Here is a 144,179-nt window from a genome sequence, read left to right as displayed (position 1 = left end):
TCGTTTGCCCACTTTATATTCTTACAAAGTTTTGTCGAGTTTTCGCCATCAGCCACTGTGCAGTCATGAGGGCATCTTGCTAAACTCTTATCACGAAGATCCAGGTTTGAATCCCTGTGGCGGTACAGTGGTAGCTGAAGTTGATTTTCTGCTGTTTCCAACTTCGAGGCGCAAATGCTGGGCGGTCTTCGGCAGAAAGCATGCAGACTTTTAACACGATACCTACAACACGAAAATTCAGGGATCTGCCATTTTCAGTTCAAAATATGAAAGACAGACAGACGGCAACACCATTAGACCACGAAGCATGCTCAACTCTGACAACATAGATACGTTAAGGCCACATATATACTCAGAATACACGTTGCGGTATATATCTATTCATTTAAAATTACTGAGAGGAATGTTTACGGGAAGAATGAACGGTTAAGTAGTAGCCTATCTACCACAGCTCTTGTGTTTTCATCAACGTAACTTGCCTGACTGGCAGTGTTTACAATGATGGAGCACTTGCCTTAGGATTGGATTGGATTTTGGATTTATTATCGCAAGGACCAATTTGGTCAAACTGCGCCAAGCATTTGAATTAATTCTGGCTGGAAAAAATACAACCTCTTTTAAATGGACTATGAACATTATCACATTATCGTATATGTATGTATTTCTCAGCCACCTCGCAAGGCATTTTGCCTGTTGTGTCCTTGTATTTGTATTTGTATGACACTGAAATACCAATTAATTACAGTCAAATCTCGATCACAAAAGCATGAACACGAAACAAGCGCAACTCGACAACATAAATATGTTATGACCACACATACACTCAGAGCACACACTCCGGCATGTACCGATTCGTTAGAAATTCCGTAGAGGAATGTGTACGGGGTGCATGCACGGTTAAGTAGTAGCAGTAGTAGCAGTCAAATCTCGATAAGTCGAATGTGCAGCGGCCGACAAAAAAATTTTAAGTTATCATTAGTTCGACTTGTTGGAAATTCTGATTTTTGAGAGTGGGGGAAAAAGAAAGATTTATTAAAATAAAATAAGCGCTATTTACGAATGTCGTATTAGTAAAATATGTCAAATAGCTGAAGGTTAAGAGATTCGAAAAGACAATTATTTTAATTAACTCATTTTTAATTATTGAATGAGAATACTTAGAGATAAACTAGACGTACATACTGTATTATGAAAACAGACGCATACACATGATACTCGTATAAGTATAAAACAAATTATAAATAAAGTGTATACAAGATTATTTTCTGATTTTCTGTCAAAACAAATGCTCTGATTTTTGACTGTCTTTTTTGTTGTCCTTCTTTCGTGAGACAGTCATTCCCTTTTTTTTTCAAGCGGACAAATGAATCCGCTAAATGAATTTGCTGAATTCTATTGGTAAATGATATTTAAATTTCTCTCATTCTCGGAAACTTCGACTTAAAGGAAGAAAACGAGTTAGAGAAAATTTTAACATTAAAATACGGAAAAAATATTTTGGGGCTGAGTGAAAACTTCGACTTAAACAGATGTTCGAGTTACCGGAGTTGGACATATCGCGAATTGACTGCAAATAGCATTTCAAATGTTCAGAATTTTTTATGAACAATTAGCAAGCATAGACGAAAAGCTTTCGGGCAAAAGGGTTACAGTGAGGGCTGGTATCACTAGATGTTTTCACGTCTCGAAATGTTTGCAAAATGATATCTTCGACATCTCATCACATATTTATGTCTCGGTTGCAATTAAGTTGATCTGTCTTACTGTGATCGGACATTGTGTACTATTCTGGTTCATTTAAAATTTTCAAGAAATAAAGAAAAAAAGCTGATGAAGATGCTAACCACTACTCTGCTAATGATGTCAAAGTTACGCAGATTAGGTATTTGAAAAGTCTTCTGCCATCTGCCTTCCATATTGGAAGTGAAATTGATAGAATTTTCGTGTTTTGATATAAGTATCGTGTTGAAGGTCTGTATGCTCTCTTTGTATTTTTTTTTTAATGAAGGCTTAATTGCATTCGCCCCTTAATGCTAGTTACGAATGTGAATACTCAATTTCAGGTCCTTCAGCCCACTGACTTTCAGCAAGCATTGATTCTCTCTCAGCAAGCATTTTTTATACAAATTTTGTTTGTTAAATAAAAGAAAAAAAATTCTTGCATGGAAGTTGAACTTCATCCTAAAAAAGTGTGTCTCTTACGTTCAGCAATTTTTTCTTACGGCGATCAATTGATCTTGCGGCGCTTACGCCGCGGTGCAGCATAAAGAAGTATTAACGCTGTTTTACGTATAGTCATATATAGCGGTGTTTCTCAACCTTTCTGAAAACAAGGACCAGTAAAATGTCTGAAAAAATTTGATGGACTACTTGTCTCCCGTATTAAGAGGCATCCCTTTAATTTTCGTTGTTCGGATGTTTTTATGCATTTGTCCCGTTTTCTCAACGATGCGTCTTTGAATTTGTGGTATTTAACAAAGTCGCGAATACACACACACACAGCGTTTTCATAATATAACTTTTTTATGATAATTATAGCAAAAATTATTCAGTAAATACTTATCTCGCATAATTGGCAGGTTTAACGCTTTTTGTCTTCAATTTTTTGGAATTTCAATAAGGATTGGTGATTGTGCCTACTTTTGACAATGGTTTTGAACGACAATTAGTGATTTCTCGTATATTTTATTTATTATTATTTCAGGTCCTAATTTACCGAATTTCATTTTTCTTAATGAAATACGGGTCATCAGATCATTTGAATATTTTTTCGCAAAATACAATCGCAATATGCGAAATTTTTTCATGAAAAATGTATTTTTCGTAATAAAATATTTCCAACACGGCCACGACCTTCGGGACAATGTGGTTATATTGCGCATGGTGCAGAGTTTAGCCCTGTTCGGTAAGTAAGTAAGCCCATTATTTCACATCTTCAGCAATTTTAGCAGTAATTAATAAATTGTATGGACAGTTACAATTATATTTGCAATTTTTGTCGAAATTCAGTGATATCCCATATTTAGGATCGCAATTTCCTGCATTCTTCTCGACGATGTAAGGTGAACCTAAGTATGAAGGTATTTTTTTTATTTGAACCCATATGGATAATACTAATATCAATTACAACGAGCGAATAATTTTATCGAGTCAGCCTGCGGACCACCTATGCCATCGTCGCGGTCTACCCTCTGGTCCGCGGACCATAGGCTGAGAAATGCTGTCATATAGCATATCATTCGCATTTTAGCATAACAATCAAAAATAATTCTGATTCGTCAATTTTCTCCGTGAGTAAAGAGATTTATCTGAATTTACCGAAATAACGAATATAATAAATTTACCGAATTCCAAATTTTGGGTTGGTTACCAGGTGGTTCAGTTATAACTAATAACATGTGTGATGGATGTAAGTTTTAAAAAAAAAAAAAATTCAAATTATTTTCACAAAATTTCTCACTCACCTTTCATCGCAGTCGCAGTGGCTGATGGTGTGAATCCTGAAGTTGAAGAAATTATATTTGAATGTGAAGCCTTCAATCGTGTGAGGACAGTGGTCGTGATCCCTACAGCACCGATCAGCTCCAGCGTTGTAGCCGAGCTCGTTGAATTTCCTGGCGTTGCTGCCTGAACCGCACCAATTCGTTCCCGGGTACAGGAAGATGTCCCTCTTCATCCTCTTCAACTTGCCATCGTGGTGATGCTTTATGGCTTCTCTGATGGTCTTGTGCAGTGCCTGGCATTTTTTCCTCTGAGTCTTGTAGTCGATGATCGCCAGCAGATCCTCAGACAGATGTTCCCTTGAAGGTAAGACCTGAAGGGTGAAGTTGCCGACATCTCTCACATATCGGGACATTGACGGCTGACAGCAGTCGGCAGCTGTTCCATTGTTGAATCTCAGGTGCATCCGGCAACCCGGCTCATCAGTGAACGTCTTGAAGAAGTCATCGATTGCCTCCAAGTCTTTGACGTACTCGCAATCTCTCAATTCCCATCCGGCATCATATATCAACTGGATGAAATGCCTTCCGTCCGTAATCTGCCTGAGAGTAAGTCCCTGTTCTGAGACGGACGTCGATACCGACGTTTCAGAGGCCTCTATGATATTATTAAAGGAATCGTGTGAGGACATGTCCACAACAGTTTCCAGTGACGATACCCGTCCGACATGAATTCGCTTTTCTATTTCACCGTCGGAAAGCATTCGGATACACAAAAAATCCGGAACGCTCTGAGACAGCCAATACTCATTACGGGATGCCGTAGCACGTAGCAAATTATTCATTGAAATCAAGAAAGTGAGAATCACAAACTTTGAAACGTCTTTCATTTTATAATTTCCAAAATGGAGCATTTAGAGCCTGACTGAGAATTGGGAAAGAAAAATGAAAATTTTTCAAAAGCTTGATTTCAAATTGACGCAAAGCTGATATAGATAGTTGTGCGAAGTTTCTGAAGTTCCTTTATATATAAATTCACGGTTTTTTTTTCTTTTATGCAATCATTATATAAAGACGCATTTACATACTTGCAGAAGAAACTCACGCAAAATCTTATTCGTCGTACATTTTGTTTCTAGAAATTACTTCAAATGATGATTCATTATCCACCATTAGTTCTATAGATCATCAATTTCTATTCTAAATATTTCGTTCAAGACAGAGATTTCTTTTTTCCTGTATCTTTAAATAATTTCTTGAGAATCTGCGAAATTACATCAGAGCATATCGTAGACAGAGAACCGCTCCTCCGGGTATAAAAATTTCTGAACAGAAAGAAATGGGACTTACCGAATATTTCGAAAATCCATAGTTAAACTAATAATAATATATCTGACTGATCAGTTATTTAACAAATAAAACTCGAGACCACTGGATTTTTGAAGTTCTTCACGAGAAACTGTATGGGAAGACCAAGTTTATATTATTATCACTATTATTTATGAATAAGAAATAAGATTTTTTTTTTTCTTTTTTGAAAATTCTTCCTCAATATCAATTATTTCTCCATCGGTTGTCGGATATCGAAATGGTAATGGGGAAAAAAATCCTTAACATATAAATGCATTAAATGTTATACTGGCAATATGTGCTTGTTGGCGAGTAGGAGTCAATGCAACTTCTGAGATGAATCCACTGTATCTAATCCCTTCTCCTCCCACCACGTGCAAGCATCCATAAGAAGAAAAAAAAGACCAAAGCGTCTACTTTTTCTCGCCAAAACTTTTCGGAAAGTATGATAATGTCGCCAAAATGTTGGGGAAAAGTTTTCCGGAAGTTTTAGCCCGTGTGTCTTTCTCTCTCTCTCTGTGAACCCGCAATCTTCGATTTTTCTCGCAAGTTTTCGGCTAACGATTTGTAATAACAAAAGTTTTGAAGCATTTTAAGATCAAACTTTTTTTCCTTTTTGCAAAGCAAGAATATTCAGTACTCGGTCATATTCAGTCCAGAATATTTCAATCACATTGAAATTCAATCAAAAAAAGAACCAAAAGAACCTGTGAATAAGTCTTGTAAGAGTTTGTTATATTAAGGCAGGTTCTTAACCTATGTGGGGGGGGGGGGGGCATGCTGCCGATCACCTCTGGTTCGGATCGGCAAAGATGAGGCTGGGACTAATGTCATCATTTTTTTTGCTTTTCATGCTATAAATTTACTATAGAAAGGGCCCGTGTAAAGTTTGGCTTGGGGCACTCCAAAGATCACAGCATTGGGACCCTGCCCAAAAATGTGGGGGCCATGGTCAGCGGCAGACTTTATAAAGTTATTCACCCTTTATAGTTAATGTTAGTAATACAGTGAAATCTCGCTACAACGATAAATCCCTTTACAACGATATTTTTTAAAATCTTGTATGGAATCGCCTATAGTCAATGTTAAACTCCTCTCGATACAACACTATCCTTCACTACGATAAATACCTCTATAACGATATTTTTAGGAGACAAAAAATCGCTGCAACAATTTTTTTTTCTATATTTTGCTCAAATTTGTTTTGAATTTTATTTTAACTTCGGGGATGGGGATTCAGAAAAATCACTTTGCCAAGAGGGCCGTAATACTCTTAACACTCTCCTGCCACTTTCTAATTCGTAGGAAAAAAATATTCAAAATTGTATAAATTTTTCGCACTCGCTAAAAAGCAGCATTCACGGAAGTTGGCATGATTTTTTTTTTATCAGTGAGAAATTTATCGTTTTCAATTGGCAATAAGAAAAGTTGAATAAATGATTAAATTAAATTTTCTGCATGCGAAATATGTCTTTTAAAAATTTAAGGGTTGTCATGACCTCTAAGGCTTAAAAAACCGATTTTTCAAAAATGATTTTATATATATATTTTACTCAATTGCAAATCAAATGTAAAACAATGTTTGTGCTAATCGGTTAATTCGTTTTTTCAAAATAAAAGAAAAAAGGCATGAATGACAGAAGAGTAAAAGTATTCGTGAAGCAAGCTTTGAACGCGTTTTCCCTCAGATCGACATTTTTGCTGCTCATTTATAAAATAAAAGGAAAACTACCGCACCAAAATTACAGAAATTCAGTAGGAATGTTAATTCGATGTGTGTTACTAAAATGAACCCTTGATTTAGCAATTGACCAATGAGAAGTATTTAAAAAAAATTCTAATTCAAGTATTTGAAATTTACCTTATTAATCAACTTCAAAAATTCATAAAATCTTAACAAATAGTCCGATATCCCCATTCCAAGTTAATTTCATTAACAACATATCGAATTAATATTCTTATGAAATTTCAGCAGTTTAAGTGTAGTAATTTTTGTTCAATCCTATGGATGAGCAGCAAAAAAGTCGGTCAGGAAAATGCATTCAAAGTTTGTTTCTTGAATACTTTGACATTCATTGCTTTTTTTTTTATTTTGAAAGAACTAATATTAACCGATTAACACAAAAAAAAATAGCATTTGATTTGGTGTGGTGTGTGTGTGAGACAGATTTTTTTGAAAAAAATCGACCTTTTATTAAAAGCCTCTGAAATCATAACCCCACCTTCCTGTATATACGAGAATATTGTATATGTTGAGGTAAAAGGATCAATCCATGATTATGATTATTATGCATAATCACTACACTCTTGTAAGTTTCATAAATTTTTCCTACGTTTATTACTTCTATCGTCAAGTAGGCATAATGTCCAATTTAAGAACTTAGCACTTTTACCGGTTATTATACATAATTATAAAAAATACGTTTTGTATATTTGATGAATGACGCTGAATATTTTTCTTTTGAAGCGTTTTTTTTACATAATTTCCAAAATTTATTTCTTAAATATCGGGATAAATTTATTTTACGTATCTTTTCACCTGTGATTATATAATTTCTGGATTTAAACAAATTTTAGTTATGTGAATCGGAAATAAATTCGAAGTTTTATCACATAATTTTATATAATTTAACTAAAACAATTATATGATAATTTTTACCTTAGAATGATGTAATAATGTAAGGAAATTTAAAAATTGTTATAGCTCAAATGTGAACAAAATAATAAGATTCAATCGTGGACATCGGAATTACAGCCCCTATCTCTCATGAGAGATGGGTGACAGAGCTCACAGGGCATGGACAGCCATGTAACGAAGATATAAAATAACTCTCATTAATACAAATAAATACAAATGCAAAATCAGAAGCCACGACTGGCAAATCGCTCAACAAGGTGGCCAGAAAAAAAAGAAAAACATCAAAATAAAAAAATAAGGATAAAATACTGTAAAAAAACACATAAAATGAAGTTAATCCAACATCGCTTAAGTAAAAAAAGCTTTTTCAATAATGATCGCATGACAGTAACTTTTTCAACAATGTTCGCATCACATAACTTTCTTAGCAATGCTCGAATAACAAATTCTCAAGTATCAAGAGCTTTACCAACAACGATTGCTTAACAAAGATTTCCACGCAATGCTTTCGTAGCAATAGCTTTTCCAACAATACTGAATTAAAGTTAGTTTTCAAACAATAGTTTTTTCAACAACGCTTGCTTAATAAAAGATGTTCAAACAATGTTTACATGACAACAACTTTCTCAACGATTCCACATGAAAATAACTTTCTCAACAATGATCGCATGACAATAACCTTTCAACAATGCTCTCAGTACAATAGCCTTTCAACAATGCTCTCAGTACAATAGCCTTTCAACAATGCTCTCAGTACAATAGCCTTTCAACAATGCTCTCAGTACAATAGCCTTTCAACAATGCTCTCAGTACAATAGCCTTTCAACAATGCTCTCAGTACAATAGCCTTTCAACAATGTTCGCATCGCATAACTTTCTTACTTAGCAATGCAAGAATAAAACAACAAATTCTCACGTATCATGAGCTTTTCCAACAACAAACAACAACCGATTTCCGAACACACTACTCACTTAGCAATAGCTTTTCCAACAATACTTAAATAACAATAGTGTTTCGAACAATACTTAAGTGACATACGCGTTTCAAACAATACTTAAGTAACAATAGCTTTTCGAACAATACTCAACCAACAATAGTTTTCTCCATAATGTCATAATTTCTTAACAAAAGATTTCGAACAATACTCAACCAACAATAGTTTTCTCAATAATGTCATAATTTCTTAACAAAAGATTTCGAATAATACTCAACCAACAATAGTTTTCTCAATAATGTCATAATTTCTTAACAAAAGATTTCGTACAATACTCAACCAACAATAGTTTTCTCAATAATGTCATAATTTCTTAACAAAAGATTTCGAACAATACTCAACCAACAATAATTTTCTCAATAATGTCATAATTTCTTAACAAAATATTTCGAACAATGTTCGCTCAAAAAACGATTTTCAAACAGTGCTCAGCTCACATGACATTAACTTTCTCACCAATGCTCATATGACATTAACTTTCTCAACAATGCTCATATGACATTAACTTTCTCACCAATGCTCATATGACATTAACTTTCTCAACAATGCTCATATGACATTAACTTTCTCAACAATGCTCACATGACATTAACTTTCTCAACAATGCTCGCATGATAATAACTTTCTCAACAATGCTCCCATGACAATAACTCTCTCAACAATGCGCACATACCAACATATTTTCGAATAATTCTCGCGTAGACAAATCAAAACCGTCATATATTTTCATCGATTTCCCCTTTCCCAACAATATTAGCAAAAAAATAGTATATCCGAAACGTTTCATGAATTTTAAACCCCAAAGTTAATGGCTCAAGGTACAGCGCAATTTTCACATACAATATTATAATTTTCAAATTTATCAATCCCATTTGAGAAAAAAACATGACACTAGAAGGAGAACAAAAAAGGTTTCGTATTTCTGACAATTTATAACATTTTGTTGGTTTCATTCATTTTCGACAAACGTCATATCAGTACCATATATCGAACATTTTAAAAAAATTCACTTTCTCTTATAAAATTTCTTTTTCCTTCAGTTTCTTTTCTTTTCTTATATTATTCCTTCTGCTTTTCGATTAAACCAGTTAATCGACTGAAAAATAAATTATATACACGGTATATGGACACACACACATACTCGATTTCGACGTGAATTCCTACTTTTTCATTCTCCCAGTCCAATATCAATTTTTTTTCTAACAGGAAAAGAAAAAATCTAAACAAATGTCAAATATATTCTAACATAAAACGTAGCTTATAACTTTCTTTTTACCTTTTACGTAAAGAAAAGCCAAGAAATGAAAATAACCCGCCAAAGGTGCTTGTATATAGCCTATAACCTATATTTTTTATTTTATACCTTACGGCATTTGAATGAGGAACATTTGTTTTGTTTTGTTTTTCGATATATATCATCATTAACAAACTACAAAAATAAGAAATTTACTTATATAATTTTCACTTATTGCAAATTAATTTAGTAGAAGCTGAATAACAGAGCTTGCATGTATAAATAGATATTTTTATTACATAACGACAACAGTGGCAAAAAATGAATCAATTCGGGTGGGCAACATCAATTCATGTTGAATTTGCAAAAACAGATTTTAATCCAAGATTATTCCATATAATTGAGAGAAATTATGGTTAAAATTGTAAAAATTATTATAATTTCTCATAGAATAATGTTCCCGATTTTGAGTATTATGTTATAACAAATTTTTAATAATAAATATAATTTATACTTTTATTGAAAATTTTCAACACTGAAAACTTGTATACACATATTTTTTGAATTCCACAAATAAATTAACAAATGCATTTCATAAATAAACTAACAAATAAATTTCATCAACTAATTAATTTCATGAGCAAATAAATTTCGCAAATTTCATGAATAAATAGATTAGTGAACTAATGAATAAATTTCATCAACTAATTAATTTCATGAGCAAATAAATTTCGCAAATTTCATGAATAAATAGATTAGTGAACTAATGAATAAATTTCATAAATAAATCACCAAATAAACTTCATAAGTAAATAAATTGATGAATATTTCATAAATAAATCAAACAAATGAATTTCATAAATAAATCAAACAAATGAATTTCATAAATAAATCAAACAAATGAATTTCATAAATAAATCAAACAAATGAATTTCATAAATAAATTTCATAAATAAGTTTCGAAAATAAATTAACAAATAAATTTCATAAGTAAATTTCATAAATAAAATTATTTTAGTATTATTCCAAAAATAAAAGTTATTTAATTTCACAAATAAATTAAAAAATAAATTTCATAAATAGATTAAGAAATAAGTTCCATAAATAAATTATAATATTTTTTATTACTAGTAAAAATGTCGGATATTTGGGTGTTCGTGTAGCCAAATCAATAAACTAACGCGCCACTTAACAAATTTGTAAGTGACGCGTAACATTGCTTTGAACATGCTCCCCGCCAATGTAAAAAAAAAATTAATTATTTCATTCAGTGTTCTAAGATATGTTAAGGTGATTAATTTTCCATGATAATGAATCGTAATGATTTCATATACGATCGATGAGAGAATGGATTCACTTAATCATTTTAAGGAATTTAAATGATTTAGATCTATTATTTATACCCCTAGATGAATAATAGCATAATGATTTTGCAGTTTTTGGAATTCAATGACTTCTGGTTGCCGGTCATCGCCAATATGGCGATGAAATTAAATGCGCTTTACGGCCAATGGTAGTAACCATTGTTATAAGCTTTCTTATTTTTTTATATATTTTTTTTTATGTTTTTAAATGTCGTGATTGATACCTGTCTGGTGCAGGTTTAGAAATTCTATCAATTGAAACGGTCTGCGGAAAATGGTCAAATACACATTTTATTTCCGATTCCAGCCTCTCTAAAATGAAATGAAATAAAAAAAAAGTTTTAATAACTGCTGTATACCTCTCCCTTCCTATTCTAAATCAAGCTCTCTATACCCGAAGTACATGCTTTGAAACTTCAGTAAATGAATCTTGTGTGGAAAGAGGGCCGCTTGTACACGTTTAGTACATTGAAAACAGATGTTTCTGATATAATTTAGATAGAATCGCAATCTTTTTCTTATGCTCCATGAATTTCTACCCCACAGACTTACGGAAAATGGGAAAAAAATATATACAGACGAAAAATTACCTTATGAGGAAACCGAATGCAAAAACTGTAGAACGATACGAATTGGTTTCGGTTGATATCGAGAACTCTCATAAGGGTTTCGTTATTATATACGCTGCTCGTTTATTGGCATGAACATTTTGTTTATCGATATCTCTCTCTGCTTGAACGAAAACTATTCCTAAATAGTATGTTTCGTAATAACCCGGAAAATCTCATAAAAGGGTTTTTTACTGTAGGCTTAAGTTTGGGTTTGGAATGATTACGAATCGGATATTTATCGATATTATAGACAAATATGCGTATGAATTTTTGCAAATTTATGCGGGAATGTCCAAAAAAATCCGGTATTATGTCCTACCATTCCTCAGTAATGCTCAGTTATACTTTTGTATAGCATAATTTATGGTTCTTATTAGTTCGTTATGAACAGATATTCGTATTAACTCGGATGTTTTCCTTTAGAATTTATATGAAGATGTGCATCTTGACATACATATCAATAATTTTTTTACAGATAGTGTATAACTGAAGTTGTTTGTGGAGCTATCAGTAGCCTTAACGATCAATCAGAAAATTATGAAGCGTCAGGAACACCTTGATAAAGAAATGTAAAGTTTCGAAACCCCTTTTACACTTTAAGCGGCATTCACGAGATATCTCGCCTTAAAAGCCTCTGATTTTAGCATTGATCAACTCCAGATATTTTGTAAAGGTGAGTTCTCAATGGGACACTTCTTCCTATACAGAGGCGTAAAAGAGGGAGAGCACAAGGGACACATATCCTCTCCCAATCCAACTAAAATTAGGGAAAAAATTAATATTTTGGTAAAAAAAATAAAATGGCCAAAGAAAATACTCTCTTTATATGCTATATTAACCAATTTCTTGCTATTTTCAAAAAACAAATTTAAATGTTTTTTTGAAGGGTGCAACTCAAAATTTCTTGAGAAGAAAATTTTTACCCCCCAAGCTTTTTATGCCCTCTTCAAAGATTGATCCTGCTTATGCCCCTGTCCTATACCCTCTGAAAATCATAAAAAAGCCTACCTCGTCAAAAAAGATGTAAGCTTTTGAAGGAGAGTCTATGATTTTTGATGTGCCAAATACTTGCTTCATTTCGATGCGATCGAAAGGAATATTTGTACCCTCGTTCATAGTTATTCACCGTCACAAAAAAAAAATATGAAAGAATCACATTTAAATATCTGTAACCCTTTAAGCAATTTTTAAATTTTTCCTGATACGCATTATAATGGCCACATTGGAAATCATAAACTTCTAGAAATTGCCATCTATTTTTAAGAAAAAAAATTTTTTGATTGCGTAAAAAAAAAAAATTTTCATTGTGTTGGGGCGAGGGTGTTCCCCCCCCCATCAACACAAAATAATAATAACAAGGAAAAGAAAGAGAAAAAATAATAGTTTTTTGTTAATTATGCTGTTCACTTAATCATACAAAGGAAAAGGTGTGTGTGTGTGTGCGCGCCCCTTTTTTCTCTCCCCCTTCTGTTATCAACCTTGGAACAAAAGCTGACTCCACCCACTAGCAGTTGATTGACACGACGCGGGTAGGGAAGGAAAGCATGTTATCAGAAGAAGAAAACTTACAACGGTATCTGGGCTCTTGGATGCTGAAATGGAAGAGTTCTAGGAACCCCAGATATTTCGGGAATGCGAAAATAAATCGGATCCAGCTAAATGAGATATCTCAGCATTACCGCTGTAAGGGTAAAGGAATCAGTTGATACATAAAAGAATGTGCGTGCACGATTCAATCGAATTTACTGTTATTTTTCACAACCAGCCGGCCCTAGTACAGGGTCGCACTATGAACAGCGTGGGTCCCTGGGCCAAGTGATTTTTCAGAAGCCTTACCTGGTAAATTCCCAAAAAATCCAACTACTACTCTTTTTGTTGAGGCCCCTCTTCTCTTGAGGCCCCCGGGCCGTGCCCGGATGGGCCCATGCATTAAGTCGGCACTGCCCTAGTATATTTAAGGTAACGTCTTTAAATAGACGTAATACTGTTGTTAGTTTGATGAGAAGTATTTTTCTGAAAATTATTCGTTTTATGTTGAATGATTAATCAAGAAATGTCTGCGTGGCTGTGTATGAGAATTGCAAACGTATAAGAAATAGAGGGGATTTATACTTGATACTGTCGGAAATCAAAGTACTCTCTACACTCCTGTAGAGTGCGGAGTAAAGCAATTTCAAAAAAAAAAAATAGAAGGAGACCGTGCTAGCTTTCACATAAAGTCAAATTTGCACTTCAAAGGGACAGGAAAAGTGCAGTCACGTGACCCATTCCTATCAGGGAATGTGTTTTTTATAAGCATATAGGTATACAACGGAAGCTACGTTCTGCCCCCCCCCCCCCTCTTGCGAGTTCCCCCGTGACTGTATGACACTATGGCTAGAAATATTGTACACAGAATAAAACACACTGGAAAGTAAAATTTCAATTACATCTCTTTTCGTCTTTTTTTCAGCGGAGTTTCGATCATTTCTCTGATAAATCTCTTCATCTAAAATGCAACCAGACTCGGTTGTAACGACACCTTGGACATAACGTCATCATCCCGTAGAGAACAATGTTAATGAGCCTTGTGTATAACGTCCATGAAAAAAAATACAACGGATGTAACGACACAATTTTCGACGCTTTCGCTTCCATTTTCAGGGTGTTTTTCCAAGAAATTCTTAGAATTAGAGCTCTGATCACATTCACAGAGAATGTTCGTCTGTTATTATTTGATACCTAACCATGAATTTTAAGAATATGTAAGGCCCGTACACGGGACACGTGCCCGTATTTTTCCCTTCAAGATCTATTGTTTTTATTTAAAAAAATGGTTTGTTTTCTCTGTTTTCTCAACGAAGCTCGTTTTTATTTATAATCTTTGCTCCAATTGGAGACAAAGACAGTTTGCTCAATTTAGAACCATGCATATGACTACAGTAGTTAAAAATGTAAATATTCATCACAACTATATGTGCCATGTTCAATTTTTTTTTTCCCGTGAATACGCAGGGTTTTCACAAATGAATGACATGATTTTAAAAATTGGTATTTTCAACACTATTACACATAATATAATCTGTGGTACATGAAAATAAAGAGAAACAAGTTTTTTTTTTCAACATCGCTCAATAGATAGCAGCAATTCCATAGAACACAGTCACTGAAATTGACTGACTGAACCATTCTTTTTTTTCCAGTTACAAATTTCTAAATCACCTGCACAGAAGTAGCGGTAACAACCCTTGCAGATATTCTAATTCACAAAAACTTTTTTTCGCTCATTGACACTATTTTTAATTTCAATCACTGCGTTCTACGGAAGTGCTGCCATAGGGCCGTCTTAACGCGCGGGCCTTAAGAGAAGAGGGGGCCTCACAAAAATGAGATCCGGTTGAAATTTTCTAGAATTTACCAGGTAGGGCCTCAGAAAAACTACTTAGCCCGAGAGCCCATGATGCTCTTAAGACGGCCCTGCGCTGCCATCTATTGAACGATGTTGAAAAATCCTTTGAATGTTTTTCTTTATTTTTATGTACCCCAGGTTATGTGTATTAGTTTCGAAAATACAAATTTTTAAAATCGTGTCATTCATCTGTGCAAACCCTTTACTTAAATTCATCGTAGACTTGCTGTAGTACCTTATGTACCACAAAGGGGAGTTTGTAAGCAATAAATTGGCAATTTCGCTGGAAGTATTTTTATTGAGAATTGGGGCGATGTGTACTGCGTTTATGATCCCAATTTCCCATTTCCCGCATTTTTAAAATAGAATATGGTCACTCCAATCGTAATGAAATTTTTATGTTTTTTTCTATTTTAAAGGTCTAAAATTATTAACCTCAGTTGTAACGATACCTTCGTTATAACAACAAAATTTCATGGAATATTTGATGGCGTTATAACCGAGTTTAACCGCATATTTTACTGTAAATTTGATAAATCCGGTTGTTATGTATAATCGCTGACGATTTTGGTAAGTTTGATGAATTTCCCCAATTTTATCACTTTTACCGGTGATTATGCACCATACCCAAGCTTCGTTGGTAAATTTAATAAATACCAAAAAAAATTGTCACTTTTACTGGTGATTATGCATAATACATAAGCGTCGTTGTTAAGCATGATAAATCGTACTAAATTCATCACATTTGCTGGTTATCATGCATAGCCGTCATTTTATATTGGTAAATATGATAAATCGGTCACATTGTCGTGGTAAGATTTATTATTTAGATCACCGTACTTGTGATCCAGAGTCTGAATCGGAGATAATGAGCTCTGGTTTGACAATTTTGCCTAACATCCCTGAAATAACTCCTATTTGAAGAATTCTGAAATCGAACCTCGATATAACAAATTCCCATTTGACAGCTTTTGCAAACATCCCCCGATATAACAAACTCACATTTAACAAATTTTACGAACACACCTCGATATAATGATCTCGTATTTAACAAATTTTACAATCGTGCCTTGATATAACGGACTTTCATTTAAAACATTCTTTGATTTAACGAATTTTCACAAGTCAGAATTCAGTTTCAGAAATTTCACTACCTATCTACAATACTTACGTTCATTTTATCAAATTATCGTCAAGTATAATTTTTTTGATTGTTTATCAAATTTACCAACCAGGTGAAAACCATCGTCAGTAAAGGTGATAAATTTACCAACAAACTTACCGAGACGATTGACAATTATCCATAACAACCGATTTATCACATTTACTGTAGTATAGAGGTCTTAACCTTTCAGACATCGGAGGCTGAATAAAAAATTTTCATGAAGCCCGTGGGCCACTTGGTCGTACTGTGATACGTACGATTCTAAGATGGTATACAGATTCATAAGTGCTAAATGTAATGTACTGTGGTGTCTTAACGAATGGGTCAGCAGGTACCCGAGTTGAATATTCCCCCCCCCCCCCAAACTATTTTGAAGAATTTTTTTTTGAAAATATTTCTTTCACCAAGTATGAATTTTCAGAATTTCTGAAATTATTTCTCTCACTAATTATTTCTTTTTTATTTTCTTCTTTTTTATTTTATCTTTCTTTACGTAATTTTTTTGAAACTTTCACGAATTATCAAAATGTTCCTTTCATCAACTCTGAAATTATTTCTAAAGATAATTATGAAATTATTTCTTCATTTGATCATAAATTTTAATCAATTATGAAGTAATTTTTTTTTCAGTAATTCTGGAATTACTTTTTCAATCATTTTGAAATTCGTTCTAAAAGTAATTCTGAAATTACTTTTTTCAATAATTCGAATTGTTCCTAAAAGTAATTATAAAATTGTTTCTTTCAGAAACATTTTGGAAATACGCAATTCTAACATTATTTCTTCGTTAAGATGCTTTCAGCAATTCTATAAATATGTCGTCGAAATATTCGTCAGCTATATATTTATAAAATAATTAAGTGTGTGATATGAGGAAACACCGGCTGATTGTCTTTGAAAACAGGCAGAACAGCAATAAGAATTAAACATGCTTTTAAAGCGTCAAAAGCGAATAAATATCTATTTCGAAATAGTTTTTCCTTCACTGCTGCTCCCAAATTAATTAATAAATTTCAATTAATGACAAGATGGCAAATAATGACAGATGACACATAATGCCTTTTATAAAACCCAAGTGTATAGTTAATCATGAAATAATTTAAACTATTAAAACATATTTACATAATTTATGTGCACATATATATGTGTATTCACTTATTATACAGAATTGAATGTTTTTGTATATAATATATTTGTATCACACTGTTATATATGTAACTGGATGAACAGTTTTTCTTTTTTCATATGTTTCTAAAGCAAAAGTAGAATTGATAATTATTATGCATGTATATTACGCAAATATGTTATGCACTTGATTTATCGAACGACGGCGGTGAATGTCAATGTCAGGTATTTAACATTTTTGGCCACCTGGAAGGACGGTTGTCTCTTGGGGGCACATAATGTATGTGCTCAATGTTATTTTTCTTTTTTGTCCTTTTCTTGTTTTTTTTTTTTTTTGTTCTTTCATTGTTCGTTTAATTGTCATGTTCTATGTAAATGTTCATGTCGAATGAAAAAAAATACGTGTACTTTTTGAATGATGAATTTTTCCGCAAGAAATATATGAAATCAGTGCTCTGCCCAAAAGCGATTGGAACCCCAAGTTATCCAATTTCGTTAAGACAGTGCTCTTAATGTATAAAAAGAACCTCTCTCACAGTTATAAATACCGCTGTATAGTCAGTCACCGGTGGGCTTTATCCGAAAGTTTTTCAGATGTATCGCTCCCCTTCAATGTAAAGTAGCTATTTCCTGAAAATGATCAGCGGGCCACAGAAAAAAAAGCTCCGAGGGCCACATTTGGCCCACGGGCCATAGGTTGAAGACCCCTGCCATACCATATACTTTATACTGTATTCGTAAGAATTTCTTCTTTCGGAATGAGAAATATGAACACTAACATCTTTAATCCGATTCCATGAGAAAAATGTTCAGCTTGTGAAAAAAAAACCCGTTATCCAGGCAAGTAATACAGAACGAGATTATCTCAACCAAACCGATCAGAGATTTTTGATTGATTATCTTGAAACGTCTCTGTGAATGGATGTATGAGCACAACCACAAGACGAATACAATAAAAAAATCAAGAAAAAAAATACTAAAAAGAAAATAGAGGATATATGTATTGGGAGATGAAGATCCACAGTCAACGAAAATGAAAAAAGAGCAGAGTGAGCCTATAACCATAAGATATCCAGTGAATGGGCTCTTAATATACCAGAAGGGGGAGAGTTCCCTTTTTCCTGTGTAGTAGACTGACCACCAAGGATAGACTTCCACATAGGAAATTACAAAGCTTTTATCAATGGATTCTGACCGACGCTTCATTAAGCACCACCGATCTACAACTCGAGACATGAGTAGTCATTTCAGTAGCGGTTATGGTCCTATGAAATCAGACATGTCTGATCCATCTGCTGATGTGAAGACCAAAATGTACACACAGTAATTTCTTGCATTAAAAAGTCATCGTTTATAACATCTTTTAAGTTCAATTTTTAGCTCTTGGGGAAATTCAAAGCAGTGGACTATCCAATAACTTTTTTTTTTTTTTTGGTATTTTCATTTTCGAAGGATTCTAATAAATTTATAAACATTTTTATTATTGTGTTATGTCTAATGTTTGGTCAGTAGCAGCGCCGAAACTAAGATTTTCGCTACTCCCTTTCCCCCAACTTCAAAATTCGATAATTTTATAACGGTGCACTTTATTCCCACCCGACGCTGCCACCCCCTAAATTTTGCAGAGCGGTGCAGTTGCGCCCCCCCCCCCCACAGTTCCGTCCCTAGTCAGTAGTACTAAAAAATTCTGAGAAAAATGAAGGAAAAGTGAACGTACAAAATTGGTGAATTTAATTTAATGTACGAAATATTGGTAAATTTAATAAATGTAAAAATCAGTAGATTCAATTAAATGTACAAAATTGGTAAAAATTTTCCCTTCACAGATATACGGATCTCTTGGGAATACGTGAGAATCACGTTATTTAAAAAATATTCATTGAGTTTTATTTAATTTTTTGTAATTTTTTTCAGTTCTTAAATGAAAGTTACGTGCGTGATACGAAGGTGTGTCGTTTAAAAATCCGCGGCATTTCTATGGAAAATTTATTCTCTTTGATAATTTTTCTGGGTGCGGCTTATACATCCCAGTCACTTATTTTCCGGCAATTACGGTGCACGCATAAACATTGAATAAAAACTTGCAGATCTCTATCATTATCATCATGATATGTTAAAATGTATATAATTCAATTATTTCATAAAATATCGATACCTAGTTTTTTCACGAAATAACTAATCAAGTCAGTTAAAAGTGTACAATTAATTAATTTTTTCACACTTTTAAGAGGCCGTTCAATGAAATAACTAGTTATAAATGAACTAATGATAGGCAATTAATGTGCAAAATAAATAATTTAACTGAATTATATAGCATACAAAATGTTATGTATAAAGACACAATAAAATCATTTATTACAACAGGGATTATTAAAATGGAACTTGGAACATCGCAAGAGCTAAAACAAAAATATCTTTTGTTGCCACACTGTGTCTTACATGTGTGTGTGAGCATCGTTTAAATCCCTAAATAATGCATGCTTCTCTTTTTACAGTTTAACGGAGTGTAGATGGTTATTTTAGAAATAACCAGTTAAATCATCGAATGCAAGTGAGTTTTACGCTTTAAAAACTGACTTGATTAGTTATTCATGAAATAACGAGGTAATCTATGAAATAACGGATCTCATACTTCAACGATAACGTGTATCAGCATTTTAGCTCAGTTTAACATGTGAAAGAACTTCAAAATATAAATAAAAACTTCTTAACTTATTGACATAAAATTTCCATGCAGTGTAACCTGTCAATAAGGGACACCCATGGAACCAGACTTTTTGTCCCTTATGCAGAGGTAAATTAGTTCCTATTCATATGGATACAGATTAGAAGATGTGTCTCTCAGGTAGACGTGCCCCTTATATGAAATATCCTTCAAACATAGGTTTTGATAGTCTTTTCAGAGATTTTTAAAGCAATCAGTTAACTACAAGTTGTTGTTTTTTTTCAAGTGAATTTTTTAGCTTCAAGCGTGTTGTTACCAATAGCATAAAGCACTGAGCCCTCATATAAATATTTCTTGCAACAAAATAAAAATTTATCAATAGATGGAGCCATAGAGCTTTACGCTAAAAAAAATTATTTTTCTTTATCCCCGTTTCAATCAGATTTCTGAAGTTGATTTCCGAAATTCTATAAGGTTCGTTATATCCGAAGTTTCGGTTATCCGAATTAGGACCGGCCTACATTATTAGTTCGGATAATCGGGGCCCTACTGTGCGTATAAAATTAACTTTTGGCATTACAGAAATCTCGAAATCGGCGAAGGTTTGAAACACGTACTATGCAGTAGGCCTCTTCTTTTATACTCATAGAGGAAAAATATTTCCTTCCATAAGAAGGTTGGTTGTGCCCTTCTATACGACCACACTGATAATTACTGAAACACATACGTTTGGCAAGCTTACGTAAAAGTAAAAAATAAAAATAAGCAGCTGCCAAAGCAATTCTCCATCAGTTTCCATTCCTCTCCACTATGTGCTGATCTGTCTTGAGCGTGAAATAGTTTCTTCAATAGACTAATATATATATATAAAAAGTGTTTAAAACGCATGACGAGAACCATCACGATTCTTTCTTTCTTAGTTGAGCAATGAGATGTTTTGTTATTTGTGTGTGTGTGTGTGGGTGGGCAAAATTATCGTGACTTCATCGTAGGCGAGAGGTATTTACTCATTTTCCCCTTTTCTTTTTTCGTATTAGGTGGCCCAGTAACAGAACAGATGCATTTTTCTCAATTAACTACTTAAAACTATAAAAGCTTGATGATCTGTTTCACTGTGTAAATTCATCAGCTAAAAGTCTGTCAAGGACGTGATTACTTGCCCGACCAACGGCTCAGATTTTTGACCCATCTTTTTTCTTTTCATCGATGAATTTTATTTGTTACTATCTATAATACCCGGCTCTGCCCTGGTTTTCTCTATATACTGAATGCATTGATAAAGTGACAAACCATTGTAAAGTGGTAGCTATGTCTGAAAGTCATTGTTTGGAAACCATGGTAACCAAAGTAAATATCCCAAAAGTCATTGTTGTAGCCAACAAACCATTGTTGCCCAACACTTTTTCGCTCATTTCGGGCATTTGCCCTGCTCTGACGAGCTTTTAAAATAACTTATCATTCGAGTCCTGTTTCGTATATATATGTAAAATTTGGCGACGACCAGTCTAAAATTGTAAATTTGTATGAAGAACATAAACACAGAAAATCAATTTTATTTACATAGATTCTTATTTTTTTTATCATCAGGGGGTGGGAAGTGACTAAGTCCATTTCGGAGCAGCTTTGGAGCAACAAAATTCAGGATTCGGAGCAGTTTTGGAGCAGCAAATTCGAGATTTGGAGAAATTTTGAAGCAGCAAAATATGGGATTCGGAGCAGATATTTATAAATTGGAGCAGTGAAATTAACAAGAATATTTTCGTTAACCCTCAACCCTTTTCAAAATAAAACTGCAGCATGTCTTTTGTTATCAAACATCTTTTCGTCAGCTTGATTTTTGTTTTTGGTGTTTTAGGCTTTTGACACCTTGTTTGAAAGAGCGGCTGTCATAAAATTTTTTGCACCTGTCTATTTAAGATGATTTTTGCTTACTGACGACACTATTTGCTGCCTTGAACAGCAGCACTTCAAATGAGCTAAAAAAATTTTATAAGTTTTTAATTTTTTTATACTTGGAAATAAATTGTTGCAAAATGGGAGAGAATTTCGGAAGAATCAACTCGATGTTTGGCGATTCAGCACTCATTATCTGGCGAGATTGGCGATATGACACTCGCTATTTGGTGAGATTGGCTATTTAACGCTCCTTATTAGGCGATATTGACGATTTAACGCTCATTCGGCAAACTTATACAAATACAAATACAACGCCACAACAGGCAAATTGCCCAACGAGGTGGCTGACTTAAGAACATCATGGATCCCCCGAGCCCCTACCTACTACTGCTACACCCCACAAGCACCCCCCCCCCCGCGGAACCCCCCCAACTAATCGGTAAATGCGGGAATGTGCGTGTAGTGCAACCTGACGTATAGTTTGTTTCTGTGTAATGCTTGTTATGTGTAGTGCTGTCATCTGCCCCCAGTTTTACTAACTATGAGTGAAGTGTTATGGTTGAATGATTTACCGTTGTAGGACTGTTGCTCTCTGTGGCGAGACTTTTTAACGGGGAGATCGGCTCGCATTTGCACCTTGAAGTTGGGAACCACAGAAAACCAACTTCAGCCGACCACCACTGTGGGGTTCGAACCCGGATCCTCGCATCACGAGTCCGGCACTATAAAACTAAGATTCGTTCCTAAACTAAGATTCGTAATTCGGCGGACATGCACTTTTTACTCTCCGAAAATTTTTTTTCACGAAACATCGGGATTTAACACGACAATCGACTACAGTAATTTCTGCTGCTTCCAGTGACGACTTTTTTTTTAAAACGGAAACACTCGAATTTGCACTTTAAAGCTGAAAGGCATTGCAAACCATCTTCAGTTCCACGATCGCGGACAATATCGGTGTTTCGCGATGGAAAGCCCGATCAGGGGCCGATAGTTTAAGTATAGTGGAATAAAACTTTAAATTTATAGTGAAGCTAGAATTCCGTTCAAAGACGTGTACGTATGTTCTGGGTTCAACTACAACGTCGAGAAACACTGATGAGAGAGAGAGAGATCTAGGGAGGTCACGATGCATACGATGGACATGAGACTGTGTGAACGACATCCCAGCTTCGAGTAATCCTCATTTAATTGAGGGATACCATCATTCTTCCGGACAAAGCTGTCGTTTATAACGGCAAAGATCTCTCTGTATCTTCATAATAACAAGGACGTCTGAAGAGAAACGTCATGCGGCTTTAGTTGAATGTGAGAAGCAAAACTTTTTTCCCTCCGAGAATTAATCTGATATTGGAATAGTGGAGTCGAACAATGAAATTCAATAGAATATGAATCGTTTGTGGTAGTTTTTCTGTCATGTTCATGTGCTTAAATCACCTGCTTCACTTCGCATCGTGACGAGTAAGATGTAGCTCAGTGGGATATTAAAATAAATATAGTAGATTTAATCGAGATGTATGTAAGGCAGGGCTGGACAAATCGCAAAAAACCCAAGTGCCAGAAAAAATTTTTACGAGCTAAAAAAAATTTGCTCTTAGGAAAAGGTCCAAAATAAAGCTTCTTTTGACTTTTTCAGGCATAGTGATTCTTTTTCATGTCGGCAGATATGCTGCTATAATTCCAAACATTTTGGACTGCTCTCAGCCTGCAATTTAGTAACTAAACAAAGAAAATTTTAGGTAATATCAATTTTTTAGGTTAATTTTTTCTTAAGAGGTCATGTAACAGTTAAAACTAGATCCAACTTTCGAAAGTTCAATGATAATCCCATTTTTTTTTTCTTCCATACTTGGATTCAGTATCTCAAAAAATGCCGAAATATTAAATTTCTTTAATTTTGAACGAACAGTTAGTGAAATATAAATTATCAAAAAACAAGTGTCATATATCAAGTTTTCATGTTACAGCGCAAACTGAGTGAAATTTTAACTTTTTGGCCATCATAAAGTATTTTAAAACCGCATCTCTTTATGTCAATTGAGGGGTTGATTTATTAATTTTTTTAATGTGTCCAGAACCTCTTATCCACTCTGTAGTTTAATAATAGAACAATGTTTTGTTTTCAATTACTAGAAAATTAACTTATTAAATAAAAATGCGAAAAAAATGCATTTAAAAACTGGCATTTAAATCTTGCATAATTTTGTAAAAAGTTTTGTGATTTTGGTAAATTTTTTAGCACATTTATAATGTACTAAAAGAATGTATGTGTATTATATTAGTACTGCATTAAATTTATTTAAAAATAAATTTATTAAAAAAGCTATATTACCAGTACAATTATTTCTTAAAAAGGAAAATGTATAAATTTTTGAATTAAAATGCAATTAGCCGCATCTCATTCATTTTAAGAAAAATATTTAAATTATAAACCCCGCCCTCAATTTCTCTGCAGCTAACGTTGAAAGTTAGAACTGTCATTGATAAAGTTTAAATCCATTTGATGCAAATTGTATTTCAATTAGCAACACGCCTTCTTGAACAAAAATTTTAAAAACTTTCTGAAACATGAGTAAAAACAAATATAAACACCAAATACTTTGTAGTATGCATATATTTTTAATCAAATCACCCCTCATAAAAATTTTACATCACAAACAAAATATTACTGCTAAAACTAACCTAATAACATTTGTCAACAATAAAACAAACAAAAAAAACAATATAATAAATTTCATTTTTCTTTTTACAATGTATGTACACCTTCCTGTAGGAGCACGGGAACCTATTATAACACTCCATATGTCGTTCAAAGTTTGACCAAAGCATTAAAAAAATGCATTTTTAATGATAATATATATAAATCTATATATATATATTAATATAAGTCATATATATTCACAATCATCAATATGCCAATGATGTGCAGTATTAAATTTTATAACTGCTACGTATGAAACTAATTTACAAGCTTCAAAGTACATTTTTATATAAAATAAATAATCCCAGCTCTTTGAACAATGTTTTTTGTTTTCATCATTTTGCATCAATATGCAGAAAAATACTACATCATGAATATCTGTACATTACTCTTAATTCAAAACATGCTAATTGAACTTTTTCCCCACTGGTATCACAAATTCTTGATTTAAAAAAATGCAAACATTGAGTGTGGTGTGTGTGCCTTCCTATAACAAACTTTGTATAGACTCTATCTATATAGTGTTTTAGACGACTTAATCATTGATGTGTTATGTCAAAAAAAAATCTGTGTTAAACTTGAACTCTATTGCAGTTTCTTTTCTTCTTTAACTTATGGCATTTTAAAAGTAATAGTTTTACAGGATATGAGATAATTCATTTTGCAAATTTATAAGTTTACATTATAGCTTAAAAGGAAATAAAAGGACAACTGCCTAAAATTTATATTATTAACAAAAACAATTTAAGAGAATAAATCTATGTCATTTTGAGGAAGTGTCCTAAAATACCATATGATTATTATCTATAAAAATTAGCTGCTTCTGAGTTTCAATTGTACAAAGCTGAACGTAATTAGCTGATGGTTTTCGGTATAACATTTTTGTATTGTTTCTCGTGCGAATGAAAAGAATGAGGGCTCGCTTCTCATTATGTTAGAAGTCTGTATGAGTTCTGTTTGTTTCTGTGGAACTGAAAAAAAACTTCATGTTAAGTAAACAACACATACACGCGCATTCCAACATGCACCCATTTGTTAGAAATTCTGTAGAGCACGTATATGGACAAGTTGCATGTGAGATTTAGTGGTAGTAGTCTGCTGTACATGCCTGTAATCTACGAAACTCAAAGAAATTGAAAGTTAAATTACTTTTTTTTGAATTTATCATTTAGTTGAGCTAGTTTCAGGGGGGGAGGAAATTTCTTCTGTAAAAATCAGTTTAATCCAAGGTAATTCTGGGTATCCTTTCATTCAAATTGTGTTTCACTAACAACACAGATTACTCTGGAAAAAAATTCCCAATCATTCCATTAAACTATAGCAGTATACTTGCTCATTTCTTAAGAGGAGGAAAAAACATTTCTTTTAAAAAGTCAATTACATTTTCCGTATAAAATACTGGAGGATCTCATTTACCTAACAATAAGATTTCAGAAAAGGGGAAAAAAATTATTGAATAAAAGTTCACAGCATAAACTAACCTAAAGGATATGAAAAAGGAAAAACCACAAAACTGCACAGGAAATCAAGTGATTGAGCTTATTTTGTTGAAGGGGGAAAAAATTGAGGACTAGCAAAATCATTAAACTTTATAAACCCTTATTTTTTTACAAACAAGGTATTTTGATTTATAGATGCCATAGTTTCTTAGAAAACTATGTAAAGTAAGTTATAATTTTTTTAAAGAAAGTGTCTAATTAGCAAACACAAACTCTTGTTTGAAACTATGAAAGTAGTTAACAGAATATTTGTTTTTCTTTTGACCCATATTCATATAAATTATGTTTCAAGCCTATGAAATTTCATCTGATCAAACAATTTTTGAAACATGTTTGATTTTCTTTAAATATTAACAAGGTAAGATTGGTAACATTTTTTTAGGTAATACTTTCATCATAATAATTTAACATCATGGCTTCTGTATCATTAGAGACTGTAGGAAGGCACATAATTTATCCAACTAGCCAATGAATTATTTATTAAAAATATTAAATTATAATTGCTATGACCTGTAACTTGCACAGTTTGGTGACTATCCAAAAAGTCTGTGTAGAGTTGAAATGAAACACACACATTTATAATATATACATAACATACTTGAGATATGCAAACATGCATTCAAAAGGGCACTTCGATCAGATAATATATACTGTACATATGGAAAAAAAATTATCTCAAATAACCAGTGCATGATAATTGTATTCTCACTTGCACACATACATCCAAAAACGATGCTACAAACTTGAAAACTTAAAGCAAAACAAAAATTTGATAAAACTCTCCTCATCAAAACGACTCACAATATATTTTTTTCACACTAGAATAATAAAGCTGTAAATACAAAATATAGTGAATATTTACAAAATATTCTCTCATCAAAGCAGTAAGGTCCACTTAATTATTTCAAAAGAAAAAGGGAAGAAAACTTTTGTATTTTTTTTATACTTTTCAACTATCGGATACAAGTAATATATGTGTGTCATAATTTCATAGCTCATGTAATAAATTATAATCAGCAAAAGCAATTAGGCACTTCGCAATTGAAAAATGCATAAAAACAAAAAATATATATTATTTTATGTACACAGCTAAGACTTAGACTGGTGAAGTGTTTAAAAACAAAGATACCCCTTAAAAAACTTACATGCAACATATTTGTACTAAAATGTTCAAAAGTTCTAAAACAAAATTTTATAGCCATCTTTACAACTTAATAAGAACAATCACTACAACAATCAGCAATCTAAACAAGTCAAATCTATACTTTAAAAAAACCTTGCTAGGATCTTTTATCTCCATGAGTTCGTCAGAGTAATATTAATACATATATACTCCAAGTTTTAACTGTTTGATACCCAAAAACATAGCATTTTATTTTTGTAGCGATTTCTCCAACAGTAAAATGTGCATTTACCTTTGGTGTTAATTAACTAGTTGAAATTATTTTTTGAAAAGCCACAGAGGGGGTAACTATTTTAAAAGCAACAAAAACCTCAACTGAAACTATAATTGCAAAAACAATGTAGTATATATTAATGAAATATATTGAAACTTTGTGTGAAGATATCGAAGAACATGATTTGATAATCCACATGAACTTTTCACCAATGTCATTAAAATTGCTTATGAATATAGTTTTTTTTTTGTAAATTTTGGTTAAAAAAATCTGAACATAAAATTATAAAAAAATTGTTTCAAAAATCAATCTAAAAACTGTACTATCACTTGTTCAGGTTAACCTCATCTCTTCCAGCCATTTGACAGTTAAAACTCAAATGCTTCACTCGCCAGTTTTAAGAATGGATGAATGCATGGGTATAATAAAACTAAAGTCTGTCTAAAACAGACCATAGATAACATGCATATTCTTAAGGCCAAAAAATTTTCACAAATTTACATCCCTGCATTCCAGACACCCTCACACACAAATACACTTGAACCTTGATTAACTGAGCTGAGACAAATGACCAGACCTAGGTAAACTAGTTACATATCCCATTCACAAGCACCGCACAACAGATTGAATGAAATTGTCAGATGTCACTAAAAAATCAGAGTTTTTCACTAATAATATTAACATGAGAGGGAATATAGCAGTGGTTAAAGACCTGAAAATGGGCAATCTGTCAAGATAAATGGAGTTCAATATTGTGTTGTAGAGACAATGGTTAAAGACTAGAAACAACACTGAGCAGAATTTTTCTAAGATGGAATCAAAAAGGGCTTTGAAAAAATGGGTACAAGTAAAAAAACACTCAATATAGCTAGTTTCATGCTTACACTTTTTGTTTGCTTCAAACAGCAATGTGCCTTAAGTGCTAAATGCAGGATAAGGTGATCATCCTCAAATAATCTCAAGGTGATGTACAGTCATTCATGGCGAGCCAAGGTTGGCTTAACAAATTCAAGTAGCAGCATGAGTTCTGAAAACTAAATACATGCAGAAAAAAACACATCAGATGAAACAAATTTATTTACACACAATCAGCAGATTCTCTATTTTATACAACTTTTCTGGAAATCATCTCTATTAATCAAGGTTCTACTGTACTCAGATTTTGAATCAAACTTTCCATTGAGACAGGCTATTCTCACAAACACTGTGGGATTTACGCAGTTGTAACTTTCAATTCTATTTTGTTCGAAAGAAATATGATTGCAAATTTTTTCAATAACTGTATGTTGAAAATAATAGCAAGGTTAAATTCCAGAAATTTCATGATTTAAAACATTAAAAACTGCCTTTTCATGGAAAAATTTATAAGTATATCATCGCTGTCTCTGTTCTGCCCAGTGCAAAGAAAAATAGCTCTCAACATATCATGAATACATAAATAATTATTTGAAATGTATTTGCCCCATTAACTTCAAGGATAGATGTTATTTTCTCTTGTGTAACAATAATGGGATGAACTAAACATATTTAAAAATAATATTTTGTCATTTTTATAAATTTCATAGTGGTCGTAAATCATTTCATCTTTTCTCACACAATATTCAAAATATAAGGATTTCAAAAATATAGAATTCTAAAACTATTTACATCTGAAAACTGGATAAATTTTGACTAATCATCTAAATTGATAATTGGAAAGCTTCTAATTTTCAAAAAAATAAATACCAAAAAAATTTTCATAACTTATTAATTACACATCTATCAAATTCTAGCCAGGAAAAAAAAAAGTTTTTTCTTAAATATCTAACACACCATACATTTTCTACACAAAAACAAGCTCCTTTGGTTTATTGAAAAATAATAATTCAGTATCAGTGATTTTCCAATGCATTGTTTTCTCTTCAAACATCTTGGGAATTTGCACGTATCATGAAAGTGGTAGGGTCAGCATCGCATGTAAATCAAGTAAACATTGTATATTGTACGCAAACTTTCTGTAAAACATTCCTCCCTTCTTTTGGGACATCAACTCAACTGATATGAAATACAATAAGCTTAACGAAAAGCAACAAATAACTTTTTTTAGAAGACAACCAGATATATTTCTTGAATGGTCCCTTAGATGTAATGGCAAAATTTGTCCACAAATAAACCAGCTTTAAAAACATGTTTTGATACAAGATGCTTTACATTTCTGCTCCATTTTATAAATATATACATGTATAACTCTGTAATCAATGAACTTGTTATCACTGGTTATGTATTAATAATTTGGTGCTACTTGACATAAAAACCATAATGTTCAAAGTAAAAACAACTGAAAATTTAAGCTAATTTTTCTCCACACAAAACTTTGACAAAAATCTCAAAGGTACGTACACATCATCCATATAATATCAGAGCAATTTCTGACAGCTGAGGTATAATTTGATTTATGTCAATGTGATGTTCTGGTGAGAAATTTATGCTTTCATGCAAGCTAACAATATAATATAAAATTGTATATATTCCTGACTTCAACTTTGTCCATTAACTTGTCAATAACAAAATTCATGCATAGCATTTCTTCGCATTTTGGTTTGTCTTGCTTGCAAAATATATATATATATACATATATATATATATATATATATATTTATATAAAATTTGTGACTTAGATAAACTTTAACAGAGGCGAAATTTAGTTATGACTAAAACATGAGCGGAGAAAATAAAATCCTTACTTACATTGGAATTTGACTCTGTTCTGACTTGAAACACACTTTCTGTATACATAACTCCAACAAAGGAGCATGAACTACATCTATTTTGTTCAACATTTTGCTTTTAAACTTGCAAGTATAAAATATTTAGAGAAAATAAAAACAGCCAGTTAAAAAAAGACTATATGAGACTTTACATATATACGTTGTATATTTACATATTTCACATCAATCACACTTTAAAGCACTTTCAAACAATTATTTTTGTGAGTTTTTTCTATATTTTTTTTAATAGTGGACAAATAAAACAGCTCAAATGCTAAGATAGAATATTCTCAACAATCTGATATAAGTGCATAAGATTTTGGATATGAACTGGCAAACACGATCTCCGATCATGAGAGGAAGGATCCAGAGAGAGCCACGAGAGTTTGTTATAACCTTCTAGAACATACCTGCAATAGAATATTATTTCAATTAAAAAAACAGCATTCAGTTGACAAAACTAATTTTTGCAAAAACATTTACATTCAATAATAAACATATCTAGAAAGAATAAACTCTAATGAGTTTGTTGAATGCGTAGCTTCTCATAAAGGATTTAAAAATATATATAACACACAATGCTTACAAATTATTTATCATAAAGTGTCAGTATTAGTAACTAACTGGTGCCCGAGTGGCATGGTGGTAAGATGCTCGTCTACCATCGTGAAGGTTGTTGTCAGGGTCCCGGGTTCAAACCCAAGAGAGGATATAGATAAGATATTTTCCCTAATGAACTCGAGGCGACCACCAATAGACAGCGCCTTCACTTCCAACCCATCTCACTAATGGCAGTAAATTGCAATATGGCCAGAGTTGGTGCTTGGTGAAGTAGTATTAGTAACTAAGATCATGGTCAAGAAACACAAATTAGCTGATAAATAATATTATCCTCTTATTGATTTACCACTACATGAGCACTATTCAAATACAATGCTATTTTAATGTGATTCATCTTAGAACTCTCATGACAAAGTGCCAAAATTCACCTAGTTAGTAGTTTTATCCTTCAGGCCATAAGGAATGAGCAGAGGAAACATTGCTGATGATGGTTCCATCATGTATGCAATTCCGAACCCAGGCACTAAGGTTCCCATCATGTATGCAATTCCGAATCTTCCCAAAGGATAGATGCAACTGGAAGTCACACTCTCAGAAAGCATCACTGACAATATCAATGCCATCCCATAGCAGAAGAAAGCATCATCACTGATGACTAAAATCCTTTTTTAAGGGTGTTTTTATTGTTAAGAAAGAGTGAAAAGTTATGAGCACTTGACTAGTACCAAGGATTTTTATTTGAATCAAAATAGTACAATTTTTGAAGTTGTTAAGTATTAAAATATGACTGTAAAGACATGACATAATCTAGAGTTATAATTCTCTCTCAAAGCAGCATATACCAAAACCTGCAATGTAGGTTGATGCTGATGTAGAACAATTTCGGGAAGAATTTTAATCAGTCATCTGGCTATGACAAAATAACACATGATGATTTTTGGTCAATTTATTTTAATTTAGAAAACTAATTAATAAATACTTTGAATTATAATTTTTCATCTATGATTTTGAAAACCTGTAAAGAACATCGTGTGAGTGAAGTCAGTTTCAATGCATTCATAAAAAAATTTAATCAAAAAATGTTTTATTACCTTCAAACTTCCAAAAAAAAAAGGAAAAAGGAGAAATTAATTAGCCAGATGACTGGTTGAGAAAAGAACTGTTCTGTGTAGAAAATACTATTTTGGGAATTTTTACTGCAGAACATTTTCAGTTGGCTAAGGGCTCGTTACAGAACAAAGCAAAAAATGCTACTTTAGGGCAATTCTTTGCCTATTAGGGGAAAAACTTTTAATACTTGCATCATCATGCTAATGATCAATAATGAACAAAATGCCAGGCTTGATAGGTAGTCATATTTTTGGCAACCAGAAAACACAATGTCCCAAATCCAATAAAAGGTAATGATTTTACCTTTTCACCTAATGATATTTAACTTAGTTAATTCAAATACTCTATAAATGGTGACCATTTAAACTTATCAAACTGAAAGACAATATTCAAAACTTAATTATTTAATTCAAAAATGAATTTAAAATATTCATCTCACCTCAAAACATCAGTTGTGAAGTTTGAGTCTAATGGATGGCAATTTCGATTATGAGAATTGGCATGAAGTATGTCATCAGAACCTTGCTGCACAGATGGCAAGTGAATCAATAATGCAAACTGCAAAATTAGAAGTATAGAAGTTTTAAGCATCAAATTTGTAAAAAAACTGTAAAAACCCATACAAAAATACAGATTTTCAAATAAAAATACAGTAGACTCGGTAATCTGGCACAGCTCGAAACAGCTGGATTACTGGAAGTAACTGAAAAAGAACATTTAAATAATATAAACTTCTGCCCAATGACATTTTCCTCTTCTACTGTATACTTGAAGGAAACCCATCTAAAAACACTAGTTTACTGGACAAACTAATGGTCAGATTATCAAGTCTACTGTAAATATCTTTATACTGTTGAGTAGTTTATGGTCATACTGGGAAAGGTTTAAAAACAATAAATCATGACTGACTGAAATTCACAGGAGATAACCTGATTTTATTGCAAACTCCACAGATGCAGATCATCCATAAATGCATTGGATATGGTCTGTTGATTTTTAAATGTGATTTCATTGATGGGTGCGATGATATCACTTAGTTAATCAAAAGACTGCAAGTTTTTATTTTATTTTAGAGCAGCGGTTTTCAACCTTTTTTGACTCGCGGAGCCCTTTTCAGTATATATTTTCTATGGCAGATTCCTGTTTGACTCAAGCAGCCCTTTTTTGCACATAATTTTATGGCAGAACCTGGTAGGCCTCTCTTATTTACTTATCTATTAGATTTACTGATTCATTTTATTTTCTTCGACTCACCACAGAGCCCTTGGGGCTCCATGGAGCACCGGTTGAGAACCACTGTTTTAGAGAAACATTTCTTGGAAATTTAGGTGCATATTAATAATTTTAATGTATAGGTTTTTCAGTCTTTAAATCATATCTTAAATCTTTCATCATGTCTATAGGTTTAAATACAGTAAAACCTCTGTTTTGCAGACACCAGAGACAAAAAAAATTGTCCATAAAAGAAGGGTGACCACTTTTGAGGGATATCCATTAAGAGGGGTTTTACTGTATTACGTTGTCATATATCTATATGTATGTATGTATATATATAATGTCTGTATGCCCATAGCATAAGCAGAATTTTCTCAAGGGGGGGGGGGTTATGTTTTCCCCTGCAAAATAACACTATAATCTCTGCTTGAGGGGGAGGGGTTAGAACCCCAAACACCTCTCCTTTGCGTACACCAATGTGTATGCCAGAGGTAAAGAAAACTATGTCCACATTTGTCAATGTTGGAGTAACACTATTAATTTGCTTTACTTTATTACACTACACAGACATTACTTAGTCCTACTTCACTAAATAATAGAAATATTTAATTAATAAAACAAGCAAGCTGTGTAGAAAGATACACAAAAAAAAAAATCCTTTTAAACTGCTCTCCTGTAAAATTTCTCTTTTGTGACATGATGCCCTTTACCTACGAATGAATGAATGAACGGCAGAATTTTGCCACTGGACTTATCCCGTTGCCAAGATCTCTTCCAGCCCAGCTTCGTGGCAGAGTCTGGAACATCGTCCGTCCCCCCTTTACCTACGGCATACAGATATATGTCTTGCATTTATATTTTAAAATGCTACTGAAGTTTAAGATTAATAATAGAATTATGAGAAATCTGAAGGGTAAATTTGTCGTTGATTATAAAAAGAAAAAGAAATCCACCTACTTTGAGAAAAACTGGTAATTTGCCCTGCAGGTGAGGACACGAAGACCAGAACCAAGAAGGAAGAGGTCCAGTCTTAGCTGTAGATACGTAATACCCAAGTGCAAGAGGCTGTTGCAAGAGTGGCAGAGGTTCATCTTGACTTTCATGTGCAATGCCCATACCCTGGAAAAAAAATCCTCATTCATTATGGCAAGTTCCAAATGCGACACTTTGAAATACATATTTTCTTTTCTCACATCAATATCATCATACCCTGTTGCTTTCTCCCAAGTGAAATGGCAGATTGTGTTGAACAGCTGTTGGACTAGATGGCTGTGACAAGCCGTCATGACAAGGCGAGTTATTAAGGGGTTGAGTTGGGCTGACAGGCCAGCCTAAGAGGTCACTCATCTCTTGATCAACATTCATATCTACATCATCATCTGCAAGTCCTTGAAGAAAATCTTCAAAGTGCTCTTGGCTTTCTTGAGACGACTAAATGGTAAAATAGAAGAAATTTTGAAAAATGAAATTTTTACACTGCTTTAAAAAATTCAATTTACATATAGGGAGCATTCACAATTAATATTGTACCATCAACACAAGGGGAAAAAAATTCTAACCTGTGTGGCAGATGTTGGAAAGACAAGAATATGAGTACATGTAGCATCTTCTGGTGTACTAAGCTTACAGGTATTGCAACTGGAACTACTAAAATGGTCATTAGGGGTGAACTGGTCTGCCATGATACGATAAACAGGATCAGGTTCCACAGATACCAGACATGCAGACAATATTGAGGGTGTATCACCAGCAGCAAGACCTGAACACTGCTTGCAAAGTTCTCGAAGCCTGCGACTATAAGAGAGAAGAGACTTGCGACTTAGAAGTGCTGCCCAGTCTCTAAGCTCCCCATGACCCAGCCTGCCTACACGACCAATGATTAGTCTCCATGGGTGTACTGTACTGGATAAAACCTCAAGGATGAAGTCAAGCAGCTTCTGAAGACCGAATCTTCTAACTTGAGCACATTTTCTTCTCCTATATCTGTAAAAACAAAAAAATGTAGAAACCCTAGATTAATTCTATTGCCATAATACACTAAAAGCGATTTTATAAAACTAATTCCTTGATGGCTGTGGCCAGAAAAGCTTTGTAGGAATTATTTTGTAAAATGTTTTTAGTAGTCAAAGTTAAAAAATTGCAAGAACAACATTTCAACAAGCACTTTCATATTAAGGATTGAGATATCAAGAGTATGTTTTTTTTTTTTTCTTCACTTACCTATCTGGTACATAAATGTTTATCACAGTAGTTTCCAATATTTCCCCTTTGTCATTTGTACAAGAAGCAAGAAGCCACTTTTTATCTGAAGTCAAGCAGTATGCACAGAACAATGTTCCAGACTTTTCCTGTCTATCACCAAACATTTCTCCTAGTTCTCTTTGTTTGTCTTTCATTGATGCCAAAATCAAAGGTTGGTTATAAACTTTGAGAGGGTCAAAACCTCTTACCTGAAAATAAATTTGAATGGGGGGGGGGGAACTAAGTTAATCTTAATAAGGTACACAGTATATCACATATAAGAGCGAATATTGCATACAAAGAAAATGGTATCACGGTCATTTACTATGTATATGTGATAGATTCAACACCTGACAAATAGACTCTTGTAAAATCATTTTTAATTGTGCAATAAATATGCATGAAGACAATATCAGATGAGACGGAAGTACTGTGGTGGCATCACCATACCTTTATAATCTTTGATTAAAAACAAAAAGCCAATGAGATTTACTCTGCTGCTAGGATCATATATGTAGGAATAATTCTGCTAGACATAGATGCTCTGATCAAAGAGATAACTAGGATTTTTGTCAGGATAGACAAGTTGGATTTTGGCAAAACTCCAAAGCAAAAAAAATTTTTGCAATGTTTTGAAGTTTTTTTAAATTTATACTTTTAACATTTGCTATCAAAGACAGTTGACTCTCTCTAGTGGCCCTTGTTGTGATGTTATATTAAATAACAGTTATCTTTTACTGATGTGCTATCTAATTACTAGGGCTCAGATTTTTGTAATGATAGTCATATTTTTTTTATGACCAGTCATATTCCGAGCATTTTCAAGTTATGTTATATTTTAAGCATTTTTGAGAAATCAGTCATATTTTATGAACTATCAAGCAATGGATCATATTTTTTGGACATTTATTACCAAAAAGTTTGATCTGTAGGAATTATTTTTCTGAAAATCCTTTATTCGTATTAAACTGCAACAAGATAAAAAGACAAGAACTCATTAAATTAATGTACTTTTAATGAATTCTTGTCTCTTTTGGAAAAAATAGCCTTTTGTTTCACTGATAGCCATTACTTTACTTGCGCTGGGACTCCTTGTTATGTTTCTGGGGGTCTTGGTATGTTTCATGCCATTGATGGCAGGCTAGGTACATGTGAAAAATGTTATTCATCTGGAAATGCAAAATCTTTGAGTTCAATGCGTTTTAATCATTTCTGAAGTCAGAGCCATATAACTATTTTTTTTTTTATCAGAGGGGATTAACTTAGTATTTTGCAGTCTCCCCCCCCCCCCCACACCATTATGTGGTTTGAGCATTATGATAGACTGATAGACTTGCATCATGAAGTGCATTATGATGGACTTGCACCTCACTGATGGCATAGAGGTGGTCGGCTGAAAATTAATGCATTTACAATTTAAATTTCAGTCTATAAGATAAGAATTACTGAAAAGAAGATATAAAATAATGCAAAAAATTATAAGGACATATTTTTGTATTTTAAGGTATTTATATGTTTTTAGGTCATGAATGCTCGCATATTTCCAAGATTTGTATATCATAAAAATCAGAGCCTTACTAATTACTATCCTCTTTCTACACAAATATGTTATATTTTTAGGACTCCTTCATGCATTTCATAATTCATTTAGTCTTTTGCAAGCAACATCAAAGTTATCAAACTCAAAAAATTGAAAAAAGTATTTTAAAAAACAATCACCTTCAAAAACAAAATAGGATAAGATCAAAACATTCATTCACTTACATCTTTGTTGCTCAAAAATAAATCTTGAGCAGCCGCTGGGCCAAAACCAGTAAGAGACTTGGCTGATGACTGACGTGACAACAATCTGTGACATTGCGAAAACACTGAAAATGCCAGTGTTCTCAGTTCTTCAGTTCTCCTATGACCATGAATGCTCTTGTCCATGCAGAGTATTGAATCAAGACTAATAAGCTGGAAAAAAAATCACTGCAATGCTGATATCTAAGTACAATAAACTTGCAACAATTAACACTTCAACTACAATTTAACTTAAATTTTAACATACATCAACAGGATTTTTTGGAAATGGTGTCCAAAAAATGGAGATGACACAAAAAAAATCATAAGATTCAATTGTGCCTTTTAAAAAATCACTTCAATCAAAATATCAGATTTTTGAAATTTTTATGCACCGTTCTGGCAAAATAAGGAGAAGTTTTTTAACTCTCATGGCATTAAATTTGGTAGACTTTCAAAGGAAAAACCATGTAAAAAATATTACACAAAAACTTAAGAATAGCAATATCCAAGCTATGAAATTCTAACACATTAAATTTATTGTGAATTGTAGTGATCTGCAAAAATATATTAAGATATTTTTGCTAAATAATTTATATCAAGCAAACACAATTACTTTTTTTTCAACCATATATGGTCTATCATTTTCATGAAGTGGCCAGTCCATTCACATATTGCCCAGACTTGAAGCACAGAAAGTCTGTTTAATTGCTAGTTACTTTAAAATACCAGACTTAAGACATGGACTGCAAAATATACACTAAACCTGATTTTCCTTTGATATTTTTACAAATTTAAACTTTTCTTATCGCACTTAAAATGAATGTTCATTATCAAAACATATATATTTATGCATGAGTATATTTATTTCATACTGACTGCATGAGTCCAATTTTTAGAAGATAAATACATTTAAAGCTACTATGAAATATTTGAAACCAACCTGGACACTGATGCAGTTTTTCACTGAATCAGGCAAGTATTTTAACATTTCTGAATAGCAGTTCATTAGACTCAAAGCCACAGTACGATACAAGCTTGAATCAACAGAAGCAAATGTGAATGGCTCCACAATATAGATAACGATTGCTGGTGATTCTTGGTCCTCCTCATCATTAGAATCTAATCCTGACTTTGAAGAGCTGGAAACACATCCACTACTACTGTCTGAGTCTGAAAAAAAAATATATATAGGTGCAAAGATGGAAGGAGAAGTGACATCTTGTATAAAAAATATATTTAATTTAAATGCATACGGCAAGACTAAAAAGACTACAAAGTTAAAATAATATAAAATCATTATCACCAACTAACTGTACATTGTTGACGACCTTGACTCTGTGGTCAGCTTTGACAGAGACCCACAAAATAACCCCCACCAGCAATAGCAAGAGAACTACTTGTAGGGCAACCTGAATTTGATCCGTCTACCCGAGCGGATGGTCACGAAAGGTTAGTTCTTGTTGCTGATCCTTTGAGGAAGTTGCTTGTTGATGCTTTAAAGTTGTTGTTGATCGTTGAAAGGTTTGTGGACAGTAAAGGGCAGGTCATCGCAGCAGATGTAAGCCGGTTTGATTCTGTCTATGTTTACAGATACTGGTCGACCTTTTATCAGTATTTGGAAGACCCTTTTCAATCTTAACAGTACCTGGTAAGGTCCCTCGTATGGAGGTTCTGGGACTTTCTTCACTCTGTCTGTGTGGAGGAAAACGTACGAGCAAGACAGTAGGTCCTTGCTGACAAAAACAGTGTTTTCCATGGCAAACACTCTGTCATGACTTATATTTTCCATGGTGGTCTTCAACTGATCAACAGAGCTTGATGGATCTGGGTGATGACTACTAGGTATGAAGAACTCTCCTGGAAATCGTATAGGTACACCATACACCATTTCTACAGTAGTGGCTTGCAAGTTCTCCTTCCAGGCGGCTCAAAAACGCATTAGAATTGTAGGAAGTACCATTACCCAGCGATCAGTTGCATGAGCCTTGATAGAAGACAAAGTCTTGATAGCAGCGTTCTACTTGACCATTTGCTTCTGGATGATATGATGTGGTCTTCTGATGAGTGGTTTCCAAGAACTTGGTTAGAGCCTTGAACAAAAAAGACTCAAACTGGACCCCTTGATCTGAGGTGATTCTGTCAAGTGAACCGAGCAACCTATCCAGCAAAGTAAACTTTGGCCACAGTGTCAGCAGAGCTATCCAGAATAGCGAGGCTTCAGGATATTTAGAGAAGCGATCCACATAGGTGAGGCAATATTTGTAGCCTTCTGAAGGAGACAAAGGGTCTACAATATCTATGAGGACATGTTCAAATCTGGCAAAAATTCCCCATGTGGGCTCTTTGTATGCCGGCTCCCTATGCATGTGAAGATGTCTCTACTCATCAGGATGGAATCAGCAGTCGAATGCAACCTGTAGAGACATCACAGTACAGCTGAAGCTTTGATTCATCAACAGGAAGAGACCAAATTTTCAAGGAAATCGATGAAGAATTGGTAAGTAGTTGCTGAACGTTCTCATCTTAGAGCTGTTCCTCTGCCATTTGTTTGAAGTCGGTGGAAGATGGTATCTCTATGCTAGATATTGATATCTGAGACATTGCATCTGGCACTACATTTTCTGCACCCTTGTTGTGTCAGATATCAGTGGTAAACTGACAAATGAAATTGAGGTGTCAAAGTTGATGAGGTGAGCATTTGTCAGTAGTTTGGCTGAAGGCATATATGAGAGGCTTTTGATCCATCTAGAGAACGAATGGATGGCCTTCAAGTATTTGATAGCAGAGTAGGCTGCCAACAGCTCTCGATAACATACGCTGTAATTTGTTTGTGCAGAAGATAACTTCTTGGAATAGAACCCAAGTGGCTGCCAAGATCCTGACACACATTGTTGCAAAGTTGCACCCATGGCAACATTGGAAGCATCTACCACAATAGATGCCACAATAGAGGGCCAAAGATGCTCCTACCACTAGAAATGCTAAAGCTGTTGAATCTGCCAGATCCCGCTTAGACTTCAGGAATGGACCAAATGATCACCTTCTTATCGTTTCTTTTGCCACCCTCGAGAAATTTATGCAGGAGTGTCTGAGTCTCTGCTGATTTAAGAACGAAACGACAATAAAAATTGAGGAGGGCCAAAAATCATGCGAGCTCGTTGTGTTTGGCTTTCTGGTATTCTGCGATGACAGACAACTTCTCTATAACATGAGGGGCCCGCCAGTTGTTGATATTACTATGGGCAGTCCCGCATATCGCCAGCGGGAACTCAGCAGGGGATCGTCATCGAACTCAAGTGAAATAGTGATAAAAGAGATGTGAAATATTAATGTTATAAATGTTTTTGCAAATGTAATTATACATGAAAATGCAATATTTTACCTTCATGCCGTCAGTGGGCCATGGACCACCTTGTGGTTAATAACATCATGAGAATTTCAAAGTGCAATAGTCCTTGCGTTGTAAACCCTGGCCAGGTCTCCAAAGTTTACATTCTGTGTTGCCAATTTCCATACATCAAAAGGTTACGTAATAGTATTTTATTCCATATAAATATGCAAATGTGATATTGTTTGTTAAAGGGTTTATGTTAATTTCAGTACTATTCAATCCTCAGTGTTGCTTCGTCATAAACTATCACATGAACACAAAGAGTTTCCCCATATATATATATACCAGCAGTGTGCTGAGTATCGACTATTTGACCTGATTTGATTCCTGCATTTGATTGCAACTTAGTTGCTTGCTGAAGCGCATCATCCGGCTTTGCTCCATGTGAAGGGTTGCTTGCCTTCCATTGCTATGGGTTGATGATCCAGTTTCTTGCTGCAACGCCATCGGGATAGCACTGCCTCCCCTCTTGTTGGTCATCTCTCTAATCGTCTGGTCGTCTGCATGTGAAAGTACAAGGGGATGCCCTCGCATCAAGAATGAAATATTGCTGACCAACTTTGGGATGTATCTGTGTCCTTCCTGGACTTGCTAGTGCAGATTCTTGCCGAACTTGTGCTATCAGGAGGTGATCCAGATTCCGATGCATAGAGTGCTAGTTTCTCTGATCGAAGGTGCACGGCTTGGAGCATATATGGGCTTTGTTTCCAAAGTGTCAGTGATACCAGCACCGTCCTTCGATGAAGGCAACGAAAGTTTGTCATCAAGGCTGGGACTGAACTTCTAAGCAGCCCAAATACGAAACGATTTGGTGCAGCATGTTCTTTAGCTGTTGGTCAGACAATAATTTTTTTTTCCTGATCATTGGAAGGCTGTAACCAATTATAGGTGCGAGGATAGAAAGATGATTACGAAAATATATCAAAATTTACTTGTATTAGATAGATTACATCTGAGCAAGATCAAATCACAGTGATTTTTATAACATGTAGTACATACCATGATCTTGCTGTTTTGTTGTGGCTGTTGTTGTTGGATCTGAACTATCATGGTTTGATGGAGCAGGTGAACCAGCTATATTTGACCTTTCACTATTTTTCGAAGAAGGTGCATCTAACAGAGATTTGTCAAGTGGAAGGGTAGACAGATGAGGTGCTAAAAGTGTGCAAAAATATTACTGTTAGTAAGTAATATACATCTTATCAACACATAAAACACAGATGGAATCACTTCATAAAAATAGTACGATTCTGTGAAAATAAAAAATAAATTATTTATTACAGACAGTCTAATCTTAGTTTGTTTTATTAAATAATTCCGATAAAATTTGAATTGTCATAATATATATACAACAAGAGAGAAGGAATCAAACATTTCAAATGAAAATAAGCTGGACACATTGCAAGATGATGGGGAAAACAAATACACTGAGCTTATATTCTCAAAATGCTAAATATCCACAAAAAAAGTGACCTCCAAATAAAGAGTTATGAGCATGTAATGCTGGTGTGAATTAACTTGATGAGGGGGAAAAGCATGACAGAGAATAATGAAAAAATTTAGATGAAACCCATATCAACCAATGTTGTGTGTGTGTGTGAGAGCAGTTTTTGATAAAATATACATGCAGAATTACCTTATTAATACCTTATTATATACATGCAGTATAATAAGGAAAAAAAGATGTGAAACATAATCTTTACCCAATCTATGCCGACAAACTCTTGCATACAGCTTAAGCTTGCTGGAAATGGAACTTTCTCCAAGGTTATTAAACCAGTCATCAATAGGTTCTTCTGCCAATTTCACAGCAGCATTCTTTCCAACTCTCATAATGCCATCCCTAAGGACTTTAGTAATAGGTACATGCCTACCAAGCTTGAATAGCTCATAAACGCTACTCAGTTCTTTGAAGAATGACTTGACCTGAGATATTATAAATTCACTTTCTGGCGTCACAACAATATATGCTACATCTCTCGGAAGAGAGTAAGGCTCCAGAAATAACTGATCCTGCAAATACATGCATATAGAGCACAATTATAATCAATAGAAAAAATGCCCAGTTGTAAGGAAAAATAATTGTATGCATTGTAATTCTAAGAATACCATCACTGTAATTACCCAATATTTCAATGCATATGGTGACAATGACAAGCAATCTCTTTCATACCCAACAGAAACATATGGTATTGGTTGAGGTTCGCATTGGTCTTCACCAGAGAATTTTTTTACCTGATCCTCTTCACCTATTAATAAATAACGAGAAAATGCTCTAGGTCAGGGGAAAAACTATATAAGACTGTGATTAAAATATATATGCAAAAAAAGAATAATACAGCTGAGGCATTACGCATGATAAAGTTACTTCATTCTACCAAAATTTCCTTATATTGAAAACTTGAACACATTCCGGTATAACTTCCATTTGCAAACTTTTTTTTTTTGCTTTGAATTTCTTTCCCATTTCTTCATTGAGATGTTCCAATTCCTTTCTAATGAATATGTGTGAATGCAGACTGCACAGAATAAGGAAAATTTGGTTATAGATACTACTAAACCACACATGTACCTCGTCCATATTCCTCTGCGGAACTTCTAACGAATTGGTACATGTTGGAATGTGCTTGTCCATGTTGTGAACCTAACGTGAAGCTTGTTTCTGTGTAATGCTTGTTATAGTAATACCATCTACCAAGTATTTTTTTGAATTATGTGTGAAGAAGCGTACTGTTTGGAGATTTTACCGTTGTAGGCCTGTTGCTCTATGCGGCGAGACTTTTTAATGGGGAGATTAGCTTGCATTCGCACCTCAAAGTTGGGAACCACAGAAAACAAACTTCAGCCGACCACCACTGTGGCGAAGGTGGTGATTATAGACACTATATATCAACACTATTATAAGAAAGGGTGTGATAGCCCAGGTCAATAAGATACTCGCCTACAATAACAAAGGATGTTTAGAGGTGTCATGAGTTCGATACCCGGTTGTCCTAGTCAGAAACTTTCCTGATGCAGGAGGTACAACAGAGACATGGCCACAGAAAAAGACTGCTACTGCAGGGAACCTCACACAGATGGGTTAGCGCACCAACCTCCCAATGAGTATAAAAAGGCTGATATTTGGAATCAGTAATAAATTATAGGTACAGGTCTAATTAGCCCTCACGTGCAGAAAATGACCGTGGTGTGATAAAAATTATCAATGATTAATACTATAAGAATCATCCCCATTTTTTGGCGAAGTTTGCATTTACATCATTCAGCTCACATGCAAGATAGTAGTCTGTAGAATGAAATGTGCAGCATACATGAGACATGCTGTAGTCAAAATGTCTACAGTGTATCACTTTGGAGGAAGTTTTATTTTAAACTTAATAATTCCTTAAAAATTTATATCCATTTATTAAAATTGATATCCATAGTCTGAGAAATTCAAAATGTATCTCGTTCAATTATTTATTATCCTTAATGTGTATTAACTTTTTTTAGAATAAAATTTCACATCAAATATTATAGACATTATATGAACAAATATTGAACTATTTGGTTCAATATTTTGTACTTTGGTTTGATATTATCTATAAAATATAAAAACATATTATAATACAAGATAAATTTTAAAAAAACATCACCTCTTTCAGAAAGTAAAATATGGAATTCTCGCCATGTTAAAGGTCCTGAAACAACATGTGTAGGCGTGTAGTCCCAAACACGAAGGTTTTTCTTCTTGTGAATAGCTTCTTGAAGCATTGGTTTCAACATTTCTAAATGGAGCATTATTTCTTGGCTTGGAGAAGGAAGTATATCTGAAAGTAACCATCAACAGTTATTTCAGAATTAAATATGCATATAACAATGAATGATTTGTTAAAATATTTCTATACAAGTCAAAATATATGAAGAAACAGTTGATTATTATTACAGTCCACGTTCGATATAACGACCCCCTTCGTCCCGTCAAAAACAGACATTATATTGGGAGGGTAATTATATTGAAAGTAAAATACGTATGATAGTCGTTCTGTGGAAGCATTTGTGACTTATCCTACCGGTCATTGTAATGGAATGATTGCAATAATGTGGGGTTATAATGAGCGCTGACTGTAGTTTGAATTTATCATAACTTATAATATTTAGAATAAAGCTTTCCTTCTTATTTAGCACATATAACTATGGATAAAAAAAGCATGAAGCCTTTCTCACTTGTCGCCGAAATCTACGTAACCTCAGAAGATGGCTGCCACAGATGTGGGCGAAATGTTAGAAAGGAAAAATTCCTTAGACCATATTTTCCAAACTTTTGTTCCATCGCCTCCTTCTTCAGATATTTTTTGCAAAGCACTTGCAAGTCACCGAATGCGGGTCATAGAAGAATCAGACAATACTTCAAAATAAATTCCATTCAATTCATTTTTTTTAAATTTGACTGCTCAAAATTTTTTTTAATCATCAATTGTTTTTCTTCTTAGTTCTTCCTCCAACAAATCGCAAATGAATGGAACCCGATATATTCTGATGTAAGTTTACATAGGAAAAGGGGGAAAATATCATTCAACACATGCTGGAAAACGAATGACTCATGCACTACCCAGTGTATACTAGAAGCACATAAGCAGGCAGCGTTTTCAAAATTTCCCATACATTATCCAGTCAGTATTTTGGTTATATAACAATGTTATGTAATATGTATTTCAGGGGTGGGTGACAAAGTCCATTTTGGAGCAGCAAAATTCAGGATTCGGAGCAGTCTTGGAGCAGCAAATTGAGGATTTGGAGCAGATATTTATAAATTGGAGCAGCAAAATTAACAACAATATTTTTGTTAACCCTCACCCCTTTTCAAAATAAAACAACTGTACTGTCTTTTGTTATCAAACATGTTTTCATCAGCTTGTTTTTTGTTTCTGGTGCTTCAGGCTTTTGACACCTTGTTTGAAAGAGCGGCTGTCATAACATTTTTCGCACTAGTCTATTTAAGATGATTTTTGCTTACTCAGGGCACTATTTGCTGTCTGAAACAGCAGCCCTTCAAATGGGCTGAAAATTTTCTAGTCTTTATAGATATTATAAATTTTCTATATCAAGTTTTCAATTTATTTATACTCAGAAAGAAATTGTTGCAAAATGGGAGAGAATTTCGGAAGAATCAACACGATGGTTGGCGATTCAGCACTCATTATTTGGCGAGATTGGCGATCTCACACTCGTTATTTGGCGATTTAACACTCATTATTCGGCAACATTAGCGATTTAACGCTCGTTATTCGGCGGACATGCGCTTTTCACTCCTGGAATATTTTTTTTCACGAAACATGGGATTTGACGCAATGACGATCGACTACAGCAATTTCTGCTGCTTCCAGTGGCGACTTTTTTTTTTTTTTTAAACGGAAACTGACTTGCATTTGAGCTTTAAAGCTGAAAGATTATTGCAAACCATCTTTAGTTGCACGATCACGGATATTATTGGGGTTTCGCGATGGAAAGCCTGATGATGGGCAGATAGTTTAAATACGGCGATAGTTGAAGTACAGTGGAATAAAACACGCTCTTTTCGGAAAGAATCGTTTCGCGGCAAGCAGAAACAACAATTTTTTCCTTTCTGAAATTCCGGGCATACTGAAGCAAAATTTGCTATTTGGAGCAGAAAAATACGAAAGTACCCTATTGGAGCAGGATGGCGCAAGATGTTAATTTTGGCGCAGTGCGGTGCAATTGGAGCAGAGTTCCCACCCCTGGTATTTCTGTAAGGATTTTGCAAGTAAAAGGATTCAAAAATAAAACATATGAATAACATTCGATGCATACTTGTCAGATAAGGCCACTTGTGAAGACAGCCAGATTTGAGACTTTCATCCCATCTGCAACTCACAACATTGTCTATTGCAGCTCGCCCATCTTCAAGTGCTATAACACAAATTTCACAAGCATCGTGCAACATTAAGGCATTTAACTGGAGAGGCACAGATTGCTGTGATGACAAATTTGGCTTGTGAAGCAAACAAAATGAAGAACACAGTGATTTACAGTGAGACTTGATCAAATCAACCACGGGGTGTGGTATTTGGTCAGCAGGTAATGAATCGATTTTCCTAATATCCTCATTTGATTTTAGTGACTGATGCTTTGAGAGATTGGCATCATCCATTGCAAAACCAGTAATATCAAATTCATCTTCCAAGAACAACCCAGCACCACAGCTCTGATGTCGATAAACCACTGCACTGAAACCACAAGTACACTTATATTGAGGGCCATCACTGTCGATTGGCAACAATGAACTGGGTAAATTTATGCCCACATCTGATCCCTTGATATTCATATTGCACACACATAAAGAACAGCTGTCAAAATTATGATCTTTGAATGTGTTTAGCATTGAGTCTGAGAGCAGCAGGTTGACATAAAGGCTGTGAGCTTCTGGTGATGGAGGAGTTAAACTGAGGATTTCAACAGAGCTAACATGTTTGTTTATGTACGAAGATGAACTAGATGCTGGAGACTGGGTTTCTGTTGCATGAAACATGAAACGCTGGTCCAACATAGGATCCATGGCATAGGCAGAATTGTACATTCTTTCTTCATCGATAGAAGAAAATGACCGGTTTTGCTGACTAGAAAAGAAAGAAAAAAAGTTAATGAACTCTTAAAACAAAAGGTTAACAAAAACATTTTGAATTCCATAAACATTTTTCCTACAGAAAGCTGTTGAGAAAGACTGTCAAGAAATATATTATTAGCCAACTCTGAAATAGCATTTCATTATATAGCTCAGAATGGCATTTATAATTATTCAATGACCAAACAAAAATGTTAAGCACTAAACATGTTACTGATCAAAATAGATCTGAATAATGAGCAAAATAAACTCATACATTAAAAATTTTCTTAAAAAACTCATTCAAATATTTTTTAAAATAACTTAAAATAATTTGTAGCAAATCTATTCATTAATACAGTCTGACTCACAACGACTTCAGATGTTAAGAATTTTCACATATAACAAAATTTTTATATTTCTTATGAATTTCATATTGCTTATCAAGAGGGTAAAGATATAAAAAGTTCGCACACGTAATGAATATTTTCTCTATTTTTCCAAAATAATGTTTCAAAAACTGGAAAAGTTTCTCCGATATATATTTTGCTTTTTAAATTTGATCTATTTTTATACAGGTGTCCTCTCTTCCAATAGCTTATTCCTAAACTGTTAGTCTTAGGGGTAACTTAATTGCAAAAAATAATGTTCTAAATTTTCCCACACATCCCTAAAGCTATTCATATAATCATACCACAAAAACATTTCTTTAAAAAAAATAACGAAATTTCAATTTTTATATGTTCCCTGGGTTATGTCATATTTTACAAAAATCATGCACTCTCATAAAAGTACAGTCAAACTAGGTTAATTTCAGTTCAATTCAAAGTCACTGAAAAAAGGTTTGAATTATCCAATTAATCCACCTTGGATCCAAGAAACGACAAAAATTACAACTTAATCATCAACATTTCCACACAGAATAATAGTTATGAATTATTAAAATTTTATCATCAGTTATCAAATTTTTTCCCAAATTTTAATTATTTATAATTATAATAATTTATGTTAGCTATTGTTCTGAATTCAAAATCACTGCAAAATTTCTTCACCCAGCTTCAGATAGATTTATTTCTACAACACAGATGAATACAAAAAACTAGGGATTAATACCCAGCATACATGTTATGCATACAATATTGACAAAATCATTAATTAATTAGGCAAAGACAAAAAAGTCAGATTCATGGAGGCGAGTGGGCAATTCACATAAACCAATGTTGATGATGAAAAAAAATAAACTTGATCATGATTATTATCATGTAAATGCCACTGAGCTGGTAGAGGGGAAAAAAGAGCTATTATATAGTCTGCTTTATAAGACTGATTTACGGAAACAATTCATGATCATCTGTCATGAAACGTTTCCAAACTTTGTTTATCTTTATATTATTATATATATTTATTTATTTATATTACTATCTTTATATCATTATATTATTTATTCTATCAAGGAAATATGCTTCCATTAACAGACTTCAACTGTAAAAAGATTCAGATTTTGAATGGTACACCTTGATCCATAGGTTGAATAACATAATCTGTATCAAGTGATACACTTTCTTGATGCTTTCCAGCCAAACTATGTTGCTTCTCGGCCTTTTGGCTAAGATCAAAGTGTAGCCAAACTATGTTCAAATAGACAATAACTTACCAAAGAAAAAATTGAGAACAACAAATATTCACAACTTTTGTTTTTGAAAATTTTTGTTTCGCAACTTGGTAAAATAAAACAAGGTCTGACTTCTTTTAGAATATTTCCAAACTAAGTTTGCTGATAGAAAAATCATAATTTTTCCCTCCAACTTTAAATTATCCAAAACATTTGAAAAAATTTCGAATTAAACAAGAAATTTTAACATTCAATGAGATAGAAAACTCAAGAGGAGTTTGTAAAAGTCTGAATTATACAAAATTTGAATTAACCAAGTTCTACTGCATTATTCTAAGACAAAAACTGAACAAGTTATAAAACACTGAATATTATGAATTTTAGGGATTTTCGTAATAAGAAAACAAATCATCCCAGCCCAGATTTAATGAGATGTATGAAAATTAATATCCAATATGATTTTCTAAATACTTCACTCAATGGCATAACATTGGGAGTTGTTAGAGTGCTCCCGATGAATAAATCAATTCAGCTGAAATTTATGTGCCGCAATTTACCAACCTTGATAACATAGCTTGTTTTTCATGAAACTGTTCACCAATCAGTTGATACACTGAGTTTGATCTGGACAGATTTTGATTTTGCTGTTCCCATGATGGCTTATAAATGCATTCTGCTGGTAAAATTATTGGATCTGATGAGCAAGGAAGTTCAGTAACTGGAGCATAAAGTGATGATTCAATGACTGCATCTTGCTCTTCAGGTTTCCAAACCACAAATGGATCCTGATAAATCAGAAAAAATGTCATCAAAAAATGTCATTTGTTTATTTTCTTCTTACGTAGCAAGCACACTATTAAAAAATGTGTTATGAGTGCATAATCATTAGGACTCTGATTTTTATGGCCTAAAGAAGAAACAGCATTGCTGATCGGTTGAAAAACCTGAAAAATACAGGGTTTTTTAAATCTATCAGCAAGGGCATTTCATCTTTAGGTCATAAAAATCTGAGTCCTAATAATTATGTAAAAGAGTACTGATATGTAAAATAAACACTTCATTTATCTTTGAAGTACCGAGAATTTCTCAATTATCAAAAACCAGTGGTGGAAATAATGATTTTGAAAGATTTGTCATAACATGATTTCTCATCACTAGACTGCTCTCATGAGCTTGACAAAATGAGGAAACAAAAAGTTTGATTAATAACATTATTTTTCTCTACTGTGTGCTCCAAATTGAGATGCTAAATTCAGAACGTAAAGTAAGAACTTCTCATGTTTAATTTTCTAACCAATATTTGATTCCACCTTTATTATATATAGAGAAAAATCAATAGGCAATAAACACAAATAATCTACATACATAAATTAATTTTCTGTCTTTGTGTTTACAAATCTATCATTTTGGACATGTCTACCAAATTGTGTATTTATACCGAATGTGACTCGACATGAACTATTTTAAAAGTAATCATAAGATATTTTAAAAGTTTATAAGAGTTGGGCAAACATCTAAAATGGTAAAAAAAGTAAATATTTTTTCAGCTTAACAATGACTTTTGAAATGTCCTCTTTCGGGAACATGGTTTCTTTAACCAATGTGTTTTACCATAATCCTTTACAATAAATTGTCACTTCTTCAATTCTATGTGTACAACGAAAATTTTAGTCATTATTGCTGATAATTTTTCTGAAACTAGTGATTTAATACAAATGCAAAAGAATCTTTCAGTTATCAAATGGATTTATAACAAATTTTTATTATAACTAAGCATAAGACTATTTTTTTAAATGCCTTTTTTTCAAAATAATATTCTGATAAATATACAGTGAAACCTAAACAGGCTGTCATTCATCTCTATTCTGCAGCCATTCTCCTATAGGAGCATTTTACTTGGAACAAAGAATAGGCTTCATGGAGTCTATATTAAAACTATATCTATTAAACAGTCACTTTTCATGAATAAGGGGTGAAACAGAAATTTTGTTTTCATTGTACCATAAACCCAAAGACAATCACACAACTTTCATTTGGCAGTCACCTCCACAGATGGCCACTTTTTCAATGGATGTCAGGTGGCTGTTTTAGAAAGGTTTCACTGTACATGTTACAATGAAAAAGAATGAAAATTTTCATACCTTAGCTTCAGATTCAAGAAATGCAGCAAGTAGCTCTGAGGAGTTTCTATCTCTCTTTGCATCAACATCAGATATGGCAGTTTCAGAACCAAGAGGACCTCCCAGAGGAGAAGGAATAGCATTTTGCTCAAAAGATGGGGGAGTCGGAAACATGCGTGACAGATCTTTGGGGAACAAAAGAACAAAATTTGTAAGCAAAAGCTTAAATTCATACTTCCACAATGCATTTTCATACACCATCCTGATTCAACCATATGGATCTGATAGAATATCACTGATGATCTCTCACCTAAAGTCATTGTCCCATTTTTTGATTTAACTCCAACATCATCAATATTAGTATTTGATGGTGTGTCTGGATCAAGGCACTACAAAAAATAAAGTAAAAAAAAAATATATATATATATATATACAAATGAGAAGAAATATCTTACCCAATATTAATAACTATATAATAGTTAATATATAAAATATAATATACATGTATATTATACATGTATATTATATACTATATATAAATATATAATATACATGTTTTGGCTTTTTGTTTGTGGTGAAACTTTCAACCCTTTTAAAGAAAATTCAATTATAAGAGAATTTTAAGAGAAAGACCTTAAGAGAAACTTTGTTACATTAAAATTAAAGCATTAGCATCAAACCATTTTCACGCTAAGTATTAATTACTCCCAATATATTCTTCTCTTGAAACACTTAATACTTATACTTTCTTGTGAATTTAAAATTAGATTTGAAAATCTAGATTTTTACACAAATATAGCAATTTTTATATAATACAAGTAGAAATAAACATATAAAAGTGAAATGTAAAATAAATTTATAAAAAGATCCCCAATACATAAATTTCATTAGTTACATACCATATCATCACTGTCAGATGAAGATGTGTCAAATATGTTGTCCAAGTCATGAGGTGTGAATGCCAAATCTTCAGCTCGTATGAACTTCTGTTGGGGTTTTTCCGGCAATTTTTGTGTAGGTGAAAGGGTATATGGCAAGTGATCAATATCTGTAGACAAAACCACTTCTTCTTTTATTGTTATACCATTTCCCTTGGATGAAGGATTTGGCGATATTTCCTCTAAAGGGGATGGAAAGCCTTCAGACATAGTTGTTCTGTCTTCTTCCTGAAATTCAAACATTTTATTAAAATTTAATTTGATCTGATAAAAATATCAAAGCTGTAAGCCTATGAAATAAAAATAAATTATGACAAAAATTAAAGGTTACTGAAAGAATTATGGAACATCATTGTATATTCCAGCATATATATATATTTGAATATCTTCCTTAACACTGACCTTTAGCTTTTTTTCACAAAAAAAAACTTACTTTAATATGTATTTCCATAGGGTATGTCCTAAAAGGAACAGAATTTTCCTGCATGCAGCCATTTTCCTCAAATTCTGTGAACTCATAAGGATCTTTCGCAGCATAAGCATTTGCTGTATATAAAGTTTCTTTGTTTTCTTCATATTCACTATTCAGTTTGTCGCTGTCACTTCCTATTGATCTTATTCTTCGCCTTTTATTTGAATATGACTCACTATGAGAAAAAGAAACAGGTGTGACTTTTTGTACAATGGTATAATTTGCAAATCGTCTGAAGATTTTGGAAAGAGAAATAAGCATCGGGAGAAGCTGTGACCTTTTCTTTCATTTCACCACTTTCCCACGATATGTCAAACAGTGTAACTAAATGATATCATTCCTTTACAAATAATCTATTTACCTGAGCTGAATAGGGGGTTTGCAATAACTATAAAGTAGTCCTCGCATGAGCAATTCCTCTTCATAATCATCATGAGATGGAGATGTAAGTGATGGTCGTTTAAGAGCTTGCGGCAGATTCTGAGCAGCAATGTCAGAAGACTCTTCTAGGAGCATTGCATTATGTTCAACCATTGGATCCATATTGCTGTTAGGACATGCTGACTCTGAATCTTTAGCATTCTCAAAATATGTTAACAGTGATGCATGAAATGGAGAAAGCATCTGAAAAAGCATAATAGAAAAAATCCCACTAATTTTGCAATTTCTGATCAATACAAAGTAAATTTTGATAACACTTGATATTTAAACTGTCACATAGGATTACCTATGGATTACAAGCACAAACACTGCAATATGCAATACAATTACAGTTATACAGTTAGAGCCAGTTTGTTAACTATTCATCTAATTATGTGAGTAACAATGCAATCTAGACATGAGGTCTTAATTTAAATACTACTCTGAAAAAATTCCAAGATTGTTTAGACCATATGTGAAATTGCTTGAATAAGGATGGATGGGCATAAAACAACAGATTAGTCTTCTCCTGTAGTCCCTCGACTCAACCATACATTTAGTGCCAGGTTGGAATTAAATGTATTGTTGAGTCGAGCTCCATCAATTAAATATCACCAAAAACCAGGCCATTTGGGTTCCCCCCCCCCCCCGCTTTAGAAAATACACCAGAAATGGTGTGTATATAGATACATATATTGAGTATATGTTCTTTGTCCCCCCCCCCCCCACACTGAAAAAAGTTAAAATGACGGTCCTGCCGAAAACACAAAAATCACAAGAAAAAGAAAATAGAAGCTTTCATCTTTGAAAGAGTAAGCTTGTTTGTGATATAGAAAGTAAACAAATATTGAAATAATTGCTTTAAAATGAGAAAATATTCTAGATGACTAAATCGATTAATTCATCTAAAATAAGTCATGCTTGAAATTAAATTAGGCCATAAGTGTAGAACCTGGGGATTTAGAACACAAGTCTCTCCTCATTCTAGGTCCTTGAATTATATATACATGTTATGACAAATGTGATAAATCTGGTTATTATACATAATTAACTGCCATTTTGATAACTTGATAGATTTTGCAAATTTATCACATTTACGGGTGATTTATTTATGTACCCTACCTTGTATTGGTAAATATGATAAATCATGAATTAATTACTTAAATTTACCAGTCATTTTTTACTCAAACTTCAGTCTAGGATGATGGATTCGATCTATGTTGATTATATGGGTTTAACTTTAATTCAATTTTTATAGCAAAATATGTGTAGTGCACCCATGTGTATGGGAGAAACTAATGTGTGGAATTTAAGTGATATTTCTGCCCTATATATTTCTTTCCTATTTACCATACTTACCAATTTCATTCAGAAATTATGCATAATTACCAGTAAAAGTGATAAATGTGGGAAAATCTATTAAACTTACTGAGATGATTAGTGATTATACATAATTGTAATTGTTATGCATTATTTCATCAATTGATCACATTTACTACAATATATATACAGGATGTCTGGTCACCTTGGCCTTGCAATGTTTTTTTCATATCAGTGCCTCTAAACAGAGTAAAGAATTAAATAATGCCATTGAGGCTTGTGTGTGCTTTCTGAAGCTCCAAATTATGGATTGTGATGATAAGAAATAATGGGTAAAGTTATCATTTATAACTTGCTCTGAACCAGGGGTGCACAGCCTTTGGCCTACAAAAGGTGTTTAAAAAATTAATAAAACAAATGATAAGTACACAAGTTTGTGACCTACTACTACACCACACATTTACCTCGTCCATATTCCTCTGCGGAACCTCTAACGAATTGGTACATGCGGGAATGTGTTTGTAGGTGTAGTGAAACCTGACGTGAAGTATGTTTCTGTGTAATGCTTGTTATGTGTAGTGCTGCCATCTGAAACCAGTTTTTCTAACTATGAGTGAAGTGTAATGATGGAATAATTAATCATTGTAGGCCTGTTGCTCTCTGTGGCGAGACTATTTAATGGAGAGATTGGCTCACATTTGCGCTTCAAAGTTGGGAACCACAGGAAACCAATTCAGCCGACCACCACTATGGCGACGGTGGGGTTCGAACCCGGATCCTAGTGATGCAAGTCCGTCATTATGACCACTCGACCACCACAGCGGCAAGTTTGTGACCTGCAAGCGATCATCGTCTCACATATCTGGCCTGTGTATCAAAGTTTGTGCACTCTTGCTTTAAACCAGTGATTACCAACGTGGGCATTAACTCCCCTGGGGGTGATGGAATGTTCCAAGGGCGGTAAAAGCTACGGGTATAACATAGGATCCTATGGGTTAGATTGCATTGGGGGGCAATGAGAGAAGACAATTTTTGAGAAAGGGGGCAATGGGACAAAAAAGGTTGGGAAACTATACTTTAAACTATATGAGTGAAGAGGTAAGTATATAGATTCATTTTTTATTATACTTCAATTTTCATATTATGTTTGTGAATATTTTCAGCAGTTCTAATTAACTTTATCCGAGCTCAACTATATTAGAGAATCTACATCTAATTTAATTAAGAATTTAATTGATTTTGTTAAAAACCTATTAAAACAAAATTTCAAAAGGTTTATAATTGTACTGCTGAGATTCATAGGTGCTGAATTTGTATGAACATTTGAGATACATGCTAAAAACTACTTACTTCATCAGGCATAGCCTTCTCTTTAATATTGATTGTGGGACCAATGTCTGCATTTGTGAAGATTACATCATGGTTATCTGTCAAATGATTTCCATTTTCTTTGGCGGCAGGAGGATGAGGTGACAGAGTTGGCATCACAGGATCAGATGAGCAAACAATGGACGAACTAGCTTCAACAGAAGGTACATTTGAATGTGAATCTACAGACGAAGGTTGTGTCAGCGGTGTGTGTAACTGAGGCAGTGAGACGAGACCTCCACTTTGTGAAGCAGGATTCACTGAGAGATTCTTCTCAGAATTACTATTAGTTGTACTGCCGAGATTCATAGGTGCTGAATTTGTATGAACATTTATGAGAGGATTGTCTGCTAATAATGAAAACTCTTGGAAGTCTATATCTTGCAAAACATTTCTTTTGTGAAAAGGTACAACTTTTGACAGATTTTGATTTTTATCACTTTTACTGAGTCTGCCACTGAAATATTCATTTTCTTTTGCGTGGTGAGACCTCCCATCATTTGATGAAGTTTTTCTGTAAAATAAAAGATTAAATGATTGGATAACTTTTGAAACTAAAATGAAATTTATCTTTTGATACTGAAAATCACTATAAAGAAAATTTTTCATAAGAATACCATACTGATGAATGATGAAAAGTATATCTATATATTAACTAGTAATAAAAATTCATGAAACATTAGCATCAATGCACAGATAGTAAGGTTACACAAGTCACAGTAAATACAGAATTTCAATAATATGTTACAATAATATAATTGTTACATATTATATATATAATTATCAACACCAATGTTTGCAACCAACAAATTGTTAAAAATTGTCCAACGAACTCACCCACAACAAGAACACTTTGATTTGGTGGTCGAGGGATCCTGAAATTTCCACATTGGCTGGGTTTCATCACTTTTGTCATTTTTCAAAATTATAGATGCTTCCTCGCAGGCGGAGTATTTTAAAGCTGCTGAATAAGTAGGCTTAACGAGACTATCATTAGCATCTGGGAGATTGTTTCTAACTGCAAGCACTTTTTGATTGGGTGTCTTGATTTTGTTGTGAGCATCAGTGTGTTCAAAGCTTCTCTCTGGAGATGTTGGGGGTGTAAGTATACTGGGTGGCCCTATTTGTTTTGAATTTGTACTAGATACCTGAGCAACATGGTCAGACAAGCTCTGCCCATTTTTCTCAGCACATGCTGCCAAATGATCATCTTGAACTACAAATACATATGATGCAGGGTACTTCAAGTGTACATTACCTATATAGGGAGAGAAATGAAATAATCAGATGATGAAACTTCAAATAAAATACACTAATATTTTCATAAATCTTTGTCTTCAGATAGTTTATACAGACAAAGTTAAAATATGCAAATATAAATACAAACACAACAGGCAAATTGCCAAAGGAGGTGGATGAAGAAAGATGCCCATAAAAAATATGGACGTCAAGTATAATTAAAATACAGCACCCCAAAGTAAAAGGATATATCTTGAAAATAACTAACAATATATATTGCTCATAAAAAAGATTACAATTGTCTTATCTAAGAGATAATCCATTTATTAACAGCCCTATTACAGAAAAAAACCCTGCAACACAACCATGGAGTTGTCCCTTATTAAACTGTACTGATGTCTCCTTGTTGAAACAGTTTACTGTATTGTCATTGCTTTCATATCAACTAATTCATACAATATAAAAATTCTCATAAACACTAAACTTGGAAAACTATTCAAGGAAGGAAAAATTTTAAAACTACTTCCTCCAATCAAATATCAGAATGTGCATCCATTAAAATCAGGAGCTACTTTATAATTTAATTGAAGAAACACCAAAAGTAACTTCAATACAGCATTACATGATAAATTTTCTGATTACAAATTATATTACATTTGCATTGCAAGTTAGCACAAAAACATGAAAATAGCAAGCTTTGAATTTTAGAATTATCTGTTAAAACTTCAATGTTTTATTTCATAAAGTCTTAATGTGAATGTGATAAAAATCAAACTGTAATATTTAAAATTCTTTAAGTTATGAAATGTTCAAAATGCAAAAAAATATTAAACATACTCACCAACTAAAACCTCAACAACAATTGGCTGATTTCCCTCTTCATTGTTTGTACTCTGTTTAGTCAAAGGATAAAAACTATGCCATTCTTTCAAAACTTTTAAGGCGATTGGGTCATTGCTTTTGTATGTTTGTCCTGTAAGAGTTCCAGCCATGCCATATGGACCAAGAATAACTGTTTCAAAAAAAAATTGCAGGAACATTTAGTAACAACTCTTTTGCTAAAGTTAACAAAACATAATAATTACATAATTAAAGAAAACATAATTACAATAACTTCATGCAAAGGCGCAAAAGAGGCCAACATTCAAAATGACAGATAAAAATGACTTTTCAGGTCTTAATCTAATAATCTTGAATGGAACTCACCCCTGATGTTCGTCTCTCCAGACTGACTGGCAATAAGGTGACACTTTTGCAGAGGATAAACTGAAGGTGCCACACGCATATCCACACTTGTACAGACAGTGCTCTCCCCATGCACAAAAAAAGTAAAGGCAAAGGCAATCTGTGATCTATGAAAAAAAATTCTTTAAATTAGATGAAGTACCAAAACAAAATAACCAAACAAAAACAAATACAAGCTATGTGATGTTTACCTAGAGGCATTTTTGTGAGGCAGGCTTTGAGGTTCGATAAAAAACCTACCAAGACGAGTGAATCCCCTTGTCAATAAACACCTGGGAAAATTTTAATTGTAATTAACAAAAAGCAATAATTAAAAAACATGTGTTGCTCAAATACAAAATGCACGGAAAAATTTGATATTAATATTAAAAAAATCTATTGTTATAAAATAAATTGATAATTTACAGTCAAGTTCCAAACACATATTAGGCATGCCTCAGATATATATAAACTAGAACTATCAAGATTCCTAATGCAATATTTTTCAGCATGTTTCACTATTCCCTTATGAGGAGCATGTACAATCAAATTACCAGTTTGAAGAAATTAAAAACCCATGATAGCAGGGTTGGGGTTCTTCTGGAAGAAACATATTTCTTTTGAAATAGTGCAAGAAACTGCAAGAAACTGAAAGAATGTGTACTAATTATTGTTTAGTTAAAGTGCATGTAATTAATTCCTGTTATTTCACTTCACTGGTTGTGAAATAATATCAAATATGATTTGAAGAAAGAATATTTTTTTTAACATTTAATTATAAATATCTTAACCAGGATGTGCAATATACAATTTTCTCATGAAAAGCCCACATATTAAAACAAAGTATTTCAATTACTGCACAAAATATTAATCTGAGAATATAAAAAAATATTATATAATTCAAAGTATTATGAATAAATGAGTGTGTGCAGAAAATTATTGTATTGCATAAAGACTTTATGGTAAAAATGTGTTAAGAACTTTAAAAAGCTAATTATTGGTTTTCTCCACGAGTTAGTTTGATATGCTCAGCACATTTTTCTTCTAATCACTTGGCAATATTTAACTATAAGAGTATTATGTCGCATGTAACAAAAGTGTAAAAGTATTTCAGGAATCATCAAATAGGATTGGTATATGATTAACAGAACTTTCCTATGCAATAAGGCCAAAGTTGCTGAGACATCAGATGTAGCAGATAATTGAAATGCTTAGAAGCATTATCAATCGCAACATTTTTTCCCCATTGTGACTACCTCTATGAGGCAGATAAAAACATACTTGACATAATTAGAAATTTCGTACAGAGTTCACAGATTTGATGTAGCAACTATAACCCATTAAAGCACTCAATATATCAGCTACAGAGAGTAGCAAATAGTACTGATTTTTTTTCACGAACGAATGGGGCTTTTTACAAAATTCTGCCTTGATACTTGCCTTATTTCTAGGGTGAAAGATTAAATTCTGAACAAGAACTGTGGCAAAGTATAGTAACTTTTGACTTTTTTTAACTGCAAGTGGAAAACTTACTTTTTCTCACACCGTTAATAGAGGGTTAATCTAATTAATAATCACTGTTAATAATAAAAGGGTTTTTAAAAAAAATGGTCAGAAAAAATGAGTTTAAAAGCTGTGATAGTGTTAAATTGCTTCTAAGTTGCCTCACAAATTCAGCAGGTTTAAAAAGAATTTCATATACTTTTTGGATTTACCCACTCAACTTTGGAACAGCCTGATGGTATAACAAAAAAGGTTTAGTTATACCATGAAACACTGATATAAGGGATGCACTAAACTGATAAAAGTGAACAATTTTAAAATGGTTATGTTTCTTGTCCATAAAAGTAATTTAAAGTTTATACATAAAGGACTTTTTATTTAAATATACAGCAAATAAAACCTTTCAAAATGTATATTATATTATACAGTTGATAGAATCCTCTTGTAACAGCAGTAAATTAAGCTTATCGTTGCATGAATATGAAATATAATTTTTTACAAATCAGTTTCTTCCACATTCAATGGAAGAAACCAATTTCTTTCCGCTATTTTTTCCATGGTTTTTTTCAACTGAGAATAAGATTCCTAACCATAGCAGCGACCTGATGTTGTGCATACCTGTGTCTTTGTAGATATGTCAATCAAAATACTTTTAAGCACTCCTTCAAGTTCTGCAGGACTTGAAGTGTTTATTACTTTAAAAGTTATAAATAATTTTGTCAATTATATTGAAATTAGATGAACAGATTTTAAATTTTCAACAAAATTTCTTTAGGTCTAATGAAAAACTAGATATGTGACATTGGTCAAAGGACTGATATAATTTTTATAATTTAATGCATTTGCCATATCTTACATTGTAGTGTAAATGATGAATACAAAAGGAAGACTAGTTTGTTCTGCTTGGAAGAAGCAGGGTCTGCAGTTTTTTCAGAGTGGAAAAAACTGGCCAACTCTTCAAAAGATTAATGTGGTTATTAATTTGTATACATAATTAAATTAGTGAAATTAAATTTACTTAATGTTGTAAAACAATATCCATTTGCTTGATCTAAAGCATAAATTCTAACGTATATGATAAATTATTGAAGGAAAACTAGTTTCTTCTGGATGGTTTTTTCATGGTTTTCCCACTTTGGAAGAAACTGTCCAACCCTGCATGATAGTGAACGAATTAAACCTGATTAGTAGATCAATATTACTAACACCATACTTATATCCTGCAAAAAAATAACATACTGTTCCTTCTGAGAGATACAAGGCATACACTTTGTTCCTCATAAAAAAAATTATGTTCAAGATGTGCAAAATTTTATTTTTTTATTCAATCCCCCCCCCCCAAAGAAAATGAAGTTTTTGGATTATTTTGCCTTCTTCCAATTGATTTCATTATCTAGTATTGGTATTAAAGATCGTGAAAACTATGCTGAAAAATATTTTATAACATGCAGCTAGCCTCAGTAGCATAAAAGACTTCCATGTAAAGATTTCCTGCAGCTTTAACATTTACAAAGAAACATGTGTAGTTTGACTAATTATGATGCAATACTATATTGGTCAATTTCGACAAGTGAAAATTCTGAGAGGTGAAGCCACACCAATACTGAAAATATAAAATTACACTTTTAGGTGCTCAAATACACTTTCATAATATGGAATAGGCTTAAAAACCATCACTTAATTTCCACTATACAAATTATTTATATGGATTAAATATTGTTTATACCAATTTATGTTTTTCCTATCTCTAAATATAAAGCTTAGTTACATTTTGCTTAAAATTAAAATAGCTCATTTGATAACCATTTTTAACTTTGAGCAAAATATAACTGCAAAAAATATAAAACTCTGTGAATGTTGTGTTTTCTTCTAATCTCATTTAAGAGTGAAATAGAAAGCTGTATGTAAATCTCAAAGCTTTTGAACAAAGTTGAAATATCAATTTGAAATTTTATATGAATTCAATGATGAGATAAAAAAAATCAATACAAACTTTTCAATTAAGTTGTGTAATGCTTTAAACAATAATATTCGGCATTCATATGACAACCCAGTTTCCCAAGACCCTCTTTCAGTTTCTGAAAAATACAAATACATGCAAAAAATTCAAATTACACCGGTTTTCATTATATAATACATAATTTTAACATGTATTAAAATAAAAAGTTAAATTTCTATCTGTGGTGGGGTGGAAATTAAGATTTGCAAAATTATTTTTGGGTGTTGCTCTTACCTCTTAGGTGAGGTCCAACCAAATCTGTGACATCCGGTTCTTCTCCATACCAGAAGATCCAAAGTTCCTTGTTATGACAAAGCTGATTGGCTTCATTTCCAAATGACTGGCTAAAAGATGTTCTTTGGGAATTTACACGACGCCAAACACATAAATTACCAGCAGATAAGCATTTAGAATAAGCAAGGAGTATGGGATCATCTAAAGGACTAACATATAACACATCTGTACATAAACGCCTCCATTTGAACTCGCTCAAGTCAGCCTGAAAAAAAAGTAAAATGATAAAATTCATTTGATTATACAAAAATGCTTCATTTCTATCAATCAAAAAAATACTTTAGTCCAATTTTTATGCCAGCTATTGTAAGGTAAATAAATTAGCCTTCATAAGCAAAAGCAACTGATTTTTTGAAAATTATTTTATACCACTTAGGCCTACGTTTATCTAAATAACTACTCAACAGTCAGTATCAAAGTAATATTCAATACATTGGTTTTAATTTGACAGTTTCCATTATTTTATGCAGGGCTTGGTACATCCCAGACACCAAGTTGCGTGCAGAGGATTGAAAAAACATAAGAAAACAGCTTGATTTCAGAAAAAAAATCAGGTGGTCCTCACATGGTACAAGCAGTTTATAATGGAAAAATTATTAAAAAAAATAATTGGGATTCTTTTTGAAATGATCAACACTAATTCCTGAAAACTCATCTGATGAAGTTAAGGAAACACAAATTATGATTAGCCTCAGCGATTGATAAAGATTTATCACATTTATGATGACACAGTTCATTTCATATGGTCACTTAACTCTATAATGCCCAGATCGCCCGAAGTCGGCCGAGTAGGTTAATGCCCATAACCGCCTCAAGTCGGCCCAGCTAGGGGGTATGGGTATGTTTTGGTGGGCTTTTGTCACCAACGGGGAAGAAGATGAAAGCTCTTGTCAGAGGCGGGAACGGGAAAGACAACTGCAACGCCCTATCAATGGGATTTTAAAAGCTGATGTACTAGAATGTTCCTTGAGAATGAACTAAGGGTGCTCAATGCATTTTACAAAAAGATAATACTGTGAGGAAAGGGGTGTTTTCAGTATATATATAGACAAATTATCTCCCGAAAATCCATTGAAATGAAGGGGTGAACGTCAATGCAAAGGGTGGCATGAATAGAAACTCATGGAGGGTGGGGAGAGGGAAAGTGGCCGAAATTTGGACGAGTCCACTTCGAACACAAAAAACTTGGTATTTTCACGACCCTCCCAGGTTTTCTACCTGGGCGTTAAAGAGTTAAATAGCAAGTGTGCTATCTTGAAATGCTTATTTTTATAACTCCAAAGCCAACCTCACATTAATCCTTTCAGACCTTGATGCCACAAATGTGTGGGTTGCTTTTTGTCACTGTACAATTTTTTTCTTTTGACCTCACTAGACCAGACCAGAATGTAAGTTTTTGCCAGTTCCTGGCTATGTGATCATGCGGCTTAAGAAGTGGCCTTTGGGACTCTGTGAAAACTAACAATTTTGACCTGAGTTAAGCCCTGACTTTTAAAGGATTGTGTGTTTTGAGTTAGAAATATGGTGAATATGAAGTTTGGTGGCTTTGATCAGAAGACAGCACTTAAAGTTGGCTTCCAGGAGAAAGTGCCTCCGGGAAAAGTGATTACATAAAAATTTAAAAAAACAATAAAATTCTGGAAAAAACTATGTGAAGATGAATATACCCTGCTTATCTTTGCTGAAAAAATTTGAACAAAATGAATTATTTTTTCACAAAAAATAAATAAATTGAAAATTTGAACATGTTTTTAATGCATTTTTTGAGTATCAAAAATGCAGAAACATTTCAAAAATTTAAAAAAATTGATGCTCAGGTCTGAAAGGATTAATGTTTTAACTGAAAAAAAATTCGATTAATTTTTTCATGGCTGAAACATAAATCAAAACTCCGCTTGTTCAAAATTGGCACAAACAAAAAAAGTTGCTGCAAAAGTTGTTACCAGACATTGCACTTTATTCCCATTTATATAATATGGTGTGTTGATGTTAAAATATTTGCAATAGACAGAATATCACTATTTGACTAACCCAACTTGGCAATATTTGGCAGGGTTGATGGCCAGAGCTTGAAAAACTGAGAAAAAAAATTTAGGTGCCAGCAAAATTTCTTAGGATCCTGACATATTTGTTTTGGAGAAAAACTATACAAAATCATGAGAGATTATGTTATTTTCTCAGCGCAGCATGCATGTTAAAAAAAGAAAGTTGTGTTACTGGTATATAGGTAGTGCACTTGGGCAGTATACAAGAGGATTCTAGTTCGATTCCCGGAGGAGGCATAACTTTTCTTTTCAAGTTTTATATTGGCATAACAACCAGAAAAATCTCTTTCCCAGTTCAGAATAATGTTTTTGTATAACTTTTACGGGGCTTAGTGACAGTATTTCTATGTTGACGTATAAAATGAGATAAGTTCCGAAAATGGTGTTTCTTCAGACTCTAAAATGGATGGCCTCTATATAAAAGAAACAAAGCACCATTTTTAACATTTTTGAGCTATACTGACATCTAAATTATTGAAAGAGGCGAGATTTTTTTATCTAAATAAAACCAGTGACATATAGACTGTGATGCAGTCTGTGTCCACTTGACTCAACTGCCAAACTGAAGAGATAACTGAATCGAAGATAACTCTAAATAGCTTTTTCTCAGTTTTGATTTAATGGCGCTTGGTTCCTTTTATATAAAAGCTGTCCAATTAATAATCACCAGAGCTTGATAAGTTGAAAAACAATTTAGGCACTAACAAGAATTTTTAGGAGTAATTTTTTAATTAAAAGACTGTTGAAACTTGTTTTTAAAACTTGTCCCGAACTTGAATCATTCATTTTCCTGTTGGTAAAGATGTTATTATTTCCAAAAACAAAAATTAAGTTTTCTTCAGACCCCAAATTAGTGATCACACATAGAATTTTAGGTGCCAAAGTAGATTTTTCAGATGCTGCAACACTCCAACTTTGGGTCAAGCAATGGTAATTGCACATGGCACTGGTACTAACTTTTTTAATCACATCGGTGTCCCAGGATTTGTGATATAGACCTTGGTAATCACACATGGGGGCGACACCAATTTTTAAATTGCATTTACAACCTAGGTTTTGTCAAGCCCTGTTAATGGTGCTTACAAAAGGAGATGATGATTTTGCAAACTTGGAAATGGATTGGGAAATTAGTGACAAAATGGTCTGAAATCCATGTTTCGGGAAATAGCCGAGGATTTTTAGGAGGTGCATGTATGGCTTAGGAAAGTAACAGTTAAAAATACAAGGCTGACCTCCCTCTGGTGTCAACCCCCTACTGACAACAAACCCTGGACCCAAAGATACAGCCCAGTCAGCTTTCACCCTGTGGTAGGGTGACATTTATTTTTACCATATTGTTGAACAGAGAGGTCTATACAAGAGAATGCAATACATAAATTATTTAACATTGTATGAAAATTTTGTGATCATGGGAGAATCAACAATAGCAGAGGAAAGTTTGTTACATTCAGCTTTGGTATGATGAAAGAAGTTTTTTTTTAAAGCAGTCAGTACAAGTAAAAATGAGTTAAGTTTTGAGGGATGTTCAAGTCAATTGGAAAAGTAGAATGACTTAGCTAGAATACTAGAAGTATCAAAGTTAAGATGGCAATGGAGAATCGTAGAAAGTAGGGTCTGCCCTCTGCATTCATGAATTTCCTATTTGCGATCTTTCCCAATTTTCTGTGAAAACACCATTGCAGTACTAATTCTTGTATCAGAACAAAACATAAATTGGTGTTAAATGTTTTAAAAACCCCTCCTGAAGTTTTGGTTAATGATAAAATTCTCTATATGGGGACGTTCAAGTATTACGTCATCATCGATGGGAAGGGGGGGGGTTCCGATTTGCTGACATTTGATGACAAGGGGGGAGGGGATTGGATAATGCTTATGTCAGCAACCACCCTTTATGAAAATATGAATTAGGATTCAGAGGGACAGAGCTGATGACGAAATTTTGCTGACAAGGGGGGGGGGTCAAAAATGGCTAAAAATTTGCTTACGTAATACTTGAATGGACCCTATGCCTTCTAACTCCACAACTAGCACACATTACTCAATGATGATTGTGCAGGCATTCGAAGATGATGCAAATGCAGGAATTGTCTTAAAATCATGGATGAATTACACTGATGTCATTAGCATCATTGCTAGAACTGTGGAAGCTATAAGGATTCATATATATATATCTCATATTGGAAGAACTTTGGTAACAATGTGTGCCCGAGTACACATCAATTTCTACGAAGCCAGCCAAAAAAGTTATGAAAGATATCGTTACGTTAGCAAAGAAAGTTCATAGAGACGGGTTCCAATGAAGTGGACACAGGAGAAATTAGAAAATTAACATCAATTCAAAAATCAACCTGGGAGGATTAGTCATACTGACTGCTCCTGAAACCGAAGAATATGGCATGATGATCAAGATTAAGAAGTGAATGACAAGTTCATCATAAACAACATAGTGCAAGGGCTTTGTATGTTTAAATTGGCAATGGATTTTTTCCATGACACAGACCCATCTATGGTACATTTTTCACAATAGAAAAATTTGAAGAGGAAACCTTGTTACCACACCCTTTCTTTCAAACCAAGCATGAACAAAAACTCTATCACCTTTAGCCAATTTTAGGTGGCAAGACCTTGTAGGAAGTTACCATATACCTCCCAAAGCAGAATGTTTTGCATTGCTCTGCAACGAGCCCTCGGCTGACTGGAAATGTTCTACAGTAAAAACTCTCTTTACCCCAACGGTGACCTATCAGTTAGAAATTCTTCGGAATATAGACTGGGTCGCCGTTTTGGTTAGTAAGTAAAAATTCACATAATAGTGTATTTTCTATACTTTTCTTAAAATTCTTCCAGATTGTTCTACAGTAGCACTGATTGTTCTGTGACATATATCGCAGATTTCGGCACATTCTGCTTTGGGAGATTTCACTGTGTATGGTTTTGCTGCCTTCCCATTATAATCCAATTTTCTTAGCCACTCATACCCAGAATTTGCTACTCAAAACAAACTTAGCCCTCTTGTAAACAAATACACCTCTGATTTAGGATTTCATTTGAAATAACATAAAACCCAGAAAGCTGATCCTATGTAAAAGCGCTAGCATCAACCTTGAATCTCTTAAGGGATAGATGAAGAAATAACCTTTCATCCATGGGTAATGCATTATTTCATTACACATACTCAACTGATAGCATAGATCTATCCAAGATCACAATAATATCACATCCCAATACAAATCAAACTACAATAACATGACATAAAAAAGATTTATCTACAGTAGGTACTTCATTTCGGGGTTTGAATTTAATTGAATACAGTTGTTTTGCATCTCGATCAAAATCATTCTGAGAGATAGAGAGGAGGAGAGAGAAGAAAAAAAATAAGGAATCAGCAGTGTTATAATCACCATCAAGATTCCTAATCATGTAAGCATATTTAGAACATCTTGAGATAGATGTCCAAACTAATAACTAGCATTTAAATATTTTTTAAAGACGCAATATAAACTAAACTCACCAACGAGAAGAAATTTGTATGACAATCTTCAAGGCTAGCCCCATTAGTGACGTCAGACATGAATGTCATTATAGAGCAGGGCTGAACAAAATCACAAAAAAATCTAGGCATTAAAAAACTTTACCCGAAGAAAAAGGTCCAAAATAATGCTTCATTTGACATTTTCAGGGGCATAATAGCCCTCTTTCATGTTGGCAGATATGCTGCTATCCCCACAGCAGAATATGCCAAAAACTGGCATATGTCACATGACAATCAGTGCTGCCGCAGAACAATCTCAAGGAGAATTTTATGGAATGAATAGAAAACACTATACAGGAATGTTTACTGTACAACATTTCTAGTCAGCTGAGTGCTCGTTGTGGAATACTGCAAAACATTCCACTTTGGGGGGCATCTATAAATTCCAAACATTTTGTGATGATCTCAGCGTGCAATTTAATAACTACACAAAGAATATTTAGACACCAATAAAAAATTTTTAGTTGCCATGGCGCTTGTCCAGCCCTGTTACAGAGACATCACATTAAACTGGCATACTTGATGATGGAATAAAAGATGTTTGAAAATTAGTGACAAAATGGTGAAATCCATGTTTTAGGAGACAGTTGAAGGTTTTAAGAAGCGCATGTATGGCTTACGGCCCATTTACATGCAATAAGTGATTTCGCAGATAACTAAATTTTAAGTTTGCAAGTTTTCAAAAACATGTACACATGTTAAGTGGATTTAGTAAATGCTCATTGGATAATTTTTATACAAGGCCCACTGGTTCATGCACGTAGGTCTAGTTGACAAAAAATAGAATCCAGTTTGTTTCCTTCTCAACTACATCATTTGACAACTTAACGGCATGTAAATAACCCTTACGTGTGCATACGTTTTTAAGTACTTTGGTGACAACTTCAAATTTAATTAACTACTAAATCACTGAACACGTGTAAACAGGTCTTCAGTAACAGTAGTAAGTTGAGAAAATAAAATCGAAAATACATAAGGTTGAACCTTCCCTTGATGTTATCCCTTACTAACAACTTACCCTGGGCCCACCGCAAGATATAGCCCAATCAGCTCTCCCCTTGTAAAGTAGCATGGACTACCTGTGCTGGTTATACAGTTTGACCATTTCCCCCACCCCCATTCTTGTCCAATTATCTTGACGGCTCAGTCACCTGAATTCGCCACCCTGGGCAAATTCAGGTGACTTCCCCTTCTTTTAAAAAAATACACCTCAGATTTTGGATTCAATTCAAAACAACATACAACCCCGAAAGCTGATCCTCTGTAAAAGCGCTAGCATGAACCTTTAACCTCCTAAGCAATAGCTGAACATATCACCTTTCATCCATGGGTAGTGCATTTCATTTACACACACATACACATCACTCAGTTGATGTGTGCATAGATCTATTCCACCAACATCAAATCAAGCTCTATAAAAGCCACAACAATTTGCAACATGGCATGCAAAATAAGAGAGAGATCCATCTACACTAGATGCTTCATTTCGGGGTCGGACTTAATTGAATGCAGTTGTTTTGCAACAGCATCTTAATCAAGATCATTCCGAGAGAGAGAGAGAAGAAAAAAAAAAGATGGGGAATCAGCATAGTTTTAATCATCATCAAGATCATGCTCTACGGCAGGTGCAGTTCATAATCACGTTAGCATATTTAGGACATCTTGAGATAGATGTCCGAACTAACAACTAGAATATTTAAATATATATTAAAGAAGAAGAAAAAAACGCAGTACAAACTAAACTCACCAACGAGAAGAAATTTGTGTGACAATCTTCAAGGCTAGCCCCATTAGTGACGTCGGACATAAATGTCATTATAGAGACATCATCACGTCAAATTGGCATACTTGATGATGGAATAAAACGCATGTTAAACATGATCTAAATCATAATGAAAAAAAAAAATTATATCAAAAAAAAAATCATGAGAAAAAAAAATTGGGGTCTAACAAACCATTATCTTGACAACATGGCGACAATGATAACTAAACGGAAAAATCCGCTAGAGGACAGTGTTATCAAAATATTTGGTTGGATGTTTTGTACCACGTGAATCTAAACGTCACTTTTTTTTCAATTTTATTTATTTTCTATCGCGCATAACATCGTAACATGGGGGCATTCTTCCGGGTGTCGTAACAACAATAATAATAATAATATGATCATGATCATACGGGAGTATCGTAACATTGTAATTGAAATATTTCCTCGGTCTTTTTTTTTTCAAATATTATTCCGGGGCGGAAAATGTTATTAAAATGTTTTAGGGAATGGAGATGGGAAATCTTTGGTGGGCTCTTCTCGCTCTACCCTTAATCGCTCTTTTCTTACTCAGGTAAGTTTTTTTTTATTTTTGAATGGATATAAATTTATGGCTCTTTTCCCTATTTTGGTTAAAAGGGCACGCACGCTTCCCGTGGGAGTGGGAATTTGTAAACACGTTTTTGTATTCTCTGTATGATTCTTAGCCTAGTTGGGGGAGGGAAAAAAAAAGCAATGACAGTTATTGTTTAGGTTTTTTTTTTTTTTTTTATTCTGAGAAAGAAACTTGTAAATATTTTGCCGGAAATGACCGTCTTATTAATAGTTGTTCCGGAAATATCCCTTTGAGTGTGGGGGGGGGGAACAGTTATTTTCTTCCACTATATACAACTTGATACTTATTTATAAGAAGGCATATATATATATAAGATTGTAGATCACACATGCTCAAAACCCATATCCCGCGGGCCGAATGTGGCCCGCGAAAATAACCAAACCACTCCAATGAAAGATTATCAAAACACAAGCTGCCAACAGCACATTTCTAGATTACTTCAGTGGTTTACACCACATATCCAGATTGTTTAAGGCAGTATTCACCGACATGGTTTAAACTGTAGTCACAATTTTTTTGATAAGAGATCGACAGAGATTGGTTAAATTCAGGTTTTTAACCAATCTATATTGATCTCGTCCAAAAATTGTAACTACAGTTTAAACCATGTCGGTGAATGCGGCTCTTAAGGTGCCAACGACACATTTCTAGATGTGGAAATGTACTATTGGCAGCTTGCAATATGAAAATTTGCTTACGGTTACTTTAGAAGATGGCTTAAATGGCCCGCTACACGCTTCCAGATCATTTAAATGGTCCATCACATATTTCATTTAAGTGACCTGCAACACATTTACAGCTCATTTGAGTGGCCGACTGCAATTTTATAGATCCTTGATGTGGCTCTGGTACTTTTCCAGATCATTTAAATGACTCTAATCATTTGAATTACCTGCTGCACATTTCTAGATCGCCATGAGTAATTTACAACTGAGTGAGTTGTGCTGGAAGCACGAGTGTGTGTGTGTATACCTAACAGTCTGAGTGTGTATTTAGTGTGGTGGATTTTCAGTGCTACTATCAATGTTTCAGAAGTGAAGTCTAATGAATGAATATTTGTACCATTGTAGGTTTGTTGCTCTCTCTGGCAAGACTTTTTAACAGGTTTCCGCAGGGAGTCTCCCATCGCGGGGGGTTAGTGTACCAACATCTTGATGAGTATAAAAACAAGCTTGCCATTTGGAATCGACAATAAATTGTAGGTCCCAGTCTAATTAGCTCGAGTGTGCAGAAAATGACCATGGTGCAACAAAAATTATCAATGAGCAATGACTTTTTAACAGGCAGATGGTCTCATATTCGCATCTCAAGGTTAGGAACCATAGAAAACCAACTTCAGCCGACCAGCATGGTGTCGAGGTAGAGTCTCAAACCAGAGTCCATCACTATGACCATCACAGCAGCAGTATCACATACCAGAAACTCAACCTAGAAAATAATTTGGAAAAAAACATACTACATTCGATGCTTGTTATAACTACCCGACATTATAGCAACCATTCCATTATAATGACCAGTAGGAGTAGTCCAAAATGTTTTCATTCAACAACTCGTATATGTTTTACTTCTGATATGACAACCCTCCCAATATAACGCCCATTTTCAAGGGTCGTTATATTGTCTCAACTGCATATATATATATATATACAGTTGGCTAGTTACAATGACCAGTATGACAGGTCCTGAATATTTTCATGATCCTGCCGTGTTATTTTTTAAATGAGTAATACATGCCATTCAATCCATTACAACAAATTAACCCCCCCCCCCCAAATTTTTTTTTTTACCAAAAAAAAGGACAAAATATATCATAGAGAGTGTTTGACCTTGATCTTTGATGTTTGGAGAGAGCATATAGACAGTTTATAGATAAAGCTTTACTACTTCTACAAAAAAACCCATTGGTTAGCTAGCGCCATCACTGGAAACTTTTTACTCATCATTCAGTTTTATTTTCTCGCATGATGGCTCATTCTCACGCGATTGATTTTTCATCCCATTCTAAATTTCATTGCATAATTTCTCAATCGGGAGAATACACAGACAAGTGATCTTATTACTGTATTTTGTTGTATGTGGTGAAAAATAAATGTAGATTTTAGCGATATACAGTATTTCTGTAAATACTATTATGTACTGTGTTATATACCTTCAATTTTTTTTTTGAACCAGATATATTTCCATTGTTTAACATTATAACAAAATTATTTTTTTCCTTTAAAATGCAATGTATCCTATACTTTTTCTCTGAGAAGCTAAACTTTATAATTTTTTAAATGTTTGAAATACAGACATCTTAATATAGTGTCCATTCCTCGCAAAACGAAGGGGTTGTTATAACAAACATTGAATGCACCAACAAAATCCTGAAAAAGTTAAGGCACCAAATTGACTTATTTGTGCGTCATTCGTTATATTCGGGTGATATCTTGATGTATTCTTTTACAAAAGTCAGAGGAATTTATTTAACAAAAAATTTAGACAAAATAGTTACATTTACTACTGTTAGATGGACTCTGTAATGAATCTGACACTGATCCATTAGGCCATCGCATCCCTTTCCCAAGAGCCAGAAAGGCAATGAGAAATAATGATTTTCCCCGTAAAATACAGGACGTATATTCACTGTACGTCCTTTGCTGCCACTAATTCGCCCTCCAACATATTGATGTGAATGGCTACAAAGCTCTACCTGTTTGTCCCAAGTATAACTATTCTGACGATGAAATTTTGTATTTAAAAAAAAAAAGTTTCCTATATTTCTGTCAAAACTACATAATCTATGCATTTCAAATCATAGAATGTTAACTTTTTCAGATAGTCTATAGTATAGGATCACTTGATAGATGACAATGATAAACAAACACCCTTAGAATCGGGAAATTCAGAAAGTTGCTTGGTTTGATTTTCAAGATCAAAGATTACATACCATATATATATATATATATAGATACAGTCGACCCTCATTATAATGATGTCCCCGCCCCCCATTATATCGACTATTACAACAGGTCTCAATTTTTCCCCTTTTTCTGCCATGATATTGTCTATCCAGTATAATGACCAGTAAATATGGTTTAATCCATTACAAAGACCAAACTCTGCTCTGCCTCATGTTCGGTTAAGTAGTAGTAGTGTTTTTTTTTTTATCTATTTCAAATTTTGTCTATTTCAAAAAAATAGGCAAAATTTGTTTCTGAGTGTGTTTGACTTCGACCTTTGATGCTTGTAGAAGGAAAGATAAAGCATTGTCACTTCTACAGAAAACCCTGTAGCTAAGTAGCGCCCTCATACTGGGAACAGGGAAACTTTTTCATAGCAAGGTGGACTGCGCACATACAAGTCGATTGGATCTTTTTTTCGCGCTCTCCACATGGTTAATTTTTTTCAATTTAATTTCTCTTTGTTAGAATATGCAGGTAACTGACCCCATTCTGAAAATTATTCATTTGGCGTGTCCTAAATAAATGGAGTGCTTTATCTTTACCGCATTTCCACACATTAGCCATTACCATGAAACATAGAGAGAGAACATGCCAGAAAATTTGATTCACAAATTCTTGATAATTCTTAAATATCTTATAAGAATCCATTGAATTGGCTGAATGCAAAGTATGATCGTAAAAATCTCATTTTTCCTTTCGTGCCAATCTCCTAATATAACGTTTGTTTCCCATGGAATGAAGGGAGGGTCGCTATAACAAGCATCGACTACAAGCCTATATTACACTATGATGAATTGGCACTGCAATGAATTTGTACCACGATGAATTGGCACTGCAACAAATTTGTACCACGATGAATTGGCACTGCAACAAATTTGTACCACGATGAATTGGCACTGCAACAAATTTGTACCACGATGAATTGGCACTGCAACAAATTTGTACCATGATGAATTGGCACTGCAACAAATTTGTACCACGATGAATTGGCACTGCAACAAATTTGTACCACGACAAATTGAGTCCCGATGAGTTGAGTGCGACAAATTGACTGGCTACACTATGTTAACATAATGTTCTTGGAAAATTTCAGTCTAGGAAATGTCCGTATTATCTGTGGAGCTCAGAAAATCACTCATGTTGAGCAGATGTATAGTCCTCCTACCGCGAGATGAGATTTGGCTACGGCATGTCATGTCACGTCAAACGATTCTATTTTATCCTAGAAGAACATGCCAATCGTGAAAGCTCAGTCACTGATGAACTTTTCTCGAAATGCAATCGTTTTACCAAAAAAAAATTGAATAAAATCATCCGACGTGACATGACGCAGCGAAAATTCATCTCGTGGTCGGAGGACTATATCTTTACAGTTTATAATTGAAGTAATTTTTTATATATGTTTCACAATGTATCATGAAGATTATCTTCTTTTTATGATCAAATTATGTTTTTCAGATTCGTAGTATTAGCGGCGTGTAGAGTATTGCACAAAAAATATGGCATCAAAGTGGATGTGCAAAAATTCAGTTTCTTTTCTGTCCAAGGAATCAGTGTGGTGCTGAAAAATGGAACAATTTTGGTATATGTTTTATTGAAGTGATGAGTATTTCTGAAGTGTTATTTCTTGTTTATTAATTTTAATTTTATAATGCACAACTGTATATTATGATGGTCTGTAATAACAGACCTAAGCATGATATTCTTCAATGTCTAGCTTTTTGTTTAGGTTTCAAAGTGCTGCTTTGTCAATTTTCTAAACATTTTATAGAAAATGTATATTGCACTGTATATGTCTGATTGATATTTTTTTTTATATTAAGTATGTATTGAAATATTCATTTTTTCATTAAGTTTTCAAAAGTGAAGACTTTTCACTAAGTTTTTGCATTCGATCATGTTGATTTCTTGTGAAAATAATAGAGAAGTTTGACTAATTATTGTTCACACTTATTTTTTTTTATTATTATGTTTCTAGCAAATTGAAAAATTGTGGCTGAGATGTAGTTTTTTCAGCAAAACATCAAGGTAAAATTTTATGCTGGTTCTAGTATGCAATCAGTATTGTAATTGTTTCTAGTGTAATCTATCTGCATTATGATTTTTTTTCTGAAACCGTGCAAATAAGTATTTTAGATTTCTCATATTTCAAGTTCAATCTGTTAAACATGTGCATAATAGCCTACAATAAAAAAACAAAGATTTTAAATGGTGTATTCTGATTTTGTTCATTGATGAATTCGTCCTGATTTATTGGAAGTAAATCTCAAAAACTGACTGAATAAAGTGTGCAAAAAAAATTCTATTTAAAAACACCTTTTTTTATAATTGGTTTGTACAGTTTAAAAAATTGTGTATAATGTTTCAGCTTATACTTTTTTCAAACTATTGTGTATGTTTCAGCTTATTCGTTTTTTGTGCTAATGACATCCGCCTTCAAGGAGATGCATTCTGGCTTCAAACATCATCAGAACCTAAGCCTTCAAATGGAAAGAGCAAGATTCCTATGCAGTTCCCATTCCGAGGATTGAAGGTTCTCATTTTACTACTGCTTCCTTATTGTTCCTATGCATGTGTATATAGTTATATTTCCGATATCATTTTAGTTTGTTTTCCATTTTTATATCCACCCCCCCCCCCCTCCCTTAAGGTAGGTATGAAACTATAGTGATTTCTCACTTATGCAGTGATGCAAGGGAAGCATGTAAGAGAGGCATATAAGTGAATAGCATTATTTATGTATATCTTTGACCGGTAATACAGAAAATCGCCTTATAAGTCAGAGAAACATATAAGTGAGAGTTCACTGTATTTGTTAACTGAATGAAAGTTTTTTTTTTTTAAATTGGGAAAAGTTTTCGGAATCAGGTAGTCAGGTAGTGAATAATAGTATATGTGTAACTGAATGTATTTAATTGGTTAAAAAAATATCAAGTGATTCATTCGTTTCCTTTTTACAGTTTTTCTCCTTGCAAGCATATAACTTGAGTGTGATGCAGTTAGGGAAACCAAAAGAGTTTTTGTTGCATATTTCATTGAAAGAACTAAGCCTATTTTTTGAAGACAGCCTGTATGGGTATGCAGTGTTTTTCTTTTTTTCAGATATAACATTTGTCAATGATCTGTTTTGATGAAAATGAAAAATATAATTTATTTATTTTCATGCATTTTTATTGAACCAATCATATTTTTCATTTTTAGGGTATCATTGAATTCCATAGTTACTGAAACGTCATTAAAGATTTTTAAGCATCTGCCTTCAGTAAGTAGATGTTTTTATTTATTTTTTTAATATTTTATGTGTCCATTATTCATTTTGATATTTTGCAATGAATATAGAAATTAAAACTTTTGAAATAGTTTTTATTTAATTTTTTATGTATCAATTACTCATTATGATATCTGTATGCATTTTTACCGGAGTTTCGATTAGCTGTGTTAACAGTTTTTTCTCAATAAATTTGGATCATGTTTTGTGTAGCTTTATAGTTTAATTACTGTGTCTTTATATTTATTAATCAAGCAAAGATAAGGTTTCTTTTGGATATATTTTTAGCATTTTTTATGCTTTTATTTTTTACATTTATTTTGTTTTTAATGTGACATTCTCTTTCTCCTGAATAACTTTGAGTAACTCAAATGAGATGAAAGGGGAAAAAATACATAATGTGTGAATTTTTATTTTATAAATTATCTGCATTTTAAAAAAAAATTATACATTTCAATTGAATATTTTTCAGTTCTTTCTTGAAAGTAACTTACAAAACTTCTGTATAGAATAAAAATTTTGGATGTACAGCAGCCTGTTGTTTTATTGAGCCTCATTATAACATGCATTCAGATATCATGCACTTTTAAGTAGAACTGTAAAAAACTTATTAACTTTAAAACCTGGATAAGTCCATGAGTAAATTTAGTATATCATGCTTTTTCTCTTTCTCCTGATACAAACAAAGGTTCATAGTATTTTAAAATTATGTACACACAAATAAACACATCAAACATAAAATTTCATTCCCCTTTTTGCAACACGTGTGTGCTTTAGAAATTAACTTATGTTTTAAATATCCCCGTTATTCTTCAGTTGCTATTTACAATGCCCACTTAAATTTTTATTTTTATTTTTTGAAGGATCCCGAGAAAGAGATATCAGATTCTTGCTTAGGCCATCTTTCTGCAAATGTGCACTTGCAGCTTAAAGTATGCTTCAACCACAAAGATTTAGTGCAGGTTTGCATAATTTTGTTTCTGAGATACATCTTGTCTATTTTGAAGTTATTAAACCATGGTGTGCATTTGACTAGGGTAAATACAGTACATAAATTTCTGGGTTATGTTTTATGTCGACACAAAGCTACATTGGGTAAAAATTAAGGTGAATTGAATTTTCTTTTGGAATTCTGATAGCATTATTATAGTGAAATTGATTGGCCATAATGTCATAAGTTTTACTGTTCTTTTGCAGTGCTTTTCACTCTGTGTGACTCAACCAGAACTCATTCTTTATGAAGGTTTGTATATTTTCTCATGTGTAATTGATGTTGAATACTCATTTAACTATCAACAAGTCAAATTAAAAAAATGGACACATTCGGACCCGCTTACAATAAAATCGGTACAAACAATGAAAATATTTATTATGTGAACTTTTTGTTACATCCATGCCTTTATTAAGCATAGATAAGCAATATGAATTTCACAGGAAATAGTAAGACTTTGTTATATGCAAAAATTAATAATGCAGTAAAACCTATCTTTAACGCAACCTGTATTAAGGAGAAACACCTGTCTTCAATGGAAAAAAATCGTTTTCCTATGATTTCAACACCAAAATACATATTGAACAACCTAGATTAAACGGAACCTGTCCAGCATGGAAACTGAAAGAAAAATTGTACCCTTTAACAGAGAATTTCACTTTTTTTTATGACCATTAGACCAAATTATCATAAAAAAAATGTTATAAAGCGGTACAACAAAATTATTTTCGTAATCTATGCTTGCATATGTGAGTTCGTTTCTGTGCTTGATACTGTGCTTTTGGTAAGCCATATGTAGTAAAGCAGTTGCTTCCTGAAATTAACACAATTTTTCGCTGTCAAAATCTAAATACAGTATTTAGTAATTATAGACTAAGTATTTATTTTATCTATATTTAAATTATTTATTTTATCTATATTTAAATTATTTATTTTATCTATATTTAAATTATTTATTTTATCTATATTTAATTTATTTATTTTATCTATATTTAAATTATTTATTTTATCTATATTTAAATTATTTATTTTATCTATATTTAAATTATTTATTTTATCTATATTTAAATTATTTACTTTACCTTTAATTAGTTTATCTTTCTTTTATTTCAATCACACATGAGGTCATTACACCATTTGACGCATCAATTGAACCTTTATTAAGCGGAAACCTCTTTTCAATGGAAAAAATCTTGCTCCCTTTAGATTCCATTGAAAACAGGTTTTACTGTATCTGTTTTTGTTATAAACAGGTCTGACTGTATTTAAAAAATAAATAAACTGATAAAAGTTCCACTTTTCTCTTAAATAATTTTTACGGTTAATTTCATTTTACTCTCAATTATTTTCATTTGTTTATTTTATAAGCAAAGATGGTAAATATATGAATCTCTCTGATTATTTATTGTGGAATTTAGAATTTAACTTCCAATAGTTTTAAATTGAAATTAAATTTTAAATGACTTGATAACTTGTGGGCTAAAAAACATTAGTCTATGAAAAAATATGTAAATCATTATTGGTGTTTTTCTTTGTCTAGAGGGGTTGTAATATGAACAATTTGCTTTCATGTTTTAATTTCTATATCAATTGTACAATATTTCAGGCTTTTCAGTGAGTCGTCTAAAGAGACAAGTTTCCTCTCAAAAGCATCCAATTGATACATCAGACAATGGAGAAAGTAGTGATTCCGCTGAAACTCCCATATCAGAAGAGCCTGTCATTGCTTCTGAAAATGGGTTGAGTTGGCTGAAGAAATTTCCAGAGGTTTGAAATTTAATTAATAAATACCATGTTTTTTGGAGTTATTGCATTTAGATAAAGTGATTAGCAGTGGCATCTTATGGGTTGAATATTCAGAATGGCAAAGAGCAAAATTTCATGTAAATTTTATATTACTTATTTCATAGCTGCCAAGTCTCCAGAATTTGTACTCCATCTCCCAGACTCCTGAAAATTTACTTTGGTTCCCAAATTTTGACCGTAATTGTAAAAAAATCCCTGCTTTTGAGGGAAAAAATTATTCTCAAAGAATTTACCCAAAAGACTTTCTTTTGTTCTTAATCCCTGAATCAATATCGCAAGCATGATGTAAATTGTCACCACATGGTGTCAAATCACAAAAAAATCATTTTCGGGAAGGAAAAGACAAAATTCATCAAACAGACAGCATCAATTCGGTCTTTAGACATTTAAAATTGGCAAGATGTCATGTATACTTTGACCATATGGCCTGTTATGAGCCTGATGGAGATGTTTTTATTAGTGATTTGATTAGAAAGTAGTTATGACAGGCAATTTAACCTACTAGTTGGCAATGATTTTCGACTTGGCTGCTAATCAGCGATGGCTTTCACAATGTCATGTTTTTGCAAAGTGGGAAAAATCCTTGCAGTTTTACTCTTGTTAATGTAAACTCCCTACTCCAAAAATCTGTAATTCTTATTCTCCAAAGTTGGAAGCTATGTTATTTAACTTGTTAAAACAATCAACTTATTTCAAAAACAAACACACTGGTTCTTAAGCAATCATGACATGTTATGACAAAAAATTTCATTCACCTAAAAGTATTTCTTTTCATTATGATCAAATAAAATAAAGCATAATCTTTTTCAAATTAAAAAGTATAATTTTTATGTAAAGAGGAAACTTTATATTGAAAAATAATTTTTTTTACGTTATTAGTGATAGAAGAACTGACTATCTATGAAAAGTATTTTGAAAACTCAAAATCAATGTTTATAGAAATAATTCAGCCATGAATAAGATTTTCTAGAAAGCCAAGGAACAAATAATTAATTTAGCACACTAAAGTTAATGTAATGCATTATATTTGAGGATGATGTCACTCTCTGCTATCCATACAAAGATTTTTAACAGCTGGCTGATGCAAAGATATATTTAGGAAAGAGAGAAAATTCAATTGCCTTGTGAAGAATTGAACCCATGTCCTCTCTCTCTTGCCGGGTGAGCACCCTAGACTACAAAGGCAAGGAATATCTCGATCTTTCCTTGAATCTCGTGTGCATGAACAGTGAGGGGACATGGGTTCGATTCCTGCAAGGACAGTTGAATTTTCTCTCATTCTCTTCGCATCAGCCAGCTGTTAAAAACCTTCATATGGATAACGGAGAATGACATCATCCTCAAATAAGTCGCCATCTGGTGGTAGTGGCAGCAATTATGATCTTTGGCAGACTTGATCTTGTAGGTGATCCTCACCCAGCAAGTGAGAGGATGTGGGTTCAGTTCTCTGCAAAGGCATTTGAATTTTCTCTCATTCCTAAATGTTTTTGCATCAGCCAGCTGTTAAAAACCTTCACATTATATTTTATCAATAATTATGAATAAACCATTATATCAGGGCCCTGGTAGGTGATATTGTTCAGGACCATTCAATGGGAAGAAAAATATAAATAAAAGAATGGGACTCAAAGATCTTTATTTTTTGGATAGATTGTTTGCTAACATTCGTTAGCTCAAACCTGTTGTAATATAAGAAAATATTTACCTTTGTGTTTTATGGTTTTAACCCCAACCAATCATATATTTTTTCTCGTTCTCATGCAAATCATGACCAGATAGCATCATTTTGATAAGCTATTTTGTGTGTTGGCATCACATGTTATGTAAATTATGTTGCTATTGTTGCACTTGCGTGACATCACATGGTGTATTCAGCCTAAGTGGAATATATCTTCAGTGTATAGTCCTATTTCCTCTCTTGTTATCCTTATCTTAGTTTCTCAATTGTTAATGTAACGTGTGGTCTGGTACTGTCATATTTTCTATATTTAATAAATAACTTTACTTTTAAAAGTCTTTTAGTACATTCTTTACAACATTGGCAGTTCTTTCGAAACGAAATGGCTAACAATGCAAGCAGGGTATGTAGCAGGTAGTATTTTTTTTATTATGGTTATGGGCGGCCAACTATGCTCTACTACCAACCAGGATTTTCTTGGAATTGAGAAAGAATGTTTACAGCATAACTTATATCAGGTCGTGTATGGCCAGCAATATATGACCAACAACCAATAATATTTCTATATGGTAAACATGACATTTCTCTAATTTCAGCTTCAGTATTAGGTCAATCCTATTTAAACAAAACTGTACCCTTAGCGATAGTCAAACTTGAAATGGGGTGGTTGAACTTCTTGTACATTTCACAAGTTCTATTGATATAATCAGTTTGATGAATAAAAAGTTTTCCATCTTTTTCCTCAAAGTTGATGCCAAGTAATTTTTTAGTTTTTCCAATAATTTTAACATCAAATTTAGATTTTAATTTCTCCGTAATTTCTTCAATTGTGATTTTTGGTAGAAATGCTAATATAATGTCATCTACATATAGTAACTACTTGATATTAGTGTAATTGAGTACATTTTTGTTTTTTTTCTCAGAGCTCTTCATTCAAATTAGATTTCTTCTCCATCAAACTTATGAAAGAAAGTGGTCACAAGTGAGTGATAAATGCATTTTGATTTATTATATTCCAATTCAGTAAACCATATGAGCAGTTTCTATTTTGTTTTATTTGTACAAGTTATTCATAAATATCATAATTAAAATCTTTACATTGGGCACATACATATATAACAATTGTAAACTTTCAACACATATTTCTATGAACATTTTCAACACAGTAATACATTCATATAAAAGTAAGTAAATGGATGCTGTATGTATTTTGCTAGAATAACAACTTTCACAAATTTTGAATTGTCAAATAACAAGAATATTATGTACTGCAACGAAACCTCTTTATATTATTACCTCTGGGGACTTAAAAAAAGGAATGATATAAGCAGAGTGACTGGAAGAGAGGAGTGAGTAATGATAGAAGGGGAAAAGGGGGAATTGTCAATGAACTCTCATGATTCCTAGGGTGAGATAAACTGACTAATAATTTTTATGGCCTTATCTCAATAGGTTCTGTAAATCGGTATACATTTTCTGAGCCAAGTAAGCTCATAGCTCTGCCCACTTGCTTCATAATTTGAATGTATTAGTTTCCTTTGTAGGTAGTCACAATTTTTCTGCATATGTTGTCGAACAATATTGCGAATTCCTCAATCAATGTTTCCTTTTAATGTGAGTGTTTCTTGAGCCTTCCTGATCTACATGCCTGACAAAAAATATTGTGTGAACAGCAGTGGTAATGTTTACTGCCAATAAAATGGGGGTGGGGAGTAAAGTATAAAAAGTTGTAAAATTTTCAGTTTCCACATTGATATGTTTGCTTTAGAAGGTTTTAATTCATTTTGTTTACAATATTCATTCACAGAACAATTACTATGGGTATAAAGTCAGTTGATGCTCACTTGAGTAGAAATGATGAATTGAATGATTTAAGCTTGTTATCTCTGACATCTTCATTTTGCATACGAGGGGTCGTAGCTTCAAGTAGTCATGATCAGTTTGCACAGCTTGAATCTTGTTCTTTCAAATTAGATGTAAGTTTTACTTTTTCATAATGCAAATAGTAGGATTTTATTGTTATTACTGTTTTTTTTACAAAAAAAAGAATTTTTTTTATCATTCTGATTTATGTAACCAAAGGACTTATTCGATGTTACTGTTTCTTTGAGGAGTGTATTATGCTTTTTATTGTGCATCATTTTCAGCTGAAGAGACTCATTCGTGTAATAAAAAATAATGTTTTTCAATAATAATGTTGTTAAAAAATAAATATTTTTTTCTATTGAAAATAGTTTTTTTTAACCAAAAGAAAGGGACAGTTGTAAAAATTTATTTTATTTAAATGTCCATTAATACATACTTTTGGTCTTTTATTCACCTTGACCTGTGAGCTTTCATTCTTAAACAGTAAAAATGGTATTCTCATAATTTATAAGATTGCCTGTGTTAAAATAATCAAAATTTTATACAAGATACAGTAGTTTCCTTGCAGCTGAGTATTTATTGTGTTTATCTCTGGTTCAAGAGAGATAAGCGCAGAAAGGCTAAGAATCTAAACAATCCTATTTGTTCTTGTGTACATAAAGGAATCAGTTAAACAAGATGGTGAAAAATGATTAATTTTAATGATTTGTTTCTCGCTAAAATACACAGACTGGTCAATTTTAAATCTAAACTCACTCAGTGTATGATATATATATAATATTCGTTCATATTGCACTTGAGAGAAGCCGGTTACTTCAGCTTTAGAACATCGATTAACTGAATGGAGGGGGTACTATTCATTGAGGAGTGAATCAGTTTTGTCAATCTCACCCAAGGAAATGAAAAAAAAAAGTGATATCTTCTTTGTCAAACAAATATAAACTGATCAATAGTGAACTGAACTGTCCTAGGCGGTAGTGACCAGACTGCACACTTGAAGACCAAGATTCGAATCCAGCTTGTTCATTTGATCACCTCGTTGGACATTTTGCCTGTTGTGGCCTTGTATTTGAATTATACATAACTGATAAAAGCATGATACATGCATAACTATAATACTGTCCTTGTTATGTTATTTAGATTTAACTTTTTAACAATTACAGTTTAACCTTTTAGGAATTTAAGAATTTTGACTAAGGACAGCTGTGAAGAGAGGGGGGATTTTCCATTATCAAATACCATTTACACTTATACTACCACACGAACCCAGGTTCGAACTTACCATTCCTGAAAAGACAATCATGTTCTCAACAAATAAGCAAGACAGTGAACCAAGAAAGATATCACATTTCTGTTATCAAAGATTTTTAATCCAGATCTAATTATTCAGGAATCCTAAAGAGGCCCTGTTGAACCCTGTTGCAAAAAACAAGATCAAACAAAATTCTCCACTACAAATATTACACGAAAAATAACTAAAGAACAATGGAATTAGGTGAACTGAAAACATCACTTCAGAGAGACCTTGCTTTTGATCAAAATATGTGTGTTAATTTAGGTGGGGGAATTCATTAAACAAATGATTTTGTTTTTAAAAGCTTACGGTTATGAGAGAAGGGAACAACCAGAGGGACCATCTTGGAGCTGGTCTGTGGAAACAAGGTCGACCGGGAGAAAACATAGTTCTTGAGTTGGTTGGCGAATCCGGAAATGAGAAAATAACAGTGAGAGACCAAACAAGGTTAACGACCGGCGTGATGGTAGACAACCAAAAAAGGTTGCAGACTGCATGACGGTGGATGGCCAAAAGGGCTGACGAATCATAGTCCTTTAGTGGACCAGCAAATCCAGAATCGGGAGAATGATGGTAGACGACCGACGTGATGGTGGATGACCAAAAAAGGTTGCTGATGGCGTGACGGTGGATGGCCAAAAGGGTTGACGAATAAGTCCTTTAGTGGACCGGCGAATCCGGAATTGAGAGAATGACAGTAGGCGACCGAAAAGTGTTGATGACGCATGATGGTGTGATGGTGAATGCCCGGTAAGGTTGACGAATCACAGTTCTAGAGTGAGCCGGTGAATCCGGGAGCGAGAGAATGACGGTGGGCCACCGAAAAGGGTTGACGACCGGAGAAAGAGGAAATGCCACTGGCCCTGGTTGCTGGCCAATGGGTCTTAGCATTTTTGTGAAACGACAACTGAAACTTGTAGGCAACCTGTAGAGAGCCTCGACGCCATCAGGCCCTGGGTGGGGGCCATGATCTTGGCATTTATTTTGTTTTAACATGTATAGTATCCGTCGGGTTCTTTGGAAATGAGGGTCTCTTTTGAGTCAAAGCACCATGCCCACAACCGTCCAGCTCATGTAACTACATTCTCCTGAAACTAAATTGATCTTCTAAAGATTTAACTCGATTAAATAAATGATAGCAGGGGAATTAAAAATTTAACAAAAGTTTTATGGTGGCCCTGGGCCAGCTCCCAAAGGGAGCTACATCGTCATGCGACTACATCATATTAAATCCACAGGTTCAAGAAGGTTAGACAAAGAAGGGCGCTTTGAAAGTTGAGAAATTAAGGGGAAAAGAAAGAGTGTGCGGATTGGATAGAAGATAGTACGTATATCAATATAGAAAAGTATACTTGCCTATGTGCGAAGGTTAAGCGTGACTCAGCGAAAGAAGAAGGGAGAGAGAAAGCGAGAAAAACACCATAAGATGGCGTTTACTATTATTATACATGTAGTTGAAACATGCAAGAAACAATATTTTGAAAATTAAAGGGGATTATATTAATAAGTGGTGTTGGTGTGGGGAGCACAGATGTTGACTGGAGAAATTAAATGACTAGAATATAATAACAATTGTAACCCATTTTAGTAGTTTCCATGACCCTTATATGCACAAAAAATAACAATATTTGCCACATTACATTCCAATTTTTCCCATTCTCCGTAACATCCTGATGGAAAACTAAAAGTGTCAATGTTTTTGAGAATTATTTAATTACAGTTCAGTGTAGATTGCACAATTCATAGAAACTAAATTGAATTTCATCTGTTAGAATTTAAGTGTTTAGTTCGGATATTTCTCTCTGGGAAAAAACTAGCATTTTTATTTGAAATACTAATGTTTTTGTTCAGTAAAAATGTTTTGTTTTCTAAATTCAGGTTGGTAATAAATTGGTTTCTACTACTGCACAGCTTTCTTCTTTTATATTTTCCTATGATAAAGATATTTTTCAATCATGGTTGGATGTCAGTGCTTTTAGCTCTAAAAAGTCTCTTAATGTGCCAAATGAAAGAGCTTCAAAGCCAAAAAGGTAACTTTTATTTTACCTTTTTTTGTATTTATAGGATGCATTTGTGATAGTTTCATATGATTAATTTTTTTTTTTTCATGCTATCAGTTAGTATCTATTCTGTTTTTTACAGGCTTTTTAATCCTTTGGAAGTTTTTCAAGGTTTTCATATACGAAATACAACAGAATTAGACAATCTTTATATCTCTGTCAAATTTCCAGGCTGTTCTGCTTTCAGTGCTGGCCTTATGCATTGCCGAGTTATGGCTGCCAACTCTTGCACTTGTTTGGGTAATTTCTATTAAACTTGTTTTTCTTCTAAAACTGTTGCAGACATTTTCCAACTAATGAATGTCAAAAAAATCAATGATCAAAAAAATTATAAAGACTTTGGCAATGTTTATTGATAGTTGTTCAAATCCCCCCACTGTAACATTTCTCCAGGTCAAATCCAATATTAAAGTCATAATAATAAACCAAGTGGGTCTTTTCTGAGCAATATCTGAAATAACTTCATTGTCCTGTGGGAGGCTTATTCTATAGAACCTCTATTATCCCTCATTTATTCAAAACTCAGGAACAAACAAAACAATAAATCAATGTCATTTTCCTTAATGATATCTAATCATTTTTGGTAATTGAGGTTCTATTGTCTCGTTTCCAACTTATACTACCTATTATTTTTGTCCACGTGTTTGGGAGCCTATCTCTGATTTATTTGTATCACCATTTTAATGTGTATTTGAACTTTTTTAAGCATTGAACTAGGTTTTATGATTTAAAGCATAAATAAATGCCCATTGCATATTAGAGCTAACAGCATTATATCACATTAAATGTTCAACAATAACTTTTTTTTTCCAGTAAAAATATCACTTCATGCATCCAGCATTCACTTTAATCAGATGTTTTTCCTTTGAGGGAAATGTAATTAAATAGCTTTTTCAATAAATTTTGTTTCCCTCAAAGCTAAATTTCATTAATTGTTATTTTATTGAATTTTTCAGTATCAAGTTATTGCTGAATTTTAATATTTTCTGTTCTTAGGTAAAACTGATGTTAATGCAGAGGTTCTGGTAGAAATTGATCAAATATCAAATGATTTCAGGTATTGTTATTACCGGAACTCAAATATTTATTTAACTTAGTTATACATCACTCCTTGTTATATATTCATTTTCGGAATTATTTACTGTTCAAAAATGACGCAAATAAATCATGAATGCATTTAATTTTTTAAATATGTTGTAATGCATATATTGTGAATGTGAAAAGATGCTTAATCCTGTATTGCTTAACAAAACACAATTTTTTTAATGATTTATATTTTGTTTATTTAAGTTATTACCTGTATCCGTTGCTGAATATATCTGATAAAAAAAATTTTATGGATTCATGATGGATGTCATTGATGAATTGTTTTAGTGCCAGGAAAAGGATGTATAATGAAATTATAGATAAAAATAGGAAAACTAATTTATTTCAAGAAATTCATTTACTTTAATAATATCTATGAAAGTAATGTTTTTTGCCAAATTAAAAAAATAAGCTGTCCCATACTTTCAGGAAAAAACTGCATAGTTGATGAACAAATGCTTAAAGAGAAACCTCTAAAAATAATCTCAAATTTCTCTACAAATAGTTTTCAAATAATTTTTCATTTTCTTCATTTACATTTTATTTTTATTTTTTAGTTTGGATTTGCTCATTGAAGTTGCATACTTGAGAATTGGTAATGAAATTCTCTCTGATGGCAGTGCTTTGAAAAAATTTCATTATTGGAACATACCAGTTTCTGTTGGAATGGTATTGCTGAAGGTATATATATAATTGTTATTATATATATCAAACAATTCTTGATATGTAAATTAATATAACTGTTGAACTTGGTATTTAAATCATAATAATGACTTAGTATATTTGCTGGAATCAATTTTTGTAATAAAAAAAAAATTTTCATCTCATATATCAAATGAAGTTAAATTGTTTGTGCATATGAAATCTTTATATGCATCAAACCGCAACCAATTGCCACGTCGAAAATTTACAGGCATTTTAAAAAGATGAGTTGAAATATCAAGTAGTTACAGCCACATGAAGTTGGGGTATATTAGATCATGCTGGGGTCGCCCTCACTTGATGCAGGAGCCCTGGTGCAAAAGTAATTGTAGAAGTAGGGCTACATGAAGAAACAAAAATGTGCTCTATTATCTAGGGCAAGCATCCATTGGGATGATCCCCCCCCCCCTCCACAAGACTATCTTAACACATTGGCTCACACGGGCAAGACCCAAAAGTCTCTTTGTAGGAAAGGGCCTCTGATGACCTTGCATAGTGTTCAACATAAAATTTCAGAACTTTAGGAAAGCCCTTGTGTGGTGTTGGCTTAGGTGTCTGTGTGACACTATTAAAATGACCATGACACCCCACCTCATGATTTTGAACAAACATAGGGAATTTGGTATCTGGAGCACCAGACATTTCTGCTTGCCCTGTGGCAGTTTCATGAAGTCCTTATATGAAATTTTGTATTGTATTTTCATTGCTAAAGCTCAGCCACCTCATTTAACAAATTAAAAAAAAAATTCAATTGACATACAGTATACATGTTTTTATGTTTCTATTCCACAAGTACACATCTCATCTCAACAAAACGCAGAGCTCAAAGCAGCACCTGTCACACACCTCTAAGGGCAGCTTTGAATGAATGCATAGAGTTAAAAGTATTGGTAACATGTTCAAAATGATAATAGTTAAATTCATCTAGGTAGATAGAAAAAATTTATCCCAGTTCATGCATTTGTATTGTATGGTCCTGACAATTACATATTTAGTAATGTCTACACTGTATTACATTTTCATCATAAATATTTTTAAAAATGATATCTATATTTTCAGGTGAAAAAACAGCAGGATGATCATACCATTGAATGTATGGCAGATAACATACAGTTTGAATGGAGTCCTGCTCTCATAGAAATTTTTTGTGATTTGAAAAAATATTCAAAGGTTCAGACATTGCATAATGAAGATCCATACATCAGTAGTGAATCAGAAAGTGCTATTTCATCCAAGAGGACTCCATCATTATTTTATCTAGAAAGTCTTAAAAAAAAATTATCTGTGATAGTGAATTTTGCTGGTGTTAATGTGTTTGTGTTGAGTGAAATGAAGAAAACAATGTTGATGAGAACAGACTCAGTTAATTTTGATTATAGGAGCATGCGAATCAAAACATCCTGCTTTGGGCTGAAAGTTTCTGTGTTACCTTCTAGTTCTTCTGTAAGTTCAATTTATTTGTTCCTCCATTAAAACCATTAAAAAAATAATAGAGCAGAGATAAATACCTGTACATTATTTCTTTTTCTTCAATGGGAGTTTCAAATGGAAATTTTTATTTATATAGTTTTACTATTGTAGATATGTAACTTCTAGGTTGTTAGGGATTGGTCTAGAACAATGATTCCCAACGTGGGCGATGGAATGTTCCAGGAGGGTGGTAGAAGCTACGGGTATAGCATAGGATTCTATGGGTTAGATTGCTTTGGGGGGCGGTGGGAGAAAAAGATTTCTGAAGAAGGGGGGCGTTGGAACAAAAAAGGTTGGAAAACTATGGTCTAGAATATTCACAACCCGATATTTCACCCACATCTGTACTAAGCCAGAGGTCTGGTAATACATAGGTCTTTGAGCAAGTGAAAAAGGCATCGCACAAGGGTTTGCTTGCTGCAGATACCTATACATTGCTAAACCTTTAAAGATTTATGCAAGATGTGGGAAATAATTAGGATATACATTACCAGGACTGTGTTGGAACAGCCGGAAAGTTGAATTTTAAGACTGCATATTGCAAGAGATAATGTTTGTGAAGAAACTGCTAAACAAATCAAATATATCTCGGTATATTTAAATTGTGTAATTTCATAACAGTATTGATAATTCAATTATCTATTGGAAGGGGAGGAAATTGCATTCATTACATCTATGCGCAATAACTTCATAATTTTTTAAGTAATATTATTAATTATATAGATATATGCATGTATGTCTGTTCATGTTGGAAACCATTGCGACATTTAATTTTATTTATGTTCATTTGCTTTTTGCTTTCAGCCTTATTCATGCCTGAAGTCATCAGAAATTAAGTCATTTGTTCTAAATGTTGTACAGACACGCATTCTTCATGATCTAAACACTAAGGTAAATATATATGCTATTTTATGAAATACAAAAGGAATAAATATAAAATAGTTTTGCATCATATATACTAGAATCCCACTAATCCAAAAATCTGCTTAATTCAAATAGCTCTTAAAAAAAGATATGTGCTAAAAAGTTGAAGAATCAACAACAGGAAAAACAAATGCCCATAAATTCTGCATTGTAACATGTTAAATTTTACATATAGACACTGTCAAATTTCATAATAATGAATTACGTAATTGCCTTGAAAAAATCTTACATTTTCATTCAAAGAAGCGACATATACCTAGCGGACAATGCAGTCCGTAGTAATTGGCTCAGAAACATGTCTGTAGAGGGTGCATTACCATTCTGCTCCACTTGTGAAAGGGCAGTTTCAAAAGCTACCACAGCTTCTGAATGAGTCTTTGATGGTGAAGCATCATAATCTAACCAAGTGGCTCTCAAACTTTTGCCATCTGTAGCTCCCTTGCTATGCCAACATTTATCCACGGCACCCCAAAATAGTCTAAGCAAGAATTACTCTAAAGTACTGAATAAGCAATCATCAATGTTCACAGCTCATTGCAATACCCTTGACAAAATCTGTAGGAGAAACAATGCACACTTTGAGAATCACTGATGTACTCCATTGCTTGACGATAAGTCATTGCCAGCTCAAACTACAGAGACGATTTCTGCAACAGTGAAAATTTGATGGCTTTTAGAGTCTAAAATAATAAAATTTCACCCACATTTTTTTTCTTCTGCTCCCTCACAAACAGATTTTTTAAAAGCTGAAGGATTTCCATCTGATTCTATTGTTGTTTCTTGATTATCATAGAAAGCAAATCTTGGTCATACTTTTTTTCCCAGATTTCTTTAACAAGGTTTTGTCTCATTTTCCCACGCTTCTGCAGGTCAGTAAATTACATTTTTCACTGAGTGGTTTTTTCTTCATTTTTTCGAGAATGTAAAGAGACTCATTCTCATTTCGATGAGATATCCAAACATTTTTTGTTTGATGTTTTGTAACGCCCCTTGGTCCATTGACTGAAGCAAAGGCTTAACATTGGAAGGAAAAAAAAATCACTTTAATTTCTCCGCAATTGTTGTGGTCATTGTTGAACAGAATTATCTACTCTTTAATTTTTATTCCTCGCGTAGGGACATACTCACTGTTATTACAATTTTTAAAAAGTTGTTTCATGTTTAAATGACCAGTCTCGGTAATCCAAACTTTTCACTAATCTGAACAACTTCCGATGCCAATTAGTTCAGATTAGTGGGTTCTAGTGCAATTTGTTTCAAGGGGAACCATTTTCCAAAAACTTAGATGAACTATGGCTTCCGTTTGTACATGTAGTTTTTTTTAATGATTCGTGTGAGGAGTTTGGTTTTATAGCTGGGTAGTAATTAGAATTCCTGATCGAAGGATTTGTCCCAGGGTCTCAAGCTATTTTTGAGTGGTCCTGGAATTCCAGCATAATATAATTTAGGTGTACTGATGGTTGTAAGTAGGCTATATACAGCAGAAATCGGTACTATTTGAAATACAGTAGACTCTCCGTAACTCGACACCCTAAAAGTATCAACAGACATGTCGACTTAAGCAGATGTCGAGTTAGCGGGGTTTCGCTCTAAATTTTTGTCCTATCATTTTTTTGCACATAATTATATACATTTGAACAATTCCATTAAATAAAGTGCTAATTCTCATTAATTTTAATTCAGGGTTGTTTCATAATAGAATCAAAACATTCATACGAGAAGCTATTCATACTTAGAATAAGACAACCATAAGTATTCTTTATAGGCATTGTATAATATTTTATCATGTGTATATATTGTTTATAATGTTTCTAATTACATTTTTAATTGGGTTGCTTTATTTTTGAAATATATGACATCCACATTTGTTATAGGCATCTTTTTCTCAGCCACCTCGCTGGGCATTTTGCTTGTTGTGGTGTATTTGTATTAAAAAAATTCACCTCATCAAAAATAATCAAGTACAGGGCATCCATAATTAAAAGACCTTACTTTAAAGTAGCCTACAGGCGAAACCAGTTATCAGAAAATTGTGAAATTTTGTGGAGGACTTTGTGAAGCTCTGTATATTTTTTGTTTTTTTCCCGAAGAGAAAGCAAAAATTCTTCTACACTATTCAGTTTATCCTGTGATTGTTCGGCTTTTTCTTCAGTGTGTAGGAATCGAAAGCTGTGTATCACATACACAGCTTTTAATGCATCATGACGAGATGGTGCAGATACAGTCAAATCCTGTTTTAACGAATACGTTACAGTGAAACTCTCGTTCTAATGAACACTTTTCTAATCCCCAGATAAGTTTACATAGGAATAATGCAAAACCTGGGATTCCCTTATAACGAAATTTCGTTATGACGAAGAAATTTCTCCGGTCTCTTGGAGTTTGTTATAATGGGATTTGACTTTACTTCTTCATCTGAACTTGTATATATAATTATATTTTTTCGGAACATGAAGCAGTTGCTCTTCGGTTGATAGAAGACAACAGTATTCTAGAATCAAAGTCCTGAAGTTACAAGATCAGAATCAATGTTCACAAATTCATCCTTGATACAATCACCTGTAGCGTTATTTATGCTTTCCCCACACATAATCTGAGAGAAATCTTCAGAGAAATTTAGTTTTCCAAAGACTCTGAACAAAAACAAACATGACGGAAGCAGTTCCAAATCGTGGCACCCGTGACTGACTTCCATGCAGAATCAATCATTTCAACAGCATCTAAAACAGAATTTTTTGTGTCCATTCCAACATCCACAAATTCAAATTTTTTGGTCTGTAATTTTCTGTAAAAAGTTTTCATACTTAAGATAATTCCTTGATCCAGTTCAACTTAAGCTGAGTTAAGCGGAACACACATGTGTCGAGTTAAAGAGTTTTCCCTTCATTGAAATTAGTTTTGTGCCTACCAAGGGAATAATAGATGAGTTATCCGGATAGTTGAGTTATCCACGTGTCGAGTTATCAAGATTCCGCTGTAATTGACTAGATGTCTCTTTTTACGTTAAAACCTGGTCACCCTATTTATTGCTTTCAAAAATTGTTAAGTAAGATTTTGTATTTATCATTGTATTGTGATAGTGATTGCAATAAAATATTTAATGAATAGCGTGCTTTGTTAAAAACATGACCTAGAAAATTTTCTCACATATTTTCAAGGCCTGTTTGTGATAATATGGTCAAATCCCATTATAACAAACTCCAAGAAAGCAGAGAAATAATTTTGTTATAACAAATTTCCAGGTTTTTGCATTGTTCCTGAGTGAACTTATTTGGGGATTAGAAAAGCTTTCGTTAAAACAAGATTGTGTTCCGCTATAATGGTATTCATTAAAATGGGATCCAACTGTATAAACCTTTTTTTCTTTTGGTAGTGCTGAAGTAATTTTTTAGTCTCTCAACTTTGTTTGCTACTTGGCTTTTCTAATGTATTACTTATTGTTTTTTTTTAATGTATTTGTGTAGGAAACAAATATTGAATTATCGGAAGATATATGTAGTGATTGGAATACTAATTTTCACATGCTGGTCATGACTGTGATAGAAGATTTTCAAGCTTTTTGCAAAGAAATTTTGTGTATGAAACATTTTTATTTGAAAAACCATCCAAATTTCAGATTGTATTGGCATCATTTTTCCATTCTATGAAACTTTAACATGCCACATTTTATTATAGTTAGGCAATAACACATGAGAAGGAGGTAAACATTCACCAACACCCATTGTATGACAGGGTTTGATGCACTTTATTGAAAACTTGTTGGTCATATTTGCTTTTTCTAAACAATCAAAGCAAAATGAATTTTTGTTTTATTGCATCAAATTCTTAAATACATTTTTTCCCTTTGTATTCTTTAAAAATATATACAGTGAAAATCTCAGCCACCTCGTTAGGCATTTTGCCTGTTGGGGCGTTGTATTTGGTGCACTTCCAAATACTGTTAATATATTCCATCTATAATGATACTTTTTCCTGATCTGTTGAGTGTCAATACATAAAAGTTTACACTATATTCATTTTTTGCTGATATGAAGTTTATTCTTTGGATGCCAACAAATTCCATTATTTTTTTTATTGTTAGTATGTTTCATCTTCTAATAGGACAACATTTATATACAATATATATTTGCTCACATTTTTTTCAATTATGAAATAAATTGTTTTACATCTTTGTAGCTAAGAAACAAATTACTCGAAACGAGAAGGAAAGGATAAATCAAAAAGAGAAAAAAAAAGCATACATTTCTGTTGTGTTGCGAGGAAATATCAACATTGGCCTACAACTTTCTTCTGCACATAGGTTTGTCATACTTCTACTCTTTTTGATGGTCACTTTGCCAAAGTTCTTGTTATTGAAGTTATATATATATTTGTTGTTGTTCTTTCCCCCCCCCCCACCCGTGAGTTTCTCTTATAAGGATATAAAATTCTTTTGTTTCAGGGTAGAATTTTTGTCGTCTAATGTGACTGCCACTTTTAGTGAAAACATGAAGTCAACTCATGCTGATGTTCTAATAGCAGCATTTGATAATCACAAAATATTTAATTTCAAAGTAAGATTTTATTGCTTTAAAAGAAGCTAAATTGTTTATTCATTTGTTTACATCATATAATTTTAAGTAATGTTTTCCTTGCAATTTCATGCTTCTAATAAGTTTGTTTTTGTGTGAATTTTAGAATTTCATAATTACTCTTGCTCCTGGAAGTGAACAACACCTATATATTCGTAAAAACTTTGAGAATCTTGAACAGCCTAACAACAGGCTTTTGTGAGTTCTAGTAGTTTTCTAATTTTTTAGACCATCTTATAGTTTTACATAATGCGTCAATGAAATTGAAATTCAAAAACTCCTTATTATATTTTAAAATTGAAGAAAACAGAAAAAGCAATATGTTAATCATTTTTTTCTTAATTCCCATAGAAATGTTCATATGGATGATTTCAAATTGGTATTTCCTTATCAATACAATTTTTCTGAAGCTTTTTCAGAAGAGGTTTGTTCTTATTTTTTATATTACTTTTTTTATGATGTGATTTATGTTTTTGTATTTATAATGTTTTGCTGTGTTATGTAGAAATAGGTTTTCCATTCTACTCTCTTAAGTTTATCTAGATTATCTCAAAGCATTATTTTAAATACCTGGGGAATATTGATGATTTCAGTCTAGCATTTCTATAACAGGCAGTTGACCTTAAAAATCATTGTTCATTTCTAGTTCATTGGTATAACAAAGTGGTTGAAGCTGAAGCATAAAAAGAAGAAAGTTCCATTTACATTGGATAGTCCTCTACCACCAGACCTCTTAATAAAAACTAAAGTAAGCTTTTACTTCTTTCTAAATTTTTCAATACAGTGTAAGTTCTTGAAAAAAAATCTACACAAACAAAGCTGCACACAAATGGAAAGTAACATCCATATTGCCAATTAGCGATTTAGTATTCTATTAAACTCTGTGGTTCCCAAATTCAAGGTGCTAATGCAAGCTGATCTCCCCGTTAAAAAGTCTTGCCACAGAGAGCAACAGGTCTACTACGATACAGTTATTCAATCATTACACTTCATTCATAGTTAGAAAAATTGATGGCCGCACTGCACAAACTAATTTCACGTTAGGTTCGCAACACGTTCACATACGTTCTGACCTGTACCAGTTCATTAGAAATTCTGTAGAGGAGTGTGAACGAAGTATATGTATGCATTAAGGAATGGATTCATAAGATTGACAAGAAATATAATTTTCTGGAGAAAAAAAATCAGTTTTCATTTTTAAGGCATCTGGAATGATCAATGTATTTTACCGTAAATGATCTGTTTTGTTGTTTTTCCTCATGTGTTCTATTTCCTCTAAAAGGCATGGACCGTCATTTTGGAAGATGATCCTTTTGAAGTTAAACTGAGAGACAATTTTCAGGTATAAATAATTTAGTTTCTCATGGTTCATTTAATTGATTCCACATGCTGTTAAAATATTTGTCTGATAAAATCAAAAAGAAAATGTTTATAAATTATTATTTCTTTTGTATAATAAAATACTTTATTAACTTTTTGATATGATAGGAAGAGAGAAATTTTGTGCATTGTGCATCATTTTCACATTAGGCATACAGTATTTTTTAAATGTAAGTGTTATTGTTAATTATTAAATAAGGTTTCATTTTGGAAGATGATCCTTTTGAAGTTAAACTGAGAGACAATTTTCAGGTATAAATAATTTAGTTTCTCATGGTTCATTTAATTGATTCCACATGCTGTTAAAATATTTGTCTGATAAAATCAAAAAGAAAATGTTTATAAATTATTATTTCTTTTGTATAATAAAATACTTTATTAACTTTTTGATATGATAGGAAGAGAGAAATTTTGTGCATTGTGCATCATTTTCACATTAGGCATACAGTATTTTTTAAATGTAAGTGTTATTGTTAATTATTAAATAAGGTTTCATTTTCCCCCCATTTATAATATTTTATTTCAAGCTTTTTGAGGATGAATATCATGAAAGCTTGGAGCGCAGAAGTGTTCTTGAGGAAAAGATAGAGGGTTTAAGGAAGACTCATACTCTTCTAGCTAGTGAGTGAAATTTTTTTTTTGTTTCCTGTTACTGCTTATTTTCTGGGTGAATCTTTAATACAGTTTCAGACAGGAAATTTCTAACGAGCTTTGTTATTACAGGTGAAAAAATCGAGCAACTGCATTTCAATCTTACAAAAAAGTGTGCTGAGATATATATTCAAAGATCTCAGAGGCTGTATCAGAATGAACCTATGAGGAAATCTTTGTTTACATACCATTTAGAAGACATTGAAATCTTGGCTATAGCTGATACGTCGTATCATGGTGCAGAAAGAGTTGTCAGTCATATGAGGTTGATTGATCCTGAAAGGTGAGCATTTCATTAATTTCATGTATGGGTATATATGCCGTTCTATTCTTGTACTTCTAGTTAAAATGGTTTCAGAAAAATATTCATCTCTATTATAATATAATAGAGACAAATATTTTTTACGTATTATGTAAGTGCTAGATTTTTTATTATATGTTGTACCTTATTCTGTTTTTTTTATGTATTTTTAAGCCCTTTTCCTGAGGAAGGCATTGAATTCAATACATTGTGGGCTCGTAAAATAAGATGCAGCGCCTCATCATGGACATGCACACTTCGAGATTTCTCACAACCATTGTTGATGATCAAAGGTTTGTACGTGTGGGGATTTCTGATTGGTGCTGAACAAGAAGGACCACCTAGAGGTTTGTGGGGTCATTTCAATAAGCAATGTTTCAGATAGTTCACCAGTGTATTACTTAAAGAACCTACTTATTTATTTTGATGAACACAAATGAGCCCAGTATCCCAGGTCCAAAGAATATTCACCTCTCTTGTACCAGAGGATGTTCAGAGGTGTCTGGGTTTTCATACCAGAGTAGTCCTTGTCCATATTTCAACTTATGGAGGTGGTATAAGAGACATGGTGACAAGATGACAGTAGAACGAACTACCACAACAAGAAGTTCCCCCAGTGAGAGGTTAGACCACCAGCCTCTTTGCAAAACAAATTTAAAAAAATACTAAATGCAGTGGTTCGAAATTTGCAAGCAACTATAGATTTTAATTACATTAGCCTGCAAGTGTAGAAGATGACAGTGGTTTGAGAAAAATGATCAAATTAATGCAAATTTTTATTGTCCTTTGGTTGAATTAAAAACAATCATTTTTTCATTCTGTATTTTGTGGCAATGAAGTTCTTCATTTTGCTGATTTTCTAATTTTTTTGGTGTCTTTAAAACAATGGGGCCAAGTCTTAGCCTCCAAAAAAAAGCATGTTAGTCACTTGGAAAAAAATAGATACATTTGAAAGATAAACACATCTGAATTAAAAGTAGAACATTGTTTTTTCTACAAAATCACTGAATCAAGTATTAAAGCTTATTCTGAGAAATTTGTTCTCAAAATATTCAAACCACTTATTAGTTTTTTATCGCTAAACTAATGAATTTCTTGTGGCATGCTTAAAACTTGTGTGTATTTATGTATCTATTTTAGCAAAGCGAACAACAGTTATTGAACTTGGTGATCCCTGGGGTTCTGCCAGTGTCGAACGAAATATGCCTACTTTAAAATATTATCATGATTTAACTTTTGGTAAGCTATATTTTATATTTCAAACATTACGAGTTCTAAAGTAGCATATGTAAAAGTGCAATCATATTCTATATTAATAGATTTATGCTCAAATGAAAATATTATTCAATGATTATCATAAATCTAAATATGTTCAACAGATATGGAAGAGTTCAGTATGTCTTATGGTCCATGTTGGGAACCTATAATGGCACAGCATGGATTATCAATGGACTATGTGAGTAGACCATCATTAGACCCCAGCCCACCACTGGCATGGTGGGATAAAATGAGACTAATTTATCATGGGCGTTTGACACTTTCGATGCAACATCTATCTCTGTTTATGAGAGCATCTCTTGATCCTTATAATAACACAGAGCAAATGGAACTTACTTGGTCAGATGTTATCATTGAATGGACTACAGGTATTTCTGACTTTGCTTTGATTTTTGTTTAGCAAATACAAATAAATCCAGATCCACTCTTTTTTCGTGTGTAACTGTTTTTCGAAATAAATTTCAGAATCAATCTTTGTTTCAATCAAGTTATCTCATCACTCAAAACTATAATCTATTTTTATTTATTAATTTAACACTCTAGATTTGCGCTTATCATTCTATATATTTTTTAATTTTGTGTGCCACATGCTTTGTCTGATACTTGTATTGTTGCAATGTAGACATGTATATTTTTGTATCCACATCTTATTTTTTCTTACTCCAAAAAATTAACAGAAAGGGAGTGGAAAAGCAGTTCTGCTGTTTTTAATGTAATAATGTAAGAGGCGCACACTATTTATTCATCTCGAACACACACTCATCAAACAACCGCAAAAGTCATCTGTTTATCACAATAGAAAACAGAACTTTGCTGCTTACTCACGTATGAAGATATGATTTACTCTTTTTGTCTTCAATTCAATTGTACATCACATCTTTGTGACGTGTGTGAATGATAAAATTTGAAATAAGAAGATCAAATTGAAACTCCAATCAGGCTATATAATTGCTCTTTTTTTCCCACTACCAATTCAATGACACTCACATAGTAGTAATGGTAATTAAGTTTCTTTTTTAATTAACAGTGGTTCATGTGGATTGTTTGCCTCTATGTGTGTGTGTGAATTATATTATTTTGTTTTTGCCTTTTTTTAAATGAATTTTGTTAATATTTCTATATATGATAACATGAATGTGAGGTATTTATTTTTCGTGTTATGTATTTAGGTGTGTTGTTGCACAAAATAAGTCTATGTATCCATTTATATTTTCAAATTATCATTTGTATCATATATAAATGTGTGTATCTCTCAGCATGTTAATTCTGAGAAATTAATATGAGTATAGTTGAGCTTTCCCTTTAAGAGTTAAGTCATTGCGTTTGTTTGATCACATTTGGTTGAATACTCCAAAAAAAAAAAAGAGATTTTTGTGTTTATTTCATAAATTTCATATATAAAGCCTCATATTATATACATTGTTTTCAATATCCCTCAAAACTTTGAGATTTTCTAAATCTGTTTCATGAAAACTTCAAGAACTGTTCTTAAATTTATATTTGTCATGTGTTTATCTGAAATCATTTAGGTAAAATTCTCACTAGAGGAGATTTAGATGTATATGTTCATACAGCTTCAAAGTATGATGATTGTAGAGTTCTTCGTCTTCCAAACCTAAAGCTGAGGTGAGCATGCATTTTTTCCAAAATTCTTTATTATTATCATTATTGTTGAAACCATAATACTTGTGTGTGGTGATTATACATTCATTAAAATATGTTTCATGTGTTTTTTTGTTGGTTTTTTTTTTTTTTTCAATTATTTTTGGGCTTATATTTTTACATACCTTTTTGCATTCATTAGTTGCATACATTCTTTGTATTTTATATGTCTATAGTGTAAATATGGATTGGCTTTGTCTCGGAAATCCTTTTGACCATCATAGTGCAATTCCGTGTGCTCCTGATAAGATCCCTGAATATTCGATGAATCAGGCAAGTACATATTTTTTTGATGCAATAATTTACATTTATTTATTACATTTGTTTATAAGATATTCCTCATTACTCTTTTTATTGCTAACTATGAAGTCAAGACAATATTTTAAAGTTCAATGTTCTTTATTAAAAAAATATTTAGATCTATGTTTTCTTTTTTGCAGGAACATGATTCATTTAGAGCTTTTCGCTCTCAGAATTTGAACATATCTTATTCCTTTGAAACAAAAAATGCTGCTACCTCTGATCCTGAAGATTTACCATCCATGTTGCTATACAGTAGTACTCTAAGATGGATTGAAAATCTGAAAGTAAAAAATGTGTTTCTATTTCATTTTGAGTATTAGCTTGTGTGCGAGAGTCTAGGACGTCTAAATTAGATGAATCACTATGCTCACAGATATTTATTTCAATATTTTACAATAAATTGACATATTAAAAATGACAAATTTTTTAAAATAGGTGAATGATAAAAATAATGTATATTCAAGATAAAAATAGAAATGTAATTATATTATTATGATCAAAATTATTAAATCCTGAGGTATTTGCAGTTTTCCTAATTTACTTTCATCTCCTAGTAGAAATTTAAAAAAATGTTCATTCAAAAAATCTTCAATAAGTTATGAAATCTTGTACCTGAAGTTTTAAAAAAATGGCATGAGATGGGAAACATTGATTTCATAATCCTTATGATCAAAAAACATAAAAGATGGCAGCGATTCTCAAACACAAACTACTTATAACTCTGACATAATAAATGTGTTACAGTCAAGCATGTGCACACAAACAATGCATTTTGCATGCATGAATAAAGTCATAGAACCATCATTTTAAAAAGAAATTAACTCATTGCATTCATGTATTTTTTCATAAATCAAAATATTTATGCGAAATGAAATTCATAATTTACAAAAAAAAACAAATTATATACTTATTATTGTAATGTATACTTGTGATAATTATATATATTTCTAATTTTATTTCTATTTTAGATGATTCTGTCTGGTTTGACAAGATTGACAAGACGGGGGAAATTATTTAACAATACTAAACCCAGAAAACCACAGCTCAGTCGTCATTACCGCAATGTCCGACTTTCCTTTAATCTACAGAGGTTTCAAATATTTTATTGGATGTCTTTTGCAAAACGACAAGGTCTGGAGCTCTTTGGGGGTAGACTTGCTCTTAGTTGTGAAAACACACTTTCATTGGTTCCTATGAATGATGTAGTGAAACGAAGGTTAGTTTTTTTTTTGTTTTTTTTATTATTTATTATTTCACAATATTTGTTTTCATATTTATAAGCATATCTCTCTCTGCGGTTAATAGTGTGTCAGAAAATATATCAGTATTTTGGAAATGTTTTCAATTTTTTTTTTCAAATTGTATAGCATAGTCCTTTAAGTAATGTTTCTCTGTAAAAGACATTTTCAATAATTTTAAGCATATATTTTTCAAATTTTTTTCAGGCCCAGGGCTTGTTGGAGTATTGCATATTTTAATTGTGAATTGTGTGATAGTGAGATGTGGCTCTATAACTGGGAACAAAGTTCAGACAAAAGTGTAAGTCATTGTGTGATTAGTGTTAGATCTAGCTCACTGACATCTGCATTGAGATTGAGTTTATTCTATAGCTACTTATAGAAGTATTGATAATTCTTTTCTCTTTAGACTGCAGAATCTTTCAATGCTCCTGTACAAAAAAGCTATTTTTTAAGTGTGAACAGGTAATCATCACTTTTATGTGTACATAAATACACACACATATTACAGGCCTTAACAAATCTCAGAAAATTTGCTTTGGCACCTTGGTGCCATCTACATGTGATTGTTAAATTGGAGTCTAAGGATGATACAAAATTTTCTGATTTCATGACAGTGTGTCTTTTAACACAGGAAGGTGGGGGAGGGGGGTATAAAGTAAAAAAAAAACATTATTTAAGACTTTTTCTTGAGAACAAAATCATGCTTGGCTCCAAAGGAATTTAGTTGGTGCCTAAACTTTTTTCGATTTGTCAAGCCCTGGTTATATACATATGCATACATTTTCATAGGTAACATGAAATATTACATTATATCATTATATTAGCTTACATTATATACAGTATTTACATATATGCAGTTTTACTCTGATCTACAAGCATCTCTCCTTATGTGTTATCCACAGTGCAAGAGAAAAAAAAAATATTAAAAAGGTGCACAGTTGCAAGTGAAAAGTCAACTAACGAGCATGAAGCATATAAAAATAGTAATAAACTTTTTCAATAAAAGAAAACTCTGGCACTCTGAACAAATCTAATTCAAACAACATTTTCAGGCACACGGTACTGTGTTCTTTATTTATCTTCTAAACAAAGCCATTTTTTATTCAATCATTGTTGGCTGTTACTTGTTCAAAGCATCTAAGCTTCCATGTATCGGACGTGATTTTTCTGTGGCATACAAGTTAGTGAATTGAATATCTTCTCCCAAGTTGAAGCATTTCAAGGAAATATTTTTTGTTCATGACTCGGTAAGTCCCATTACCACTGTAGTTACAATCAAATATAATTTTATAATATTTGTATACATTTACATATTAAATTGATTTGAAGACTGATGAACAGTTGTAATTTTATCCTGCCAAAAATCAGGAATAAATATAATAACAGCCATTCAAGTACTCGATAATAATTTAATTCACTAGTTTATTTTTGCAAAATATAACGATACAGAGTAAAGAAGATTTTAAAGAAAAGTTAATACATGTGAAAAAATTTACCACATTTTGTCTTAATGAAAAAATTTCTTTACCAGGGTATCATATGGTCGAGAAGAAATAGTGAAAGATGTTGTTAGCGATGAGGTAATCAACAGAGAAATATGTTGCTTACTCACTCAAATTTGCTTCTGCATATTGATGCATGAAGAGAATGTGTATCTCAAAATCATTATACGAAAAATATTTTTTTTTATTTGCATGTAGGACAAGCCTGACACACCTACGCACAAATTAGTTGTTCATGGTTTGAAAGGTGCGTGGACAAAACATAATAGGACTGTTGTATTCAGCCTTTATGATAGCTATATAAAAAATTTGTCTTTGAAAAAGAATCTGTCAACAGATGCGCTAAGAGGATTCAAAGTAGAAACACAAAATACTCCACAGGTGTGTTCATTTATCTGTTTTTTATGTCATATTAAAAAAAAGATTAATGATTTGATAAGTTAAACACAAGCCAGGTAATTTTCAGAGTGAAATTCCTATAAATATTTCAAATTTATGCCTCTCTCTCACTAACACGAGTTTAATGCATATGGGGATAGCTCAAGAGTGTTTTATGCATAGTCATATTTCTTATTTATGGTTATCAACAAATAAGTTTTGTCAATAAATGAAATTTTGTGCTTTAATTTCTATTTATGTGAATTTGATACTAATAGAGCCATTTCAATACTACTTCAACCACACAAAGTGTGGAAAACAAAGATGTATTATATATATATGGCTTCGATACATTATGTTCTTGGGGCAATGTATTTTTTCATGGTGTATCGAGTTGTGGACAATGTTCCATTTAAGTATTTTTTCAATTGCAATTTTCTCCTTTTTTTTCTCTTACTGACAGAAGCACAGATCGACCTCAGCCAATACTTCTACACCTAGTCCTGCAACACATCTCCAGTCCGGTCATGCCATATCAATGTTACAGAAACTTATAGCTGAAGCAGAAGCTAACCCTATGGTATTTACTGAGGAAGTAAGTTCTTTGAATGTGTTAATTATGCAATAGATGAATTTTGTTAATTTAGGAAGCAAAAAGAGTCTTGCATTCGTTTGCATTAGCAAATACTTGTAAAATCGGTAAGAGAATAGAAAGTCTTTTTTTTTGCACCTCACAATGTTTTAAACTTTGAATGAATATGACATTGATCATAGAGAAAAGGGAGTAAATGGGAAGAACATGTGTAGATATGCTTTTTTTGCCTATTTGTTTCTTATTGGATTTATGATAAAATAATTTCATGGGCTATTGATGATTCCTCTAAGCCTATGATTCACAACGTGGGCGATGGAAAGTTCCAGGGGGGGCGGTAGAAGCTACGGGTATAGCATAGGATCCTATAGGTTGGATTGCATCGGGGGTCGATGGGAGAAAATAATTTTTGAAGAAGGGGGCGATGGGACAAAAAAGGTTGGGAAACCATGCTCTAAGCCTTTCTCCCACCTTCCAAAAAAAGATATGCAAACAAGAGGGAGCTCAATTCAAAACATGATGCACAAGATTCACTACGCTAGGAAGTCATTTGACAAATAATTCATTGCTCCCCTTTGATTTGTACTCCCTTGATCTTCAATGAAGAGAAATCTTTGAACAAAAGAGTTTCTGTGTAGCATTTATTCATTTTGTATGAAAGATACTTAAAGAAAATCTAGTTGCACGATGTTAAAAAAATTGAGCTTGTGTGACAAGCACGGGATTTTAAGTACAACACTGAGTTCAACCAAAAATGGTTTAAGAAATGCTAGCATTAACCATGGTCATATACAGAAAGCTAAGTTGTGTGTGATTAATTGAAGGGTTTGATGCAAAAATAAAAATTGCTTCAGTTCTGTCAAACTTCAGAAAACAAGAAACAACTGTTTAAATTTTTGAATCGCATCAACAAATATTTTATTCCAAATTAAAGCTTGGAGCCAACTTCTTCATTGCTCCATTCAAATTTGTTTTTATTATAAGATAAGATGTAAAACTCAAATCATCAAAAATTAGTTGTTTTTTGCAATAAACTCTTTAATTGTGAAATTTTTCCAAAATAAATTCAAATTAAATGTTAAATTAAAATTAACAATAGCACTGCTCAACACTGATTTTGTTCTCAAAGGTACTTCAGTGATTTTTGGATACTGATTCCAAATGTGGCACAGGTTTTGTCAGGTTAGCTCTAGTTTTGAGATAAAGTGAAAATTAAATTTCAGTGATAATACCATAAGCAGCCAGAATCTCAAATCACATTGAAACTGTACATTATAAATAAATATAATGAACCATATATTTTGCCGAAGGTACTTGAGTGATTTTAGGATGATTTTAGGGGCTGAATTGAAATATAGCATTGGTTTTACCATATTGGCTCTGGTTTTTGAGATAATGCATACTTTCAACAATGTGTTTTGTATGCTGCTTATGTATTGCCATTGAAATTTGTTTGTTACTTTATCTCAGAAACTACAGCCAATCTGACAAAGCCAATGCCAGATACGGAATCAGCAACTTCAATATACCCTAAAACCATTAAAATTTTCCCTTAAGAACATAATTTTTTTTCTGAGTAGTGCAATTTATACACATATTGGTTTTAACATTTTTCCTTGCCCTAATGTCCATAATTATGATTTTTATTTTTGACATTTTTTTTTTCAGCTTGAGTCCAGCACCAGAGAGCAATTGCTTCATGGTGTTGCTGCTTGTCAAACTGATGATGTGCTCCAGAAAAAATGGTTGAGTGAGTGCTCTAACATATATTAAATCAACATTTAACTTGCGTACTTTCCTATTAATAATTCTCACTGGATTATCCTGAAAATGCTTGCCAAATGACAAAAACAATATCTTATGCAATTTTTTGATTCTGAGTATTTTTTTAGTTGAATTAGTCAACAGTCAGGTGATGTTGAAAGGCATTGAAACATCTGGTTATGTCATTGTAAGCGCAGCTAAAGCACAGATACTACAGCGAATTCATAGACCTGTCTGGAAAGATAGCCGCTCATTGGTTTCGAAGACAACTTGGGTTGGTTCATTTGAATGTATGCAGGTAAATGCTCATTACAATGGTTACATATTTTCAGTTATCTAATATTTTTACTCCCAGAGAGAGAATCAAATAATTTTCTATTCATATTCACCTGTCTTGAATGGAACCAGTAAAAAAAGTTTTCGTTCTGTAAATAAGTATTTATATCTTAAATACTTTATATGAATAATAGTTAGTCTTTGGTTTTTCAGTTTTTCTTGATTTTGAATAGGCTTATTTCTATTTCTCTTAATTATTTTTATTTCTTTTATTTGTGCTTTAATTTATACAAGTGTATTAGAATTTTGGGGGTTACCAAATTACTGTAATACTGAATTATAATGAAATAAAATATTTTTATTGTTTCCCCCCATTTCAAGTATTATGCTACAGTGGATGCCGGTGAACCTGGTGGATCTCTTGATAATGTTATGTGGTTAACTGTTGACAATATCGATGGACGTGATTACATGATTATTAGTGACCTTGCTGATATGGTTGGCAGTGGACACAGTGTTGGTGGTGTCATCAGTAACACAGTGGGTGCAGCTTCAGATTCTGGATCAGGTCCCATACAACTCCAGAGGATTGTATCTAGGTGTGGTTGTCAGTTTTTCTTAGCCAGCTATGGAGAAAACGAAGATCCTAGCACCTTAGAGGTTGTTCCTCCCCTTGTGAGTATTGATTCAATGTTTTTTTCCCTGAATTTCTCATAGACCCACTTGTTCCAAGTGATGTTATCCACCCACAACCTCAAACCCTAAAAAAATTTGAATGTTCCAACCAATGAACCAAGAGGAATAGAAAGCTGTATAGTTTTCAGATCCCCCCCCCCCCCACAAAAAATGATCCTGATAGTTCAAAATCTTTGTTACACTATTTGAAATTTGAAAAAAGTGAAATTCTTCGTAATTTTTTGTGACCATAGACTGGTAGCCAAATCATTTTAGTGCATTTTCCCATGGCATTGCACATTACATGTATAATGATGTAAGCAAGTTTGTCTTTTTTAATTTCAGATAGAGGAGTTAGATCTATGGGAGCGAGAAGTTGCAGTAGACTCTTTCACTCTGACACACCACGATTTAGAAATATGCACCAATTCTCTTCAGTATGCCATGATACTCGATTTGGTTAATAATCTGCTATTGTATGTGGAACCGCGCAAAAAAGAAGCCTTTGAAAAGCTGCAGTGCATGCGATTCCAGTTGCAGCTTCGCTCAGTTGATGACCAGAAAGAGCCAATTTTGCAACTCCAGCAGAAATTACGGTATGATTTTGTGTCAGGATTTACTCTCTGTCATATAATGAAAATAACCAAAATACAAGAATTGACAATTGTTTTGACAAGAACAATTGTTTTTTTTAATTAATAATTTGTTCCTTTAAATTGTTTTTAAAATGCATGAAAAATAATTCTCGAATATAATTTTTTCAATAGTATAAAGATTGTATCTTCCTTTTAAAAAAAGTATTCTTGTGTATGATACACAATGAATGAGCATGGCTAAATGTAAGTTCTAAATTTTCTCTTCAATATAAAGGTCATTGGTTGCTACATTACGAAGATTGGAAAAAGAAGCATATGTGACGCACAAAATCATTTGTGAATATCCAGAAAAAAGTGAGGAATATATTGCAAAGCTTCAACGTTTAGAAAACAGCGTAAGTTTGTTTAAATTTTAAATATAATTTCTTATAGACTAGTGGTTCCCAAACTGTGGGTCGCAACCCCTAAGGCACCGCATAAATAAGCTGCTACTAAACCACACATTCACCTCGTCCATATTCCTCTGCGGAACCTCTAACAAATTGGAACGTGCGTGCACGTGTAGTGAAACCTGACATGAAGTTTTTTTCTGTGTAATACTTGTTATGTGTAGTGCTGCCATCTGTCACCAGCTTTTCTAAATGAGTGAAGTGTAATGATTGCATAATTGATCGTTGTAGGCCTGTTGCTCTGTGACAAGACTTTTTAATGAGGAGATCGGCTCACATTTGTACCACAAAGTTGGGAACCACAAGAAACCAACTTCAGCCAACCACCACTGTGGCAACGGTGGGGTTCAAACCTGGATCCTCGTGAAGCGAGTCCGTCACTATGACCACTCGACCACCACAGCATCAACATAAATAATATAGGGAGTGTCATGAAAGATTTAATTCATGAAAAGAATAAATTAATTTTATTCTTTTCTAAAATAAATATATTCCCAACCTAAAACACACCTTAACTCTTAGCTGAGCTACTTATGAACCATGTACATAGTCAAAAGTAAAGCACTCAGCTAATAAATCTAATGAATTTGAAATTATATAGGGTATTTTTCCCCCCTTTTAAAATTGAAAATGCTAAGCATAGTAGATGAAAAAAAAATCATGCTTGCAGACAGCTCTGTAAAATTAAAATTTTACAGTATAATTTTACATTAAAATTTTAATTTTTAAAATTAAAATTTTACAGTGCTATATCAGGGTAAAAATTTTAATTATCAGATTTAACAAAATCATGTAGTTGCATATTTTGATGATATCATTCAATTTGCATGGGTTAAACACAGCTTGTTGTATCCGCTGCATACACACATAAAAGCATGAGCACTGATGTATCTCAATCAGAATATCGGTTTTTCAAAAATTTTAAATATGTAGTGTTGATTATGCACATGTGAATAGTATCTCTGTAGCGCCATCTATCGATTAAATTTTGAAAGTTGAAAAGAAGGTCGCACTTCAAAAAATTTGGGAACCACTGCCTTAGATCATAATGTCCTGTGTTTAATCTGCAGCAGCATATAATCTGTGGTGGTGCATACGAATTTCACCAAAAAAATTGGCATTTCATTCACTGATTATCAAATCTTAAGGAATGGAAGAGGTTGTTGATCACTATATTTCTTGGGGAAAAAAATCTGCAATTCTTCTACTCAGATCTTAATGCCATCTGTGTTAAATTTTTTTTGCAAATTAAAAACATTTTTATTCTAACATCTCAAAAAAATAAATAAACCTGCAGACATACATAATACACAGCATCTATAATTGGCACTAAAATATACAGATACTTTTTTTATTGTAGAAGCTGAAAATTAAAACCAGGAAATTATGGTATTTCATTTATGTAACAAATTATTATTATTTGATACTAGTAAAAATACTTCAGAAAGGTCTATATTGTGAGTAATAAATTTGTGTAGATATTATATACTACATGTAATTCTAATCAGTTTGTTTTTTGAAGAATCTTTAAGTAAAAGTTTTTTTTTCACGGATGTTAAACTTCCAAAACAATTTTAAGTATTAAAAAAGATATATGTCCTGAATTTTTTCCTGTAGTTGTACAACTGCAAAGAGAAAGCAAACAGTATGAATGAGGAGCTAACGATTATGATTTGTTGTTACAAAGAAACTCAAATAATTGCCAACAGATCTAGGCAAAGGACTACATCTCAAGAGAAAGGAACTAGTGTGGCTCGAAGAGCTGAAGTTTGTTTCAAACATGCTCAGTGGAGACTTACAGATCCTGATGGTCAGCTTGGTATTGCAGACATAGTACTTAGTAATTTCCTGTGAGCATAAATTTTCTATTGTGTTTGCAGAGTATATAATCAAACCCTGTTAAGGCAAAGTCAAGGAAACATCATAAATGTTTTACTCTAACATATTTAGTTTTTACCTGGTTTGATTTTCAAGTCTTTTTCTAACCCAGACATTTTACCCTGATTTTCCATTACACATTCTACGATTCCACGCATTTCAAGTATTTAATGTCTATTAAGTGAGTTTGTCTTAAAAAGGTTTAACTGTATTTATCGTTACGTTATGACTATTTGAAATGTCAGAAGTTTCCATACAGTATATAAATTTCTAGTTTCATATTCATCATGGAAGATCAAGTATATATTTTTGGAACACCATCATCAGCATTATTTCCCATTTTCTGCCTCGGCATTCAATATTTTAAATTAACTAATAAAAAAATTTTTATTCTCTTTGTTTTTAACAATCATCATGTAATGCAGAGTCTATGAAAAACCAGAAATTACTAGCAACCTCAAAAGAAATTGAATTTATTTTGTGCAAGAATATATTTTCTCAGTCATGCTACTCATGATGTCAATTATCAAGAAAATTTTAATGTAATTCAGTACAGTCAAACTTTGTATGACATCAGTGTAGTTATTAAAGATATTTTAAGACTATAAAATTTTCTGTTAACACATTTCATATAGTTGGTAAGTTACTTTTTTTTATATAAACTTATATTTTATATTTACCACTTTTTTTTTTCAAGTTATTCAAAAGTCACTAAAGTTGATGATTCTGTGGCACATCTGCTGGAGTTGGGTTATATCAAAGTCACCAATTTATTACCAAACCAAGTATACAAGGTATGCATTGAAACCCTTCAAGAATATTGTCTATTATTCTTAAAACCATCATTAGTGGAGTCTCACTAATCTCGCACATATCAGACCAGGGTATGCCTCATTACTAGAAGTTGAAAAAACCTAATTTAAATAATATAAACTTATGGACATGTAATGACATGTTTTCCTCCTCTATGCTCGAAAAAAGAAAAACCATTGGATTACTAGATGGGCCAGATTATAGAGTCTACTGTAGTGCATGATATATTGAGTCCGTAAGGCAGCCAAAGATTTTGAAACTCATGAATAATTATTCGGGTTTTGAATCTAAGGAAAAAAACTGATAGATTATTGTTCTATAAAATGAAACAAAATTAACATGTTTTCTGTAGAAACTCTGCTACTGAAATCTCTTGGAGTTACTCAGAAAATAGGGCGAAGGAATTTGATACCCATGTTTGAATGAATATCTTAAGACTAAAATGAAGAAAATGCTTAACAATTAATAAATTAGATCTTAGTCATTTTGGCTGTCGTGAGTGCTATTGTCAAACGAATACCAATAAGTCACAAGAAATGTGGTCAGAATGAATGCATTTTGACTATGTTTTGTTGACGTGTGGAAACAACGTTGACGTATAGTGTGAACGCTAACACTATACAGTTTTTTACTTAAGAAATTGGTATTGTGAAATTCAATTTTTTTTTTATTTATGTATAGTTAGTCAATCCTTTTACTTTCAAATGAATCAGAAATGTGTGACTTTCTTAGCTATAGACAGAAAAAGTTTCGATTTGTATGAAATTGCCTGATATCTCTAAGTAATTAATCAGAAAATTTGTAATTTAGGAATATGAATGTACCTTTTCTTATTCATTTAAACATTTTGTTTACTTGAGTGCAGCAAGTTCTCGAGCCATCAGACTTTACAACAAGCATACCAATGGATCGCCAGTGCATGTTGAGAATTTATTGCAGAGAAAAAGCTCCAGTGGGTGGAATCTCTGTTAAAGAGCATCTGGAACTCAATGTCATTCCTCTAACTATTGGTCTGACAGAAGCATTTTACAAAGCAATGCTCAAGTTTTTCTTTCCAGGCAGAGACACAGGTTGGTATTAGTCCAACATAAATCTCAAATTCCTGAGTAAATTTTCCAAATTAATCATTGAACAATGTTTATTTCATAACTACAAAAACAAGTAAACAGAAATTTAAAAATTGAAGCTGAGTCTATCCTACATGTACTTGGGTTCTTTGGAAAGCACAGCTGGTTTTTTTCCTTTTGAATAGCCCACAAATGTATTGTGACAGTGGTATCAAAGTCTTATACTCAGAGTCCTCACTGGCCCTGCACTTATGGTAATAGTCAAATATATATAGTAGGAACAAAAAAAATCAAGAGATATGAAGAAATAGCAAAAATAGTTTTTTGAATGACAAAAGCGCTAGTGCTGCTCACTTGTTCATTCGAAAATATATACTTAAATGGTATACTAAAATACTTATTTATTTTTTTTCTACTTTTTTATTTTTCGTATGAATCTTCTCTTTTTGGACACACATTTTTTAAGTTCCTCTTTTCATATTGCCCAACAAATAACATTTTAGACACAATAATACTCAAAAAATAAACATGAACACGAAAGATACAAATTCAATGGTGCCAGATCCGTCGCACACTCAAACAATGGGCCCTGAGGTTGATCTTGTTCAGGGGACCACCTCAGTTAGTAAGCTACCAGAGCAAATGTTTTCTTGTTGTAAGGTCAAAAGATGTAAAATCTGCCTGGTAACTAACAAAGCACAAATAAAGGAAGGGGAAACTGTTGGAAGTGTGGGAAATGAAGTGATGTATAATAATTGGATCGGGTGAAAAGGCCATGGAGCCGAAGAGAGACTGGGTTGACTGTTGGACATGAGAGCATGTTGAACGCTCTGGTTTAGGCGTCTATGTAAATAAATATGAATATAAATTATTCTCGCCGGCTGTAGTGTATACTTAAATCGTAATATGTCTAGGAAGCCAAGCAAAGCATGGTTGCAACTGCGGGATCCAGAAAGATCCACCTATCCACTTTTCGAACATCGTTGAGTAATTCTTAGCTTGAATACTTACGTTCGAATAACTAAGCCTAAATCGCCGTTTTACATAAGTCTATGGTTAGGGCTAAGAACATGTCGTCGACATTTCAAATGCTGTGTCCTGAACCGTTTTTATTTGCAATGCCATCCAAATGGCCAAAATGGAAGCAACGCTTTGAAAGATTTCGCAACGCGTCAGGGCTAGCGAAGAAAGGCGAGAAAGACCAGGTCAACATATTTTCTACCTGTTGGGTGGTCAAGCGGAGGATATTTTTACCTCATTTCACCTGCCAACAGCAGACCAGGAGAAGTAAGATTTGGTTACAGCGGCATTCGACAGACATTTCTTGACCAAGAAAAATATCATATACGAGGGGGCAAAGTTCAACAACCGTGTTCAATGCTCCGGAGAACGAGTGGAGAAGTTCATCTTTGCTCTCCGTGTGCTAGTGGAGTCATGCGAGTATCAATCTCTCTGAGAAGAGATGATTAGCGACCGCATCATCGTGGGTGTCAGCGACCGCAGATTGTCAGATTTTCAGCCATTTTTTACATCCCTTCCCCCCCCCCCGTCAGCAGCTTAGAATATTTCATATCTTCAAAAAAAGGTTGGTTGATGACAAAAGCAACCTTCAAACCCCCCTCTCCCCCCCTTGTCATCAAAAGTCAGAAAATCCGAAACACCCCCCCCCCCCCTCAAATCTGTAGATTTGGGCACATTTGTAACAATAAATAGGAATTCGATACAACACTCCTCAATGTTTTCAAAGCTGCATCTGGCAACACTATTCCCATCACCATTTTCAACATTTCCAAAAAAATCTTCAAAGCAACAATAGTTTCCTCATTCTTAAGGTATGTCCGGTGATTTTTGACACTTTTTTTGTAATTTCTGTATTCTTGTAACTTTGTATATATTTTTCTCATGCTTCATTTTGCTTATAATCTGAAGCTCTATATATATTTCAACATATTTTTTTCACTGTCATTTTTTCGTCCAGCATGTTTTTTGAGAAGAAAGACATCAGGGAACAAGGATTGCCATTTTTAATGTAATTAGGCATAGCCACCCTTCAGAAACGCCTACTCTTTTCAAACCATGCATGGAGTTCCCCCCCCTGAGACCCACTGCATAGGTTCTATTTCACTCTCATAAAATTCCACCTTTTAAGTATATATACACAATTTTTTGTATAAAACAAGGTGTCTGAACTTCAACTGATTTTGTCTGAATTTTCATAAAGTTTCAAATTATTTCTCTCCATAATTTTGAATTTCCATCTCTCTCAGTTCTGGGATTTTTTTTTTTTTATTTGGAAATTATTTCTCATTAATTTTCCATTTTTATTAATTCTGGGATTTAAGAATCTTATTAATTCCAAATTTCCATCAATTCTGAGATATTCTTCTGATTATTTTGAATTTTCATTGGTGCTGGAATCACATCTCTCAATTATATCTTTTTTCAAGCAGATATTTTTCAGCATTCCTGTATATTGCATAATGCATGACACTTTTTGGATACCAATTCCTCTTCCCCTTTGAAGACTGGACACACCCCGCTTCCCATCTCTGAGATTCCCCTCTCCCACAAAATATGTAAAATCTGGGCTAAGGAGCCCCGCATCTGATAAGGGCGGCCTCAATATACTGACATCAGATGAATCCTCTCTAGATACCAACTTGCAGCTTATCTCATTTTCATCCAATATACATTGTGAGGGAGCTCAGCCAATCATTCAAAAGGAAGACAGCACACATGTATTTTCACATTTATTATAACTGAGAAAGAATAGAGTACATACAATCATTATTTTAGATCAAAGTTTTATTCGTAGAAGTTCATTACTTATTTATACAGTTTACACTTATTTTTACAAACTTGAACAGACTTAAACAATTAGTTCATTAATGGGAAAGGAGCTCAAAGAAATGATGAATTGTTTGTAACCAGAGGACTAGTTCTTAAAGTGCAGGTTCATAAAATTGAGCATTAACTGTAGCAAGGTTTGACTATATCAACATATTTCATTAGAGTGATTATGAAGAATTGTTTTCAGGTTTTAATAACAAAATCAAGAGATAAACAAATGGGTTTCCTCTAGTTGGTACTGTTCATCTTGAATTTTGTTAAACAGTTGATATTAGTTTATAAAATGACTAATCAGACTAAGATCTACAATTTGAAGTTGAATCCAAATTACCATAATCCAGAGCTACTTTGCACCTACAGGGGTTACTTTGCATCAGTGCTGAAAAAAAATGATTCTACGTTACCTAGCTGCTATTCTAATGAATATTTCCAAACCTTTTTTATTCTGCCTGACGGGAGGTTATCAGTCAACTAATGTATTTGAGTTACTGATGTGTCTACCACTTTGGATATCATTTGCTAAACATATTAGGGCTGCTCAATTTCAGATGGAACTTTTGTCCAGAAAAAGTAAAAAAAAAATTTATTTTTTTTAGTCACAAAATAACGAATGCATCAGTGACTCAAATATATAAGTTGATATATAGCATCTTCTATCGGGCATAATCAAAACTGTTTAAAAATATTTATCAGAATAACCACTAGATAACATTGAATCCTTTTTCAGCATTGGTGCAAAGTAGCCCTGGTGCCATATTCCCATGCCACTGAGATCAAGACTTACCAAAGTGGAGATTGATGAGATAATCATTTAGATGCAGATATAAATATTGTTGAAAAAATACTACATGAGTTTTCATTTTCAAAATAAAATTATGACTTTGAGACATTTTCTTATTTTCAGATAAAGATGAACATCAGGATGAGCAATCTTCATCACTGAAGAAGAAAGATGTAATTCATAGAGGATCCTCAACATTTTACAGGATGAGTCAGGATATTGAGAAAATGAAGGTATAAATGGAGAAAGTCTTCAAAATTTGGTGGCATACATATCAAATGTTGTTTGCTTTTGTGCTTAGTATTTTATTATTTCGCTCTAACTTTACACTCATCTCTTTGTTATCTCAACTTTTTCGGTTTTAGTGGCACCCCTGAAAAAAATGTAAGCAGACTGTTAGGTACATACACTTACAGTTCCGGCACAACTCACTAGGTAGTAAATTGCTTATAGACGGTGATAGGCCTGAGTTTTGCTCTGTTTGATAGCAGGTAAACAAATTTTGACATGCGGGGGAGGGATGGCTTGAGACAAAATTGTCAACTGTGCGAGACATAGTTTCTGCACCAGTTACAGATGAAACATTTTTTATAAGTTTAACTGCAATTATTTTTCTTTACACCTGATTTGGTATACCTTATGTGGCCACGCAGTTCTAGAGCCACTTCTGGTTACATGATTCAGATGCCAATTTTAGGAAAGAGTATAAAAAGTTCTTTTGTACAGGATTTAGTGCTATACATATAAAGCATTGCAAAAAAAAGTTTGAATTTCTCTCAAGCTTTACCATTCATATTTATTCCATGTTTAAATATTCCATTAAAAATATGCTAATTCATGTCCTCTTTCATCAATACAGTAAGCATATGCAAGTTCATAGCCAATTAAGAAGAGTTTCTTTGATTGTCTAGCCTTGTCATAAAACTTTATTTTCAATTGAAATATAATAAAGAAAAAATTATGATGAGCATTTTTCTTTTTAGGTATTGGTGAACTGAATTTCTAATTTGTTTCATCCAAACACATTAGATTTTTGTTCAATGATCAACTTGTTAGATTGAGTGCCTAACAAAAACTGAATCTTTAATCATAAAACAATATAATCATATATTGCATGTAATTTCCACAATTTTTTTTCCACAGGAACGTGCAGAGAAAAATCACACATTTTTCTATGTAAAGATACCAGAAGTGCCTCTTAGAGTTAGCTACCAAGGAAAAAAAGAAAAGAATATTGAAGACGTACGAAACTTGAACCTTGTTTTATCTACATTAGAGTATCATAACAAAACATGGACATGGCTTGACTTGCTCATGGAACTGAAAAATGATGCTAAAAAAATTCTTCTCTCTCAGGTATTGTAAATAATTCAAACAATCATTGTTTTTTTTTCTTTTTTGGTTAATTAAAATTGTTTTTTATTTATTTATTTATTTATTTATTTATTTATACAATATTGTTGGCCCTTGGGCCTATACAAGAGGATGCGATTGAGAATGACAAAGATATTGTTTGATGTTGGATAAAAAACTAGTGATAGAGGGAGATTCAACAATAGAGCTTGGGAGTTTGTTCCATTCACCAATGGTATGAGGAAAGAAGCTGTATTTAAAGCAGTCAGTGGAAGCAAAAATAGGCTTTATTTTAAGGGAATGGTCGAGTCTTCTAGAGATGTAGGATGGTTTGGCTAAGATACCAGAAGTATCCATGTTGAACTGACCATGGAAAATTTTATAAAGCAATGTTAATCGAGAGATGAGACGAAGAGTAGAGAGAGGGAGGAGATGAAGTTCATTTTTAAGTTCGGACACAGAAATGAAAGATGACCAGCAGTCGTGAACAAATCGGGCGGATTTATTTTGAATAGATTCAAGTTTGTCTATATTACTGGAGGTGTAAGGGTCCCAGATTTCAGCAGCGTAGGAGAGGACGGGGGATATATAAGTTTGGTAACAGAGAAGTCTGATATCCCGAGTAGAGTGTTTAAGATTGCGGCGGAGGAAGAAAAGTTTGTTAAGACACTTCTGGTAAATGTAGTCGATGTGTTTGTTCCAACGTAGGTCGGCTGAAATAATGACACCAAGGTATTTGATATGTGAAACTTGGGATAACGGTAAATGATTGATGGAGTAGGAGTGTTCAAGAGGAAGAAGTTTACGGGTAACTTTCATGTGAACCGTTTTTGAGATATTCATTGGCATTTGCCATATGGAACACCAGTCGGCGATGGAAGCCAGGTTATGTTGGAGAAGTTCTTGATCAGATTGATGGTGAATGATACGGTAAATTACACAGTCATCAGCAAAAAGTCTAGTGGTGCAGTTGAGGGATTGAGGAAGATCATTGATGTAAATTAGGAAAAGTAACGGGGAGAGGACCGATCCTTGAGGGGTCCCAGACTTTACGGAGGCGGATGACGAGTTATGATCATTAAAATGAACAAACTGTTTACGGTGTTTTAGGAAAGCCTCCACCCAATTAAGTAATTGAACGTTAAGGCCAAGGCGGGAGAGTTTGAGAAGAAGTTTATCGTGGGGAACTTTATCAAAGGCTTTAGAGAAATCTAGGAATACGATATCAGTTTGTAGGTTTTTATCAATGGCTTCAGAGAGGTCGTGGATGAAGAGGGCCAGTTGAGAGGTAGTAGAGAGAGATTGTCTAAAGCCGTGTTGGTTGGGGAAAAAGAAGCTGATGGAGTCTAAGTGGATACGGATTTCTTTTGCTACAATATGCTCGAAGATTTTACAGCAGGAGGAAGTGATTGCTATTGGCCTGAAGTTAAGGGGATTGGAAAGTGAACCCGTTTTGTGGATAGGAATAATTTTATTGATTTTCCAGTCGTTCGGGAGGGTAGCAGAATTTAGTGAAACATTGAACAGGATTAAAAGATAGTCGGCGACTTCATCAGCACAGAATTTAAGAATAGAATTTGGGATGTCGTCAGGGCCAACAGAATGGGGTTTCAGTTTTTTCAAAAGTTTTAGGATACCTTGTTTGGAGAAGGATATAGGGGGAGAGTTGTGGATAGAATCAAAAAAAGAGTATTGGGGAGGAGAGGGGTCTATTGAGAAAACCGAGCAGAAAGCTAAATTGAATTCGGTAGCCATCTCTGAAGGAGAAAATGTATATTTATTTGAACTTCTCAGGGAAGTGGGACCAACAGATTTAGGTCTAAGGTAACTCCAGAATTTTGTTGGATTGGTTTTTAAGTAATGGGGTAGAGAATGAGAGAGGTATCTGGACTTTTGGACGGAAATGAGGTTTCTGAGGTCTCGGGTGGAGGCTGAAATTATGGATTTGAGTGAATTGGATTTGTTAGTTTTATATTTGAAGGCGATTCGGCGGATTTTCCTCTTTAAATGAATAATATCTCTGGTGATCCATGGATTAAAAAAAGACTTAGGAGAAACATTTTTAATTGGAACTGTAGTTAAGCATTTGTCTATAATACATTTAAAAGAGGTCCAGAGGGTGTGGATATTGTTAGAAGAGGATATAGATAAGAAATCATTGAAGTGAGAGCGAAAAATATTTTGCATAAGTGAGTAATTTGCCTTGTTGAAATTACGTTTAGGGGCGAGTTTGTAGGATGGGATAGAGTGGCGGAGGGAAAAGTTAATGACTGGGATATTATGGTCGGAGCAACCCTCAAAGATGGAGGTGGAAAGGACTGAAATTCGATTGGAGGTAGCAATGAGATCTAAGGTAGAGCTGGAGTAGAGGGTGGTTCTTGTGGGTTCAAAAATGGATTGGACCAAGTTAAATTTAAGGAAGATATCTAGGACTTTGTTATTAATTCCGTGATTGCCGGACAGGGATTCCATATTTTTCCAGTCAATGCCGGGAAGATTCCAGTCTCCGGAGATAAGAATAGAATGTGTGTTATAAAATTTTTCAAGAATAATTTCCAGTTGTTCAAAAAGGTGGAAATCAGGAGAGGGAGGGAAATAGACAGAAAAGATGGCAAGTGGGGGACAGTTGGGTTGAAGCCATTCGGCTCCAACAATTTCGAGTTCGGAATCTAATAGAATTTCAGTTAAAGGGATAGATTTTTTGAAAATAAGTAAGACCCCGCCCCCCCCCCCCCGAGAGTTTCTATCCTTTCGAAAAGCATTGTAATCGGGTGGCAAAATTTCGGAATTAGAGATTGTATTATTTAGCCATGACTCTGTAACACCAAGAAAATGGGGATTATGGATGAGTAAGAATGATTCTAGAAAATCAGTTTTGTTTTTCAGGCTGCGAGTGTTAATAGTTCCCAACTGGAAGGTATTTTTTAATTTGGAGGTTGTGTAGACGGAAGGGTTGCTCGGGGGGAGTAGCCTAAAGGGGGTACCGAGGAAATATGGGAGGAGAGGGAGGGCATAGAAAGGTTCGAAGCAGCATGAGCGGGGAAGATGGGGCGGATATCATTAATATCGGGATCCCAGACATATTTGGTATTATTTATGAGTGCAAAATTGTGGATAAGTTTTACTTTAATGCCTTCGTCACGGTATTTTTGACTGGCTCTCCAAATTTGACCACGAAGCTTGCGTGTATCGAGAGAGAAATCTTCTGAGATAGATATGTTGCTGTTTTTAAGTTTCGAGGCATTTTTTAGAATCTCACTTTTGATTTTAAATTTGTTGAATTTTATTATGGTAAGTCTGGATCCGTGGGTCTTTTTGGAACCTAATCTGTGACAGCGGTCTATCTCACTAGGTGTAATATTTACGTCAAGGTGATCAGAACAGCATTGGATGATTTTGGATTCGAGGGTGGAGGAGGACTCGAAGTCAGATTCTTCAGGAATGTTTCGGAAAATCAAGTTATCCCGTCGAGAACGATCCTCAAGATCGATGACTTTATTGGTAAGGGAGGATTGGAGTTCAGAGAGATTAGAGGAGAGGTCGTAGACTTGGCTTTGGAGTTCCTCTACTGGGGAAAGTTTTTCCTCAACTGCACTAAGACGGTGGGATAGATCACTTAGCTGATGACTGAATGAGTCCTGTTTTTGGGTGAGGAGGGTAAGTTTGTCAAGAATGGCTACTTGGGTGTCTTGAATATTACGAAGAATGGATGAGTTATCCGAAAGAGTCGAAGATTCAGACGAAGGATTTGATCTATTTTGAGAGCGTGTTGGGGAGTGATTGACCCTAGGCCCAGGGTTGGATTCGATATCTCCCGCCAGTAGAAGCAAGCTAGCCAAGTGGGTAAAAAGGACAAGAGGGAAAAAGGGAAGAGGTTTTGAATGGAACAATTTCGAATGGTGGTAACAAGGACCGGAGCGAAAAGGGTTTTTCTTTAAAGCACACATATATTTTAAGTAAAAAATTGATGGTTGAGCAAAAAATAGAAACACACAGTACATAATAATTTTAAACGTCGGATGCAGGATCGACACAAAGAATATTAAATTTATAAAGATTAAATAAGTTGGTATGAAAATGTGAAGCGAACTAACCTGTAAAAATAGACTTGAATATAACATTTTTTTTGACGAAGTGTCGATCCTGCATCGTGAAAGACCATGGGTAGCGACACTTAAATACAAGCGGTGAAACGCCCACTTCGACAGCGAAATCCAGGTGGCAGCAGTAGTTGCGAGACGAGACCACTCTCGGGGAGGGGTGGTTTGGCGGCTACGTTCCGAATCGAATGGTGACGTCATACGGCTCTTGTATCGGGAGGAGATGGCGGAGAAAAACCCAGAGACGGCTGCGAGACGAGACAACACCTCCTATAACTACAAGGCCTTCCCACAGCTAGAACTCCTTAATACCTCCGTATATGAAGGCGTCTTACCCACAGCTAGCTGCTACGTAAGTGACGTCATCAAAAGTCGTCGACTCGGTGTGCGTGTAGAAACATGTTTGATCGTGAAAGCGCCGGGTTTGAAAGGCATCCATGCTTTTGACGGCCTCTCTGAAAATAGTAGAAATATTTGGTCATTTGTTTTTTCGCTAAAGAGAATATGCCTCATAAATGCGTTGCTCCAAATTGTCGAGGCAATTATGACAAAAAGACAAAAGTGTCAACTTTCCAAATCCCAAAAAATGCTAAGCAGCGCAAACAATGGATTCAAGCTCTCAAAAGAGAAGATGACTTCATACCATCTACAAGTTCGAGGGTAAGTGTTGAATTTACGTTTGCTAGATTTTTTTTTATAATTGAGCTAAGATTTAATTCCTTAAGTGATTGTAACATTCACAGGTCATATTAGTTGGCAAATAATATTAAAATGTATTAAAATAATGAGATATGTGATACATAGCCTACAGCAAGAGCTTACCAAAGCCGGACATGTTTTGTCAAGTAATGACAAAATTTTGAAATGATTGTTTTAATTCTAAATCAATATTCATGTATCCCCACCCCTTTCTTATTGGGCTTTGCCTGTTGAGATGTTGATGATTAATAAATAAGCATTTAGTTGTTAGTTAATTTCTAGTCCAACGTTTATTTAGATATCTATAGAGAAGATATAATCCTATATTATTATCAGATGTGCCTCTGAGCGTCCCTTATTTAGAGGTTCTGTCATGTATATAATATATATATAATTATTAACGTACTTAGGACAAGATTTTTTTGCATATGTGTTATTAAAAGGGAGATTTTTTTATGACTTACAAATCTCCTAGATATATATAAGCATTGATAACCTGAAAACAATTATGTGGTCTTAAAGTTTAAAAATATGATTATATTATTTCATATTTTCCCTCATTTTATTGCTCCTTAAATTATTCAATTAAAAATGGAAACTGCATTATTATTTTTAAAATCAAATTTGATTAGAATCAATTATAAAAAAAATCATGTGAACAGAAAAACAACCAAGATCAAAGATCCCATACTGGTTATTACAATGGGAAAAATTTTTAAATTATTAATTTCAAATTTTTCATAGATACTTTCAAATATCTTTAAATTAAAACTGTTGGTATTTGCATTTGTTTCTTAAAATTCCAAAATTTTTCTTACAGGTATGTGAACTACATTTTATTCCATCAGATGTCATAAGGGAAGTCTCTCATTATGATGAAAATACTGGAGTGTTATTGAAGGCACCTCTGAAGTATCCAAAATTGAAAAAAGGTGCAATACCGAGAGTGTTTCCAAACTGTCCATCCTACCTTACAAATACTCCTTCCCATAGAGAAAGCCCGGAAAAGAAACGTTCCAGAGTGGAGATGGCTAACTTACAACGAGCAATAGAGGAGAGCAACACCAGCAAGACTGAATTTGATGTAAAACATAAGTGCTTAGACCTTATAGCTTTGAAACAGAAACTCCATCTCATTGAAGTCGGTGTAAATTGGTCCATATTGTGCAAAGAAGAATGTATCATTTTTTTTCAGATGGACTTTTCTGCTGCTCCCAAAATAGTTCGTTCCTTAGTTGTGAATAATTTAATGGATATTACTTATTATTTTCAAGATGTACCAATAAAATCAATTGGTAAGTTCGAATTTCCTTTTAAGATTGATAGCATTTTACTCATTGATGATGTTTTGAAATGTATCAGTTCAGCTGCCATAAATCCCATGCCTTCAAATACATGCAATGAATTAATTGCTCTTTTGAATAAGTTACAAAATGAATTGCGTGTTGAAAGGAAATGCAGTATAAATTTCATTATAGAACAGATAAGATTGCTCTTGGAAAAACAAAAATTTACATATTCTCCTGAGTTATTGATATTTTCTTCTTTGTTGTATTCAATATCTCCTCATTCTTACAAGTATTTACGGAACTCAAAATTAATTATATTACCGCATCCTAATACCCTCCAAAGATTATGTAGTTCATTTAATTTCAACCCTTTGTATGAACAGTTCGATGCAAATTTTCTTTCTTATGCCAAACAACGTTATGGATCTCTCACTGACAGTGATAAAATAATTTCTCTGATGATAGATGAGATACATATTAAGCCACAAGTCGATTATAAGGGAGGAAATATTGTTGGAGCTGTTGGGGAGAATCTGAGTGCAACAAGTGCATTTGCATTCATGATCCAAAGCTTCCTATCTTCTTACAATGATATTATTCACATATTACCTGTTTCGAGTATAACTGCTGAGGTTTTGTTTGAAATGATAAAGAAAGTTGTGATTGGTTTAGAAGAAATAGGTTATAAAGTGATAGTAATTTGCACTGATAATAATGCTATAAATGGGAAAGCGATTTCATATTTCAATGATCCCCCTAAACTATCTATTGTTTATAAGCATCCATGCAACCAAAGCAGACCATTATTCTTTATATTTGATCCTGTTCATATAATTAAATGTGTCAGAAACAATTGGTTGAACCAAAAGAATGCAGGTAAATGTATGTTCTATTTGGATTTTGACAATTTTACTTGCACTAGAACAGCATCATTTGAAACATTGAGAAAACTTCACTCAGTTGAAAGTGGCAATTTGGTGAAGTTTGCATATGGGTTATCTGCCAAAGCTCTGTCACCCACTAATTTTGAGAGGCAGAATGTTAAGCTAGTGCTCCAGATTTTCAATGAGCATGTTATGAATGGTATGGATCACTTAGGTGAAATAGAAGGTGTTCTCCATGTTTCAATGTACTCAACTGGAACTCTAACTCGGGAAACATTCACTAGCCTACTACATACAACATATGCTGTTCTAGAACTGTCTGAGTATTGTTGTACAGAACTGGGATTTTCTTACTTGCTGACAGGTAAGATCCAAACTGACATTTTGGAAAAAAGATTTGGAAGTTTCCGTCAGCTAGCAGGGTCTCAGTATCTGATTTCTTTGAGACAAATTTTTGAAATTGAAAACAAACTGAGGTTACAAAATTTTGTGTCTTTGAAACTGAATTCTTCTGTATTTGGAGAAATTGATGTTAATCCTGAAACAATGTGTGCTGACATCGAAGAGTGGAAACACAGGTCCAGAAATGAATCTCACGATTTATTTAAAATGAAAATTGAAATTAATGATAACGATATTGATCAAATTTCAGAAAGCATTCCGGTTTTAACATACATAGCTGGATATTGAGCTTGTGCCACAATTAAAAAATTAAAATGTTGTTTCTGTAAAAAAAATCTTGTCTTGTGTGATGATGTTGACAAACCAGAAAACTGCTTGATTAAGAGCATAGATAGAGGTGGATTATCATATCCTCACCCAGATGTGCTTAATGTTATTATTTATATATATGTTGTGGTGCAAAAGCTTATTTCAAGCAATTTAGAAGCAATGTTTTTAGGAGTGACCAATCAGAGACATCTTGTCTGTGATTTAGCCATGGATGTTTTATTAGAAAAAGAGTTGATGCTAAATACTGAATGCCCTGATGGTCACAAATCAGAAAATATTATTAAATATCTAGTGATTGCTGCAGTAAATACTTTTTAAAAAAATTACTGTCACAAAAAAAATGAAGGATATTTTTTGTTAAAAGCTAAAGAGAAGTCTGTCCGAAAAATGAGTAAAAACAAAAAACTGCAGACGGTGCTTGTTTGAGATTTTTTTTGTGAATTATATGTTAGGTTTAACTAATGTTTTTAAGCGCACTCGTGACTCTGACCAATAGCTGTCAAAAATACTTCTTTTTCTTATGCATATGTTTCATGTTTTAATGCAACGATGATTTTTAATACTATTATTTTTGCTGTGAATAAAATGTTTTGACGGTGCAATGTTTTCTTGAGTTTCTTTTGATTTTATAAAAGATTTTGAGAACCATTTATCGGAATAAATAGTGGAGTATATAATCACTTGGAAATTCGTTACTTTCAGGTGATTTTTCACAATTAGAATATGTATTGGATTTAAATATAAAAATGTAATGGAAGAAAGAAAAATTGAATTTAACTTCCAAATTTTTAATGTGCTATCATAATAATTTTGAACACTTTCCATTTTTTCTCTGCATGCAATATTATGCAAAAAAAAGTTAAGTTTTAAATTTTACAAAGTGAGAAAAATCTATTTTTAAATGAAAAAGTAATTCCCAAAATTAAAGAATAGTCAAATTATTTTATCAGGATTTTTAAGTTTTTTTGCTGAATTCACCAGTAAAATCAACAATCAGGCAGAAAGAAGCTATCGCCCGGATCTGACGACCCTTGATGACGTCAAAAAGCAGTAGGGAGGCCTTCCAGCTATAGATGGCGTTGGAAAAACCCAGAGACGGCATGACGAGTATTTTTTCCTCCCAGAAGTGTACAGTAGAGTAGAGTCGATGGTTCCCGCAGGTTTATCACCAAGAAAATCTGTAAAAATAGACTTGAATATAACATTTTTTTTGACGAAATGTCGATCCTGCATCGTTTTTTCTTGGGAATAGTGAAGTAGAAACGATTGTTTTCATTTTGTGGTAATAAGATGAATCAATGTTTCAGTCAAAATGCAAACTACAACTACTAATCATCATATTTAAACTCCCCCCCCCCCATTATTTCCAGGCTATCAGACAGAAGATCATCAAACCTAAAGTGATGACCCCAAGAAAAGATAATGAGCCACCAGAAGAAGAGAAAGCATCTATTTTACTTGGAACGAGAAACTGGGTAAATTAATTTCTATAACATTTCCACAAAAGTTATTTGAAAAAAAAATTTTAATTGCTAAATATTGTAAATATAGTGACCACATGTTTCATAACTATAAAAAATATTTCTAGAACGAAAATGTGATTGTGCCTCAACCACATGAAATGAGACAAATTTTAATTTTCCCTTAAAATAATGTTAAAATATGACGAGCATTTTAACTACACAGTAGAAATTTGGTTTATGAGTATAATACATTCTGTGAATATGCTCGTAATCCAAAACACATATTGAATCAAACTTCCACGTAGGAAATACTAATGGAAACTCACAAATGATTTGTTTCACAATCATCTCTATCCTATCAACCGCGATTCTTTTCAAAGATATAGTGCAGGTTGTGATTTATTTTAAATGACTGTTTTTATCTATTTTATAATGAAGGCTCATGTATTTCCAAAATAATATAAAAGTGCAACGTTTTTAAGTTTGAAATTACTCTTGCATTAACGCTTAACAAGAGGATAAGACAGTCTTTGACAGGCTTATGTTATAAATGTCACTCTTTTATTCAATGACATCTTAACAAATGGGCTCAAATCAAGAAAGGGTCCCTTGAGCTATTGAAATGTTTCATTAATACGCATGCAAGATATTTTTAGGTTGTCTTTCATTAAAATAATAAACTTGAGTCCTAAAAAATGCTTAAGCTCATTAAGACAACATTGTCTGCAGTGAGAGAAAGTAAACCGTCATTATGGCTTTTCAGTTGTGATCATGTAGCTCGACAGGCAAGGTGAGGTATGTAGATTTGTAGTGCTCATCTAGGAGTCTCTGGAAAATGAAGAGAGAAATATTTGTTTAAAAAATTATAATTTTTTTTTTTTGCTGATCTTGTAGACCAAGGGAATTCATTTTCAGAATTCTTTCCAAAAGGTTTTAGACAAAGCACTTAATTTTTTTAAATGTCAAATGATGCTTTCTGTATGATGTAAAAAATTAGCAACATCTTCACTTAATTGAATACCTTTTCCCTCAAAATTTGATAATTAATATCATCGGGGGTAGAATGGGATGTTATTTAATGTATGAAAAACTGTTTATTACATTAAAAAAGGCTGTTTTTTCCAACTTTATATAGAATGCTCCAGAAAGAAGTAGCAAGAGAAAAATGTTCAGTCTCAAAAGAGAACCAACTTGAATTGTTTTATTTCTCTGCTTTATTATGTTTGTTAGACCATTATTGGATGAGAGTATATATATTTATGCAGATGTAATATACTTTGTACTCATATCGATGCTTTGCATTGTAAATTTTTAGACTGTTTATGTTGATTTTTAATGAGAGTTTATTTTCAACAGTTATAATTTATTTGACAATGTTATATAAGCAAAGATTTGTTGCTATGAAAATGTTGAATTTTTATCATGTAAGTAATTGTTTCATCGTTTTCAACTTGTAATTTCATCCATGCCCAAAGCATTTTGTAATTATGTTTATACAAAAGAATATTAACTATATTTTTTCACTGGATTTTGTGAGGAAAAGTAAATTTACCAAATTATATATTGCACTGCAGAAACTGTTTAGCCCAGATTTCATTTATACTAAATTTTGCAGTGAAGTAAATTATTCTGATAACTTCTCTCAATTTTATTAGAACAGGTTACTTTTTATGGGGGGGGGGGGGTTTACCATCATAGAAATTCTCAGTATTATAGTTTCTAAGCTTTTGTTTTTGTTGTATTTTGTAATTTTTTAGTTTGATCAAAACTTGTTGAATTTATTGTTGGAAAAAAAAAAGATTAAATAACTTCACACATATTTTAATGTCATAAATTATTTCTGAAGTTCTTTGTAAAGTAGGAAAAAAAAAATTAATAGCTCCACACATGAACTAAGTTATAATATCAGTACAAACTCTTCTTGCTTAACTTCATATTTTAGGCCAACGAATAGTTTTTTCAAGTTCTTCCCCATGCTTGGTGTAAATCAGTCTCTTCCTTCCGGGATATGCAGTTTTGCCCTCGAAAAAGGTATCTGTGTCTGAATTGAAGGTCAGCGGTTCTGGAATCACATGCAAATTAGGAGGCAATTTATCAGAGTCCCGGATGAGAACTTCATATGGTGTTGTCCCACCTACTGGAGTATTAAAATACTCTAGTACATCGTTGATCGTTCTCAGCTTGCACAAATATGAATTCGGTATGTCATGAGAAAAGATTCCGATGCACTTCGTCAAGAACTATTTGATCAGATAAATATAAGTTATTAATAATGGATAAAAATCAAGTAAATACAAAGTATAAACACTCAACAGTTTCTTTTTTAAATTTTAATTCTGACACAAACATGCATTAATAAAATGTTACTAGATATTTTCAAGCGTTTTGATGTGACATCAGGTACTTTTTTACTGCTAGGATATTGCTCATGGGCTGCAATAGTGGCACAACTTTAAACTCAAAACTTAAGTTTTCCTTTGATGAAATGACAAACTATTGAAGTATTTGATATGCCACTGTTGCTTCTGCAATGAAAGTTATTTTAAAATGTTAAAATGTGCAATAACTCTAAAATAGCAATTTTTTGCTGTGCTCCAGAGATTTATGCATTCACTTATCAATCAATCAAATTTATACATTTAACATATATTTCATGAATAGGAGAGCCAGATTCTTTGGTTTGAAAAACCTGTCTTGGTATTCAGACTGATTTTTAACTTCTTTTCCCAGGAGATGTAATTTGGTCATGCACAGGCAATATTTTACACAAAAATTAAAATGGGCTACACTTTGTGTTTGGAGTCATCCAAGTATTGCGTCAGCATCGGGGTATGGAGTTTCGGATTTGCTGACTTTTGATGGAAAAGGGGGAGGTTGATTACGTCATCAACCACCCTTTTCTGAAGAGATGAAATTTTGCTGACACAGTGTTTTGTTGATGTTTGCTGACAAGGGGGGTCCAAAAATGTCAAAAAATCTGCTGACATAATACTTGAATGGCCCCTTTCATCATATTGAAATCTGGTCACACTACTACTCGTAAATCCTACTGATGTTTCAAGTTTTTTAAGTTATATAGCTTACCTTAACTACTTTTTTTACATAAATTCTGTAATTAATGAAGCACAGTATTAGATAGGCCTAATTATTTTTTTCAATATCCTGCTCACATTGAAGGACAGGACAAGCTCCACTTAATATCTCAGATACCAAAGCATTCCCGAAGGATGGATGTATCTGTTCATACTGCAGTGCTGCTAGTCGTGGTAATTAAAAAAAAAAATTAGACATCATCAAAAAGCTCTGATTGTGCATATCAAGGATGAATTTTACTTAATGTTTTGTCTGCAATTTTCAAACTTTGCGAATCATTTAATTCAGCGTATTGGGAGAAAACTAATGTTTCTATGCATTCATTCTAGTTAGGAGTTTTTGGGATTGTTTTACTGGTGTAGCATATATATATATGCTGAAGGGACAACAAACATTTGTCTCAAGCCTCCCCTACTCCGACTAGCAGGGAATTTCTTTAGATAGTCATGAAACTAAAGTTCAGTAATTGAAGCTATCTCTATTAGTCTTCTGAAAAAAAGATGCTCAGAACGATGTAAAGTTATGTGTCATATTTTATCATCACTAGCAGTGCTACTCTATGAGAAAAGAATAGAAAAAAATCAACTATCACATAGAGCAATCGGGAAAACTTAATTTTTTGTAGCAAAATGGAACTAATGTCTCTAAAATTCTATGCAAAAGTACATTCAAACGTTCACAGTGAAGGATACAGATGTGCAAATGGGGAAAAAAATAAATCCACTTGCCTTGAATTTCAAATGTGAATCAGATAAAGAAGTATCTTCCCACCGACTTTCCAATTCTCTTCCAAAAATGCTTTGACTTATTTGATGGATTTGTTCGTTTACATTTTTAGGTGGATCATAAGACACTCGTTCTCTTGGAAATCTGTGAAGGAATTATTGTTATCACCAGTCATTCAGAGAGTTTCATCTCATTATCTTATCAGTATAAGAATTGGCTTTATTCTTACTGCCCTAATGTACAAGAAAATGTCCCGAAAGTAAGGAATATTACCTTTATTTTTCTAAGCAAGGCTTTATCACACATGCAAACAGCCATAACTTATGTCAGAACACTGTAGCGCTCCATTTTTTAATATGGTGACTATCAACACTCATTTTTACAAACTCAGACTGGGACAATTGCACTCATGCTCAAAAGTTTAGTAACAAACTAATAATTATCCACTGTAACAGTATGACGATGAGGACAGAAACTGGTATTAGTGCCCAAATAGACTTTTGTATCTTTACTAGATGTTCAGAGATGGTATAGTGCACCATTTCTTTCTGTCACAGGACCTAATGTTCATGAACGATAAGGCAAAAATTAACAGTTTGTGTTGTCGAGCCTTACGTTCAGTCTAAAATGCTGACTCTATATAGAATGGCCACCCATTTTCTTTTGATTTAAACCCAATTAAGCATGCATGGAAAACATTCAACTGCTCTCCATGACCCTTTCTAAAGCCTTGGTGAGCTGTAAACAAGTCTTTCACTTAAGTGGACACTGATACTGCAAAACGGCATTGCTAATCTTATTATTGGTATGGATCGACATTGTTGAGCCTTTGTAACCAGCATAGGTGGTCATAGAACCATATTGGCCAACCTTCTCCATTGAAATTTTAGTGGCTCAATACATGATTGTTCTTTTCTAAGCCAATTATTTGCTTTTTAGATTTTCTTTGTAATTTCACCAGTGTCTCCTTTGCTTCACTCTATCAACTGTGCGAATTCCGTCAAAAAAGAATCAAAACATTTGCTTTTACTGCTTAACTTTTGAGCATTAGTGTAGTTTAGGAAAGATGTCCAAAGAAATACATACATACTGTTCGGGACCTGATCAGATCTTTAAAATGTGTCAGTTTACATAATACAGCTGCTGCTTGATTTTTTTAATCAACTTGAAGAAAACTTCATGAAACATACATCCCTAGATAGGCTACAACAGTACCCCAACCAAAAGATGAGACTTGGGTACAGCACATCATGTTCGGTCGGAGAACCCTATTTTGTCCTAGAAGGAAAAGAGAATTGTGGAAGCTCAGTCACCGATGAGCTAGTCTTAATACACAATTGTTTCACCTAAAAGAATTGAATAAAATTGTCCAATGTGACATGATGTAGCCAATTCTCATCTGATTGGAGGACTATTCCTGTCCCTCTCAGCATTCCTCAGATGGGTGACATAATTTAATTCCGAAAACAATCTTTCTATCGAAAGAGATAAGTTACACTACTTACCCTCTGGACGATAGCGAATCTGTGAACGATTGCACTTTCACATGTGGTCCTACACCTTCATAACTTTTATCCTCGAGTAGTGCTGGTGGACAATATTTTCTTGCTTTCCTCCATTTGAAAAATGCCTGCAAAGAGAAAAAATTAAAGAGAAAGCCTACACATGCATGTTAATGGAGTTGACGCGAAGCCACTTTCTGTGTAGTGTACATAAGTGTTGCCCCAGGGCCGCCATTTCAACTTTTTCCGGGGGGGGGGGGGGCAAAGCACATGTACTCTAAACTCTCCTTCAGGGGTGGGAAGTGACAAAGTCCGTTTTGGAGCAGCAAAATATAGGATTCGGAGCAGATATTTATAAATTGGAGCAGCGAAATTAACAACATTTTCGTTAACCCTCACCTCTCTTTAAAATAAAACAACTGCACTGTCTTTTGTTATCAAACATCTTTTCATCAGCTTGTTTTTTGTTTTGGGTGTTTCAGGCTTTTGACATCTTGTTTGAAAGAGCGGCTGTCATAAAGTTTTTCGCACCAGCCTATATAAGATGATTTTTGCTTACAGAGGGCATTATTTTCTGTCTGGAACAGCAGCCCTTCAAATGGGCTAAGTATTTTCTAGTCTTCATAGATAATATAAATTTTCTATATCAAGTTTTCAATTTGTTTATACTCCGAAAGAAATTGTTGCAAAATGGGAGAGAATTTAGGAAGAATTAAGAAAATGGTTGGGGATTCAGGACTCATTATTTAGCGAGATTGGCGATCTGACACTCGTTATTTGGTTATATTGGCGATCTTGCTCGTTATTTGGCAAAGTTTCTAGATTAGCAATTGTAATTCGGCGGACATGCTCTTTTCAATCCCGGAATATTTTTCTTTCACGAAACATCGGGATTTGACGCAATGACGATCGACTACAGTAATGTCTGCTACTTCCAGTGGCAACTTTTTTTTTTAAAACAAAAACTGACTCGCATTTGCGCTTTAGAGCTGAAAGACCATTGCAAATCATCCTCTGTTGCATGATCACGGATATTATTGGGGTTTCGCGATGGAAAGCCCAATGATGGGCCGATAGTTTAAATACGGTGATAGTTGAAGTACAGTGGAATAAAACACACTCTTTTTTGGAAAGAATCGTTTCGCTGCAAGCAGGAACAAAAAATTTTTGACGTCCTTTCCGAAATTCCGGGCATACTGAAGCAAAATTCGCTATTTGGTGCAGAAAAATACGAAAATACCCTATTGGAGCAGGATGGCGCAGAGTTCCCACCCCTGCTCCTTTAACGTCATGGGGGGGGGGGACCAAAACGTGTGCTGGCCCCAGCTGACCAAACAGTTATCACCCTGTTAATGTACCTACAGTGCTACTTTGGCATCCTAAAATTTGGCTTGAAGCGCTGAGGTACAGCAACAGGTTGGCGAGAAAAATTGATATGGACAGTGTACCAGCAATATCAAATAGTTCTGTATTTCCACCAGGGTTTTAGCTAGATAAAAAATTCCTTTAGCAAAAAATCGAAAATGGGGGGAAAAGCTTTAGCAAAATGCTGCAATGCGAATGATTGATGGTTGGATGTCTACTCATTTCGAACCGAACGTCCTGGCTGAAACTCTGGCCTCGAACTTTTCTTTTGCATTTTTCGCAAAATGCGAGCGTAGCTTAAACCCTGTTTCCCATTCAGATCAACTAGACTATACATGCTCGACTTATGACGAGCGGGCCAAATGTAATCAAACCTAATTTTTTACGAATAGACTAAGCAGCATATTCCCACTTCAATTAAGTGGTCTGCAGCGCATTTTTAAGGGGAAAAAACTTTCTTGTAGATCAGCTCAAAACACCCCCATGTCCTAAGTGGCCATCATTTGGAAATTGTTTGGAAGTTACTTGTAATGTTAAGTCTATGGGAGGCATTCGATTCCAACAAAATGTGACCATTGTTCAGAGGCGGTTTTACTGTATTTTGTTAGAAATAAATGTTTATAAATAAATTTTAATGTGGTACTAACAACCAGGGTCGTAACCAGGGAGCCTTGGTCAGCTGGGGGCAAGCATGCTTTGTGGCAACTCCCCCCCCACCTCTGATGTTGAGAGGTTAAAGCAATGGTGATTTAAGTCACACAGTTGACTTAACTGACCAGTTAAGTGATCTTGGAATATGTCACATGCCACTCAAGTAGAGTGAAATTGTGCTGTGGGTCACTCAAGTGTTCTGGAACTGTGTCATGGTGATCTATATATGGCACGTGTCACTTAACCCTGGATAACTAAACATTCGCCTAATAAATTGCTTAATAGATTAGTTACCACTATCACTTAACCATACATGCACCTCGATAGATTATTTACTTAGTAACACCAATTTAAGTTTAGTTATCTAGGCTTAAAAGATCTAACACTGTACTGCTGCGGTTAGCTTAAGTGCTCTGAAACTGTGCCATGGAAATCCGTAAATATGTCAAGGGTCACTTGACTGGTATGGAACTATGCCCTGTAGGTATGTCATCGAGGGTGGCTTAAATGATCTGGAAATGTACTGTGGGTCATTCGAGTGATCTTTAAATATGATACGAGCCACGTAAGTGATCCATGAATGTCACGGGTCATTCAAATTATGAAACTGCACAGCGGGTTAATTAAGTGACCTAGAAAATATACAGCAACCCAGTACTATTATGTTGGCCTTGGTGATCTGGATTATACTGTAAACTGAGTACAGATGCAGTATAATCCAGACCGCCAAGTGTGCTGTAAGTTGCCAAGGCCAGCATAATGGTGCCAGATCAATGTAATTTTTCTAGATTTTCCATTCCAGGTGGTGCTAGTAACGTGGGCTATTCAAATGGCGTCTCCCTTTGGGTAATAGTATTTGAAGCAGCGTCATTTTGTTTTTCGTTGTCTTGTTTCCGGATCGGTTTATATCGGTTTGATATTTTTTAAAGAGGGTCCGGGTTTTATTTTTTTCATACTGAGAATATTTATTTGGAATATTATTATTGTTGGTTTTCGCTTTTGTTATGTTTTCTACGCTAGTTTTTTTTTCGGCGTCCGCAGTCAGCCACGGCCTTGGCGACTTTTCCTTGGACCGTCGGACGTGTTTGGCACCAAAAAAGTCACCGAGGGTTCTGGCTTATACTGCATCTGTTCCCCCACTACATTTGCGGCCCTTCTAACGATATCAATTCCGAAGATACAAAAAAAACCATGAATTTGGTGAGCGTGTTGATACTGCTACCCCTCGATATAACGATAACCCCTTCTACAACGATATTTTTTTTTTCTTCTGATGCCAAAATCTACGCTAATATTTCTCTCAATGATCATTAGATCTGATTTGATTATACTTCAAGATTTTTTTTTTTTTTGTTACCTTTGATACTCTCCTTGAAGCATTAGCAGCACAGGTTTTATTCAAGCTTTTAACAAAGTCGATATGGCGGTTGAAACAAGCTCTGTTTAAAACTTTTGCTATATTCATCGTGATGCTTATTTCAAGGTTTTTTTTGTAACAAATTCGTAAATAAACAAGTCAGAGATAAGTTCAGTTCAAAAATTTAGGAGTAACGAGCAATGAAATGCCTTGCATAAGAAGAGGATCTATTTTCTTTCGCCTCAGTTTTGTATCGTCTCCTACGTTTCGTATAAATTATTCTGTTAAACTGAATAAGATTGGAAAGATTCCGTTAATAGTCTTAAAAATAATCTGTGTAATTTTTACAAGCCATCAGCATTTTTCACAGATATGCTGCCATCTGTTAACGTAGACTGGAACAGCGTGTTAAGGAATCGAAATGTTATATTTGTGCTGACATCTAGTGACAAAACAACTGACTACACACATAGGCGTAAACTTCTATAGGGCCCATGGGCCCGAGCCCCCCCAACATTTTTGAAGACGCGGCTCAGCCCCCCCAAAAATTTGTATGAATATGGCTTATTCATTTTGCAATGATGAAAATTTTTTTTTAATCAAAAGTTGTCCTAATTATGAATTAGTTAATGGAAACAATCTGCTCAAAATTTTAGTTCTTTTAAAAAATCTGGATGGTCTTTGGCTTTCTTGTTCCATGACAATACGTTTATCTCATTTCTTCCCTGCCGTTCAATCCCCAATTGCACCCTCCATCGGTTCCAATCCTTACTGCCAGAAGGCACGGCTGAGAGGAAGATTCTTTGAGGTGTTGAGGGGGCTCTTTCTTCTTTGCCTGTGGCAAGAACTGAGTGTCTCTTCTTTTGTTCACTGCGACCGGAGGACGGCCATGGCGCCGACATGAAAATAAGCCCAAAGATGCATGGTGGGGGGGAGGGGGGAGGTTGAAAATTGGGAAGCAATGATATTGAAACCGAAATAAATTACACTCTATAAAGAATAGGTGCCAGAACCTAGAGGCTGAGGCCATTTGAGCCCCCCCCCCCCCGCAATAAATTTTGTAAGGGGACTGAGCCTCCCAGTAATTACTGAAAAAAACCATTGTGCAATGCATTCTCCCTCTCCTTCGTACACGCATGAGTCCCGTATATGCGGGAGGACCAATAACTTTTAGGCCCCCCCCCCCAATGTTTTTTTGAAAAATATTGGGGAAAAAAGCACATTCTAAATGCCCATTCATAACAGATCTTGAGGATCGATGCCGAAACATTTTTCGAGCCCCTTTACAACAAAATTTGACTGGGGGTGGGGGTAGAACATAGGCGTAAACTTGTATCCGGCCAGTGGGCCCGAGCCCCCCCCCCCCAACATTTTAGAAGAGCCGGCTCGGCCCCCCCCCCCAAAAATTCGAGTGGATATGTTTCTCACACTTGGCTCAGAAAAAACTTTTTGACAAAAAATTTCTTTAAATAGTAGAAATCCATCTGCTCGAAATTTTATTTTTTTACTTTTCTTCAGAATCTCAACGCACTTGTTCTGTGACAATAGTAGTCTTATCTCCGAATCAATCCAGCATCCATTCATCCTAAATTGCGTCCTCCCAGAGTGGCGCCTGAAGGCACCAGTGTAGATAACTTGGGGGGGGGGGGGAGGGATCCTTTCTCTTGCTTGCACTGTCGGTAAACTCAAGAGCATCTCTTCCTTCTTTTGATGAGTGTGACCCTTGGGGATGGGGACATGATACAACACAAAAAAAGAAAAAAAGTGGGAGGAGGTAAAGTGAACAATGATTAAGCTTATTAACAAGTTCTTCACAACAGAGGCGCTGACATGAAGAAATTAACATTGGGTGGGGAGAGAGCGCTGAAAGTTGCTGGCCGTCCCCTATATACGGGGATGAAATGAAGCACATACGCAGGAAACAGAGGACGCACTGCATTGTTCTTCTGAAAACTATTGGGGGGGGGGGGGGCTCAACCACCTTACAAAATTTTTTGGGCTCAAATATCCTCCACTCCTAGGTTCCGGTGCCTTTGAGGGGAATCAAATAAATAATAGTAAAATAAAATTAACAGAAAACATTATAAAGAGAAAATAAGAAATGAATGGAAAATTTCAAAGCCCCCTGAGCCGGGTACCATTGCATTCTAATACTAGGAATATGAAATTTCCTCCTTATAAATCAGGGATTCTCAAACTATCTACGTTAGCAGCACTCTTATATAGAAATTTTATATACGGTATTTCAATAAATGTTGAAGAGAGGTTAAAAGGTGAAATTTGCGTCCCCCCCCTCTGGTCCGGCACCCTAGACATTTGACCCCTCCCCCCAGCCCTGTTTCCAGTACTCCAACACTTAGGTAGCCAGGGCCGGAACTAGGGAAGAAGGCAGTTTTCACAGGCGGATTTCTTGTCGGGACTGCTAATTCTGGGTGGGGGGGGGGTGGAAGAACGAAAAATATCGTTTCGATCGTTTTTTTTAGTGGGGAGAGGGTGAAAAAATTACATACTCTTCCCTCCCTCCACGACTAAAATGATCCTGTCTCCGTTGGACCGGGCTTTTGGACAGATCTTTCGCGAGGACCCCGATTTTTCACAGGGAAGTGCTTGGACCTGTCGTAAGCGTAACTTGTATTAAGTCGTATGTTAAGTGCATTAAGTCGTAACTTGTTTTAAGCCAATGGGATCGAGACTCCCCCACCCCCCTCTTATTAATTTCGGAGAGCTGGCTCAATCTTCCCCTCTTCCCCAAAAAAAAATCGCATGGATACGTTTTCCACACCTAGACTCGGAATAATCACGTCACGTCAGTACAATGAGTTTCGGCCTTACACGAAGCTGTGACATGTAAAAAAAAAAGTGGCGATTTTTCCACAAACACTTTTTTCCGGCCATTTTACAGGATGCGACCTCTATTTATCGGAAAATACTGTAATTTTTTCTATGTTCCATTGCAAATTAAATTGGGGAATTTTTCTAAAAAGGATGTAGTATTTCTTACTTATGTTATTCAAAAAATTGTGTTTATTTCAAAATGAAGAATTATTCTCAAGGTTTTAATAGCGTTCCTCCTTTCCCGATCAATTCTTTTTTACGGACGAATTTCTATTTGTCCAGCCGGTGACCGCAAAGAGGGGGTTTTACATACCCTGTTTACGTTCGCAGCACTGTTAGAAATTTTAAATATCTTGCGGCATCACAGTCGATCTCAAGGAGGCATTTCGATGCTTTCCCCCCCCCCTTTCCCGACAATAAAATGATCTTCACTCCTAGTTACAGCCCGTCCGTGGCATCTAGTGGCGTGTTTCCCGGGGGGGGGGGGGCACTCAGCGAGATATAAGCACGGCCATGGACTCCCACATACTGGAGAAGGGCTTCTAGCCTGGGATCTTTGGCAGGCTTTTTATTCCATGTATTTTTTTTTTTCATGATCAAGGGGCCGCACCTTCTGCAGCTGACAAAGAGCATTTCAATAGGGTTCAGTTTCGGCTGCTTCAATGCAGGTTTACTGAATACAATCACCATTTCCTAATTAGAAGGACAGGGAGTGTATAGCGTGTCGCTTATGTGGGGAATATGTCACCTGGAGGCATCCGTCCATATGGGGACCCCCCTTCTGATCCTAAAAACTGCATTCTTCTTGACGCCGCCGGTCAAGGCTTTAAAAGCTTTTGTGCTTAATGGATGGCCATCCGTGAAGGACGCCGACATAGATGATCCTAATTGGAATATAAAGAAATTACGGTGGTGAAGAAAAATCTAGACGAGGTTTGTGATTCTGCAAAATAAGAATAGCTGTGTTTGGAGCCACTTGAAGTAAACTCCTTGTTTTTCCACTGAACCCCCCCCCCCCACAAATGTTGAGATGGACAGTTCCACAGTATTTTATGGTTTGTGTGGACCACATTCGGTTGTGCACGTACAGTATAACCTTCTGTTAGTAAAACATGTTGTATTACAAGAAAACGGAAAAGTTCCTCGTGATTTCGCACAGTTTCCTGACAGAAAAAGTAAGCAATATTAAATATAGCTACACATTTTTGATAAATTCATGCATTTCAAACATTTTCTTTAATGATAATTTATTCAGAATCTTCAAAAACAATCTAGATTTTGCAGCCCTCTAATACTTATAATCAATAAAGCGTAGTATAAAATATTTTTTTTCTGTTAGACATATCAATAAATTAATAAAACTTACCATGTTTTTAATTTTTTCAATCATATTTAAAATTTATTTAAGAAAAATTTAAACTCCATTTGGCTTGCGTACTTGTAAAAGTGACAATATTTGAATCGAGTTTTTAATAAGAAATTTATGCAACTAAAAAAATTATTATTTTTCTAATTTAAAACCTGATATATGACTCAATATATGAGAGTAAAATAAATCTTAAATAAGTGACATGTAATTTGATTTTGGGGGAAATATACACTGTATCATAAAATATAAATAAATACAGGGCTCGACAAAAATCATTAAAAAATTTAGGCACCAGCCAAATTTTGTAAGAGCCAAGCATGGTTTTTTCACGAGAAAAGTATCTTAAATAATCTTTTTTCAACCTTTCTGGGAATTGATGACCCCTTCCCAGGGCCGCAACTAGATACTTTGTCATCTGGGGCAATTCGGAATTTTGGCGCCCCTTGCATGTAGAAGAAGCAGTTAAAGGGTGAATTCGACTCACATTCTGGTCCAGCGTCCGGAGCACCAGACCTACCTGCTTTCTCTAGTTGTGGCCCTACTCCTTTCTATGTTGGAAGACAATTATGAAATCGGAAAATTTTGAGCCATCACTAGATTTTGATTTAGCAATCACATATAAAATTTTAGGCGCGAATACAGATTTTCCAGTCACCATGGTGACCTGGCACTTGGGGTTTGTCCAACCTTGGAATAAATAAAGATGCATATACTGTTCTGAATATATTTTTTGTATATAGTCATTTTCATGACCCCGCCCAGGGGATTTCGGGATTCATGAGATCTGGGGGATCCTGGGAGGATATACTCAGATTTACGGCATGACTAGATCTGAATAAATTGCCTATGGCGATAGACCGGAGTTGTGCTCGTTTCAATGAGAGAGAGAGAATGAAAGTATATTTTTACTTGGACCGTGATCAAACTAGAATGGGGCTCAAGGGCAAAGGCCACGCCCCCAACAATCAAATAAATTTTTGTTAATTAAATGCTTTTGGAAAATTGGCACCAACTCAAAAATTCTCTGGAAGAAATTCCGTGTCCCCCCCCCCCCCCAATAGATTGGTTTTCTTGGGTACGCTCATGCTCAGGGGTAGTCCCATTCCAAGGGCGTAGCGAAGAGGAAGACTTGGGGGTCTGGTCCCCTCGTCCGAAATGTGAGAAAATGACCGAAAAAAGGGAAAAAGATGACCAAATCTATTGTTCTATCACTTTGGTCCCCCCTGCCGAACGAAATTTCTGGCTATGCCCTTGTCCCATTCACTTTGGTAACAATACATTAAATGATTGTTATACAGTCGAATATCCTGTTATAACGAAGTCCAAGAAACCGGAGAAAACACTTCGTTATAAAGAAATTTCAGATTGTTTGCATTGTTCCTATGTATACTTATTAGAGGGATTAGAAAACCATTCGTTAAAACGATATTTTCGCTGTAACGGTATTCGTTGAAACGGGATTCGCCTGTAATTAGAGCCCGAATTTTCCACTTAAAAAAAATGGCGAAATATGAACTAAAACTGAGAAAATATGTGCTAAAGAACAAATAACCAAGCAAAAACCGCAAATGCGTTTTTAAATGCATCTTTTCTATTTATCTCAGTGCATATTCATTTGCAAAAACATTCTCATGCAAATGATTTCTACATGTATTTTATTTAGGAATTTATAGTTATTAGTACCGTAGCTGCTCACTAATAGAAAGAAAAAGTTGCTCGAAAAAGAAGCAAACTACACGTGCACACAAGTAACAAAACATGAATAATGTCAAAAATAGGCGGATTTTTCTCCTGAGATTTTACTTCTTTTTACTTGAAAAAAAAGAAATGACAAGCAAATAAAGCACCCGGGATTCGGGTATGGTCCATTGTAGCTAGAAGGTCCTTGGAGTTGAGCAACCAAACTATTTGAAAATGTCGAATTTCCGATTCGATAGACGATTTTCCTGATCCATAAATCCATGGAAGTGAGCATGAATGTAATAAGTTCAGACTTTTAATTGTTCAGTTGGTCATCTAAACCGCTTTGATAATACGAAATTCTATGGAAAACGTCTTATACTCTTAGAGAATCAACTGATTTGAGATCAAAAATCAATTTCACATGACTAGAGTTCCGTTCAATCGTTAATATTAGAACGAAATGATCTCAAAGACGTCCCAATGCAGATAAAGCAGCAATTTTCAATAATTTTATGTTCTTACAGAGCGAAACGTGAAAATTCGTTTATAATGAGAACTACGTTACAGTGAAAACTTTTCTTGTGGTTGTGAGCTGTTGTTATAACGAACTTTTATTGTATTTATGAGCAATATTAATTTGAAAAATTACAGAAATTTAATTAATCTTCCGCACAACTTGAAAATTTGCACTTATTCTGAAAATTCTTCAATTACATACATTTATACACACATTAATGCTAAAAAGAGGTTAATTTATATAAATGCAACAAACAGGACTAATCATAACAAATTTATAAATAGTGCAAAAAAAAAAAAAAATGAATAAATCAAAAATAAAAAGGTCAATTTCCCGTGACCTTTCATTAAATTAAGTTGTATAATAACCAAGAATGGCCACTGAAGCTGTGCTTTCCAAAGTGTGAAATATCGACCCCTGGGGGAAGGGGTCGATGCAATTGTCCAAAGGGTCGATAGAAGCTATGGGTTTAGTATAGGATCCTATGGGTGGGCTTGAGTTGGGAGAAATGAGAAAGAAATTTTTTTTAAAGAAGTGCTATGGAACACAAAAAGTTTGGGAAACTTTTCACTGAAGCAGCGGTTCTCAACCGGTGCTCCGTGTACACTTCCCGGGGGCTCCGCACCCACTCGAAGAAAATAAATCAGTAAATTCGATAAATGAATATAAGAGGAGAGCGTACGGGGCTCCACCATAGAAATTTTACGCCGAATAGAGGCGGCCACTGATGCATATTTGTGTTTGAGTACAGGTGATCATTTGTGGAGATTTTACTGTATTTAGGAAAATGTAATGGAACCCTTTGTATATATCTCCCTATTACGTTTCTGACCTTACTTATTTGTACGAGGTTTTGCTTCAGTTGCTATACATTTCTATACATTATCCCTGTATACAGGGCCTAATTTCTTCATGGGCAAATGAAGCCTTTATAACTTTGAGCCCCCGAAATTCAAACAACATACATTCACTGACCAATTAACATCTTTGACTCTTGTCGCAAGAGCCTCCTAATTCCTGCTTTACCCAGGGCCCTGCCTGTATACACTTCAATTAATCGACGTTTTCACTTCAATTCGAACTCCCAAGTCTTTGGAAAACACCCTTTCTATCAATCGAATCACATAATTTTTCAATTGGTGAAAACGTGTCACTGAAATACAGTGTTTTACGGTTTTCAAAAACCCATCATGAAGAAACGTTGTAAGCGGAAAAACTAAGCGGGATCGACTGTAGTTTCTCATGCATATTTTTTACTGAAAATGTAATAAAATTTAAGATGATTGACTGGTTCAATCAGGGCTGCAACTAGATGCTTGGTTACCCGGGGCAAGCGCGCATTTTGACGCCCCCCTTGTAATGTTGAAGGAGAGGTTTTAGAATGAAATTTACACCCCATCCGGTCTAGCGCCCGGGGCACGAGACCGCCTGCTCCTCCCTAGTTGTGGCCCTGTGTTCAATGGCTTTTGACAGGTACTGAAATAATTATTGAACGGGCTACGGTATGCTGATAGCCAGGGCTGTAACTGGGATTTTTGTCGCCCCCACATTCGATAATTTTGTAACGGTGTTCTCTGTCAAGTAAAGGACGTTTTACATAACGTTTAAATAACACTTTTTTTTCGGTTAAATCTTGAAATGAATACCGTAAAATTGCTTGAGACTTATTGAATTGAAGAATTGCTTGAGCAACAGTAATGTTATGATAGTATTATAAGTATATTTCTTCTCAAGCATAAGATTTTGAATCAAAACGACAGATTTTCACAAATTTTTTTTTCGGAAACGTCTGCAAAAAAAAGGTGGGGGGTAATTTTCGGAAAAAGTTCGTTTTGCAGTACTGCTTTCGCATTTATACGACGCGTCGTATAAACGAGGTTCCATTAGAGCCTGAGCCCCCCCCCAACATTTTCAATAAGTTTACGCCTATGACTACACATCGTAGGTTTTCGTATACGCTGATAGATCGTCTTTTTTGCAGATTGTCAATTCATTTATTAGGGGCCGTTCAAGTATTACGTAAGCAAATTTTTAGCCATTTTTGACCTTCCCCCCGAGTCAGCAAAATTTCATCAGCTTGCCCCTCTGAATCCAACTCATATTTTCATAAATGGTGGTTGATGACTTAAGCATTATCCAAAGCCGCCCCCTCTCCCGCCTTGTCATCAAAAGTCAGCAAATCGGAAACACCCCCCCCCCATCGATGATGACGTAATACTTGAACGGAACCCTTACCTAAGACGCCTTCATATACGAGCGGAACCATCAAGCATTCTGGTCCTCGCCGAAGGGTTGCTGCACGAAATCGTCGCTTCGGAAATGACCGCCAAACAGAGGGGAAAAAAAATCGCGTCGGTAAATCTGGCATAGCAACCTAACAGAATTCCCCGCGCGCTAAAAATGCTTGGCAAAAGCGTATGGAAAATTCAATTTGTGGGAGAAACGAGGAATTTCCAGGAACGGATTTTCTCTGGGAAATAAACCACGTTTCACGAAATTATTGGTAAACAACAGGTTGAATTCGTAACAGTTCGTGTGATGACGATCAAGTAATTAATCTTAAACACAAAAGTATATAGCAAAAAAAAAAAAAATATTCTTCACTTTTTTTCAGTTTTTTGGTGAAAATAAAATATTCCAATATATCCCTTACCCCGATCCTTAATTTCCGGATAAAAGTGGCATACAAAAATACATATAGTCAATTTAGATTACATTAAGAAAATTTCTTCTGGATATTAAATGATTGTGTGAAGTTAAGGATTTGATAAACTACTGCCTCTAGATATTGGAAATTTAGTGAAAACATTCTTAAATATTTTAGGAGCATTTATTTTATCAGAATTTTCTTCAGTAAATTACAAATTCTGAATAGCACACACAGGTTCAATAATGTAAATTGACGAGCTCAATGAGTGAATAAATTTATTTATTAAAAAAATATTGAAACATAATGTACATAACTGATGAAAGCAAGATTTTACAAATATCATTCACAATTTCACATATTTTTCTACACCATGTAATCAATTATTACGCTGCTTTAGAGTACCAGTAAACTTTGGGAATTACAAAAAAATATGCTTAAATAATAGAAATATAGTTCTTTTCTTGAAACTGTGACCCAACAGCAATTAATCTGGAAAAAAAAAAAAAAAAAAAATATATATATATATATATATATATTCAAAAGCAATACTTTAAGAGAGCCAAGATAAAAACTCTACTGAAAATTGAAAATTACAATCATGGCAAAAAAATAGTCTACGCGTACATGGTAAATACCCATATTTCGTTATCTTTGACCCTAGTAATAGGTCAATACAGGGGCGCAACAAAATACTTTGTCCCCCCCAGGCAAGCCAGAATTTTGGTACCCCCTTGCATGTAGAAACAGTTAAAGGGTGAATTCTGCACCCCTTCTGGTCCAGCGCCTGGGGCACCAGACCCACATGCCCCCCCCACCCGGTTGCAGCCATGGGCCAATAACAAGCTAATCTTAAAATCCTAATAAATGTATAAAAACATCACCACATTAGGATAGATAATCACCAATAAAATACACACATTGATTCCTTTTAATAAATACATTTGTCTGTAGCTAGTATCCTCCGAACCACAGAGTAATAATACTATAGAGTGCGCGCGAGGGGTTACAATGTGAAGCAAAGATGAGGAGTCACGTGATTCCGGTCGAAAGGCTGGTCAGGGAATCTCGCTGGCAATGCTTTCCTTATGGCTACTCGTATGACGATCTACACGTGCCGTCTTATTTTTCATTAGAATGGCCAACACTTGCGCAGCTTTCGGATGTTCTGAACGGTTTAGGAAAGGGGGACCAGTGTCCTTTCACATGGGAATACTTTTTTGCTTATTCCCC

General features: G+C 33.8%; 4 protein-coding genes across 6 annotated transcripts in view; 1 reads left to right on the top strand and 3 right to left on the bottom strand.

Moving 5' to 3' along the window:
* The window catches only part of LOC149076493 (uncharacterized), a 28,671-nt gene extending 23,558 nt beyond the window's left edge, over positions 1–5,113 (bottom strand). Inside the window, exon 1 of the mRNA XM_089245551.1 lies at positions 3,465–5,113. Coding sequence (XP_089101677.1) covers positions 3,465–4,354 — 890 coding nt within the window. The 5' untranslated portion in view covers positions 4,355–5,113. The remainder of the gene's footprint in view (positions 1–3,464) is intronic.
* A 21,410-nt stretch (positions 5,114–26,523) lies between these two features.
* Positions 26,524–69,198, bottom strand: LOC149076492 (mediator of RNA polymerase II transcription subunit 13-like). 3 transcript variants are annotated; one of them, XM_089244066.1, is made up of 28 exons: positions 69,161–69,198; positions 68,953–69,052; positions 61,569–61,833; positions 61,329–61,413; positions 58,045–58,125; positions 57,815–57,960; positions 57,450–57,620; positions 56,207–56,627; positions 55,352–55,883; positions 52,623–52,885; positions 52,223–52,436; positions 51,751–52,017; positions 51,162–51,240; positions 50,873–51,036; positions 49,293–49,516; positions 46,330–47,135; positions 44,154–44,327; positions 42,643–42,767; positions 42,222–42,531; positions 41,518–41,673; positions 38,068–38,297; positions 37,107–37,298; positions 35,322–35,551; positions 34,661–35,084; positions 34,311–34,532; positions 34,059–34,220; positions 32,326–32,444; positions 26,524–30,625 (listed from the first exon to the last, which is right to left on the bottom strand). In XM_089244066.1, exons 2-28 carry the CDS (start codon positions 69,019–69,021, stop codon positions 30,490–30,492), a joined length of 6,267 nt encoding a protein of 2,088 aa, XP_089100192.1. In that variant the 5' UTR covers positions 69,022–69,052; positions 69,161–69,198; the 3' UTR covers positions 26,524–30,489. The 3 variants fall into 3 exon arrangements, with proteins under 3 accessions (XP_089100192.1, XP_089100191.1, XP_089100194.1); XM_089244065.1 differs by having other exon boundaries at positions 68,953–69,161; XM_089244068.1 differs by lacking the exons at positions 68,953–69,052; positions 69,161–69,198 and adding an exon at positions 67,185–67,259.
* Positions 69,199–69,308: 110 nt separating this feature from the next.
* hob (bridge-like lipid transfer protein family member hobbit) lies at positions 69,309–127,020 on the top strand. The gene is made up of 50 exons (XM_089244064.1): positions 69,309–69,541; positions 73,987–74,110; positions 74,507–74,556; positions 74,932–75,061; positions 75,489–75,604; positions 75,730–75,790; positions 76,660–76,758; positions 76,994–77,039; positions 78,394–78,554; positions 81,195–81,253; positions 82,079–82,247; positions 85,310–85,461; positions 85,574–85,731; positions 86,488–86,548; positions 87,135–87,258; positions 88,339–88,722; positions 89,554–89,640; positions 93,138–93,249; positions 93,850–93,973; positions 94,115–94,226; positions 94,351–94,442; positions 94,596–94,668; positions 94,891–94,992; positions 95,527–95,586; positions 96,152–96,245; positions 96,348–96,558; positions 96,751–96,923; positions 97,717–97,815; positions 97,956–98,222; positions 99,384–99,480; positions 99,693–99,789; positions 99,957–100,103; positions 100,788–101,035; positions 101,265–101,358; positions 101,467–101,522; positions 102,592–102,640; positions 102,761–102,943; positions 103,404–103,535; positions 105,201–105,282; positions 105,425–105,594; positions 105,954–106,247; positions 106,593–106,843; positions 107,118–107,238; positions 108,910–109,142; positions 109,868–109,964; positions 110,849–111,053; positions 114,805–114,914; positions 115,825–116,037; positions 125,109–125,213; positions 126,337–127,020. Exons 1-50 carry the CDS (start codon positions 69,477–69,479, stop codon positions 126,394–126,396), a joined length of 6,609 nt encoding a protein of 2,202 aa, XP_089100190.1. The 5' UTR covers positions 69,309–69,476; the 3' UTR covers positions 126,397–127,020.
* On the bottom strand, positions 126,875–134,304 carry mRpL50 (mitochondrial ribosomal protein L50). Its single transcript, XM_089244069.1, has 4 exons — positions 133,896–134,304; positions 130,526–130,650; positions 129,023–129,164; positions 126,875–127,441 (listed from the first exon to the last, which is right to left on the bottom strand). The coding sequence occupies exons 1-4, from the start codon at positions 134,001–134,003 to the stop codon at positions 127,133–127,135; spliced, it is 684 nt and encodes a 227-aa protein (XP_089100195.1). The 5' UTR covers positions 134,004–134,304; the 3' UTR covers positions 126,875–127,132.
* Between the last annotated feature and the right edge of the window lie 9,875 nt (positions 134,305–144,179).

Source organism: Pholcus phalangioides, unplaced genomic scaffold (assembly GCF_987345545.1).
Source record: "Pholcus phalangioides strain wild (caught in Gottingen) unplaced genomic scaffold, Ppha-v1.0 ptg000015l_1, whole genome shotgun sequence".
Taxonomy (NCBI): Eukaryota; Metazoa; Arthropoda; class Arachnida; order Araneae; family Pholcidae; genus Pholcus; species Pholcus phalangioides.
The sequence above is the reverse complement of the archived record's forward strand: the minus strand, read 5'-3'. Positions and strand labels throughout refer to the sequence as shown.

Coding starts and splice junctions, on each gene's coding strand:
- LOC149076492 (XM_089244066.1), bottom strand. CDS start 69,021: ATGACATTTATGTCCGACGTCACTAATGGGGCTAGCCTTGAAGATTGT. Junction 47,136..49,292: donor AAACAAGCTATGTTATCAAG/GTTGGTAAATTG, acceptor TTTCTTTTCTAG/TCAGCAAAACCGGTCATTTT. Junction 35,085..35,321: donor AACATTTATGTACCAGATAG/GTAAGTGAAGAA, acceptor TTGTTTTTACAG/ATATAGGAGAAGAAAATGTG.
- hob (XM_089244064.1), top strand. CDS start 69,477: ATGGAGATGGGAAATCTTTGGTGGGCTCTTCTCGCTCTACCCTTAATC. Junction 100,104..100,787: donor GATGGATTGAAAATCTGAAA/GTAAAAAATGTG, acceptor TTTCTATTTTAG/ATGATTCTGTCTGGTTTGAC. Junction 102,944..103,403: donor AAACACAAAATACTCCACAG/GTGTGTTCATTT, acceptor TCTTACTGACAG/AAGCACAGATCGACCTCAGC.
- mRpL50 (XM_089244069.1), bottom strand. CDS start 134,003: ATGAATATAGCAAAAGTTTTAAACAGAGCTTGTTTCAACCGCCATATC. Junction 130,651..133,895: donor CTTCAAGGAGAGTATCAAAG/GTAACAAAAAAA, acceptor TTCTCTTTGCAG/GCATTTTTCAAATGGAGGAA. Junction 127,442..129,022: donor ATTCACATTTGAAATTCAAG/GCAAGTGGATTT, acceptor CTGATCAAATAG/TTCTTGACGAAGTGCATCGG.